Source organism: Elephas maximus, chromosome 8 (genome assembly GCF_024166365.1).
Source record: "Elephas maximus indicus isolate mEleMax1 chromosome 8, mEleMax1 primary haplotype, whole genome shotgun sequence".
Classification (NCBI taxonomy): Eukaryota; Metazoa; Chordata; class Mammalia; order Proboscidea; family Elephantidae; genus Elephas; species Elephas maximus.
The window spans coordinates 114,313,963-114,458,141 of NC_064826.1; the positions used below are offsets into that span (position 1 = coordinate 114,313,963).

General features: G+C 37.2%; 1 pseudogene; it reads left to right on the forward strand.

The window, feature by feature from the left end:
• The first annotated feature begins 74,920 nt into the window (after positions 1-74,920).
• LOC126081600 (glycine cleavage system H protein, mitochondrial-like) lies at positions 74,921-75,264 on the forward strand (annotated as a pseudogene).
• The last annotated feature ends 68,915 nt before the right edge of the window (positions 75,265-144,179 follow it).

Below are 144,179 nucleotides of genomic sequence, written 5' to 3' on the forward strand. Positions count from 1 at the left end.
CATCAAAATGGCAGCACTAAAATAAAAAAATTTTTTTATTAACTTTTATTAAGCTTCAAGTGAACGTTTACAAATCCAATCAGTCTGTCACATATAAGTTTACATACATCTTACTCCCTACTCCCACTTGCTCTCCCCCTATTGAGTCAGCCCTTCCAGTCTCTCCTTTCATGACAATTTTGCCAGCTTCCCTCTCTCTCTATCCTCCCATCCCCCCTCCAGTCAAGAGTTGCCAACAAACTCTCTAGTGTCCACCTGATTTAATTAGCTCACTCTTCATCAGCATCTCTCTCCCCCCCGCTGACCAGTCCCTTTCATGTCTGATGAGTTGTCTTCGGGGATGGTTCCTGTCCTGTGCCAACAGAAGGTCTGGGGAGCATTGCCGCCGGGATTTCTCTAGTCTCAGTCAGACCATCAAGTATGGTCTTTTTATGAGAATTTGGGGTCTGCTTCCCACTGATCTCCTGCTCCCTCAGGAGTTCTCTGTTGCGCTCCCTGTCAGGGCAGTCATCGATTGTGGCCGGGCACCAACTAGTTCTTCTGGTCTCAGGATGATGTAGGTCTCTGGTTCATGTGGCCCTTTCTGTCTCTTGGGCTCTTAGTTGTCGTGTGACCTTGGTGTTCTTCATTTTCCTTTGCTCCAAGTGGGTTGAGACCAATTGCTGCATCTTAGATGGCCGCTTCTTAGCATTTAAGACCCCAGACGCCACATTTCAAAGTGGGATGCAGAATGTTTTCATAAGAGAATTATTTTGCCAATTGACTTAGAAGTCCCCTCAAACCATGTTCCCCAGACCCCCGCCCCTGCTCCGCTGACCTTTGAAGCATTCATTTTATCCCGGAAACTTCTTTGCTTTTGGTCCAGTCCAAATGAGCTGACCTTCCATGTATTGAGTGTTGTCTTTCCCTTCACCCAAAGCAGTTCTTATCTACTGATTAATCCATAAAAAAACCTCTCCCTCCCTCCCTCCCTCCCCCCTTCGTAACCACAAAAGTATGTGTTCGTCTCAGTTTTTACTATTTCTCAAGATCTTATAATAGTGGTCTTATACGATACTTGTCCTTTTGCCTCTGACTAATTTCGCTCAGCATAATGCCTTCCAGGTTCCTCCATGTTATGAAATGTTTCACAGATTCGTCACTGTTCCTTATCGATGGGTAGTATTCCATTGTGTGAATATACCACAATTTATTTAACCATTCATCCGTTGACGGACACCTTGGTTGCTTCCAGCTTTTTGCTATTGTAAACAGAGCTGCAATAAACATGGGTGTGCATATATCTGTTTGTGTGAAGGCTCTTGTATCTCTAGGGTATATTCCGAGGAGTGGGATTTCTGGGTTGTATGGTAGTTCTATTTCTAACTTTTTAAGATAACGCCAGATAGATTTCCAAAGTGGTTGTACCATTTTACATTCCCACCAGCAGTGTATGAGAGTTCCAATCTCTCCGCAGCCTCTCCAACATTTATTATTTTGTGTTTTTTGGATTAATGCCAGCCTTGTTGGAGTGAGATGGAATCTCATTGTGGTTTTAATTTGCATTTCTCTAATGGCTAACGATGGAGAGCATTTTCTCATGTATCTGTTGGCTGTCTGAATACCTTCTTTAGAGAAATGTGTGTTCATATCCTTTGCCCACTTCTCGATTGGGTTGTTTGTCTTTTTGTGGTTGAGTTTTGACAGAATCATGTAGATTTTAGAGATCAGGCGCTGGTCTGAGATGTCACAGCTGAATATTCTTTCCCAATCTGTAGGTGGTCTTTCTACTCTTTTGGTGAAGTCTTTAGATGAGCATAGGTGTTTGATTTTTAGGAGCTCCCAGTTATCGGGTTTCTCTTCATCATTTTTGGTAATGTTTTGTATTCTGTTTATGCCTTGTATTAGGGCTCCTAAGGTTGTCCCTATTTTTTCTTTGATGATCTTTATCGTTTTAGTCTTTATGTTTAGGTCTTTGATCCACTTGGAGTTAGTTTTTGTGCATGGTGTCAGGTATGGGTCCTGTTTCATTTTTTTGCAAATGGATATCCAGTTATGCCAACACCATTTGTTAAAAAGACTATCTTTTCCCCAATTAACTGACACTGGTCCTTTGTCAAATATCAGCTGCTCATACGTGGATGGATTTGTATCTGGGTTCTCAATTCTGTTCCATTGGTCTATGTGCCTGTTGTTGTACCAGTACCAGGCTGTTTTGACTACTGTGGCTGTATAATAGGTTCTGAAATCAGGTAGAGTGAGGCCTCCCACTTTCTTCTTCTTTTTCAGTAATTCTTTGCTTATCCGGGGCTTCTTTCCCTTCCATATGAAATTGGTGATTTGTTTCTCTATCCCCTTAAAATATGACATTGGAATTGGGATCGGAAGTGCGTTATATGTATAGATGGCTTTTGGTAGAATAGACATTTTTACTATGTTAAGTCTTCCTATCCATGAGCAAGGTATGTTTTTCCACTTAAGTATGTCCTTTTGAATTTCTTGTAGTAGAGCTTTGTAGTTTTCTTTGTATAGGTCTTTTACATCCTTGGTAAGATTTCTTCCTAAGTATCTTATCTTCTTGGGGGCTACTGTGAATGGTATTGATTTGGTTATTTCCTCTTCGGTGTTCTTTTTGTTGATGGAGAGGAATCCAAGTGATTTTTGTATGTTTATTTTATAACCTGAGACTCTGCCAAACTCTTCTATTAGTTTCAGTAGTTTTCTGGAGGATTCCTTAGGGTTTTCTGTGTATAAGATCATGTCATCTGCAAATAGTGATAACTTTACTTCCTCCTTGCCAATCCGGATACCCTTTATTTCTTTGTCTAGCCTAATTGCCCTGGCTAGGACTTCAACTACGATGTTGAATAAGAGCGGTGATAAAGGGCATCCTTGTCTGGTTCCCGTTCTCAAGGGAAATGCTTTCAGGTTCTCTCCATTTAGAGTGGTATAGATGCCCTTTATTATGTTGAGGAATTTTCCTTCAATTCCTATTTTGGTAAGAGTTTTTATCATAAATGGGTGTTGGACTTTGTCAAATGCCTTTTCTGCATCAATGGATAAGATCATGTGGTTTTTATCTTTTGTTTTATTTATGTGATGGATTACATTAATGGTTTTTCTGATATTAAACCAGCCTTGCATACCTGGGATTTATACCACTTGATCATGGTGAATTATTTTTTTGATGTGTTGTTGGATTCCATTGGCTAGAATTTTGTTGAGGATTTTTGCATCTATGTTCATGAGGGATATAGGTTTATAATTTTCTTTTTTTGTAATGTCTTTACCTGGTTTTGGTATCAGGGAGATGGTGGCTTCATAGAATGAGTTGGGTAGTATTCCGTCATTTTCTATGCTTTGAAATACCTTCAGTAGTAGTGGTGTTAACTCTTCTCTGAAAGTTTGGTAGAACTCTGCAGTGAAGCCATCCGGGCCAGGGCTTTTTTTTGTTGGAAGTTTTTTGATTACCGTTTCAATCTCTTTTTTTGTTATGGGTCTATTTAGTTGTTCTACTTCTGAATGTGTTACTTTAGGTAGGTAGTGTTTTTCCAAGAATTCATCCATTTCTTCTAGGTTTTCAAATTTGTTAGAGTACAATTTTTCGTCGTAATCTGAAATGATTCTTTTAATTTCATTTGGTTCTGTTGTGATGTGGTCCTTCTCGTTTCTTATTTGGGTTATTTGTTTCCTTTCCTGTTTTTCTTTAGTCAGTCTGGCCAATGGTTTATCAATTTTGTTAATTTTTTCAAAGAACCAGCTTTTGGCTTTGTTAATTCTTTCAATTGTTTTTCTGTTCTCTAATTCATTTAGTTCAGCTCTAATTTTTATTATTAGTTTTCTTCTGGTGCCTGATGGGTTCTTTTGTTGCTCACTTTCTATTTGTTCAAGTTGTAGGGACAGTTCTCTGATTTTGGCTCTTTCTTCTTTTTGTATGTGTGCATTTATCGATATAAATTGGCCTCTGAGCACTGCTTTTACTGTGTCCCAGAGGTTGTGATAGGAAGTATTTTCATTCTCGTTGCATTCTATGAATTTCCTTATTTCCTCCTTGATGTGTTCTATAACCCAGTCTTTTTTCAGGAGGGTATTGTTCATTTTCCAAGTATTTGATTTCTTTTCCCTAGTTTTTCTGTTATTGATTTCTAGTTTTATTGCCTTGTGGTCTGAGAAGATGCTTTGTAATATTTCGATGTTTTGGACTCTGCAAAGGTTTGTTTTATGACCTAATATGTGGTCTATTCTAGAGAATGTTCCATGTGCGCTAGAAAAAAAAGTATACTTTTCAGCAGTTGGGTGGAGAGTTCTGTATAAGTCAATGAGGTCAAGTTGGTTGATTTTTGTAAGTAGGTCTTCTGTGTCTCTATTGAGCTTCTTACTGAATGTCCTGTCCTTCTCCGAAAGTGGTGTGTTGAAGTCTCCTACTATAAATGTGGAGGTGTCTATCTCACTTTTCAATTCTGTTAAAATTTGATTTATGTACCTTGCAGCCCTGTCACTGGGTGCATAAATATTTAATATGGTTATGTCTTCCTGATCAATTGTCCCTTTTATCATTATGTAGTGTCCTTCTTTATCCTTTGTGGTGGATTTAAGTCTAAAGTCTATTTTGTCAGAAATTAATATTGCTACTCCTCTTCTTTTTTGCTTATTGTTTGCTTGATATATTTTTTTCCATCCTTTGAGTTTTAGTTTGTTTGTGTCTCTAAGTCTAAGGTGTGTCTCTTATAGGCAGCATATAGATGGATCGTGTTTCTTTATCCAGTCTGAGACTCTCTGTCTCTTTATTGGTGCATTTAGTCCGTTTACATTCAGCGTAATTATAGATAAATAAGTTTTTAGTGCTGTCATTTTGATGCCTTTTCATGTGTGTTGTTGGCCATTTCATTTTTCCACATACTTTTTTGTGCTCAGACGTTTTTCTTAGTAAATTGTGAGATCCTCATTTTCATAGTGTTTGACTTTATGTTAGTTGAGTCAGTACGTTTTTCTTGGCTTTTATCTTGAGTTATGGAGTTGTTATACCTTTTTGTGGTTACCTTATTATTTATCCCTATTTTTCTAAGTAAAAACCTAACTTGTATCGTTCTATATCGCCTTGTATCACTCTCCATATGGCAATTCAATGCCTCCTGTATTTAGTCCCTCTTTTTGATTATTGTGATCTTTTACCTATTGACTTCCATGATTCCTTGTTATGTGTATTATTTTATTTATTTATTTAATTAGTCTTAATTTGTTTGTTTTTGTGATTTCCCTATTTGAGTTGATATCAGGACGTTCTGTTTTGTGACCTTGTATTGTGCTGGTACCTGATATTATTGGTTTTCTGACCAGACAATAACCTTTAGTATTTCTAGTAGCTTTGGTTTGGTTTTTGCGAATTCTCTAAACTTGTGTTTATCTGTAAATATCTTAATTTTGCCTTCATATTTCAGAAATAGTTTGGCTGGCTATATGATCCTTAGCTGGCAGTTTTTCTCCTTCAGTGCTCTGTATATGTCGTCCCATTCCCTTCTTGCCTGCATGGTTTCTGCTGAGTAGTCTGAACTTATTCTTATTGATTCTCCCTTGAAGGAAACCTTTCTTTTCTCCCTGGCTGCTTTTAAAATTTTCTGTTTATCTTTGGTTTTGGTGAGTTTGATGATAATATGTCTTGGCGTTTTTCTTTTTGGATCAATCTTAAATGGGGTTCGATGAGCATCTTGGATAGATATCCTTTTGTCTTTCATGATGTCAGGGAAGTTTTGTGTCAGGAGTTCTTCAACTATTTTCTCTGTGTTTTCTGTCCCCCCTCCCTGTTCTGGGACTCCAATCACACGCAAGTTATCCTTCTTGATAGAGTCCCACATGATTCTTAGGGTTTCTTCATTTTTTTAAATTCTTTTATCTGATTTTTTTTCAGCTATGTTGGTGTTGATTCCCTGGTCCTCCAGATTTCCCAGTCTGCATTCTAATTGCTCGAGTCTGCTCCTCTGAATTCCTATTGTGTTGTCTAATTCTGTAATTTTATTGTTAATCTTTTGGATTTCTACATGCTGTCTCTCTGTGGATTCTTGCAACTTATTAATTTTTCCACTATGTTCTTGAATAATCTTTTTGAGTTCTTCAACAGTTTTATCAGTGTGTTCCTTGGCTTTTTCTGCAGTTTGCCTTATTTCGTTTGTGATGTCTTGAAGCATTCTGTAAATTAGTTTTTTATATTCTGTGTCTGATAATTCCAGGATTGTATCTTCATTTGGGAAAGATTTTGATTCTTTTGTTTAGGGGGTTGGAGAAGCTGTCATGGTCTGCTTCTTTATGTGGTTTGATATGGACTGCTGTCTTGGAGCCATCACTGGGAAACTAGGTTTTCCAGAAAATCCGCTAAAAAAAAAATGCAGTCAGATCCCTATCAGAGTTCTCCCTCTGGCTCAGGCTATTCGGATGTTAATGAAGCCGCCTGACTGGTACGCTGGCTCCAGGCTCTGAAAATAATCGCTGCCTCCCCGTATTTGTTTGTTCTCGGTCTCTAAATCTGTGTTTGTTGTTCAGGGTTCGTTGATTGTTATGTATGTGATTGATTCACTTGTTTTTCCAAGTCTTTGTTGCAAGAGGGATCCACAGTAGCGTCCACCTAGTCCACTATCTTGGCCCCGCCTCCCCCCCAATTTTTTTTTCTTTTATGATTTACCTATCGATAATTATGCTGAACGTAAATGCACTCAACGTACCAATAAAGAGACAGAGAGTTGCAGATTGGATTAAAAAAATCCAGCTCTATGCTGCCTACAAGAGACACACCTTAGACTTAGAGACACAAACAAACTAAAACTCAAAGTATAGAAAAAAATATATAAAGCAAACAACAATCAAAAACGAGCAGGAGTGGCAATATTAATTTCTGACAAAATAGACCTTAAAGTTAAATCCGCTACAAAGGATAAAGAAGGATACTATATAAGGATTAAGGGGAGAATTTGCCAGGAAGATATGACCACATTAAATATTTTTGCACCCAATGATAGGGTTGCAAGATACATAAAACAAACTGTAACAGCATTGAAAAGTGAGATAGTTCCACAATAATAGTAGGAGACTTCAACATAACACTTTTGGTGAAGGTTGGGACATTCAGTAAGAAGTTCAATAAAGACACGGAAGATCTAAATGCTAAAATCAACCAACTTGACCTCATAGGCATATACAGAACACTCCCCCCAACAGCAGCCAAGAATGCTTTCTTTTGTAGTGCACATGGAACATTCTCTAGAATAGATCACATATTAGGTCATAAAGCAAACCTTAGCAGAATCCAAAACATTAAAATATTACAAAGCATCTTCTCTGACCATAAGGCCATAAAAGTGGAAATCAATAAGAGGAAAAGCAGGGAAAAGAAATCAAACACTTGGAAACTGAACAATACCCTGCTCAAAAAAGACTGGATTATAGAAGACATTAAGAATGGAATAAAGAAATTCAGAGAATCCAATGAGAATGAAAACACTTCCTATCAGAACCTTTGGGACACAGCAAAAGCGGTGCTCAGAGGCCAATTTATATCAGTAAATGCACACATCCAAAAAGAAGAAAGGGCCAAAATCAAAAAATTATCCCTACAACTTGAACAAATAGAAAGAAGAGAGCAACAAAAGAACCCAACCGGTACCAGAAGAAAACAAATAATAAAAATTAGAGCTGAACTAACTGAAATAAAAAAAAAAAAACTAAAACAGAAAAACAATTAAAAGAATTAACAGGACCAAAAGCTGGTTTTTGGGGTTTTTTTTAAATAATTTTTATTGAGCTTTAAGTGAACGTTTACAAATCAGGTCAGTCTGTCACATATAAGCTTATATACACCTCACTCCATACTCCTACTTACTCTCCCCCTAATGAGTCAGCCCTTCCAGTCCCTCCTTTCGTGACAATTTTGCCAGTTTCTAACCCTCTCAACCCTCCTATCACCGCTTCAGACAGGAGATGCCAACACAGTGTCAAGTGTCCACCTGATACAAGTAGCTCACTCTTCATCAGCTTCTCTCTCCTACACATTGTCCAGTCCCTTCCATGTCTGATGAGTTGTCTTCGGGAATGGTTCCTGTCCTGGGCCAACAGAAGGTTTGGGGACCATGACCACTGGGATTCCTCTAGTCTCAGTCAGACCATTAAGTATGGTCTTTTTATGAGAATTTGGGGTCTGTATCCCACTGATCTCCTGCTCCCTCAGGGGTTCTCTGTTGTGCTCCCTGTCAGGGCAGTCATCGGTTGTGGCCAGGCACTATCTAGTTCTTCTGGTCTCAGGATGATGTAAGTCTCTAGTTTATGTGGCCCTTTCTGTCTCTTGGGCTCATAGTTATCGTGTGACCTTGGTGTTCTTCATTCTCCTTTGATCCAGGTGGGTTGAGACCAATTGATGCATCTTAGATGGCCGCTTGTTAGCATTTAAGACCCCAGATGCCACATTCCAAAGTGGGATGCAGAATGTTTTCATAATAAAATTATTTTGCCAATTGACTTAGAAGTCCTCTTAAGCCATAGTCCCCAAACCCCCGCCCTTGCTCCACTGACCTTTGAAGCATTCAGTTTATCCCAGAAACCTCTTTGCTTTTGGTCCAGTCCAGTTGAGCTGACCTTCCATGTATTGAGTATTGTCCTTCCCTTCACCTAAAGTAGTTCTTATCTACTAACTAATCAGTAAATAACCCTCTCCTACCCTCCCTCCCTCCCCGCCTCGTAACCACAAAAGTATGTATTCTCAGTTTTTACTATTTCTCAAGATCTTATAATAGTGGTCTTATACAATATTTGTCCTTTTGCATCTGACTAATTTCACTCAGCATAATGCCTTCCAGGTTCGTCAATGTCATGAAAGGTTTCACAGATTCCTCACTGTTCTTTACTGATGCGTAGTATTCCGTTGTGTGAATATACCACAATTTATTTAACCATTCAACCGTTGATGAACACCTTAGTTGCTTCCAGCTTTTTGCTGTTGTAAACAGAGCGGCAATAAACATGGGTGTGCATATATCTGTTCTTGTGAAGGCTCTTATTTCTCTAGGGTATATTCCGAGGAGTGGGATTTCTGGGTTATATGGTTATGGTAGTTCTATTTCTAACTTTTTAAGAAAACGTCAGATAGATTTCCAAAGTGGTTGTACCATTTTACACTCCCACCAGCAGTGTATAAGAGTTTCAATCTCTCCGAGATTTATTATTTTGTGTTTTTTGGATTAATGCCAGCCTTGTTGGAGTGAGGTGGAATCTCATCGTAGTTTTAAATTGCATTTCTCTAATGGCTAATGATTGAGAGCATTTTCTCATGCATCTGTTAGCTGCCTGAATATCTTCTTTAGTGAAGTGCGTGTTCATATCCTTTGCCCACTTCTTGATTGGGTTGTTTGTCTTTTTGTGGTTGAGTTTTATCAGAATCATATAGATTTTAGAGATCAGGTGCTAGTCGGAGATGTCATAGCTGAAAATTCTTCCCCAATCTGTAGGTAGTCTTTTTACTCTTTTGGTGAAGTCTTTAGATGAGCATAGGTGTTTGATTTTTAGGAGCTCCCAGTTATCTGGTTTCTCTTCGTCATTTTTGGTAATGTTTTGTATTCTGTTTATGCCTTGTATTAGGGCTCCTAAGGTTGTCCCTTTTTTTTTCTTCCATGATCTTTATCATTTTAGTCTTTATGTTTAGGTCATTGATCCACTTGGAGTTAGTTTTTGTGCATGGTGTCAGGTATGGGTCCTGTTTCATGTTTTTGCAAATGGATATCCAGTTATGCCAGCACCATTTGTTAAAAAGACTATCTTTTCCCCAATTAACTGAAACTGGGCCTTTGTCAAATATCAGCTGCTCATATGTGGATGGATTTATACCTGGGATCTCAATTCTGTTCCATCAGTCTATGTGCATGTTGTACCAGTACCAGGCTGTTTTGACTACTGTGGCTGTATAATAGGTTCTGAAATCAGGTAGAGTGAGGCCTCCCACTTTCTTCTTCTTTTTCAGTAATGCTTTAGTTATCCGAGGCTACTTTCCCTTCCATATGAAGTTGGTGATTTGTTTCTCCATCATATTAAAAAATGTCATTGGAATTTGGATCAGAAGTGCATTGTATGTATAGATGGCTTTTGGTAGAATAGACATTTTTACGATGTTAAGTCTTCCTATCCATGAGCAAGGCATGTTTTTCCACTTAAGTTGGTCCTTTTTAGTTTCTTGTAGTAGTAGTTTGTAGTTTTCTTTATATAGGTCTTTTACATCTTTGGTAAGATTTATTCCTAAGTATTTTATCTTCCTGGGGGCTACTGTGAATGGTATCGATTTGGTGATTTCCTCTTCGATGTTTTTTGTTGATTTAGAGGAATCCAATTGATTTTTTATGTTTATCTTATAACCTAAGACTCTGCCAAACTCTTCTATTAGTTTCAGTAGTTTTCTGGAGGATTCCTTAGGGTTTTCTGTGTATAAGATCATGTCATCTGCAAATAGAGATAATTTTACTTTTTACTTGCCAATCCGGATGCCCTTTATTTCTTTGTCTGGCCTAAATGCTCTGGCTAGGACCTCTAGCACAATGTTGAATAAGAGTGGCGATAAAGGGCATCCTTGTCTGGTTCCCGTTCTCAAGGGAAATGCTTTCAGGCTCTCTCCATTTAGAGTGATGTTGGCTGTTGGCTTTGTATAGATGCCCTTTATTATGTTGAGGAATATTCCTTCAATTCCTATTTTGGTGAAAGTTTTTATCGTAAATGGGTGTTGGACTTTGTCAAACGCCTTTTCTGCATCAATTGATAAGATCATGTGGTTTTTGTCTTTTGTTTTATTTATATGGTGGATTACATTAATGGTCTTTCTAATATTAAACCAGCCTTGCACAGCTGGTATAAATCCCACTTGGTCGTGGTGCATTATTTTTTTGATATGTTGTTGAATTCTATTGGCTAGAATTTTGTTGAGGATTATTTCATCTATGTTCATGAAGGATATAGGTCTGTAATTTTCTTTTTTTGTGATGTCTTTACCTGGTTTTGGTATCAGGGAGATGGTGGCTTCATAGAATGAGTTAGGCAGTATTCCATCATTTTCTATGCTTTGAAATACCTTTAGTAGTAGTGGTGCTAACTCTTCTCTGAAAGTTTGGTAGAAATCTGCGGTAAAGCCATCCGGGCCAGGGCCTTTTTTTGTTGGGAGTTTTTTGATTACCGTTTCAATCTCTTTTTTTGTTATGGATCTATTTAGTTGTCCTATTTCTGATTCTGTTTGTTTAGGTAGGTAGTGTTTTTCCAGGAATTCATCCATTTCTTTTAGGTTTGCAAATTTGTTAGAGTACAATTTTTCGTAATAATCTGATATGATTCTTTTAATTTCAGTTGGGTCTGTTGCGATGTAGCCCATCTCATTTCTTATTTGGGTTATTTGTTTCCTTTCCTGTTTTTCTTTAGTCAGTCTGGCCAATGGTTTATCAATTTTGTTAATTTTTTCAAAGAACCAGCTTTTGGCTTTGTTAATTCTTTCAATGGTTTTTCTGTTCTCTAATTCATTTAGTTCAGCTCTAATTTTTATTATTTGTTTTCTTCTGGTGCCTGATGGATTCTTTTGTTGCTCACTTTCTATTTGTTCAAGTTGTCGGGACAGTTCTCTGATTTTGGCTCTTTCTTCTTTTTGTACGTGTGCATTTATTGATATAAATTCGCCTCTGAGCACTGCTTTTGCTGTGTCCCAGAGGTTGTGATAGGAAGTATTTTCATTCTTGTTGCATTCTATGAATTTCTTTATTCCCTCCTTAATGTCTTCTGTAACCCAGTCTTTTTTCAGGAGGGTATTGTTCAGTTTCCAAGTATTTGATTTCCATATGGCAGTTCTATGTCAGCTGTATTTAGTCCCTGTTTTTGATTACTGTGATCTTTTACATATTTACTTCAAGGATTCCTTGTTTTGAGTGTTTTTCTTTTTTTTTAAATTAATCTTAATTTGTTTTTGTGAATTCCCTATTTGAGTTGATATCAGGATGTTCTGTTCTGTGACCTTGTGCTGTGCTGGTGTCTGATATTATTGGTTTTCTGACCGAACAATTTCCTTTTGTATCTCTTGTAGCTTTGGTTTGGTTTTTGCAAATTCTCTAAGCTTGTGTTTATCTGTAAAAGTCTTAATTTTGCCTTCATATTTCAGAGAAAGTTTTGCTGGGTATATGATCCTTAGCTGGCAGTTTTTCTCCTTCAGTGCTCTGTATATGTCATCCCATTGCCTTCTTGCCTGCATGGTTTCTGCTGAGTAGTTTGAACTTAGTCTTCTTGATCCTCCTTTGTAGGAGACCTTTCTTTTCTCCCTGGCTGCTTTTAAAATTTTCTCTTTATCTTTGGTTTTGGCAAGTTTGATGATAATATGTCTTGGTGATTTTCTTTTTGGATCAATCTTAAATGGGGATCAATGAGCATCTTGGATAGATATTCTTTCGTCTTTCATGATGTCAGGGAAGTTTTCTGCAAACAGATCTTCAACTATTCTCTCTGTGTTTTCTGTTATCCCTCCCTGTTCTGGGACTCCAATCACATGCAAGTTATTCTATCTGATAGAGTCCCACATGATTCTTAGGGTTTCTTCATTTTTTAAAATTCTTTTATCTGATTTTTTTTTCAGCTTTATTGGTGTCAATTCTCTCATCGTCTAGATGTCCCAGTCCTCATTCTAATTGCTCAAGTCTGCTCCTCTGAGTTACTATTGCATTGTCTAATTCTGTAATTTTATTGTTAATCTTTTGGATTTCTGCATGCTGTCTCTGTATGGATTCTTGCAACTTATTAATTTTTCCACTATATTCTTGAATAATCTTTTTGACTTCTTCAAGTGCTTTATCAGTGTGTTCCTTGGCTTTTTCTGTAGATTGCCTTATTTCATTTCTGAGGTCATCCCAATGTCTTGAAGCATTCTGTAAATTAGTTTTTTATATTCTGTATGTGGAAATTCTAGGATTGTATCTTCATTTGGGAAAGATTTTGATTCTTTAGTGTGGGGAGTTGTAGAAGCAATCATGGTCTGCTTCTTTATGTGGTTTGATATTGACTGCTGTCTCCAAGCCATCACTAAGATATTGTAGTGATTTATTTTATATTTGCTGACTGAGTCTTATCTTGTTTTGTTTTCTTTCAATAGACGTAGATGAGCTACTAGATTGTGCTGTCTTCATCATTGTAGCCCTTGACTCACTTATGTCCTATTACCAGCTGGTTTGGTCTGTTACCAGATATATAAGCCTAAGAGTCCATTCACTATTCTTGAGTAGAATCTGATTTTGGGTCATCAAGTGTGTGGTGCAGACTGTCACCTATCCACCTAGAGAAGTAGTGGTGATAGTTGTGTGCACCGGATTCTAGTAGCAGCAGCGGATCACACTACAGGGAGGGGGGCAGGATGCTGACAGGCTTCCCCCAAGTGTCAGTGAGGTAGGTGTGTCTCTATTCCTAAAGCAACTTGGTGGGTGGGCTCTGCAGCTGTACCTTAAGCCCCCAATGCAAGTACCTCTACAGATTGGTAGGTGTCACCCTCCTTACACCCCTAAGGCAGGAGGCTAGGTGGTCTGGGTGGAGCTTCAGCCCTCAGTTCCCTGTTGTGGGTCAGTGAGGGCTCTGTTGAATATGCAGAGATATCAGACCTGGGAAACTTGTCCTTCCAGTAATCCGCTAAAATAATTACAGTCAGATCTCTATCAGTAATGCCTTTGCATTATAATAGCCACCTTGTTCCCTGGAGGGATGAAAGCCCAAGACTGTGGATCACATATGCTTGGCTGGAGCTGGTTCTGTGTTTTTAGTCCAATTAGGGAAGGATTTTTGGTCCCTGGGTTTTTTGTAGCTGCTTCTCTCAGGCCAGGAGAATGGTTTAGGAATAGACCAAAAAAAAAAAAAAAAAAGCACAGTTCACCCTCTGGCTCAGGAAATTCCAATGTTAATGAAGCCACCTGAGAAGGGGAGGGTACAGATAAATAGGAGCGAGTAGCACCCCGGAATATAGACAGTTACTTATCTTGTTTGGTGATGACTGTTTTATCTGAGACAGTAGAATTCTAGCCAATAGAATTCAACAACATATAAAAAAAGTAATTCACCATGACCAAGTAGGATTCATACCAGGTATGCAGGGATGATTGAACATTAGAAAAACAATTCATGTAATCCACCACATAAATAAAACAAAAGACAAGAATCACATGATTTTATCAATTGATGCAGAAAAGGCTTTTGACAAAGTTCGACACTCATTCATGATAAAAACTCTTAGCAAAATAGGAATAGAAGCAAAATTTCTCAACATAATAAAGGGCATTTATACAAAGCCAACAGCCAACATCACCCTAAGTGCAGAGAGCCTGAAAACATTCCCATAGAGATTGGGAACCAGACAAGCATGCCCTTTATCACCACTCTTATTCAACAATGTGCTGGAAGTCCTAGCCAGAGCAATTAGGCTACATAAAGAAATAAATTGCATCCAGATTGGCAAGGAAGAAGTCAAAGTATCTCTATTTGCAGATGACATGATCTTTTACACAGAAAACCCTAAGGAATCCTCCAGAAAATGACTGAAGCTAATAGAAGAGCTCAGCAAAGTATCAAGATACAAGATAAACATACAAAAATCAGTTGGATTCCTCTACACCAACAAAAAGAACATCAAAGAGGAAATCACCAAATCAATGGCATTTACAGTAGACCCCAAGAACATAAAATACTTAGGAATAAATCTTACCTGAGATGTAAAAGACTTATACAAAGAAAACTACAGTACTCTTCTGCAAGAAAACAAAAGACATTACATAAGTGGAAGAACATACCTTGCTCGTGGTTAGGAAGACTTAACACTATAAAAATGTCTATTCTACCAAAAGCCGTCTATAGATTTAATGCAATTCTGATCCAAATTCCAATGACATTCTTTAATGAGATGTAGAAACAAATCACCAATTTCATATGGAAGGGAAAGAGGCCTCAGATAAATAAAGCAGAAAGAAGAACAAATTGGGAGGCCTTACTTTACCTGATTTTAGAACCTATTATGCCACCACAGTATTCAAAACAGTCTGGTACTGGTACAACAACAGATACATGGACCAATGGAACGGAATTGAGAATCCAGACATAAATCCAACCAGAAAGGAGCAGTTAATATTTGACAAGGGCCCCAAAACAGTTAAATGGGGAAAGGGCAGTCTTTTTAACAAACGGTGCTGGCATAACTGGATATCCATCTGCAAAAAAAAAGAAACAAGACCCATACCTCCCTCCATGCACAAAAACTAACTCAAAATGGATCAAAGACCTAAATATAAAATCTAAAACGATAAAGGTCATGGAAGAAAAAATAGGGACAACGTTAGGAGCCCTAATACATGGCATAAACAGTATATAAAACATTATAAAGACTGTAGAAGAAAAACTGGATAACTGGGAACTCCTAAAAATCAAACACCTATGCTCATCCAAAGATTTCACCAAAAGAGTAAAAAGGTTATCTACAGACTGGGAAAATGTTTTTAGCTATGACATTTCTGATCAGTGCCTGATCTGTAAAATCTACATGATACTGCAAAAACTCAACTGCAAAAAAATAATAACCCAATTAAATAATGGGCAAAAGATATGAATAGACACTTCACCAGAGAAGATATTCAGGTTGCTAACAGATACATGAGGAAATGTTCACGGTCATTAGCCATTAGAGAAATGCAGATCAGAACTACAATGACATTTCATTTCACTCCCAAAAGGCCGGCATTAGTCCAAAAAACACAAAATAATAAATGCTGGAGAGGCTGTGGAGAGGTTGGAACACTTATACACTGCTGGTGGGGATGTAAAATAGTACAACCACTTTGGAAATCGATTTGGTGCTTCCTTAAAAAGCTATAAGTAGAACTACCATACGATTCAGCAATCCCAGTCCTTGGAATATATCCTAGAGAAATAAGAGCCTGCACATGAACAGATATATGCACACCCATGTTTATTGCAGCACTGTTTACAATAGCAAAAAGATGGAAGCAACCAAGGTGCTCATCAACGGATGAATGGATAAATTATGATATATTCACGCAGTGGAATACTACGCATCGATAAAGAACCGTGAGGAATCTGTGAACCATTTCATAACATGGAGAAGCCTGGAAGGCATTATGCTGAGTGAAATTAGTCAGTTGCAAAAGGACAAATATTGTATAAGACCGCTATTATAAAAACTTGAGAAATAGTTTAAACTGAGAAGAAAAGATTCTTTTGTGGTTAGGAAAGGGGGGAGAGAGGGAAGGTGGAAGACGGGCATTCACTAATTAGATAGTAGATAAGAACTACTTTAGGTGAATGGAAATCAGCACACAATACAGGGGAGGTCAGCACCATTGGACTAAACCAAAAGCAAAGAAGCTTCCTGAAGAAACTGAATGCCTCCAAGGCCAGCGTAGCAGGGGCGGGGGCCTGGGGACCATTTTCAGGGGACATCTAAGTCAATTGGCATAATAAAATCTATTAAGAAAACATTCTGCATCCCACTTTGAGGAGTGGCATCTGGGGTCTTAAACGTTAGCAAGCAGCCATCTAAAATGCATCAATTGTTCTCAACCCACCTGGATCAAAGGAGAATGAAGAACACCAACGACACAAGGTGATTATGAGCCCAAGAGACAGAAAGAACCATAAGAACCAGACACTACATTATCCTGAGACCTGAAGATTTAAATGGTGTCCAGCTACAACCGATGGCTGCCCTGACAGGCAACACAACAGAGAAACCCTGAGGTAGCAGGAGAGCAGTGGGATGCAGACCCCAAACTCTCATAAGACCAGTCTTAATGATCTGACTGAGACTGGAAGGACCCCGGTGGTCATGGCCCGCAGACCTTCTGTTGGCCCAGGACAGGATCATTCCCGAAGCCAACTGTTCAGACATGGATTGGACTGGACAATGGGCTGGAGAGGGATGCTGGTGAGGAATGAGCTTCTTTGATCAGGTGGACACTTGAGCCTATATTGACATCTCCTGCCTGGAGGGTATATGAGAGGGTGGAGGGGGTTAGAAGCTGGCGAAATGGACATGAAAAGAGAGAGTGGAGGGAGAGAGCAGACTGTTTCATTAGGGGGAGAGTAATTGGGAGTGTGTAGCAAGGTGTATATGGGTTTTTGTGTGAGAGACTGAATTGATCTGTAAACTTTCACTTAAAGCACAATAAAAATTATTGAAAAAAAGAGACACTTCTTAGACTTAAAGACACAAAGTAAAACTCAAAGGATGGAAAAAATATATTAAGCAAACAACAATCAAAAGAGAGCAGGGGTAGCAATATTAATTTTTGACAAAGTAGACTTGCAAAATCCACCACATAGGATAAAGAAAGAGAGTGTATAATGATTAATGCGTCAATATAGCAGGAGGATATAACCATAATAAAACAGGGCCCAAAAATACATAACAGGGCCCAAAACAGGGCCCCAAAATACACAAAACAAACTCTATCAGTATTGAAAAAAGAGAGAGACAGCTCCACAATAATAGCAGACTTCAACACACCACTTTCAGTGAAGGATAGAACACCCAGAGAGAAGCTTAATAAAGACACAGTAGATAGAAATTCCACAATCAGTCAACTTGACGTCATAAACATACAGACCACTCCACCCAACAGTAGCCAAGTATACTTTCTTTTCCAATGCACATGGAACGTTCTCTAGAATAGATGACATAATAGGTAATAAAGCAAGCCTTAACAGAATCGAGAACATCAAGATATTACAAAGGATCTTTTCATACCAAAAAGCCATAAAAGAAATCAATAACAAAGAAAGCAAGGAAAAAAATCAAACATATGGAAAATGAACAACACCTTGCTCAAAAACTTCTGGGTTATAGAAGAAATTAAGGATGGAATAAAGAAAATCATAAAATGAATTGAGAATGGAAATACTTCCTAGCAGAACCTTTGGGGCACAGCTAAAGGAGTACTCAGAGGTCTATTTATAGCAATAAATGCACACATCCAAAAAGAAGGGCCAAAACCAAAGAATTGTCCCTACGACTCAAACAAATAGAAAGGGAGCAGCAAAAGAAGCCCTTGGGCACCAGAAGGAAGAAAATAATAAAAATTAGACCAAAATAAATGAAATAGAGAATAGAAAAACAGTTGAAAGTCAAAAATACCAAAAGCTGGTTCTTTGAGAAGATTAACAAAATCCATAAATCATTGGCCAAACAGACAAAAGAAAAACAGGAGAGGAAATAAAGAAACTGAATAAGAAATGAGATGGGTGATATCACAACAGACCCAAGTGAAATTAAAAAAAGTCATAGCAGAATACTATGAAAAATTATACTCTAACAAATTTGCAAACCTAGAGCAAACGAACAAATTTCTAGAAATTCACTATCTGCCTAAACTAATACAAACAGAGGTAGAACAACTAAATAAACCTGTTACAAAAGAAGGGTTGAAAAGGCAATTAAAAAACTCCCAAAAAAAAAACAGCCCTGGCCTGACAGCTTCACTGGAGAATTCTACCAAGTTTTCAGAGAACAGTTAACACCACTACTACTAAAAGTATTTCAGAGTATAGAAAAGGAAGGAATACTCCCAAACTCATTCTATGAAGCCAGGATAACCCTGATACCAAAATCAGGTAAAGATAGCAAAAAAAAAAAAGAAAAGAAAATTACAGATCGATATCCCTCATGAAGGTAGACACAAAAATCCTCAACAAAATTATAGCCAATAAAATTCAACAGCATATCAAAAAAAATAATTCAAAACGGTCAAGTGGGATTCATACCAGATATGCAGGGATGGTTCAACATTAGAAAAACAATTAATGTAATCTATCGCATAAATAAAAGACAAGAAACACATGATCTTATCAATTGATGCAAAAAAGACATTTGACAAAATCCAAAACCCATTCATGATAAAAACTCTAAGCAAAATAGGAATAGAAGGGAAATTCCTCAACATAATAAAGGGCATTTGTACAAAGTCAACAGCCAACATCATCCTAAACAGAATGAGTCTGAAAGCATTCCTCTTGAGAATGGGAATCAGGCAAGGATGCTCTTCATCACCACTCTTACTCAACATTGTGCTGTAGGTCCTAGCCAGAGCAATTAGACTACATAAAGAAATAAAGTGCATCCAAACTGGTGAGGAAGAAGTAAAAGTACCTCTGTTTGCAGATGCTATGATCTTATACACAGAAAACCCTAAAGAATCCACAAGAAAACAACTGGAACTAATAGATTTAGGCAAAGTATCAGGATACAAGATATACAAAAATTAGTTGGATTCCTCTACACTAACAAAGAAAACATCAAAGAGGAAATCACCAAATTAATACCATTTACAATAGCCCCCAAGAAGATAACATTAAAAAAAAAAAACTTAGGAATAAATCTAACCAGAGATGTAAAAGACCTATACAAAGAAAACTACAAGATACTACTGCAAGAAACCAAAGGAGAACTACATAAGTGGAAAACATACATAGCTCATGGATAGGAAGACCCAACATTGTGAAAATGTCTATTCTACCCAAAGCAATCTTTGGATACAGTGGGATCCTGACCCAAATTCCAATAGCATTTTTAATAGGATGGAGAAACAAATCACCAACTTCATACGGAAAGGGAAGAAGCCCCAGATAAGTAAAGCATTACTGAAGAAGAAGAACAAAGTGGGAGGCCTTACACTACCAAATTTTAGAACCTATCATATTGCCACAGTAGTCAAAACAGCCTGGCACTGGTACAACAACAGATACACAGACCAATGGAACCGAATTGAGAATCCAGACGTAAATTCATCCATCTATGAGCAGCTGATATTCGACAAAGTCTCAAAGGCCATTAAATGAGGAAAGACAGTCTCTTTAACAAGTGGTGCTAGTGTAACTGGATATCCATCTGCAAAAAAATGCAACAAGACCCATACGTCACACCAAGCACAAAAGCTAACTCAAACTGGATCAAAAACCTAAATATAAAATCTAAAACGATATAGATGATGGAACAAAAAATAGTGACAATACTAGAAGCCCAAAAACATGCCATAAACAGTATACAAAACATTATTAAAAATGTACAAACACCAGAACAGAAACTAGATAACTGGAACTACTAAAAATCAAACACCTATGCTCATCCAAAGATTTTACCAAAAGAGTAAAAAGACAACCTACAGACTGGGAAAAAATTTTTGGCTATGACAAATCTGATCAGAGTCTAATGTGTAAAATCTACAAGATACTGCAAAACCTCAACAACAAAAAGACAAATAACTCAATTAAAAAAATGGGCACAGGACATGAACAGACACTTCACTAAAAAAGACATTCAGGTGGCTAAGATATCCTCAAGGTCATTAGACATTAAATCCAAAACTAAATCCATTGCCGTTGAGTAGATTTTGACTCATAGCGACCCTATAGTGACCCTATCGCCATTAGAGTAATGAAAATTAAAACTACAATGAAATAACATCTCACCCCAATAAGGCCAGCATTAATCCAAAAACACAAAATAATAAATGTTGGAGGGGTTGTGGATAGACTGGAACACTTATACACTGCTGGTAGGAATGTACAATGGTACAACCACTTTGATTTGACACCTCCATAAAAAATTAGAAGTACTATATGATCTAGCAATCCCACTCCTTGGAATATATCCTAGAGAAATAAGAGCCATCACATGAATAGATACATAACACCCATGTTTATTGCAGCACTGTTTACAATAGCAAAAAGGTGGGAACAACCACCATGCCCATCACCGTATAAATTGAGAAACAAATTATGGTATAATCACACAACAGAATACTACGCAACGATAAAGAACAATGTTAATCTGTGAAACATAACATGGATGAATCTGGAAGGCATTATGCTGAGTGAAATTAGGCAGTTGCAAAAGGACAAATATTGTATGAGACCACTATCATAAGAACTGAAGAAAAGGTTTAAACACAGAAGAAAATATTTTTTGATGGCTACAAGGGTGGGAGGGAGGAAGAGGGCTATTCACGAATCAGAAAGTAGACAAGAATTATTTTAGGTGAAGGGAAGGACAACAGACAATACAGGGGAAGTCAGCACAACTGGACTAAACTGGAAGCTAAGTTTACTGGATACAACCAAACACTTCGTGGGACAGAGTAGCAGGGGCAGGGTTCTGGAGACCATGGTTTCAGGGAACATCTACTTCATTGGCATAACGAAGAATATTAAGAAGACTTTCTGCACCCCACTTTAGTGAGTGGCATCTGGGGTCTTAAAAGCTAGCAAGCGGCCGGCCATCTAAGATGCATCAATTGGTCTCAACCCACATGGAGCAAAGGAGAATGAAGGACACCAAAGACACAAGGTAAACATGAGACCAAGAGACATAAATGGCCACATAAGTGAGAGACTCTAGCAGCCTGAGACTGGAAGAACTAGATGGTGCCTGCCTACCACCAATGACTGCCCTGATCGGGAATACAGCAGAGGATCCCTGATGGAACAGGAGAGAAGTGGGATGCAGACCTCAAATTTTAGTGAAAGGACCAGGCTTAATGGTTGGACTGAGACTGGAGGGACCCCAGAGGTCATGGCCCGCAGACTGTCTGTTAGCCCAAAACTAAAACCATTCCCAAAGCCAACTCTTCAAACAAAGATTAGACTAGACTACGAGGCATAAAATTATACTGGTGAGGAGTGTGCTTCTTAGCTCAAGTAGACACATGAGACTATATGGACAGCCCCTGTCTAGAGGTGAGATGAGAAGGCAGAGGGGACAGGAGCTGGTTGAACGGACACAGGAAATACAGGGTGGAGAGAAGGAGTGTGCTGTCAGATTGTAGGGAAAGCAACTAGGGTCACAAAAATGTGTGTATGAGAAAATGAATTGTAAACTTTCACTTAAAGCACAATTTTAAAAAAGCAGTGTTTAAAAGTCCTGCTCATATCTTTTCTCATGTTTAGTATTAGAGCTAATTCCTTCTATGTCATGTGACTTGAATTTCCTTTTACAGTGTTCTGAACAAGAAACGTAAAAAACTCAAATAAACATATCACTTAACTATGGGGAGCTATATTACTTTTAACTCACTTTGTCTCTCCACTTTATTAAAAAATGCCTTTGGAATTTGGATTGGGATTGTATATGCCTTTGGGTAGAATAGACATTTTCACAATGTTGAGACTTCCTCTCCATGAGCAAAGTATGTTTTTCCACTTATGTAGGTCTCTTTTAGCTTCTTGCAGTAGTGTTTTGTAGTTTTCTTTGTATACTCTTTTACATCTCTGTTTAGCTTTATTCCGAAGTATTTTATCTTCTTGGGGCCTATTGTAAACGGTATTGATCTGGTGATTTCCTCTTTGATGTTCTCGTTGTTGGTGTGGAGAGATCCAACTGATTTTTGTATGCTTATCTTGTATCCTGATACTTTGCTGAAATCTGTTAGTTCCAGTAGTCTTCTTGTGGTTTCTTTGGGATTTTTCTGTGTATAAGATCATATCATCTGCAAATAGGGATACTTTTACTTCTTCCTTACCAGTTTGGAAGCCCTTTATTTCTTTTTCTTGCCTAACTACTCTGGCTAGAACCTCCAGCACAATGTTGAATAAGAGTGGTGATAAAGGGCATTCTTGTCTGGTTACTGTTCTCAAGGAGAATGCTTTTAGACTCTCTGTTTAGGATGATGTTGGTTGTTGGCTTTGTATAAATGCCCTTTATTATGTTGAGGAATTTCCCTTCTATTCCTATTTTGCTGAGAATTTTTATCATGAATGGGTTTTGGACTTTGTCAAATGCCTTTTCTGCATCAATTGATAAGATCATGTGGCTCTTCTCTTTCATTTTATTTATGTGATGGATTGAATTGATTGTTTTTCTAATGTTGAACCATCCCTGCATATCTGGTATGAACCCCATTTTGTCATGGTGAATTGTTTTTTTATTTGATATGTTGTTGAATTCTATTGGCTATAATTTTGTTGAGGATTTTTGTGTCTACCTTCATGAGGGATATCAGTCAGTAATTTTCTTTTTGTGCCTTTACCTGATTTTGGTATAAGGGTTATGCTGGCTTCATAGAATGAGTTTGGGAGTGTTCCATCATTTTCTATGCTGTGAAACACCTTTAGTAGTAGTGGTGTTAACTCTTCTCTGAAAGCTTGGTAGAATTCTTCAGCGAAGCCATCAGGGCCAGGGCTTTTTATTTGTTAGGAGTTTTTTGATTACCTTTTCAATCTCTTCTTTTGTTGTAGGCTTATTTAGTTGTTCCACCTTGGTTTGTGTCAACTTTAGGTAGGTAGTGTGTTTCTAGAAATTTGTCCCTTTCCTCTAGGTTTTCAAATTTGTTAGGAGTACAATTTTTCATTGTATTCTGTTATAATTCTTTTAATCTCAGATGGGTGTGTTGTGATATCTCCCATCTCATTTCTTATTTGGGGTATTTGTTTCCTATTTTTCTTTTGTCAGTTTGGCCAGTCGTTTATTGATTATGTTCATCTTTTCAAAGAACCAGCTTTTGGTCTTGTTAACTCTTTCAATCGTTTTTGTATTCTCAATTTTATTTAATTCTGCTCTAATTCTTATTATTTTCTTTCTTCTGGTGCCTGAAGGCTTCTTCTGCTGCTCTCCTTCTATTTGTTCTAGTTTTAAGGTTAATATTTTTATTTTGGCCCTTTCTTCTTTTTTGATGTGTGCATTTATTGCTATAAATTGTCCTTCGAGCAATGCTTTTGCTATGTCCCAAAGGTTCTGGTAGGATATGTTTTCATTCTCATATGATTCTGTGAATTTTTTTATTCTGTACTTGATTTCTTTTATAACCCAGTAGTTTTTGAGCATGGTGTTGTTCAATGTCATAAAATGGAGGATAATTACATTAGATGACAAAATGGAGGGCAATTACACCATACTCGGAATCATGGTTTAGCTAAGTTAACACATAACATTTACCATTACACACTAAAAATAATATGGTATATTATAATATGCCACTTTGGCAATTACAACACCAAACTAAACCAAACTTGCTATACAAGAAAGCAATCACACTCCTGGTCATTTATCTTAGAGAAATGAAACTCATGTTCACTTAAAAATCTTTTTATGGGAGTTTATAGCAGCTTTTTGTAGCAGTTAAAAACTGGAAACAACTCAAATGCCTTTCAACTGGTGAATGGGGAAACAAATAGTGGTACCTCCATACAATGGAATACCACACAGCAATAAAAAGAACAAGCTATTGATACAGTCAGCAACTTTTATGGATCTCAAGAGGGTTATTCTAAGTGAGAAAACCAGTCTCAAAAGGTTATGTACATACTGTATGATTAAATTTATATAACATTCTCAAAATGACAAAAATATTGAGATGGAGACCAAATCAGTGGTTTTCAGGGATTGTGGGAGGAAGAATAGATGATACAACCAAGAAAGAGTTGCACAGGAGGAGGTTAATTTCTTTGTGGTGATGGAATGGTTTTGTGTCTTGATTGTGATGATGGTTACATGAATATATATGTACATATATATATTTGTATACACACCTACAAATAATGAGTGCATGCAAAAATTGGTAAAACTGAGTAATGTGTGTAGTCTAGTTAATTGTACAGTGTCAATGTCAATTTCCTAGTTCTGATATTGTACTATATTTTTGTAATGTGTTGCTGTTGGTAATGAGTTCATGGGACCACTTTTGCCTATTTTTGTATCTTTTTGTGAGTCTGTAATTATCCCTAACTAAAACATTTAAAAAAGAGTAAAAAATCATAAACAAATTTTAATGGTATTTACTTCTAGTGAGGTGACTTAAGTGGTGAGATAGAGAGGTTGGTGTATGTCTTAGTTACCTAGTGCAAAATACCACAAATAAGTAGCTTTAAAGCACAGGAATTAATTTTCTCACAGTTCTGGAGGATCAAAGTCCAAATGAGGATCTGGGCTGTGTCAATTCTTTCCATATCCTCCTGATAACATGTCCAAAGTACACGAGGCAAAGTCTTGCCATCTTCTCTTCTAAGGAGCATTCTGGCTGTACTTCTTCCAAGATAGCTTTGTTTGTTCTTCTGGCAGTCCATGGTATATTAAATATTCTTTGCCAACACCATAATTCAATTGATAGACATAAAAAACAAACATGTTGCTATTGAGTCAATTCTGACTTATTGCTACCGTATAGGACAGAGTAGAACTGCCCCATAGGGTTTCCAAGGAGCTACTGGTGGATTTGAGCTGCCGACCTTTTGGTTAGTAGCCAACTGAGCTCTTAATCATTTCAGCACCAGGGATCCTTGATAGGTATAGGGACCAGGATTTTAATACATATTTTTGGGAGACACAATTCAATCCATAACAATATACAACTCTTAATACTTCTGTATCGTTTGAATCTTTTACAATAAGAATGAATCGATGAAAAATGATAGAGTGCTTTTTGTCAATTATAAATAGATATATTCTAATTCTGGTGCATTAAAATCAGTGTTTTTGAGATTAATTTCCAGAAATTTATTTTCTAAATTCAAGCTGTCTATCTGACTCAGTATTTTCTGGTGCTGATCCGTAAGTTCATTTTAGAGAAATAAAGAACAAAAAAAAAAATTTAAACACCCGCACGAGTTAGATGATCTTCTAGAGAGTGCCAGAATTCAGGAGGTAAAATGATCACAGTTGCAGAGAGGTATGAAAAGAGGCTTTCTCTCCAAAACCTTGGGATTTCTGTCCATCAATCATGCGGTTGATTTTATTCTCCCTTTTCATTGCCAAATAGTTCTTCCCCTTCCCCAGAGCAAACTCTTCTCAAAAGTCATACTTTCAAGCTGTTCCTGAATAACTAATTGGAAAAGAAAGCTGAGAGAAATGAGTCCTTGGATACCACTATTTATTTGTTTAGACACAATTACAAGAGTTTAGAGTCAGGGATTTTTAAGGCTTTCTAATATTTATTTTACATAAAGCTTATTTTAGTTTTAAAATAATAAAAACACATCTCTATAGATCTTTGCAAGAAATAATTTTGAACCAAATGCAAGTGAAACACATTTCTGCATGTTTTACTGGCCTGGAACAGAAATATACCTGGTATTAGTAATGAGCTGTTCAGAGGAAGCAGACTGAAGTCTAAGATGATGGTGAATAAAATCACTTTCTTACCTCTGCCTTATATTATACTAAAAATAAAAATAATTATCCAAGAAATATTAACTCTTATCCAGTAATGAGAACCCAGCCCAGGACCAATGTAAAGATACTGTAAGCAAAGCATAGTTAAACAAACAGGATAGTGAAGATAAAGACTTTTTAAAGTGTTTAGTTAAACACTTTAGTGTCCTGTAACTAGACGGACAAAGTAAAACAGAAACCCCACTTCAGCATCTAGCAATTCCAAATACTATGTAACATCCTGTGTTTTTAAAGAAATGTCTCCTGATTATGAAACGACTGTCCATGTGCCAGAAAAGCCACAGCATCACTGCAGGTGATAGGTTCAAAGGCTCACATGTGGGCTTTAATGCCATGACATATCAAAACATAAGGCTGTCACCTTCAGTATGCGTTAGGTATTAAACAAGATTCTTAAATATACATAAAACAGGAGTTCTAGAAGAAAAGGAAATGGAGAAAGGGGATAAGAAACATTGAAGGGCTAATTTTTCACATCTGAAAAATCTTCAATCTTAAGTTTGAAGTTTTTTTTTTTTTTAATAGGATTAATTAAAAAAAAAAAAAAAGGAATCTATACCTATAAAGATCCTAGTGAACTGAGGGGCTTTGAAAATCATAAAAACAACTACAATGTTAAAAGCACCAGTGGAACACTGGAAATAATAAAAATCTCAAAAGCAATAAAAATTAGATGGTTCTATATATTCAAAAGGAAAATAATACCAGGGAATAATAGAATCATATTTTCAAAGTACTGAGGCAACATAATTTTCATGCCAACATCTATGCCCACCTAAAATACAGTTCAAGAGTGGGAAAGAAACAAAGCCATTTTACATTTTGAAAATGTTTACAATTCCATTCACAGACTGTGCAGGATATTCTTTACAGCCCTGAACATTAACTCCCAACCCTTTCTTAGTTCATGGATGTATGAGTGTCTGGAAAGGTCAAAACTACTTTTTTCAGAATCCCTTGGAGCTTCGATTCTGGGTGTAATATGCACTGTGGCAACAAGATATACTCAGCTGAGGTTTGCAAGGAAGAAGCAGGTGGGGCCTTGAGGCCTCAGATCTATGAGGTATGAATGCCTGAAGGGGCCAGATGCCAAGTGTCACACCTTGCCACAAGCTCCCTGTTGAGGGGCGTAGTTGTGCGAATAACAATGGAAACATCCATTTCCTTACATTTAGACAGCAGTTTCAGTGGTACGCACTTGAAAATAAAGACAGCCTACAAACATCATCATTATAACTTTTAAAGATTCTGTGACTAACAGTATGTTGTTGTCGTTGTTAGGTGCCGACAAGTCACTTCCGACTCATAGTGACCCTATGTACAATAGAATGAAACACTACGTGGTCCTATGCCATCCTTACAATGGTTGTTATGCTTGAGCCCATCGTTGCAGCCACTGTGTCAATCCATCTCTTTGAGGGTCTTCCTCCTTTTCACTGACTCTCTACTTTACCAATCATAATGACTTTTTCCAGGGACTGATTCCTCCTGAAAACATGTCCAAAGTATGTGAAACATAGTCTTGCCACCCTTGCTTCTAAGGAGCATTCTGGTTGTATTTTTACCAAGATAAATTGGTTCGTTCTTTTGGCAGTCCATGGTATATTCAATATTCTTCATCAACACCATAATTCAAAGGTGCCAATTCTTCTTCAGTCTTCCTTATTCATCATCCAGCTTTTGCATGCCTATGAGGCAACTGAAAACACATGGCTTGGGTAAGGCACACCTTAGTCTTCAAGGTGACATCTTTGCTTTTCAACACTTTACAGAGGCTTTTTGCAGCAGAATTGCCAATGGAATGAATCTTTTGATTTCTTGACTGCTGCTTCCATGGGCATTGATTATGGATCCAAGTAAAATGAAATCCTTGACAACTTCAATCTTTTCTCTGTTTATCATAATTCTGATTATTGGTCCAGTTGTGAGGATTTTTTTCTTTATGTTGAGGTGTAATCCATACTGAAGTCTGTAGTCTTTGATCTTCTTTGGTAAGTTCTTAAAGTCCTCTTCAGTAAGCAAGGTTGTGTCATCTGTATAAGGTAGGTTGTTAAGGAGTCTTCCCTTAATCAGTCTTAATGCCCCACTCTTCTTCACAGAGTGCAGCTTCTCAGATTATTTGCTCAGCATACAGATTGAATACTTATGGTAAAAATGATACAATCCTGATGCATGTCCTTTCTTACTTTAAACTGAGCAGTATCCCCTTGTTCTGTTGGAACAATTGCCTCTTGCCTATGTACAGGTTGGTCATCATGAGCACAATTAAGAGTTCTGGAATTCCCATTCCTTACAATGTTATCTGTACTTTGCTAAGATCCACACAGTCAAATGCATTTGCATAGTCAAAAAAAGACAGGTAAATGCCTTTCTGGTAGTCTCTGCTTTCAGCCAGGATCCATCTAATACCAGCAATGACATCCCTCATTCCATATCCCCTCCTGAATTCGGCTTGAATTTCTGGCAGTTTCTGGTCGATACGCTGCTGCAGCTGCTTTTGAATGATCTTCAGCAAAATTTTACTTGCATGTGGTATTAATGATATTGTTCAATAATTTCAGCATTCAGGTTGAATCACCTTTCTTTGGAATTGGCACAAATATGGATCTCTTCCAGTCGGTTGTCCAGGTAGCTGTTTTCCAATTTTCTTGGCATAGAAGAATGAGCACTTCCAGTGCTGCGTCCATTTGTTGAAGCATCTCAATTGGTATTCCATCAGTTCCCGGAGCCTTGTTTTTCACCAATGCCTTCAGTGCAGCTTGGACTTCTTCCTTCAGTACCATCAGTTCCAGATTATATGCTACCTCCGGTTGCATACCAACAGTATGCATATCCTAAATTATGTTACTGTAGGATATCCGAGTTTGACAATACATGGGAAGTGGTACTGAGAGTCACAAGAAGCAAATTATGAATGGTTAGAATAGTAGGAGGGATGAAAATCATTCCTAACTTGCTTAACACAACCTTGGAGAAGTAACTTTGGTCACATTTTTCTCATCTTGTTTAACAACCATAACAACAAAAATAGCTACTAAACAGCATGTAATTAAATTGGAATGCACACCAGGATAGTGTCTCAAAGATTGGGCCTTGTACTAGGCTGGTCTACATGAGGTCACGGTATCATTTGGATTTATATTCTGTGATTTCAGTGGGTCCAATACATCATTTTATAAAACTACATTGTCAATTTGTGGATTTCATTATTCTCCTGTCAAAGTAATTTGTGCTATTTCTATCTGGTGAAACTGAAAATTGGAAGTGTGTTTTTCTTTTGAACTTCTGAGACATTACTATCATTCTTAAGTTGCCTCAGGATGCTTATGAAAGGTAACATATCACACAATTATAAACTGAGTAGGAATATTATAAAAATGAAAACAGTACTGCTCCTTCTCCTTTATCAGCTATTTCACTCAAAATAGGAATAAAACACTTTAGGATGAAAAGGCAGATTGTACCTCTTTTCACTGCAAAATTTTCACTGCAAAACTGTATGCTATTCAATTCCTCTCAGGATTATTGTCATTTCTTTTTACTGGAATGGATGCCAGGGACCTTCAATTGTAATCAGTACTCATAATCTCCAGTCAAGGAAAGATTTACTTCTGGAAAATCACTACCATTATTCCAACATCAAATCGTGTTTGCCACAGAATTACTAATGAGCACATTTTTATCCAGATTTCATTCTTTGCACTTTTCCGTGGTCTCTTTTCTCAAACTACCTTTATGCTAACCTAGGACACAGTAGAACCACCAGAGAGTAATTTCCCACTAACTTCCTTCATGAGGCCTAGGAGATCAGTCCATTGTTAGGAGACTAGAGTTATCTTAAGATTAGAGGTCATTTTGTGTGTGTGTGTGTCCTCCTTTTTTCAATTTGATTAAGACTAGGAGCTGCTGAGATAAATCTGGCTTCTTCTGTGGAGAAAAGTCAGCTCTGAAAAGCCTAGTGTTGAGAAAAAATGAATCAAGGAGGGAGGCAGAAACAGAGGTTTATGGCAATATTTGTGCATAATTCATTATATGATAGTCCTTCCTTAGGTAATGATATAAATGATATTTCACTGAGCCTCACCATAGTATTTAAAATGGATATTATCCCAATTTTATATTTTAAAAAGTCCTGAAGAAGTTTATGAACTTTTCCAGGTAACTTGTGGGCCTGAGGTCTTAACCTAGGCTTGCCCATCTTGGTCTATAACACCCAGTGCCATCTAGTCGATTAGAGAGTAATAAAACCTCCATATGTATAGACTCAGCGTTTGCCAAATCCTGTGATAGGTGTATCTAATATATCCAGAAATCATCATTTTCACAAAACAAGAAACAAAAATTTAGAAAACTTAAGTAACTTTTCAAACAAGCACAACGACATCTATTAAACAAGATGTAGTTAAGCCGCAGTACAAACCAGGATATTGTCCCAAAGCCCATGACATTTGATTTCACCAAGCTACTAAGGTTGGCTCTGGCCTTGATGTGTGTTTATGTCTTAAGGAGTATTATGTCAGGGGTTCTGAGGTTAAATGTCTGAGGTAATAATGCATACTGGTGTTTGTATTTTTGTGTGTGGGTTAGAATTTAGTACAAGTTTGGAGGATAGAAATTTTGCAGTGTATTTCAGTAATAAAGAAAATCATATATCTTTACCCCATAATTCTCTTTTTTAAAGATTCTTTACTAAAATAAATAAATAGATAAATAAAAATACAAAAAAATGCAAATAGTTTTATCCACAAAAAGTTCATCACAGTATTATTTATGTTTTTTTTTTTTTATTAGCCGTGTTGGATAAAGAATTAAATAAAAACCAACAACCATTGATTGAATATTACAGATCCAGTGAAAATACATATATGTTTTTAAAAGATGTAACTAGGATGGAAAAAGGGTAAGCTAAAATACCAATTGAAAAATACCCAAATTACATATATAGTATTCTCTAAGTTGCATGAAGAAAATGATGCAAAATTAAGACTGGAGGAAAATATATCAAAATCTCATCTGTCTTTTAGCTTTTGTGTAGGGACTAGTGGGTGTGTTTTGTTGTGTTTTGTTTTTTTTTCCCCAACAGTAAGCATATATTAATTTGATAAAATAAGTGCACTTAGTGGTTTAAGATATGATTGGTACAATACTGAAATCTTTTATTCATCTTCTTATAAATTTTTCTGTGACTGATTATACCTAGATATGAAACATGGTATGATAATGTCAACCCCAATAGATCCAGGCATACATGTCTGAGTGGAGCAAGAGGTTTCTAAGAGTCGATGTGGTTCTTAACCCAAGCTGCATGCATTGCCATTAGCCCCCAAAACCTATCACATCAGAATCCCTGGAGAGGGTCCCTGGTGTCAGTGTTATAAAAAAAGGTCTTCAGGTCATTTTATTATGAAGGCAGTGTGAAACTTGTGAACAGACAAAAAAGCAAGAGTTCCTAATTCAAGGGCATTGCACAAATTTAGTACAGAGCTGAGATAAAGTCAAAAATCTTAAAGAATGCAGAGCTCTCCAAGGAACTATATAAAAGTGTCCAAGAGGGGACAAAGTTCCATGAGAATAGGAGTAGGTATTAAAGTTGTATTATAGAATTATGCTTCCCGAGCAGGGGAAATCCAAGAACTGCAGCAAAGAAGGGCTCACACTTGTTCTTTCAGATACTTTGTGAGTAATGTGTTTGACAGACAGTTAAGCAAAATAATGTAGTTTCTGAATTAAAGAAATAACGAGAGACAACACTTATTAGTATATTAAAGGTTCTTGGAAACCTGTTGAATTTAATTTAATCCAAGATTTTCTACTCTTCTTTGACATTGAAAAGTATTTTCTTCATAATCCATATTCGGGGATATCTTGGCCTAAAACATACTGTCAAAACTTTCATTTTCTAGAGCAAAGAGCTACTGACACTACAGCCTCCAGAGCCATGTCAACCCTTTCTTGTAGAAGAGTTGAGAGGGCCTTGTTTGGTAGCATGGCTACAGGGTCCTGAGAGTTCTTGTGACTGAAGGAAGCCTGCTGTAATTAAAGGACCAGGATAAGGGAAAGAAACACCTCTATCCTAAAAAATGCCTCCCGCTAGGAAGAAGTTATGGTTTCTGAAGTAATTCCTATGTATTCTCACCAAATACCACTCTAGATTACTACCATTTATTCATGTGGTAGGAATGACTGATACGGTATTCAGCTCCCTCTCCTCCTGGGAACCCAGGAAGACCTCTGAGCCCCTTCCCAGACAATAGAGGTGATGTTTACAGTTCTGTCTAAAATATTGTGAGTGAAAGTGATTTGTTTATCTACATTCAGAGGTAGTTAAAAGCTAAGGTACTTTTTTGTTTTTGTTTTTTGATATTATCTCTTTTTCCTTTGGTGCAGCAAACACAGACTTGTCTGTGGAGGTGGCCACATCACAAGATTGAAGATTCTCAATAAGCCTCGGTACCTGAGTAACCAAGGAGAACATCGCCCACAGACTTGCACTAAGCACATAAAATGAGCAAGAAATAGATGTTTCATATGGTATCACTAAGATATTTCAGTTAATTTGTTACTGCAACATAATTTTGTAACCCATGAAAGAAAGGCTTAGACGTTTCTTGGTGAAATTTACAATCTTAGTATTGTCTCTATATGCATAGCTTTCTTCAGATTTTAGATGTTTCTGGTTAGGAATCTGTGTTTTTTTTTTTTTTTCTTTCTTTTTTTTAATATAATTTTATTTATTTTGTTGTTTAGAAAATACACAGCAAGACATACACCCAATTCAACAGTTTCTACATGTACCATTTAGTGACATTGATCACATTCTTCAAGTTGTACAACCATTCTCACCCTCCTTGTCTGAGTTGTTCCCCATTAACATAAATTCACTGCATCCTAAGGTCTTACTTATCTAATCTTTTGAGTTTCTATTATCAATTTGAACCCACATAGGTGACTCTTAAAAGAGCATAATGCTCAGGTCAGACATGTTTTTAACCAGTTAAGATACAGAAGACATAAGGGACTATTTTTTGGTTTAAGGTTTAAAAATTTTCTCAGAGCAATAGTTTCAGGGGTTCATCCAGCCTGTATGGCTCCAGAAAGTCTGGAGTCCATGGGAATTCAAAATTCCATTCTGCATTTTCCCTCTTTTGATCAGGATTCTTCTGTGGAATCTTTGATCAAAATGTTCAGTAGTGGTAGCTGGGCACCATCCAGTTCATCTCAGGGCAAAGGAGGCATTTTTTTCAGGGAGGCAGTTAGCCACACATTCCACATCATCTTCCAGTTACTGACTCTGCTTCTTCCTCTGTAGTTCCGGGCACAGAGACCAATTGTTGTGCCTTGAACGGTCGCTTGCAAACTTTTAAAACCCCAGTCACTACACACCAAACTAGGAGGTAGAACAGAAGCACTAAAAATGTGCTTAGGCCAATTAACTGGGATGTCCCATGAAACCATGACCCTAAACCTCCAAACCAAGAAACCAAATCTCATGAGGTTTTTGGTTGTACATAAGCTGCATCAGCAGCCACTCTTTTTTTTGTCATTTTTGTAAATACGTATATCACACAACTTTTGCCAATTCAGCTTTTTCAGTTGTACAACTTACAGCAATTACAGTAATCAGCTATGCAACCCTACCCTTAATCAAAGTGATATTTCCATCACTGTTAGCTTCCCTTTCCTCTTCCCTCCCTCCCCTGGAACCACTAATAAACTTTGGGTCTATAATTTTACCTTTTCTTGTCTTTTTATATGTGAGGTCATGCAATATTTGTCCTTTTGTGATTGACTTATTTCATTCAGCATAATGTCTTCTAGCTCCATCCATATTACAGCATGTTTCAAGACTTCATTTCTCCTACTGGCTGAGTAGTGTTCCATTATATGTATTTATCACATTTTGTTTATGCATTCATCTGTTGATGGGCATTTAGGCTGTTTCTACCTTTTAACTATTGCGAATAGTGCTGCAGTGAACATTGGTGTACAAGTCTCCTTTTGAGTCTCTGCTTTCAAGTCTTTTGGGCATATACCTAGAAGTGGAATTTCTGGGTCATATGGTAGTTCTATTTTTAGTTTTTTGAAGAACTGTCACATGATTTTCCACAACATTTTGCATTCCTACCAGCAATGGGTAAGGGTTCCAATTTCCCCACATCCTGACCAACATTCATTATTTTCTGGGTTTTTTTTTTTTTTTTTCATCTTAGCCATCCTTGTGGAGGTGAAATGGTATCTCCTTGTAGTTTTGATTGGCATCTCTCTGATGGCTAATGATGCTGAGCATCTTTTCATGTGTTTGGTGTCCTTTTGAATGTGCTCTTTGGTGAAATGTCTGTGCAAGTCTTTTGCCCTTTTTATGACTGGGTTATTTGTCTTTTTGTTGTTAAGTTAATGAAGTTTTATATATTTGTTTATTAGACCTTTGTAGGATATATGGCTTCCAAAGATATTCTCCCAGTCAGTAGCTTGCCTTTTCACTTTTTTAAAAAGTTTTTTGATGAATAAAAGTTTTTAATTTTTAGTAAACCTGTACTTCAGGAAAGAAAATAACCCAACAAAGAATAATTTTTTTAGTATCCATTACTTCTTCTAATTATTAAAGTAAATGCACACCAAATACTGTCTAAAGGTAATTTAATCTACCTGCAGTGGGACTCAGTAACAAAGGTTATTGACTAAGATGCAGTCGTCCTGTCAGTTTATCTGAAATAAAATGTGCCAAATAAATCATTATTTCCAATAAGGAGCAGACATTTCTCTTTTGTTCAAACGTATTTTTGGAATTCAGGAAGGAACATAATGAATGGTTAGTCACAGAGTTCAAGGAATGGTCAAAGGACAAAAAAAGGCAAATTACATCAGACATTTGAAGAGACATATCACAGTTAGACTTCGCATCTGAGAAAAAGTGCATAAAATACCCCAACTTCTAGAAGTCAGTCAGAAAGAAAATCTTTGTTAATCGTTACTTTGATCTGATCAGGCAATTCTAGCTCTTAACCTCTTTTCAATCTAAAAATTATTTACAAATAGTAAATTAATAATCAGATATTGAGGAGCTTCCGATTCTTGAGGGTCTCCTTCCCATGCACTTTCTAACATCTGCAGGAGGTTGGTAGAGCAGAGCCCTGCTGAGAACCCTGGGTCTGCTTGGGTATTCCCCCTCTCAACCGTCTAATACCTGCACTCAACACACCTGATTACTGCTATTTTCTAATTAGAAAACTGGTATCCAAGCTCAAGTGACTCAGGAAGGAAGACATTCAAAACTGCATTTTACAAAGCAAAGCCATGATTCATATGCAATTTCATAAACATTAGAGTACAGGGCAAAGCAAAGCAACTTGTATTTAAGGTTGTAAGAACTGGACTTTTGTTTCAATTTCCCATTGACTGGATCAGTCATCTTTGACTTGGTATGCTACTCTCTCTAAAGGTAATCAAGGATTTTCCATGGGAGCACAGAATCATGGGGTAATATTAAAGGAATCCAACCCCATGACCCTAACTGTTGGTGGTCAAGAAGTCATGCTGGTTTCTGATGTACTGCGATTATTGATCATTTACAGTCAGGTAAGATTTCGTAGCTTTCACAGTGATTAATGCTGCTTTGAATGAAGTTTCCACAGCCAACTGATGACTGCCTGAAAACACCATGGTTATTTATATTTTTATCAAAATCTTCAGCTCTCCTTATATTAAGAATTTTAGCTTTAGGGCTGGGATGATTTGGGAATAAATGATGTCCTGAGGGTGGTAATCTCATAAAATCTCATATTACCTTTAAACAGCGACCTCTCTTGAATGTTCCTCAGAGTTGTGTACATGTACAATAGTTGGAGGAAAGAAAAGGCAGATTCACTAAACAAAAATTGTCATCACTCATCACTCTTAGACCTGACTCTACTGTACAAACTCAGTGTATTTCGGCATGGGCCAAGATACTGCTCAAGTTAAGAAAAGACCTGAAGAACTACTGTTGTGTTTTGACACTTTTTTCAACATAATTAGTTTATGGCTAAAGACTTCCTTTTGTTAGAGCAACTTGCCATTTGAATATTCTGGATGGACAATTGCTATGCATGTCTTTTGTGATGTGGAAGACTTTAGAAGACAGGAGGTGAAAGTGGGAAAGGTGAAAGAAAAGGTTAGCAGAATCCACTAGCTTGTGGGGGGAGTTATGTAATGAAATACATGATTTGCAGATGTATGACTCACAGATGATTCCAATCATCCCCAAATAACTCCCTTACATCAGAGAAGTATTACTGATGAGATTATGTAATACAAAGAGTTAGCTAGAAATGCATCTGGTGAAAATACGTGAAATTTTCAAAATTTTAGATCTGTTTATTACAATTGATGTTGGCTTTTATTAGGAACTGTGCTAAAGAATCTCTAATATGGAGCCACTGCAATTTTTAGAAACAAGAGAAGCCTTATTGCTTTTATCCATTTAAATCCTATTTATTGGGTGGACATTTTTATTCATGAACAATTGTTAGTTGCCAAAGTGTTACATTCTGATTTGCATGAAGAATTGGACATTACCCTAAAATACTAAATCAAAGGTATTAAACTTGTGATTTTTTAAAGTGATGTATGAGACCATGAGATCAATTAATATCTCCCTATCATGGTGTGGGAAACCCTGGTGGCAGAGTGGTTAAGTGCTATGGCTGCCAACCAAAAGGCCAGCAGTTGGAATCCGCCAGGCACTCCTTGGAAACTCTATGGGGCAGTTCTACTCTGTCCTCCTGGGTCGCTATGAGTCGGAATCAACTCGACAGCAGTAGGTTTTGGATCATGGTGTGAAATGGTTGTCATGGGAATGCATATCAATGTGTTTATGCGAGTGGAAAACAGACTTCTTTTCTGAAACAAAGTTAAGCTCAATCAGGCTGATTGTTTTGTCCAAAAGGTCAAATTTTGTTAATCATATTTTATGTCAGCCATCTTCCAACATTGAATGAGCTAAACTCACAGCTCCGATATTTTAACAAAAAAATATAACGAGAGATGGAACAGTAGCCCCTGGCATAAAAAACCCAAAAACTAAACCCGTTGCTGTTGAGTTGATCCTCACTCTTAGCGACTGAATTGGTATTGTCATCTAGGCCTTGGTCTTGGTGATTTCGCAGACGAGACCACTCTGTGACCACAATGGGGCTAGACAATAACAAGACAACTCTATAATCATGTCTTAACATACAAAAACATAAACATGGTCCCAACCATAAATATGACCCAGCATCCTCCTACCCTGGTGAATATGAGTGTCTGCTGCTTGTTTACCAATCAGAGCTTTAGCCAAAATTCATTCCTTCCATCTTAGAGATTTATGAAGACAGTCAATCCTATACAGAATTGTCCCCATTTCCTGTCTCTTTGGTCGGTCTGCTTGCCTAGTGTCTTCAGAACTGTTTGTCTATAAGAGAAAAACTCTGTAGGGAGAGGACAGTCACAAGTCTGATAAGTTTGTCATTGAGTTGGCCCTAGGGACTGAGGAGTTCAGAAGGTCTTCTCAGACTGGTGTCCTTTGGATAAGCTTTGTACCGGGTTACCATTTCAAAGTCTTACAAGGATGGATTCCTCAGCCTTGTCTTTGTGTCCCTGAGAATTGCATTGTCTAGCTTTATCTGCCTGGAATCGGAAGGTTTTGTCCATCTCCTCATCATTGACATTCTACCTTTGGACAAGCTGTGGAGACAAGAAGTTGCACAGCACAATCTTAACAAACCGTTCCACTCTCTTGGGTTTTTCTCTTCCAAGCTGCCTTCTTCTTCTCCTAACATATGCTAATTTTTATGCTTATCTCTTCAACTGACACAAGTTCACCGAGAACAATTTTGAATTGCAGTAGAGTTTTGAGGAGTTTTGGCCATGAATATGACAGGTTGTTCATTTGAGGGCTACCTTAGAACAAAAAGTAAAGAACAATTTATGAGGAGATTGTCTTGTTTGTCTAAAACAGATATCATTTTGTTTAACAGACATTTCTTGTCTTCAAGTATTAGTAAGGTCTGGCTTTTTTAATCCTACGACTTAATAAAATTTTGAAGAGTCCAAGTTATATGTAACAGTTGTGTGTGTGTGTATCAAAATTTATTTTTCTATATCTAAATATTCTTCCTTCTTCTTGGAGAGGAAACATTATTAGAATTTTGCAATGATAATTTTATATTTGTCTCTCTTTTTTCTTCTCTCTTTTTACCTCTTTTTGGTAACTTGAAAGATTAACTGACCAAAAGACAAATCACTCAGTTTTTATGTGTATACTACAGCAATATGTAATCCAGACAGTTAAAATATCTAAAGAAAAGAAAAATCATTAACCTGTTTTTCTTTTCTGGGACCCTGAAAAGTATATTTACAAATAGCCTTTGTTACCATAGTTATGCCATAAAAAAGGTTTTAGTTCTATTATTAAAGATGAACTATGGGCATAATTCAGCATCTTTAAAAACTTAGTTTAGTATGCTCACACAATATCTTGCCTTGCATAGGATCAAGGTTAATTTCTTCCTGATTCAAACTTTCTAAATTCCTACACTGATTTTATCAGGCAAGTAACCATTTTTCTATAACTAGTTAAAATTAAAAATTATATGTACATGACTATATGCAATTAAATGAAATGATAATAGATGCATTTTAAAGGTTTAATTTTATGACATTTTCATAATGCTTCAAATCATAAAGATTTAATATGTTAGCTAAATTGTGATTTCCAGAGTCTTAACTAACTTTCAGACCTTAGATAAATGATTAAGTGATCTTTGGGAGCCTGAAAATTTTCTAAATAAGAAAAACCTACAAAGCGCTGGTAACTAAACATAATTTTAATTTACCCTTATTTCTTAAAATGACAGTAGATGAACCACATATAAAATGCTACGTCGCTATCTATTAGCAGTTCTTCAAAGTCACTCTTGGTTTCCTGCCACATGGACCCTTCAGTATGACTTTTCATGTTGCCTCTGACTTCTTCCATTTCTTCTTTCTAAACCCTCTTTTAAAAGGGATCCCCGAATTAGGTCAGATCCACCCACATCAATGAGAAAGGTTTATCCAGGGTACGCATACCAGGGTGCCAGAATCTTGGGAGCATCTTAGAAGTCCTCCTGCCCCAACACAGAGACTGGTACAGTAGCTCTCTACAAAAGTTGATTTCCAGATTCTAGAGTCACACACTTTTCTTGTTCTTGAAAGGTCTGAAAAGGTACTGACTCAATGACTTGATATAATATCAGAATTCTATTGCTTATTTCAGTTTTTCATAAGCCCCATTAGCAAGATATATTCATCTGGTCTAAGAGCTGTAGCAGCAAGAGCAAGATGTGTGAAAACTTCAGTCAATTTAGTTCTAGGATTACCACTAATCCTAATGATTCTTCATATCATAGACTCTTCTATTGTTAGAAAACTTTCAGCACTTTTGAGCTAGTTGTCAAACCTCCTATGACATTTTTATTTGGTTTTTGTTTTCCCTCTTCATACATTTCCCATTGTTGCAACACTTTAAATCTAGCTATTCTCCTTCACTCACCTCAAGGAGAATCCCATGATAGCTTAACTCTGCTAATGAATTAACCATGTCTTGTAGAAATTTTTTTTGTAGAAATTCTCTAGATACAAATTCTTTTTGATAACCCTCATTTGTGTGTGTTAACAGTTCATGTTTAAAAGAAAAACTAAAACTTGCCAAACAATTCATGCTATAACACACTTAAATTTACCCTGGAAATACTTTTCATAAAAAATGAATCAGTTCAGATAGTTAATTGCCTATGCCTATACTTTCCAACCAACATAAATGAATGAAGGAAGGAATAAAAGAACAAATATTTATACTAATAGAAGATACATGATTTTGGTTATTCTATGAATTTCTAATGCTGTAGAAACAAAGATTTCCTGACCACTATTGGAACCCCAGGAACCCTGCTGGCACAGTGGCCAAGGCTGCTAACCAAAAGGACAGCATGTTGAATCCACCATCCACTCTTTGGAAACACCATGGGGCAGTTCTACTCTGTCCCATAGGGTCACTGTGAGTCCAAACCAACTCCATGACACTTAACAACAATGACAACAACATGGAACCCCTATAAAATGAACAGTGAATTAGGAACGTCTTGAGAGACTTTGCCATTACCTAAGAAGAAAATCATAGCAAAGATAGAGTTTAGCAAAAATGCTTCATGGTATTACCAACAACAGAAAAAACTGAGGCATGATATTGAACAAACAGGTAGGTTTTAAGAAGCACTGCTGAGGCAGTTTCCAATACATGCTCCATCTGCCATGGATACAATTGCAGAAAAAATGTAAATGTAGGACTGGATAAGAATCAAAGACTTGAGGACCATTTAATCACCTCCCAATGGACTAGGAATACATCCTGGTTATTTTTTATGCCTCAAGTGGATTGAGCATTTTTGCTGAAGAGCTATGGCTATAATAATTACAAACTTTAAAAAAATAATAATAAATGCTTGATTTTATGTTTCCAACTTGTTGAATTCCAAATTTTAATTGTTGAATTCACATATTTCACTGGTATTATTATCAAAGAACCCTGAAAAGATTTATTTTTTCACTCAGAATCTCCACTGTCCTTACCATTCACAAACCTTAGGACACAACAAAGAGAACTAATGGAATTCAAAATCATACCTATTAAAACTCTCAAATTCTGGCAAACTTGTTAGGCCTTCAACATTGCCATTGGACATAAGATCAGTCCTCTCTAGGACCCACACATCATATATTTCTGAGCTAAAAACAGGTGGCCTTAGGGGTTTAGAAATTACTTCAGTCCTAGGTGTTACTCAACAGCAAACTGAGGGATCATATGACACCTTCAGTTTTATCACCAATGGGTACAAGCTACATTTCCAGAAAACCCACCAAAGCAGCCTCTGCATATCATAAGCCTGAGATTTGTTTTTCAAAAAAAGACATCAGAGAAAACATGCCTTTGATCTCCACGGAAAAGGCCTTATCAAGTACTTCTAACAACTCACAAAGCAGTCTAACTCCAATATGTTGATTCTTGGATTTGTATTTTTCAACTTAAAAGACAAATAGCAATGCCTCTTCATCACTGGAAATCCATTCCATTAGTAGATCCTAAACTCAGGATTGTTAGGAATCACCCATATTCTGCTGACTGTAAAAGTATACAGCTGCCATCCAAAGCTTGAAATAAGTCACTGATTTAGGAAGTTGACAGTCTCTATTAAAAGAACAAACAAGATTAATTTTCTGACCCTTCAACATCCTTTTTTTTTGTTTAATCTCTTTGCCCTACTGTTAATTTTGCCTATCATTACTGTTTGATACTGCCTGGGACAGTGGTACTGATCTGGGGACAATTTGGAAATGTTTGAAGAAGTTTATTAATTTCACAGCTGGGGAAATTGCTACGAGCATCTGGTGGGGAGAGGCTAGGTATGCTGCTAAACATCCTACAACACACAGCAAAACTCCCTACAACAAAGATTACCTTGCCTAAAATTCCTACAGTACCAAAGTTGAGAAAATTTGCTTTAGGACACTCATATGATCTCCCTTATATTCACCCTATTATTTTTAACATTTTTTTTTTTCTTATTTTGGTATAATTTTAGAGTTAGAAAAGATTGAAAAATACAGAGAATTTCTACACACCATTCACCCAGTTTCCCCTCCTGCTAACACAATCATAGAATGTGTATCAAACTAAGAAATTATCTTGTTTTATTAAGTAAAATACAGATCCTAAAAAAAAAAAATTTTTTTTTTTCCAGTCCTACTGGAATTTCACCTATTTTTTTTCTACTTACATCTTTTTTTTTTTTTTTTTAATGTTCCATGATCTAATCCAAGACGTTGTTGTTAGGTGCCGTCTAGTCAGTTCCACTCATAGGGACCCCATGTACTACAGAACAAAATACTGCCTGGCCTGGTCCTGCTCCATCCTCACAATCATTTTTATGCTTGACTAACAGTGGTGGTGGGGTTTTATGCAATTAGTGGTCATATCTCCCTGTTCTTGCCGTTGAGTCTATTTTGACTCATAGCAACACCATGTGACATAGTAGAACTGCCCCACAGGGTTTTCTTGGCTGTAATCTTTACCGAAGCAGATGGCCAGGTCTTTCTCCCCTGAAGCCACTGGCCAGATTTGAACTGCTAACCTTTTGGTTAGCAGCTAAGCGCTTATCCCGTGTGCCACTAGGGCTCCTTCCTCCTTGAGGAAAAAAAAAAAAAAAACTGCCGTCGAGTGGATTCCTACTAATAGCAACTGTATAGAACCAAGTAGAACTACCCCATAAAGTTTCCAAGTCGTGGCTAGTGGATTTGAACTGCCAATTTTTAAACCACTGTGCCACCAGTCTTCTCTAATTTATTAAAATATTTCAATCTTCTCTTGTTTTTCATAACACTGACACTTTTGAAGAGTATGGATCAGTTATTTTGAGGAATGCTCCTGTATTTATATTTGTCAGATGTTTTCTTATTGTTACATTGAGGGAATGTATTAATAATGGGAGGGATATTGCAGGCTTTATGTGCCTTTCTCAGTTCATGATATCAAGGGTAGATGGTGGTAGATATTGCTGGTGATGTTAATCTTGATCATTTGGTCTAAAAAAAATAAATAAATAAATAAAAATAAAAAAAGGTGCTACTTTATTTATAAATAAAACTGATATGTTTATGTCCATTTGGTCTTGTGTATATTTATACTAGTCTTTGAATTGTAATCCAATACTTTTTGTTCTTCAAGTTACTCTGACTTGGGCCCATGGCAGCTCTTTCAGTTTGTCTCACTTACCCTTCCAACATGTCTCTCTCTATCATTATTATCATAATTGTTGCTTTTGTTGTTGTTACCGCACTTCCTTACTTTCTAGCACCACAATATACTCCAGCCTCATTTGTATCTTCCCCTCCCAACCTTAGAATCAACCAGTTCCCCAAGGAAGCCTAATTCCATTGATTAGAGAACAGTGCTTAGAAACAAGTATCTGGGCAGAAGATGTGCTCATTGCTACTGTGGAGTCACTGCTCATAGCCCTTCCTAGAGGATAGAATTAGAAAACACATTTAAGTATCCTCACTTGTGAATACACACACATCTATATTTCTGAATCTTTATCTGTATATATTTATTTTAAAATCATGAGTCTATATTGATAACTCCAGTTGCAATCCAGGCTTTATTCTAACTTTTCCTCTTTTCCTTATTCATAACATTTATTCAACACTGAGTAACTTGACTCTTGTTATCTATAATATATTGACTTTACTTTTGTAATTAATCTCACAGTATTCAGACAAAACACTCTTTTCTAGAATTATTCAGCTCCTTTCTTCATCATTCCCTTTAGTGTGATTATGTGACTCATTCATAATAGAAAAAAAAAAAATTAGGTTCATTTCCACAATCTGCATTCTACCTTTCTCCACACAGCTGGGTAATTTTTTTTTTTAATTATATAAGTAAAATTCACTTATTATACTGTACTTATATGGATCTTTACCAATACTAGAGTGCAACACCACAGTTTTATACAGAACTGTATGTTTCATCAACTCAAATTTTTTCCCATGCTATACCTTTATAGACAATCTCTCCCTAAGACCCAACTGAGATATGTCTTGACAATCTGTCCTCAAAATTATAAACAACTGAGAGACGTTTTAATAGTCTCTACCCAAAATGATAACCTAGGTTAATCTTCTGATTCTTTAGCACTCTTTTCTACCACTTTGACCTACTGCTAATCTTGCCTATTATTACAATTTACCACTCTCTGGAACAGTGGTACTCAACTGGGAAGAATTTGGAAATGTCTGAAAATATTTCATATTTTGATAACTAGGGGAGTTGCTAACTAGCATCTAGTAGGAAGAGGACAGGGATGCTGCTAAACATCCTATGATACATAATTTTCCCTTTTCCAGGGTCTCATGTAAATGGAATCATGTAACATGTAGTGGGACTTCTTACACCAATACATTTAAGATTCTTCTGTTTTTCTTGTCAACAGTTCATTCATTTTTATAGTTGAGTAGTCTTTCCTTTTATGGATGTAACACAATTTGTTTATTGATTCACCAGTTTAAGGAAATAAGAATTTTGTCCAATTTTTACATTATGAATAAAGCAGTTATAAAAATCTTCATTAGCATTTATGTGTGAACTTAAGTTTTCATTTCTCATAGGTAGATATCTAGGAGTGGAATTTTTGGGTCATAGAGTAGTTTTTTTTTTTTTAGAGTAGGATTAGGTTTATCGTTATAGAAAACTGTCAAAATATTTTTCAAAGTGGCACGATCATTTTAAATGTCCATCGGCAATATATGAGAGTGGTAGCAGCTTAGCATCATTGCCAACACTTAACGTTGCCTTTTTTGTTTTTCATATTTGAACAATTTGCAGTGGCATCTCATGGTGGTTTTCGTTTGTGTTTCCCTACTGATTTTGCACATTTTTAGAAAATTTTTGGTATGGGTTTATTTTTGGTTTTTCTGTTCTGTTCCATTATCTATACTTTCAACAATACTAACCTTTCTTGGTTAGTCTTGCTTTATAATAAGTTCTGAAGTTAGGTAGTATGAGTCTTCTAAATTTGCTCTTTTTCAAAACTGTTCTGGCTATTTTAGTCGCTTTGCCTTTCGATATTACCCATTGCCTTTGAGTTGTTTCTGACTCATGGTGACCCTACTATCTATAAATGCCTGCTTGGGATTTCACTGAAGTTGCACTGAGTCTATAGAAAAAAAAATGGAGGGAGGAGCGATATTAAGATATTAAACATATTTGGTATCCATAGACATTGTATATATCTCCACTTATTTAAGTCTTCTATGATTTCTTTCATCAGTGTTTTGAAATTTTCAGTATACAGAGCCTGTTAGATTTATACAAACATATTTTTGATTCCATAATAATGATACTGTTTCTTTAATTTGTAGTTCCAATTGTTCACTACTAGTATATTTTTAGTATAAAGAGATATAACTTATTTTTAAACTGAGTTTTTATTCTGCAAGATTATCAGATATACAATGAGCTTACCTATACAATTCTTATGTAACTTCATCTTACCCACAGACCCCATGATTCCCAGTGGTGTGATTTCTCCCTGGCTGCAATGAGCAATAAACACAACTTGTTCAATGACATGTGTTTATTGATGGCCTTTGGCGGGGGACCATTTAAAATTATAAAGTATGCAAAGTAAACCTATTTTTATTTTTCAAAACAATGTTTTGAAAAAGGCGTATTGAGCGATTTCTGGTTTATAATCCAATGTGTAAATATCGGAAACCTTGGTAGCTTAGTGGTTAAGCGCTAAGGCTGCTAATCAAAGGGTCAGCAGTTCAAATCTGCCAGGCACTCTTTGGAAACTCTATGGGGCAGTTCTACTCTATCCTATAGGGTCACTATGAGTCGGAATTGACTCAACGGCACTGGGTATTTTTTTTTTTTTGGTCTGTGTAAATAGCTTACAAATCATCACTCCTACCTTTACAGAAAAAAAAAAAAAAAAACGAACAAACTGAATTCTTAGATCCATAAGATAATTGAAATTGATCCCAGAACAAATCACTACCCCAACACTGGAGAGACAGGCAAATACGGAAAATACAGATCAGCTTACCTGAAGTCGAAGGAACTAGAGCCAAGAACCAATAGAAACACTTAAATGGTAAGTTTACAAATTGTTTGAATCTGACTGTGGAATGTGTGAGAGTTAAAAACTCCTGGGGGTGTAGTTTAAGAGAGGTCCCACGCTTTTCTGAGTTTTACCTCCAGGAGCCTCACCAGGTTCTCTCAGCAAGTGTTGGAGGAAAATCCCCTTGGGCTTGGCAAGAGGTAGAGGAAAAGTAACTACGTAAAAACACACTCAGGAGAAAGGTAACCATTTTGAAATTAACCTAGTGTTTTCATTCTCCCCAACAAAGGCATACCTAGCCAGACAAAATGACTTCATCAGTGATGTATCTGATTGGGGGGAAGGGAAATTACCCAACTTCAGCCTTCTCTGAAGACTTTCTGTCTCACCTAAGGTAAAAAAAAGACTGAGAAAAGTTGTGAAGGTCACAGCCCACGAGCACAGGCCCACTAAATGCCTGAGACCTAATCATGGGATTATAGAATGCTTCCCCTCACCCACACTTACACCCACAGCAAGAGGACTCCTGTGTAATAACAGTGGGTTACACATGAAAGAAATTAAGGCTCAGACTGTGTTTAGAAGAACTTCCTAGGGAAACCCAGACAGTAGAGAAGACAAAAACAAGGACATTACAGAAAATTTTAACTCAGAAAGGAGTAAACACAGCCTCTAGTCAGACAAACATAAAATCTCATGCCAAAAGCCTATCTACTCAGTTCTTTTTACCTGATATATCATATCTAGCTTGCAACAAAAAAATTTCAAGGCATGCTAAATCCAAGAAGATAAAAAGCAAGCATCAGAAACAGACTCGGATATGGCAGAAATTATAGACTTATTAGACTGGGAATTCAAAATAACTAGGATTAATATCAGAGGGCATAGGTGGTTCAGTGGTAGAATTCTTGCCTTCCATGAGGGATACCCAAGTTTGATTCCTGGCTAGTACTTCGCATATGTAGCCCCCACCCATCTGTCAGTGGAGGCTTGCATGTTGCTATTATGTAGAACAGGTTTCAATGGAGCTTTCACACCAAGATGGACTAGGAAGAAAGGCCTGCTGATCTACTTCTAAAAATCAGCCAATAAAAATGCTTGGGCATGTTGTTATGAGGGATCAGGCCCTGGAGAAGGATATCATGCTTGGTAAAGTAGAGGGTCAGTGAAAAAGAGGAAGACCCTCAGTGAAATGGATTGACACAGTGGTTGCAACAATGGGCTCAAGCATAATTACAATTATGAGGATGGCATAGGACCAGGCGGCATTTTGTTCTGTCGTATGAAGGGTCGCTATGAGTTAGAACTTACTCAACAGCGCCTACCAACAGCAATATATTTTTATATATTCTGGATACAAGTCTTTTTTTTTTTTTCCTAAATATGACTCACATCACTACAGTCTGATACACAACTGATCAAATCACAACAGTCCAATACACAACTGATCAAGGGGATGGTTTAGGATTGGGCAACATTTCATTTTGTTGTGCATGGGGTTGCCATAAGTTGTGGGAAGGGGATGACTCAATGGCAGCTAACAACCATACCCAACATAGAAACATCATTTATATGAGCCCTGGGGGCACAGTGGTTAAGAACCTGGATACTAATCAAAAGGTCGTCGGTTCAGATCCACCAGCTGCTCCTTGGAGCCCTGTGGAAAGTTCTACTCTGTTCTATCAGGCTGCTATGAGTCGGAATTCAATACACAACAAAGAATTTGATTTTTTTGATTTGGTATGATTAGTATGCTACAGACTTTAGTGGAAATAGTGGGCAATATACACAAGAACAAGTGGTTCCTATAAGTAGAGAGATGGGAACGCTAAGAAAGACAAAAAAGAAACAAAGAAAAGAGCAATGAATAGAAAATATTTACTAATATGGTTGGTATTAATTCAACTGTAATTGTACTCACTTTAAATATCAAAGGTCTAAATATACTAACTAAAAGACAGAGACTATCAAAGTGGATAAAAAATGAGACCCAACTATAAGTTGGCTATAAGAACCTCACTTTAAATATAAAGGCACATATAGGTGAAAAGATATGTAAAAGGGTATAACTATGCTAACATTAGTAACCCGTTGTCGTCAAGTTATTTTCTACTCATAGCGACCCTATACGACAGAGTAGAACTGCCCCATATGGTTTCCAAGGAGCCCCTGGTGGATTCAAACCACTGACATTTTGATTAGCAGCTGTAGCTGTTAACCACTATGCCCCAAGGTTTCCCATGATTAATCTAAACAAAATTGGGGTAGCAACATAAATTAAAAAAAAAAAAATTCGATTTCACAGCAAGGAAAATTATTAGGTATAAAGGGGAACATTACAAAATATGATAAAGGGGTCAATTCTTTAAAAATACCTAACAATCCTGAATGTGTATTTTCCTAAAAACAGAGTGTTCAAAGTATCTGAGGCAATATTTCTAGAACTTCAAGGAGAAATAGACATATCCATTATTACAGGACCTCAACACTCTTCTATTAGTAATTCACAGATTTCTGCCAAAAACAAGGAAGGATACAGCTGAATTGAACATCACCATCAATCAACTTTATTCAATCGATATTTATAGAATTCTTTAAGAATAATTCAGCTAATGACAGCAGAATATACATTTTTCTCAGGCTCATAGGGATGTTAACCAAGATAGACCACATAAAAAATGGGCAATAAAACACATCTTACATTTAAGAGATTAGAAGTGATAAAAAGTGCCTGCATACAACAATGGAATTAAACTGGAAATTAATAACGGAAAGAGCTGAAAAACCCAAAACTCTCGGGAGATTAAACAACAAAAATCTAAATAGTACATAGGTCTAAGAGGAAGTTTAAAGACATATGACAAGAAATATTTTGAAATAAAAGAAAACAAAATGAAATGTATCAATTTTTTTTTAAATTTATTACATTTTAGGTGAAAGTTTATGTCACAAATTAGTTTCTCATTCAAAAGTTTGTACAGATTGTTCTGTGACAGTGGTTGGAATCCCTATATTGTGTCAGCACTCTCCCCCTTTCCATCTCCACCACGGATTTCCCATGTACATTCGTCCAGTTTTCCTGTCCCTTCCTGCATTCTCATCTTTGCTTTTGTGCAGGTGTTGCCCACGTGGTCTTGTATAGTTGACTGAACTAAGAAGCACATTTCTCATGTGTTACTGTTGGTTTTGTAGGCTTGTGTAATCTTTGGCTGAAAGGTGGACTTCAGGAGTGGCTTCAGGTCTGAGTTGTCAGGGTGTCCTAGGGGCCATGGCCTTGTGGGTTCCTCCAGTCTCAGTCAGACCAGTAAATGGGGTCTTTTGTGAACTTTAATTTTATTCTACATTTTTTCTCCTGATCTATTAAGGACCTGCTGTTGTGATCCCTGTCAGAGTGGTCAGTGATGGTAGCAGGGCACCATGTAGTTCTTTTAGGCTCAGGCTCATGGAGGCTGTGGTTCATGTGGTCCATTAGTCCTTTGGACTAATATTTTCCTTGTGTCTTTGGTTTTCTTCAATCTCCTTTGCTCTGGAGACGATGGGATCAATAGATGCATCTCAGATGGCCGCTTGCAAGCTTTTAAGATGGTACTCACCAAAGTAGGATGTAGAACACTTTCTTTATGAGCTATGTTGTGTCAATTGACCTAGATGTCCTCCAAGACTATGTCCACAGACCTCAGTCTCAGTAACTGGGTCCCTCAAGATGTTTGAATATGTCTAGGAAGCTTCTATGACTTTACCATGGTCAAAATGTGCTGCCTTCTCCTTTATTATGTGTTGTCTTTCCCTTCACCAAAGCTAATACTTATCTACTATCTAGTTAGTGATTTCCCTTCTCTGCCCCTCCTCTCCCTCATAACCATCAAAGACTGCTTTTTCCTGTGTGTAAACCATTTCTTTCCTTTGCTTTTTTTTTTTTTTTTACTAACAGTGGTCTCATACAATATTTGTCTTTCTGTGCTTGACTTATTTCACTCAGCATAATGCCTTCAAGATTCATCCATGTTGGGAGATGATTTGCAGATTCACCATTGTACTTTATTGTTGTGTAATATTCCATTGAGTGTATGTACTATAATTTATTTGTCCATTCATCTGTTGATGGTCACTTAGATTGTTTCCATCTTTTTCTATTGTGAATGATGCTGCCATGAACATGGATGTGCATATGTCTACTCATGTGAAAGCTCCTATCTGTCTAGGATATATTCCTACTAGTGGGATTGTTGGATCATATGGAATTCCTATTTCTAGCATTTTAAGGAAGTGCCTTATTGCTTTCCATATTGGTTGTACCATTTTACACTCCCACCAGCAGTGCATAAGGGTTCCAGTGTTCCTGCACCCTCTCCAATATTTGTTATTTTCTGGTCTTTTTGATTGGGCCAGTAATGTCTGAGTGAGATGGTATCTCATTGTAGTTTTGATTTTCATTTTCTCTAATGGTTAATGGTTGTGATTATTTCCTTATGTGTCTGTTAGCCTACTGAACGTCTTCCTTGGTAAAGTTTCTGTTCACTCCTTTGCCTATTTTTTAATTGGATTTTTTGTCTTTTTGTTTTTGAGCTGTTGATGTATTCTAAAGATTTTAGAAATTAGACTCTTGTTGGATATGTTGTAGCCAAAGTTTTTTTCCCAGCCTGCAGGTTCTGTTTTTACTGTTTTGGTGAAGTATTTTGATGAGCTGAAGTGTTTAATTATTAGGAGCTCCAAGTTACCTAGTTCATTTTCTGGTGTTTGTGCATTGTTAGGTATGGTTTTTATCATATTTACTCCATGTGTTAGGGCCCCTAGCTTTGTCCCTATTTTTTTTTCCCCATGATCTTTATCTATGATGTGGAGTTTGGGACTTGTTTCTTTTCCTTTTTTTTTTTACAGAACATCCAGTTTTGCCAGCACTGTTTGTTAAAAAGACTGTCTTTTCTCTATTTAGTGGACTTTCATCCTCTGTCAAAGATCAACTGACCATAGTGGATGGATTTATATCTGGGTTCTGGATTCTGTTTCATTGGTCTGTGTGTCTGTGGTACCAGTACCAGGGTGTTTTGACTACCATAGCTATACAGTATGTTCTGAGATTAGGTGGGTAGTGTGATGCCTCCTACCTTTGTTCTTTGTCTTCAAAAATGCTTTTCTTCTCTGGGGCCTCTTTCTTTTCCATATTAAGTTGGTGATTAGTTTTTCCATCCCTTTAAAGAATGCTGCTGGTATTTGTTGATGATTGCATCATATATATCTGTAGGTCGCTTTGGGTAGAACTGACGTATTCATGGTGTTGCCTTTTCCTAGCCCTGAACATGGCATGTTTTTCTATTTGTGTAGGTCTTTTTTTGTTTCTTGCAATAGTGTTTTGTACTTTTCTTTGTATAGGTCTTTAAGTCCTTGATTATATTTATTCCTAAATATTTTATCTTTTCTAGGGGCTATTATAAATGGGATTGTTTTCCTGATTTCCTTTTCGTAGTTCTCTTTGTTAGTGTATAAGAATCCAACTGATTTTTGTATGTTTATCTTATCTTGTATTCTGCTACTCCACTGAATGATTCTATTAGTTCCAGTAATTTTCTTGTGGAATCTTTGGGGTTCCATATGTATAGGATCATATCATGTGCAAATAAGGATACTTTTAAATCTTCTTTTCTAATTTGGATGCCCTTCATTTCTTTTCCTTGACATTGCTGTGGCTAGGGCTTCCAGCACAATATTTAGTAGGAGTGGTGGTAAAGGGCATCCTTGGCTTGTTCCGGGGGGAGTGTTTTCAGCCTCTTTCCATTGAGAATGATGTTGTCTCTTGGTTTGATATAGATACCCTTTATTACGTAGAGGAATTTCCCTTCTATTCCTATTTGAGTTTTTGTCAAGAATGGGTGTTGGACTTTAATAAATGCCTTTTTGAGTAGATTGAGATGAGCATGTGAGTGTTTCTTTTGTTATGTTTATGTGGTGGATTACATTGATTGGTTTTCTAATGTTCCACCATCCTTGCATACCTGGAATGAATCCTACTTGGTCGTGGTGTATTATTTTCTTGATATGATACTAAATTCTATTGGCTATAATTTTATTGAGAATTTTTGCCTGCATATTCATGAGAGATATTGGTCTACAATTTTCTCTTTTTGTGGTGTCTTTGCCTGACTTTGGTATCACGGTTATGTTGGTTTCATAGAGCAGTTTGGGAGTATTCCTTCCTTTTCTGTGCTCTGCGATACCTTTAGTGGTGCTGCTGTTAACTCTTCTCTGAAAGTTTGGTAGAATTCTGCAGTGAAGGCCTCCATGCTAAGGTTTTTTTTGCTGTTGTTGTTTTTGGGAGTTTTTTTTTAATTACCTCTTCAATCTCTTCTGTTGTTTTGAGTCTGGTCTGATTTTCTACCTCAGTTTTGTTAGTTTAGGTAGGTAGTGTATTTCTAAAAATTTGTCCACTTCCTCTAGGTTCTCAAACTTTTGGAGTACAGTTTTTCATAGTATTCTGTTGTGATCCTTTTTAATTTTTCTTCTATCTGTAGTAATGTTCCTCATCTCATTTCTTATTTGGGCTATTTGTTTCCTCCTATTTTTGTTTTGTCAGTTTGGCCAATGGTTTGTGTTATTTTGTTGATCTGTTCAAAGAACGAACTTTTCGTTTTGTTGAATCTTTCAATTGTTTTTCTGTTCTCTGTTTCATTTTTTTTTTTTTTTTTCCTGTTCTGTCTGTATTATTGCCTTTCTTCTGGTGCCTGTGGACTTATTTTGCTGCTCTCTTTCTACTTGTTCAATTTGTAGGGCTAATGTTTTGATTTTTGCCTGTTTTTCTTTTCTGATGTGTGTGCATTTATTTCTATAAATTGACCTCTGAGCACTCTTTTTGGTGTGTCCCAAAGATTTTGGTATGACATGTTTTCATTTTCATTTGATTTTAAGGATTTTTAAATTCTCTCTTTGATTTCTTCTATTACCCAGCAGGTTTGTTTTAAGCAAGGTGTTATTTAGTTTCCACATATTTGATTTTTTTTTTCTTGCTCTTCCTGTTATTGATTTCTACTTTTATGGATTTTATTGAGGGTTGATTTGTGGCTTAAAATGTGGTCTGTTCTGGAGAATGTGCCATGTGCGTTGGAAAATAATGTTTACTTTTCTGCTATTTGGTTGTTGTTATTGTTGTTTTTAGGTACCATGAAGTCACTTCTGACTCATAATGACGTCATGCACAGTACAACCTTTGGTGAAGTGTTCTGTATATGCCTATGTGGTCGGTTTGGTTGTTGCCTTTGAACCTGCTGTATCTTTGTTGAGTTTCTTTCTAGATATTCTATCTTTTAATGAGTGTGGTATATTGAAGTTTCCTGCTATTATAGTGATACTATTTTACTTTTCGGTGCTTTTAGAGGTTTTTTTTTTTTTGTATTTTGGAGCCCTGTTGTTTGCTGCAGAGGTATTTATTAGGGTTATGTCTTCTTGGTGGATTGTCCCTTTGGTCATTATATGTAATGTCCTTCCTTGTCTTTTATGGTTGATTTTGCGTTAAAGCCTTATCTGAGAATAGCATTGCTACTTCTGCTCTTTCTTTGGTTACTGTTTGCTTGATATATTTTTTTCCATTCTTTGATTTGTAATACATTTATGTCTTTGTGTCTAAGATGTGTCTCTTGTAGACAGCATATTGATGGGTCATTTTTTTTTAATCCGTTCAGACACTCTCTGTCCCTTTATGGGTGCATTTAAGCCATTTACATTCAGTATGATTATGAATAGTTATGAGTTTATTTCTGTCATATTGCTTTGTGTGTGTGTGTGTGGTGCTGACATTTTCTTTGTTCCTCTTACTTACCCGTGCCGAATTCCTTTTGTTTTTGGGTTTTCTTTTCTTATTATAGATTTTGTGTTCACTGAGTCTTTATTTTTTCCTTCTTTTTTATTTTGATGAGTTGATGTGTTAACTTTCTTTGTGGGTACCTTGAAATTTACTATTGTCATCCTAAGTTTGAGCTGGACTTTTACTACTTTATATGGCCTTGATACCCTCTCCATTTGCAAGTTCTATACCGACATCATTTATTCCCCTTTTTAGTGTTTTGATTTGTCATCATTTACATATTGACATCTGTTTCCTGTTTTAAGACTTTTTTCTTTGTTTTATTATCGACATTTTTTTTACCTAGGCTGTTGTCTGGCTGATATTGTCATGTGTCCTAGACTCAGATTGTTGTCTGATGTTGTTGGTTCCCTAACTGAAGGACTCCCTTTAATATTTCTTGTAAGGTTGATTTGATTTTTATAAATTCCATTAATTTCTGCTTATATGGGAACGTCCTAATTTTGCTATCATATTTGAGAGAGGGTTTTCCAGGATATGTTATTATTGGTTTGCAGTTTTTTTTTTCTTTCAAAGTTTTATATATGTCATTTCATTACCTTTTTGTCTGCATAGTTTCTGTCAATAATCAGAGCTTTACCTTATTGTTTTCTCTTTTATGTGACTTTTAGTTTTTCTCGAGCTGCTCTCAAGATCTTTTGTTTTTGGTTTTGGCAAGTGTGATTATGATATGTCTTGGTGATTTTGTTTTGGGGTTTGTTGAGCTTCTTGTATACTCAGCTTTCATCTTTCATATTTGGGAAGTTTTCTATCAGTAAATATTCAAAAAACTTTTCTGTGTTTTCCATTTCCCCCCCGATCTGGAACTCTGATAATTGCAAATATTTGCTCTTGATTATGCCTCACACAATTCTAAGATTTTCCTGATTTTTTCTCTGATTTTTCCTCAAACAAAGTGGCATCCATGGATTTGTCTTCAGTTTTGCTGATTCAGTCTTTCATTGTTTCAAATTTGTTCCTAAAATCTTCTATTGAATTGCACATTTCTGAAATTTTGGTGTCTTTCTTTTGAATTTCTAGTTGCTGTTTTTGTATGATTTCTAATTATTTATTTTGACATTTTGTTCATGTATTATTTTCCTGAATACTTCTATTGCTTCATCTGTGTTTTCCTCCTTTTTGGCTATGTTTTCATTGGTTTTGTCTGTTTTCCATGATTTTATCTATTTTTTCCTTGGTTTTATCTGTTTCTTTGATCTCTTTCCTAATCTACTGGAATGCCCTAAATATTGGTCTTCTGAATTTCATATCACATGGTTCCACTGACTTTTCTTCTACCAGAAGGTTATCTGATTCTTTGTTTTGGTCACTTTCTGGAGCCATCATGTCTTTTTTTATATGTTTTGATACTGTCTGCTATAAGGTTGCTGTGAGTCAAAATTGACTCAACAGCAATGGTTTTCTCTGTCTCTGAGATATTAAGGTATCATTTTCTTTATTGATTGTAAGTTCCTTTTTCACTTCCTACTTTTTCGTTTTGTTTTAATATGTCAGGCAGGGCAGGCAGGCCATGCTTTGCTGCTTGCTCATCTGTGTAATCATGAAAGCTTTCACCATCTTGTCCAGGTGGGCAGGGCAGCAGCAGCAAGGGCAAACCCACTTCGCTGTTTTCTGGGTTAGCAAGGCAGCTCAGGACACATTGGGTGGGTGCTTTCTACCTCCTGATGTTGGTCCAGATGGGAAGGGGTGTTGGGCATGGAGTAGTATGAGCTCACTCCCCACCATTCAGCAGCTGGTCCAGTGGTAGGAGGTGAGGGATGGTGAAAACTCGGTGCAGTGGCAGGCCTGAGCACTGGGGATACTCTAGCCATGGCGGCGTGATGCGGGCTGGAGGAATGTGAGGGAGGTGGTATGTGGGGCTAGATGGGAGGGAGAAAAAAAGAACAGAAAAAGAAAAAATGGGTAGCTGGGCAGCAGCCAGCAGATGGGAGTGGGGAGACCTGGGAGCAGTGGAAAGGGGAAGGAGATGGTGTATGGGCAGAAAGATGAAGGAGGAAAAGTGCGTTTCTCTAGTTACCAGGTGCTGTTTCTCCTGTTGGGAGTTCTGTGAAGTTACCTTCCCGTACTCTCTGTCCGGGGTTGTTGCTGGCTGTTCTCTGAGATGGAGATACCATTCCATATTTGTTGGCAGGGAAACTCCATGCCTTATCTCTCCTCATTCTCTGTTTTCCATCATCTGTTTCTTCTTCCACTTGGTGTTTGACCTTGTTCTTTATATCTTCATTTGTTGCTTAAGGGTCCAGAGTTGACATTTTTATGTGTTTACTTAGTTTTTTGGGTCTTTGCTACACAGCGAAGGCATGGTGCAGCTGTGTAGGATGCCATTTTGGCTCTGCTTCTCCCAAATTTTGAGGTGCAGTGAAAACATTCCTTAGAGACAACTTTATAGAATTGAATGCATATGTTAGAAAAGAACAAAGTCTAAAATCAATAATCTAAGTTTCCAAATTAGGAAAGTAAAGAACGTCGGAAGTAGCCTAACTAAGATCAACAGATTTGCATGCCCAACCTACAAAAAAAAACAAAACAAACCTGTTGTTTGTTTGTTTTTGTTTTATTTTGTTTTTGGTAGATTGCCATTGAGCCAATTCTAACTCATAGTTATCCTATGGGACACAGTAGAACTCTCTCATAGTTTCCAAGGCTATAATCTTCATGAAAGCAGATTACCACATCTTTATCCTACACCCAATCTACAGCTGACCACAAATACATGTGTGGGCCCAAGCAAAATTGGAAGAACCACCCCAGCTGAGCCATTGTGCTAAATGCAGTAACATGTGCAGGTTGATTTTTTTTTTTTTATTAACTTTTATTGAGCTTCAAGTGAATGTTTACAAATCAAGTCAAACTGTCACATATAAGTTTATATACACCTTACTCCATACTCCCACTTGCTCTCCCCCTAATGAGTCAGCCCTTCCAGTCTCTCCTTTCGTGACAATTTTGCCAGCTTCCAACTCTCTCTAGACTCCCATCCCCCCTCCAGACAGGAGATGCCAACACAGCCTCAAGTGTCCACCTGATACAAATAGCTCACTCTTCATCAGCATCTCTCTCCTACCCACTGTCCAGTCCCTTTCATGTCTGATGAGTTGTCTTCGGGAATGGTTCCTGTCCTGGGCCAACAGAAGGTTTGGGGACCATGACCGCCAGGATTCCTCTGGTCTCAGGCAGACCATTAAGTCTGGTCTTTTTGTGAGAATTTGGGGTCTGCATCCCACTGATCTCCTGCTCCCTCAGGGGTTCTCTGTTGTGCTCCCTGTCAGGGCAGTCATCGGTTGTGGCCGGGCACCAACTAGTTCTTCTGGTCTCAGGATGATGTAGGTCTCTGGTTCATGTGGCCCTTTCTGTCTCTTGGGCTCTTAGTTATCATGTGACCTTGGTGTTCTTCATTCTCCTTTGATCCAGGTGGGTTGAGACCAATTGATGCATCTTAGATGGCCGCTTGTTAGCATTTAAGACCCCAGATGCCACATTTCAAAGTGGGATGCAGAATGTTTTCATAATAGAATTATTTTGCCAATTGACTTAGAAGTCCCCTTAAACCATGATCCCCCAACCCCCGCCCTTGCTCCGCTGACCTTTGAAGCATTCATTTTATCCCGGAAACTTCTTTGCTTTTGGTCCAGTCCAGTTGAGCTGACCTTCCATGTATTGAGTATTGTCCTTCCCTTCACCTAAAGCAGTTCTTATCTACTAACTAATCAGTAAACAACCCTCTCCCACCCTCCCTCCCTCCCTCCCCCCGTCGTAACCACAAAAGTATGTGTTCTTCTCAGTTTATGCTATTTCTCAAGATCTTATAATAGTGGTCTTATACAATATTTGTCCTTTTGCCTCTGACTCATTTCGCTCAGCATACTGCCTTCCAGGTTCCTCCATGTTATGAAATGTTTCACAGATTCATCACTGTTCTCTATCGATGCCTAGTATGCCATTGTGTGACTATACCCCAATTTATTTATCCATTCATCCATTGATGGACACCTTGGTTGCTTCCTGCTTTTTGCTATTGTAAACTGTGCTGCAATAAACATGGGTGTGCCTATATCTGTTTGTGTGAAGGCTCTTATTTCTCTAGGGTATATTCTGAGGAGTGGGATTTCTGGGTTGTATGGTAGTTCTGTTTGTAACTGTTTAAGATAACGCCAGATAGATTTCCAAAGTGGTTGTACCATTTTACATTCCCACCAGCAGTGTATAAGAGTTCCAATCTCTCCAAGATTTATTATTTTGTGTTTTTTGGATTAATGCCAGCCTTGTTGGAGTGAGATGGAATCTCATGGTAGTTTTAATTTGCATTTCTCTAATGGCTAATGATCGAGAGCATTTTCTCATATATCTGTTAGCTGCCTGAATATCTTCTTTAGTGAAATGTGTGTTCATATCCTTTGCCCACTTCTTGATTGGGTTGTTTGTCTTTTTGTGGTTGAGTTTTATCAGAATCATATAGATTTTAGAGATCAGGCGCTGGTCGGAGATGTCATAGCTGAAAATTCTTTCCCAGTCTGTAGGTGGTCTTTTTACTCTTTTGGTGAAGTCTTTAGATGAGCATAGGTGTTTGATTTTTAGGAGCTCCCGGTTAGCTGGTTTCTCTTTGTCATTTTTGGTAATGTTTTGTATTCTGTTTATGCCTTGTATTAGGGCTCTTAAGGTTGTCCCTATTTTTTCTTCCATGATCTTTCTCGTTTTAGTCTTTATGTTTAGGTCTTTGATCCACTTGGAGTTAGTTTTTGTGCTTGGTGTGAGGTATGGGTCCTGTTTCGTTTTTTTGCAAATGGATATCCAGTTATGCCAGCACCATTTGTTAAAAAGACTACCTTTTTCCCAACTGACTGACACTGGGCCTTTGTCAAATATCAGCTGCTCATATGTAAAAAAAAAAAAAAAAATATGTGCCTGTTGTTGTAACAGTATCAGGCTGTTTTGACTACTGTGGCTGTATAATAGGTTCTAAAATCAGGTAGAGTGAGGCCTCCCACTTTCTTCTTCTTTTTCAGTAATGCTTTACTTATCCGAGGCTTCTTTCCCTTCCATATGAAGTTGGTGATTTGTTTCTCCATCATATTAAAAAATGTCATTGGAATTTGGATCAGAGGTGCATTGTATGTATAGATTGCTTTTGATAGAAAAGACATTTTTACTATGTTAAGTCTTCCTATCCATGAGCAAGGCATGTTTTTCTACTTAAGTAGGTCCTTTTTAGTGTCTTGTAGTAGTACTTTGTAGTTTTCTTTATATAGGTCTTTTAAATCTTTCATAAGATATATTCCTAAGTATTTTATCTTCCTGGGGGCTACTGTGAATGGTATCGATTTGGTGATTTCCTCTTTGATGTTGTTTTTGTTAATGTAGAGGAATCCAAGTGATTTTTGTGTGTTTATCTTATAACCTGAGACTCTGCCAAACTCTTCTATTAGTTTCAGTAGTTTTCTGGAGGATTCCTTAGGGTTTTCTGTGTATAAGATCATGTCATCTGCAAATAGAGATAATTTTACTTCCTCCTTGCCAATCCGGTTGCCCTTTATTTCTTTGTCTGGCCTAATTGCTCTGGCTAGGACCTCTAGCACAATGTTGAATAAGAGCGGTGATAAAGGGCATCCTTGTCTGGTTCCCGTTCTCAAGGGAAATGCTTTCAGGCTCTCTCCATTTAGAGTGATGTTGGCGGTTGGCTTTGTATAGATGCCCTTTATTATGTTGAGGAATTTTCCTTCAGTTCCTATTTTGGTGAGAGTTTTTATCATAAATGGGTGTTGGACTTTGTCAAATGCCTTTTCTTCATAAATTAATAAGATCATGTGGTTTTTGTCTTTTGTTTTATTTATATGGTAGATTATATTAATGGTCTTTCTAATATTAAACCAGTCTTGCATACCTGGTATAAATCCCGCTTGGTCATGGTGGATTAATTTTTTTATATGTTGTTGAATTCTATTGGCTAGAATTTTGTTGAGGATTTTTGCATCTATGTTCATGAGGGATATAGGTCTGTAAATTTCTTTTTTAGTGATGTCTTTACCTGGTTTGGTATCAGGGAAATTGTGCCTTCATAGAATGAGTTAGGTAGTATTCCATTATTTTCTATGCTTTGAAATACCTTTAGTAGTAGTGGTGTTAACTCTTCTCTGAATGTTTGGTAGAACTCTGCAGTAAGGCCATCCGGGCCAGGGCTTTTTTTTGTTGGGAGTTTTTTGATTACCGTTTCAATCTCTTTTTTTGTTATGGATCTATTTAGTTGTTCTACTTCTGATTGTGTTAGTTTAGGTAGGTAGTGTTTTTCCAGGAATTCATCCATTTCTTCTAGGTTTGCAAATTTGTTAGAGTACAATTTTTCATAATAATCCGATATGATTCTTTTAATTTCAGTTGGATCTGCTGTGATGTGGCTCATCTCGTTTCTTATTTGGGTTATTTGTTTTCTTTCCTGTATTTCTTTAGTCAGTCTGACCAATGGTTTATCAATTTTGTTAATTTTTTCAAAGAACAAGCTTTTGGCTTTGTTAATTCTTTCAATTGTTTTCCTGTTCTCTAATTCATTTAGTTCAGCTCTAATTTTTATTATTTGTTTTCTTCTGGTGCCTGATGGATTCTTTTGTTGTTTGCTTTGTGTTTGTTCAAGTTGTAGGGACAGTTCTCTGATTTTCGCTCTTTCTTCTTTTTGTATGTGTGCATTTATTGATATAAATTGGCCTCTGAGCACTGCTTTTGCTGTGTCCCAGAGGTTGTGATAGGAAGTATTTTCATTCTTGTTGCATTCTATGAATTTCTTTATTCCCTCCTTAATGTCTTCTATAACCCAGTCTTTTTTCAGGAGGGTATTGTTCAGTTTCCAATTATTTGATTTCTTTTCCCTAGTTTTTCTGTTATTGATTTCCGCTTTATGGCCTTGTGGTCTGAGAAGATGCTTTGTAATATTTCGATGCTTTGCATTCTGCAAAGGTTTGTTTTATAACCTAATATGTGGTCTATTCTAGAGAATGTTCCATGTGCGCTAGAGAAAAAAGTATACTTTGCAGCAGTTGGGTGGAGAGTTCTGTATAAGTCAATGAGGTCAAGTTGGTTGATTGTTGTAATTAGGTCTTCTGTGTCTCTATTGAGCTTCTTACTGGATGTCCTGTCCTTCTCCGAAAGTGGTGTGTTGAAGTCTCCTACTATAAATGTGGAGGTGTCTATCTCACTTTTCAATTCTGTTAAAGTTTGATTTATGTATCTTGCAGCCCTGTCATTGGGTGCATAAATATTTAATATGGTTATATCTTCCTGATCAATTGTCCCTTTTATCATTATGTAGTGCCCTTCTTTATCCTTTGTGGTGGATTTAAGTTTAAAGTCTATTTTTTCAGAAATTAATATTGCTACTCCTGTTCTTTTTTGCTTGTTGTTTGCTTGATATATTTTTTTCCATCCTTTGAGTTTTAGTTTGTGTCTCTAAGTCAAAGGTGTGTCTCTTGTAGGCAGCATATAGACAGATCGTGTTTCTTTACCAGTCTGAGACTCTCTGTCTCTTTATTGGTGCATTTAGTCCATTTACATTCAGCGTAATTATAGATAAGTATGTGTTTTTTTTTTTTTAATGTTTAGTGCTGTCATTTTGATGCCTTTTTATGTGTGTTGTTGACAATTTCATTTTTCCACTTTCTTTTTTGTGGTGAGACTTTTTCTTTGTAAATTGTGTGTTCCTCATTTTCGTAGTATTTGACTTTATGTTTGCTGAGTCAATGTTTTTCTTGGATTTTATTTTGAGTTATGGAATTGTTATACCTCTTTGTGGTTAGCTTAATATTTACCCCTATTTTTCTAGGTAAAAACCTAACTTGTATTGTCCTATATTGCCTTGTATCCCTCTCCATATGGCAGTTCTATGCCACCTGTATTTAGTCCCTCTTTTTGATTATTGTGATGTTTTACATATTGACTTCAATTATTCCCTGTTTTGTGCTTTTCTTTTTTTTAAATTAATCTTAGTTTATTTTTGTGATTTCCCTATTTGAGTTGATATCAGGATGTTCTGTTCTGTGACCTTGTGTTGTGCTGGTATCTGATATTATTGGTTTTCTGACCAAACAATTTCCTTTAGTATTTCTTGTAGCTTTGGTTTGGTTTTTGCAAATTCTGTAAACTTGTGTTTATCTGGAAATATCTTAATTTCACCTTCATATTTCAGAGAGAGTGTTGCTGGATATATGATCCTTGGCTGGCAGTTTTTTTCCTTCAGTGCTCTGTATATGTCATCCCATTGCCTTCTTGCCTGCATGGTTTCTGCTGAGTAGTCTGACCTTATTCTTATTGATTCTCCCTTGTAGGACACCTTTCTTTTATCCCTGGCTGCTTTTAAAATTTTCTCTTTATCTTTGGTGTTGGCAAGTTTGATGATAATATGTCTTGGTGTTTTTCTTTTTGGATCAGTCTTAAATGGGGTTCGATGAGCATCTTGGATAGATATTATTTCATCTTTCATGATGTCAGGGAAGTTTTCTGTCAGCAGATCTTCAACTATTCTCTCTGTGTTTTCTGTTATCCCTCGCTGTTCTGGAACTCCAATCACACGCAAGTTATCCTTCTTGATAGAGTCCCACATGATTCTTAGGGTTTCTTCATTTTTTTTAATTCTTTTATCTGAATTTTTTTCAGGTATATTGGTGTTAATTCCCTGGTCTTCCAGATTTCCCACTCTGCATTCTAATTGCTCGAGTTTGCTCCTGTGACTTCCTATTGCATTGTCTAATTCTGTAATTTTATTGTTAATCTTTTGGATTTTTGCATGCTGTCTCTCTATGGATTCTTGCAACTTATTAATTTTTCCACTATGTTCTTGAATAATCTTTTTCAGTTTTTCAACTGCTTTATCAGTGTGTTCCTTGGCTTTTTCTGTAGCTTGCCTTATTTCATTTCTGAGGTCATCCCTGATGTCTTGAAGCATTCTGTAAATTAGTTTTTTATATTCTGTATCTCGTAATTCCAGGATTGTGTCTTCATTTGGGAAAGATTTTGATTCTTTAGTTTGGGGGATTGTAGAAGCAGTCATGGTCTGCTTCTTTATGTGGTTTGATATAGACTGCTGTCTCCAAGCCATCACTAAGATATTGTAGTGATTTATTCTATATTTGCTCACTGAGTCTTATCTTGTTTTGTTTTCTTTCTATATATTGGATGGGCTACTAGATTGTGCTGTCTTGATTGTTGTAGCCCTTGACTTACTTATGACCTATTACCAGGTGGTTTGGGCTGTTACCAGATATATATGCCTGAGTCCATTCACTATTCTTGTGTAGAATCTGATTTTGGGTCATCAAGTTTGTGATGCACCCTGTCACCTATCCACCTTGAGAAGTAGTGGTGATAGTTGTGTGCACCAGATTCTAGGAGCAGCTGGGATTCACACTCGGGGGAGGGGGGCAGGATGCTGATAGGCTTCCCCGAAGTGTCGGTGAGGTAGGTGTCTCTATTCCTAAAGCATCTTGGTGGGTGGGCTCTGCAGCTGTACTTCAGGCCCCCAATGCAAGTACCTCTACAGATTGGTAGGTGTCACCCTCCTTAGACCCCTAAGGCAGGAGGCTAGGTGGTCTGGGGGAAGCTTCAGCCCTCAGTTCCCTGTTGTGGGTCAGTGAGAGCTCTGTTGAATAGGCAGAGATATCAAACCTGGGAAACTTGTCTTTCCAGTAAATCCTCTTAAAAAAAAAATGCAGTCAGATCCCTATCAGAAATGCCTTTGCATTATAATAGCCACCTTGTTCGCTGTAGGGATGAAAGCCCGAGACTGTGGATCACATATGCTTGGCTGGAGCTGGTTCTGTGTTTTTAGCCCAATTAGGGAAGAATTTTTGGTCCCTGGGTTTTTTTGTGGTTGCTTCTCTCAGGCCAGAAGAATGGGTTCAGAAAAGACCAAAAGAAAGAAAAGAAAAACCGTGGAGCAGTTCTCCCTCTGGCTCAGGAAATTCCAATGTTAATGAAGCCACCTGGGAAGGGGAGGGTTCAGAAAAACAGGAGAGAGTAGCACCCCAGAATATAGACAAAGATACTTATCTTGCTTGAGATGACTGTTTTATCTGAGACTCCTGAGGGGCGCATTGCCTGTGTGCACTGGCTATGTAGAGATTGCCCCCAACTGTCAAGCCCGCGTCCTGTGCTTGGGCTGTCTCAGAAGCTGTGGTTGGTTCCTCCGCTGCCAGTCCAAAGCCCTGCGTCAAGGTTCTCCAGCTGGGACGCTGCACTCCTGGCTCCAAAAACAGTCGCTGCCACCCGGTGACTTCTCCTTCCGCCAGCTGCGTCGCCGCTCTGCCCGCGCGGACCTGCTGGCCCCCCCAGGTCAGTTTTTGGCGCTGGGGCTGCACCCCGTTTTTGCACTGCAACAGGATGTGGTGCTCAGCTTTCCTGCGCCCAGTCCAAAGCCCGGCGCCAAAGTTCCCTGCCTGGGACGCTGCACTCCTGGCTACAAAACCAGTCGCTGCCTCCCGGGGACTTCTCCTCCAGCCAGCCGCATCGCTGCGCAGCCCGCGCGGACCGTCTGGGCCCCCTCCCAGGGTCAGTTCAGGGGTGTAGGGCTGCACCCCGTGTTTGTGTCGTCACAGGATGTGGTGCTCAGCTCCCCTGTGCCCAATCCAAAGCCCCGCACCAAGGTTCCCCAGCTGGGATGTTGCACTCCCAGCTCCAAAACCAGTCATTGGCTCCCGGGGACTTCTCCTCCTGCAAGCCGCATGGCCACGCCACCTGCGCGGACCAGCTGGGCCCCCTCCCGGGGTCAGTTCAGGGGGGTTGGGCTGCGCCCTGTGTTTGTGCTGTCACAGGATGTTGTGCTCAGCCCTCCTGCACCTAGTCCAGAGCCCGGCGCCAAGGTTACCTGACTGGGACGCTGGCTCCAGGCTCCGAAAACAGTCGCTGCTTCCCTGTAGTTGTTCGTTCACGGTCTCTGACACTCAGGTCAACTCTTTAAATCTGTGTTTGTTGGTCAGGGTAAGGTAGATTGTCATGTATGTGATCGATTCACTTGTTTTTCCGAGTCTTTGTTGCAAGAGGGATCCAAGGTAGCGTCTACCTAGTCAGCCATCTTGGCCCCTCCCCTGCAGGTTGATTTTTAAGTCTTGTCTTTCTGAAAAGTATGAAGACCCTTGTAACTCTTTTCCTATTAGCATTTCTATAACCCATAGGTGAATGTAAGATCCCTTCTAATACATCCCCAGATTTTGGTCAGGAGTGGTTAATAGAAAAGACTAACATAAAGCACTGGTACATATTAAAGCAGTCCTGAGAGGTTGATTTTAGTGAGTTCTTCACACCGTTTCCAATAAGCCATTCTTATTCATAATTGTATGTGCACAAAACCCCTTTAAAATGATTTCTCTTTGATGTTTACATACATATCTGGCTTGTGCTAAACTTGAACCACCTGTTTTGTATCCAGTTCTTTCTTGAGTTCAACTTTACCTACTTTCGCCTGCTAATCTCACAAGCACACACAGAAAAGAGAAGTAACAATCTACAGAAGAAAGTAAACTTTGCAACCATAGAAAAAGCTCATCTCTCTCTGCTTATGGAAGCTTCTTTGGGAAACTCCTTGAAAGTATAAAAATTAGTGCACGTAAAGTTTTCCGTTTCAGCTCCTTCCAAATTTCATCTTAAATGTTTTGCCTTCCCCCACCTCCCTTTAGTTGTGTTATTAAAATTTTACTTGGAGATTTCTTTATTTAGTGGGTATTTTATTTCTACATCTTGAAAAGTCTTCTTGTATTCTATGTTAATAATTTCATAACTTTTAGTGACATTTCCTTTTAGTGGTGCTGGGAAGCATTAAACTTTCTAATAAGAGTTGTAAAAATAAAATTAAGAACACCAAAAAAACCCAAGCTCATTGCCACCGAGTCTATTCTGACTCATAGTGACCCTGAGAGCAGCTACAAAAAAGATGTATTGAAATTAATATTTTGTTATTGTATGTTATGCTAAACAAATGCCTCTAAATGAAAGAGCAACAGAAATATTAAAAGTCACTTGATAATTCTTAAAAACAAAAAAAAGTCTTTTTGTTACCATCCATAAATTGAGAGAGTGAATGACAATAAGTGTGGGTTACCAAATTTTTTACAAGTCAGCTGGTTTCCATTTCTTTCTATTGAACAGAATTAAATGAGACTTCATTAAGTTGACGTCTGTTATAGATTGAATTGTGCCCCCCATAAATATATATTGTAAATCCTAACCTCTTTGACTGTGGTTATAATCCCTTTTGGGAATTGGTTACTTTTGTTATGTTAATGAGGCAGGATTAGTGTAAGGTGTGTTTTGATTTCATCTCTTTTGAGATACAAAGGAGATTAAACAAGCAAGGGAAAGAAGCAGAGATGGGGGGAAGAGAGATGCCAAGCCATATGAAGATCCAGGAGCAGAAGCTTAAAGAGACAGAGGCCTTCCTCAAGAGCCGATGGAGACAGAAATTCTTCCCCTAGAGCTGGCATCCTGAATTCAAACTTCTAGCCTCCTAAACTGTGAGATAATAAATTTCTGTTTGTTAAAACTACCCACTTGTGGTATTTCTGTTAAGACAGTGCTAGATAACTAAGACAACATCTGATGGATAATTAAAATAAGTTAGAATAATGTGTAGCAATGTGATGCCTGTCAAGAATTCAGATAATTGAGTATTATTGCTAAAAAAAACTTCCATTCCCATCTGTTCATACAGATGAACATATTTTCGATTAGTATGAACTAACTGAGTTGAAATAGCTTCATCCATATCACCGGAAAACATATTTCAAATATAATTTTACTTTTACTATTTAATCACATTTTATCAAATTGTGCACACATCTGTATTGTCTGATGAATTATGGGCCAATAATAATTGAAAATATAACTAAATCCAGAAGATTCATCACTTAGAGTTTTATCGTCTTCATAAATTGAAATTTCTGTTTATATACATATTTTTCAAATAAAAGGCTAATATCATGAAGTATTAAAAACACTTCCAGACCCATGAAGGACTATATTAAAATCATTTAACAGAAGAAGTCAATAGAACAGCTACTTCAAAAATAAAAAGAAAATATTTAAAATTATTTAAATTGATAAAAATTGCTTATTTTAATCATTTTCAAGTTGTTGAATGCGACTTGTAATTTACTGTGGTATTTAGATTCCAACTGTTATACTTAAAATTTTTAAAAAAGTATAACATTTGTAACATGCCAGGCATTACATTCTTCATAAGGGCTTTTTTTTTTTTTTTTTTAACTTGGTCGTTTTGATTCTCATGTTGTTGCATTGTTTTGGAGACCCCTCTCCTTCTCTCTTATTTTTTGTTTTTTTCCTGTGCATAGATACTAGGATTTATTTAATGCTTTTACCTTTCCTTTTGGAGTAGTGCCTTTAGTAATACTTGCAAACTGCTCTGGTAGTGGCAAATTCCCAGAACTTCTTTGTTTGTTTGGGAATGTCTTGATTTCCTCCTCATTTTTTTTTTTTTATTGTACTTTAGATGAGGGTTTACACAACAAACTAGCTGCTTATTAAACAATTAGTACATAGTGTTTTGTGACATCGGTTATCAACCCCACTACATGTCAACACTCTCCCTTCTCAGCCTAGGATTCCCAATCACCAGCATTCCTGTCCCTTCCTGCTATCTTGTCCTTGCCCCTGGGCTGGTGTGCCCCTTTAGTCAGATTAGACTTAAGGGCGAACCTCAGGAGTGATTTCATTACTGAGCTAAAAGGGTGTCTGAGGACTATACTCATGGGGTTTCTCCAGTCTCCGTCAAGCCAGTAAGTCTGGTCTTTTTTTGTGTTCATAAGTTTTTAAATACATGATGAAGCAATTTAGAGTCCTAATAAAATTTTGAGTGTGTAGCTTTACAAAATTTTGTTAGGATATGAAGAACAAATCAAAATTTATAAACAACAATACTAACTGAACTTTTGAAAGTTAGACTAGCTATTCTTGCATTAGATATGTCTTTTGTAGCATGTTTTTCAATATTTTATTCTGTACTTATATTCTACATGTCTGCTTCATATTAGTATTCTCTAGACTAAATATTCCTTAATCTGTGCATTAGAATCTCTTGAGAAGTTAAAAAATATATAGATTTAAAAATCTGCACAAAAATGGACCATTCTCTAGAGTAGACCACGTATTAGGTCATAAAACAAGCCTTAGCAGAATCCAAAACATTGAAATATTACAAAGCATCTTCTCTGACCATAAGGCCATAAAAGTGGAAATCAGTAACAGAAAAAGCAGGGAAAAGAAATCAAACACAGAAACTGAACAATACCCTGCTCAAAAAAGGCCAGATTATAGAAGATATTAAGGATGGAATAAAGAAATTCAAAGAATCCAATGAGAATGAAAACACTTCCTATCAGAACCTTTGGGACAAAGTGAAAGCAGTGCTTAGAGGCCAATTTATATCAATAAATGCACACATCCAAAAAGAAGAAAGGGCCAAAATCGAAGAAATATCCCTACAACTTGAACAAATAGAAAGAGAGCAACAAAAGAAACCCTCAGGCACCAGAAGAAAACAAAAAATAAAAATTAGGGGAGAACTAAATGAAATAGAAAACAGAAAAACAATTGAGAGAATTAACAAGAACAAAAGCTGTTTCTCTGAAAAAATCAAAAAAATTGATAAACCATTGGCCAAACCGACAAAAGAAAAACAGGAGAGGAAGCAAATAACCCAAATTAGAAATGAGATGGACGATATTACAACAGACCCAACTGAAGTTAAAAAGAATCATATCAGATTATTATGAAAAATTGTACTCTAACAAATTTGAACACCTAGAAGAAATGGATGAATTCCTAGAAACACACTACCTACCTAAACTAACACAAACAGAGGTAGAACAACTAAATAGACCCATAACAAAAGAAGAGATTCAAAAGGTAATCAAAAAACTTCCAACAACGACAAAAAAAGCCCTGGCCCAGATGACTTCACTGCAGAGTTCTACCAAACTTTCAGAGAAGTGTTAACACCACCACTACTAAAGGTATTTCAGAGCATAGAAAAGGATAGAATACTCCCAAACTCATTCTATAAAGCCAGCATATCCCTGATAGCAAAACCAGGTAAACACACCACAAAAAAAGGAAATTACAGACCTATATCCCTCATGAACTTAGATGCAAAAAACCTCAACAAAATTCAAAAACATATCAAAAAAATAATTCACCATGACCAAGTGGGATTCATACCAGGTATGCAGGGATGGTTCAACATTAGAAAAACAGTTAATGTAATCCACCACATAAATAAAACAAAGGACAAGAATCACATGATTTTATCAATTGATGCAGAAAAGGCATTTGACAAAGTTCAACACTCATTCATGAAAAAAACTCTCAGCCAAATAGGAATAGAAGGAAAATTTCTCAACATAATAAAGGGCATTTATACAAAGCCCATAGCCAACATCTTCCTAAATGGAGAGAGCCTGAAAGCATTCCCCTTAAGATTGGGAACCAGACAAGGATGCCCTTTATCACCACTCTTATTCGACATTGTACTGGAGGTCCTAGCCAGAGCAATTAGGCTAGATAAAGAAGTAAAAGTCATCTAGATTGGCGAGGAAGAAGTAAAAGTATCTCTATTTGCAGATAACATGATCTTATACACAGAAAACCCAAAGGAATCCACAAGAAAACTACTGAAACTAATAGAAGAGTTCAGCAGAGGATCAGGATACAACACAAACATACAAAAAATCAGTTGGATCCCTCTACACCAACAAAAAGAATATCAAGGAGGAAATCACCAAATCAATACCATTTACAGCAGCCTCCAAGAAGATAAAATACTTAAGAATAAATCTTACCAGAGATGTAAAAGGCTTATACAAAGAAAACTACAATACACTACTGCAAGAAACCAAAAGAGACCTACATAAGTGGAAAAACATACCTTGCTCATGAATAGGAAGACTTAACATAGTAAAAATATCTATTCTACCAAAAGCCAAATCTATAGATACAATGCAATTCTGATCCAAATTCCAACATTTTTTAATGGGATGGAGAAACAAATCCCCAACTTCATATGGGAGGGAGAGTGGCCCCAGATAAGTAAAGCATTACTGAAAAAGAAGAATAAACTGGGAGGCCTCATACTACCTGATTTTAGAACCTATTACACTGCCACAGCAATCAAAGCAGCCTGGTACTGGTACAACAACAGATACATAGGCCAAAGGAACAGAATTGAGAATTCAGACATAAATCCATCCACATATGAACAGCTGATATTTGACAAAGGCCCCAAATCAATTAAATGGGAGAAAAGACAGTCTTTTTAAAAAACGGTGCTGGCATAACTGGATATCCATCTGCAAAAAATGAAACAAGACCCATACCTCATACCATGCACAAAAAAAAAAAATTGAAAATGGTTCAAAGACCTCAATATAAATTCTAAAATAATAAAGATCATGGAATAAAAAATAGAATCTGTAGGGGCCCTAATACATGACATAAACAGTATACAAAACATTACTAACATTGCAAAAAAAAAAAAAAAGTAGATAACTGAGAGCTCCTAAAAATCAAACACCTATGCTCATCCAAAGACGTCACCAAAAAAGTAAAAGTATTACCTATAGACTGGGAAAAACTTTTTAGCTAAGACATTTCTGACCAGCACCTGATCTCTAAAATCTACATGATACTGCAAATCTCAACATGAAAAGGCAAATAACCCAATTAAAAAATGGGCATAAAATATGAACAGACACTTCACTAAAGAATACATTCAGGTAGCTAACAGGTACATGAGGAAATGCTCACGATCATTAGACATTAGAGAAATGCAAATCAAAACTACAATGAGATTCCACCTCACTCCAACAAGGCTGGCATTAATCCAAAAAACACAAAATAATAAATGTTGGAGAGGTTGTGGAGAGACTGGAACACTTACACACTCTTGATGGGAATGTAAAATGGTACAACCACTTTGGAAATCAATTTAGTGCTTCCTTAAAAAGCTAGAAATAGTACTACCGTACGATCCAGCAATCCCATTCCTTGGAATATATCCTAGAGAAATAAGAGCCTTTACATGAACAGATATATGGCCACCCGTGTTCTTTGCAGCACTGTTTACGATAGCAAAAAGATGGAAGCAACCAAGGTGTCCATCGACGGATGACTGGATAAGTACATTATGGTATATTCACACAATGGAATTCTATGCATAGATAAAGAACAGTGACGAATCTCTGAAACATTTCATAACATCGAGGAATCTGGAAAGCATTATGCTGAGTAAAATTAGTCAGTTGCAAAAGGACTAATATTGTATAAGACCATTATTATAAGAACTTGGGAAATAGTTTAAACAGAGAAGAAAATATTCTTTGATGGTTACGAGTGGGGGGAGGGAGAGATGGAGGGAAAGGGGTATTCACTAATTAGATAGTAGATAAGAACTACTTTAGGTGAAAGGAAAGACAACACAATGCAGGCAAAGTCAGCACATCCGGACTAAACCAAAAGCAAAGAAGTTTCCTGAATAAACTGAATGCTTCGAAGGCCAGTGTAGCAGGGGCAGGGGGTTGGGAACCATAGTTTTAGGGGACACCTGAGTGAACTGGCATAATAAAACCTATTAAGAAAACATTCTGCATCCCACTTTGGCGAGTGGTGTCTGTGGTCTTAAATGCTAGGAAGTGTCCATCTAAGATGGATCAACTGGTCTCAACTCACCTGGATCAAAGGAGAATGACGAACACCAAGGACACAAGATAATTATGAGCCCAAGAGACAGAAAGGGACACGTAAACCAGACACTACACCAGTCTGAGCTCAGATGAACTAGATTGTGTCTGGCTACAACCGATGACTGCCCTGACAGGGAACACAACAGAGAACCTCTGAGGCAACAAAAGAACAGCGGGAATCAGGCCCTAAATTCTCATAGAAAGACCAGACTTAATAGTATGATTAAGACTAGAAGGACCCCAGTGGTCATGGCCTCAGACCTTCTGTTAGCCTAGGACAGAAACTATTCCCAAAGCCAACTCTTCAGATAGGGATTGGACTGGACAATGAGATAGAAAAAGATGGTGGTGAAGAATGAGCTTCTTGGATCAAGTAGACACTTGGGGCTTTGTTGGCATCTCCTGTCTGGAGGGGAGATGAGAGGGCAGAGGGCGTCTGAAGCTGGTGGAATGGACACGAAAAGAGAGAGTGGAGGGAAGGAGTGGGGTGTCTCATTGGGGAGAGAGAAATTGGGAGTATATGGCAGGGTGCATATAAGTTTTTGTATGAGAGACTGACTTGATTTGCAAACTTTCACTTAAAATAGCCTGGTCATTTTTGTCATGCACTCAACAGCCATATGGTATAGCCATTTTCTACATGAATGCTTTTTAGAAAAATAAGATTTTATTTGATTTCATTAAACTAATAACTTTATCTATCACACATCTGTCGGTTTGTCATACAGTAGTGGCTTGCCAGTTGCTGTGATGCTGGAAGCTATGCCACCAGTACTTCAAACACTTGCAGGGTCACTCATGGTGGATAGGTTCCAGCACAGCTTCCAGACTAAGACAAGCTAGGAAGAAGGACTTGGCATCCTACTTCTGAAAAGATAGGCCGGTGAAAACCTTACAGAGAGCAGTGGAACATAGTCTAATATAGTGCTGGAAGATGGGCCCCTCAAGGTGCAAGGCCCTCAAGATATGACTGGGGAATAGCTGCCTCTCCAAAGAAGAGTTGACCTTAACAATGTAAGTGGAGTCAAGCTTTCAGGACCTCCATTTGCTGATGTGGCATGACTCAAATTGAGAGGAAACAACTGCAAACATCCATTAATAATCAGAACGTGGAACGTATGAAGTATGAATTTAGAAAATTGGAAGTTGTCAAAAATGAAACAGACTGCAAAAAGATCAATATCCTAGGCAATAATGAGCTGATATGGACTGGTGTTGGTCATTTTGAATCAGATAATCATATGATCTACTATGCTACGAATGACAAATTGAAAAGAAATGGTGTCATATTCATTGTCAAAAAGAACATTTTGAGATCTATCCTGAAGTACAATGCTGTTAGTGATAGGAAAATATCCACTTCTACGAGGAAGAACACTTAATATGACTACTTTACGCACCAGCCACTAATGCCAAAGATGAGAAAATTGAAGGCTTTTACCAACTTCTGCAGTCTGAAATTGATCAAACATACAATCAAGATACATTGATAATACTAGTGATTGGAACAGGAAATTTGGAAACAAAGAAGAAGGACCTGTAGTTGGAAAATATGGCCATGGTGACAGAAACGATGCCAGTGATGGCATGATACAATTTTGCAAGACCAAGGACTTATTGGTTGCAAATTTCTTTTTTCAACAACGTAAGCTGACTATACACGAGAACCTCATTGGATAGTAAACATAGGAATCAAATCAACTACATCTGTGGAAAGAGACAATGGAAAATCTCAGAATCATCAGTCAGAACAAGGTCAGGGCCCCAATTGCAGAATCGACCGTCTGTTGTTCATATGCAAGTTGAAGCTGAAGAAAATTAAAGCAAGTCCATGAGAACCAAAATACAACCTGGAGTATATACCACCTAATTTGGGGATCATCTCAAGAATAGATCTGACACATTGAACACCAATGATGGAGCATCAGACGAGTTGTGAGATGACATCAAGGACACCATACAAGAAGAAAGCAAAGAGTCACTAAAAAGACAGGAAAAAAAAGAAAAGACCCAAATGGATGTCAAATGGGACTTCGAAACTACCCTTGAATGTAGAAGATAAAACAAATGGAATAAATGATGACTTAAGACAGCTGAACAGAAGATTTCAAAGGGCGGTTCCAGAATACAAAGTAAAGTATTGAAATGAAATGTGCAAAGACCTGGGGTTAGAAAACCAAAAGGGAAGAACACGCTCTGCATTTCTCAAGCTGAAAGAACTGAAGAAAAAATTCAAGCCTCATGTTGCAATTCTTAAGGATTCTATGGGCAAAATATTGAACGATACAGGAAGCATCAGAAGAAGATGGAAGGAATACACATAGTCACTGTAATAAAAATAATTGGTTTATATTCGACCACTTCAGTAGGTAGCATATGATCAAGAATGGATGGTATTGAAGGAAGACGTCCAAGTTGCACTGATGGCATTGGTGAAGAACAAGGCTTTTGGATACCAGTTGAAGTGTTTCAACAAACTATTCAGAGCTGGAGGTGCTCACTTATCTATGTCAAGAAATTTGGAAGACAGCTACCTGGTCAACCAACTGGAAAAGATCCATATATATGCCTATTCCAAAGGAAGGCCATCCAGCAGAATGTGGAAATTATCCAACAATATCATTAATATCACAGGCTAGTTAAATTTTGCTGAAGATCGTTGAAAAACGGTTGCAGCAGTACATTGATAGGGAACTGCCAGAAATTCAAGCTGAATTCAGAAGAGGATGTAGAACAAGGGATATCATTGTCGATGTTAGATGGATCTTGGCTGAAAGCAGAGAATACCAGAAAAATGTTTACCTGTGTTACATTGACTATGCAAAGGCATTCAACTGCACAGATCATACAAATTATGGATAATATTTGGAAATCCCAGAACACTTAATTGGGCTTACAATTAACTGTGACTAAGAGGCAGTTGTTGGAGCAGAACAAGGCATACTGCATGGATTAAAATCAGGAAATGTGTGCATCGCAGTTGTATCCTTTCACCATACTTATTTAATCTGTATGCTGAGCAAATAATCCAAGAAGCTGGACTACATGAAGAAGAATGGGGCATCAGGATTGGAGGAAGACTCATTAACAACCTGCCATATGCAGATGACACAACCTCGCTTGCTGAAAACGGAAGAGAATTTAAAGCATTTACTGATGAAAATTAAGACTACAGCCTTCAGTATGGATTACACCTCAACATAACACAAAAATCCTCACAAATGGACTAATAAGTAACATCATGATAAATAAAGAAAATATTGAAGTTGTCAAGGATTTCATTTTACTTCGATCCACAATCCACGCCCAGGAAAGCAGCAGTCAAGAAATCAGTGGACAGACTGTGAACGCAGCGCTCAGGTTGCTGCCTGTAGCCTGATGTGCTCTTGCGCCCCGTGCCCCTGCCCGTCAAGGTGCTGAGGGCCTGCCGGGCGCCTTGCCGATGCTGTGCACAGGCAGCACCCTGTTCTCAGTGCCTAAATTCAGACAAACATGAATGGGTAGCACAGAAAATGGTATTGGAACAGTGGAAATCAGCAAGTTTGCACAGGAAGCTTTGGGAGATCCTTTTTACTGTAGTCTTCCTGAAGTTGGGACAAAATTGATCGAACAAGATGAGTTCTGTGCTTCGGAAAGTGTGAAAGCTGCTAGTGAACTCTATTCTCCTTTATCAGGAGAGGTAACAGAAATTAATGAAGCTCTTACAGAATATCCAAGACTTGTTAACAAATCTTTGAAGGTGGTTCGCTGATCAAGATGACACCGGATAATCCTTCAGAACTTGATGAACTAATGACTGAAGAAGCATCTGAGAAATACATCAAATCTATTGAGGAGTGAAAGCAGAACCCCTAAATAAGCTAGTATGAAACCACTTATCTGAGCATAATTGTCTTAAATTAGTGGTGGACGGGAGAATTACAACAGCTTTTAGCAATACCAGTGGAAAAGAGAAACTTCTCACTGCAACTATGCTATTGGGAGAAATTACCCCTTAACTTTTTAATGACTGCAGCTAAACACAATAGACATCTTTTTCACAACACCTTGCTTTAGGTTAGAATACAGTTATAATATTCAAAATTCATGAAGTTACCTGCAGTAAGAATTGTTATAAAAGTTATGTAATTCAAGGGTAACATTGGCATCATCAACCTTTTATATTATTTTAACTATGGCAGACATCCATGCCTGGATCTGGATCAAAATACCTAATGGTCTTTCCATTGGAAATGATTGGGAGTGGACATAAGTTTTTGTTAGTTGTATAGTATCGCTCGAAGAACAATACTATCTTAATTTTGCAATATACTGCCTTTGCTGGTGCTATTTTTATACAATGAAGCAACAGCCTTGAAGCAAAGTAAGAAAGTTTAATAATGAAACATTCAATTTCTTCATTAAAAAAAAAAAAAGGAAAGAAATCAACGGACATATTGCATTGTGCAAACTTGCTGCAAGGACCTTTTTTAACGTGTTGAAAAGCAAAGATGTCACTTGGAGGACAAAGGTGGGCCAGACACAGCCATGATATTTTCAATCCCCTCCTATGCATGCGAAAGGTGGACAATGGATAAGGAAGACTGAAGAATTGATGCCTTTGAATTATGGTGTTGAGGAAGAATATTGAGTATACCGTGGACTGCCAGTAGAAGGAATAAGTTTTTCCTGGAATACATACAGTCTGAGTGCTCACTATGAGTCGGAATCGACTCGATGGCATTGGGTTTTTGGTTTTTGGGTTTGAGTGCTCCTTGGAAGTAAGGAGGCAAGATTTTGCTTCACCTACTTTGGAGATGTTATTAGGGGGGAACAGTCCCTACAGGAGGACAGCAAGCTTGGTAAAGTAGATGCTCCACAAAAAAGAGAAAGACCCTCAAAAAGATGCATTGACACACTGGCTGCAACCATGGGCTCAAACACAACAATGATTGTGAGAATGGTGCAGGACCGGGTAGTATTAAATTCTGTTGTAGATAGGGTTGCTATGAGTCTAAACTAGCTGGATGGCTCCTAACAAGAACACAACAACAAGAACAATAATTTTATCTATAATCATAAACAAAGATAAAAAGGATATTAGAAATAAACATCAAATTCTATTTATCATAGAAAATTTGGGTGAAAAAGGAAAGATGATTTCAATGGCAGTCACTAGAACTTGATTTCTTTGGAAAGACCCTTAGCCCTGGGTATAGTCCTTTGATTTCCTTAATTTAGCACCTAGAGATAGATCTACAGTTGTAAAATAATGGGAAGAGAAAGGAAAGACTATATCTCATACTTTTAAGTGCTGATTTCTTTCGCCTTTTCCCTGAAGCAGAGATCTACTTATAGGAATAGTCACATCTTTTCATTCATTCTCTCTTTGACACATCACAAAAAATACAGATGCTGTTTTCCCTCTTGGAGAAAAGTGATTATTTGCATATCAGAGCTTGGGCTATTGTAAATGTATTAAAAATTAAAATCTGCAGTGACTTCAAAGAATACTAATTCTAGTAGTGTTGCCTCTCCTTTATTTCATTACAGTCAAGATGTTTTCAGTAGAATGAACTGATACGTGGTGTGCACAAGTTGACAGAGTCAGGAATGATCCCAAATCCAATCTGATATCATATGGTTTATACAGAAACACTTAAGATGGAAATTAAATACAAGTTGTCCCCTACTACTCTATTGTAAGCTGGATCTAACTTAAGTCAAATAACTTATTTTTAAATTTAGTTTTCATTATTGTTGCTTTTTATTATCAGTACTTTTATAAATCCGACCTTTATTTGTCTTTGGGGATTGGCATGGGAATGACAACACCAGCAAATTTCATGCTGCATCGTTGTATGTAGTACATATTACTAATGATACGATGTACAAAAAAACAAGGGTGGTCGTGTGGCAACTCCAATACACCCTAAGTCAGGACTAACTGTGTATGATATAAATAGATTTTAAAGGTGACTATTCAACAAACTTCATAAATGAGACCAAATATCAGTCAATTCCTCATAGGAAGTGATTGCTAAAGTAGATTTTAAATAGAATATTTTATAAGCTAAATATAAAAGATGAGTAGAGATTTTGTTTTTTGATACTTTTTTAAATAATTGGCATACTGGTTGTTTAAAGTAAAAGTAAGTTCTGATTAGACATCTGTGTAAAGAAATAATTCTCAAAGGCACAGAATACTCAGAGATCAAAATATATAATTTACTAATATCCAAAATAAGATGTTTCTCCCTCCTAGAAATTGAGAACAAAGTCAGAAATTTTCGCTATCTGAAAATGGTCTAATTAATTACATGAAATAAAATTTTAACAAAGTTCTTGATGTTAATGAATGATTTAGAACAGTATAATAGATTAAAAAAAAAAAACACCCATAGATTCTGACTCATAGTGACCTTATCATAGACAGTGTGTAGTAAACATTATGTGCCAAGCCCTGTGTTAAGAGACTGCATCTATTTATATCCTCAAAGCTTCACAACAGCTCCATGGTTTGTTACTATTATTCCCATACTACCGACGGCAATCAAAAGCAAAATGAGGTTAAATAACTTTTCCAAAGACACATGGATAGCGGGAAGCAGAACCAGGTTGCAAAACCAGTCCTAAGCACCATCCTGTTGGGGTACAAATTAAAGTACAGCACATTACATCATTCTGCCAAAGGCACAGAGGTTTCTCTCAGAGATGCCGAAAGAACCAGCCTCTGTATATAGATAAGGGATCAGAACATCCCTTTGGATTACTCCCAGCTAATACTCTCCTTCCTAAATGACAGTAGCTAAACAAGATTGCTCCGTGGGGCTGAGTGTGCTCCTAGGTGAGCTTTGTGTTTATTTGTTCTGTGTTGCTGGTTTAAAAGACCCTACTCCCCATCAGTAAAGATAGTCGATGGGACTCTTCAGAAGGAGTCCTAAAACACCAAGGCTAGCCGTGAGATTATCTCCTAACCTTGGTCACAGAGTGAATCTGAGGACAAATACCCATTATCTGGGTGAGGCTGTCAGGACTGATAGTTTGAGGAGCACGCACAAGAGACCGGCAAACCTGATATTCACTGGGATGAATCCTGGAGTCATAGTGAGCTAAGGAAGAAAAGGGGACAGAGCCCCTAAGCAAGGAACCCTGAAACACCTGCAACTTGCAATTTACTTACAAAAATTATGTGCCTGGCTAATGACATAAAACCCCACCCTGGAATGTGCGATAAGGAAGGAACAAGATGTTTTTCATAAGAACCGACCCGATCTGGTACCTGGAACATGTGCAGACATCTGCAAAGTGACTGACAGATGACTTCTGCCTGATGCAAGTCCTCGAAACAGGAATCAAACCGGCACCAGGGGATGGACTGCACAGGCGTGACAACCCATAATGAGTCCTGCTACCCAGGCCCAGGAGCCTTTGCTACAAGTTCCATCTTGGATTCCAGATGCATGTGTAGCCTAATTTAGTATGCACCACCATTCTGAGAAGTACCTGCCCCTCGAAAGAAACCTACTAAATATTCATTATTATCCTCGCCAAACCCATATAAACCCCAGAAAAATCTTCGTTTGGGGGAACCAGGGCTAGTGTTGCCTGGTCTCTCTCTGTTCCCTGCTCAGGGGCCTTCACTTTCTTTCTGCCTCTAATAAACCTTTGTTCGTGTGGAACCTCTGAGCCTCTCCTGGTCATTCTCGGTCAGTAGAAGGCAAGAACCTAGGTAGGCAAGGCTTAGTCCCAAGCTGGGAAGCCTTGCCCTGCAACAATAGTGTGCAGCCTAGAGGTCAGAGATCCAGGAAAGGAGGAGGTGACACAAGAGAGAAGGGGACAAAATGAGAAATGTCAGGGACAGTAACTGTTCCTAATATTAGAAATTTCAGAAATCACACTTTCTTGGTGGATCAGATGCGCTTAAAGAACCGGAAAATGAACTGATACCTTTCTCATTCTCTTCCACCATCTCCCACAAGTGGTGTAACCGAGAGTTTTCTGAAATGCAGTGAAGATGCTTTATGTCTTCTTGTTCCAGCAGTTTCCCCACAGACTCTTCTGGGCTGTAACTTTCTCTGTGAAACAGAATACAGAGCCGACTGCAGTGTTATCAGAGATTGGATATTTCTTGATGATATACTCAGACCTCTTATCTTGAGTCTTTGTGGACAAGAAGATGGAGGGTTAATCAAAGCAGGGACTAGTAAAAGATAAATGCACATGGCGATGCAGTTGAAATTGGATGACCAGGAAATTATGGAAGAATTGGGGGTCAATATGTTTTTATAGGAAAAACGAGATACAGTCCCGTAATAAGATATTCATCCTTGGCACTGGTATTGGTCCTCACCCATTCATTCATTCATTCATCAGAGGACTTTACTTAGGCCCTCCTCTAGGAACAGGGAATCAATGGCATGATTCTTTTCTTGCAGGAAGAGTTGTAAAGTTTCTCTCAAAAGTATTTGAAAAATTACCCATGAGGACATATTATACTATGATGTCTTTGGCTAAAATGGCATTTAAAGCCCTATGGTCCCATTTATAGATTTCTTCACTCCTGTTAAGAGTAGTAAAACCCACTGGTTAGTGGGTTTTACTACTGGTTAGTGAAACCCACTGGTCAGTGGGTTTTACTACTGGTTAGTGAAACCCACTGGTCAGTGGGTTTTACTACTGGTTAGTGAAACCCACTGGTCAGTGGGTTTTACTACTCTTAACAGGAATGAAGCAATCTATAAATGGGACCATAGGGCTTTAAATGCCATTTTAGCCAAAGACATTTCCGGTAACCTGGGAGGCAATCAGTGAGCACTGACACATGGGCATCCATTGTTTATTTGCATTTTGCAGTGCTGCAGTGATGCCTTGCCCAAGGAGTGGAACAAGAATTAGTGCCATCCATCATCTTAAAACTAGTGCTCTGTGACCAGGGTCATCAGAGTAATATCCAATCTCATTTTCAATAGTGATGAAGTCAGCTACCCAGGGCTCAAAGATTCCATCAGTCTAGGCTGGGAGAATGTGAGCACTCCCTGCCCTTAGCTGTGGCATGTGATCCACTGCGTGTGTGATAAACAAACTCCAGCTAAGCAAATTGTGAGTTACAGGTGTTACTAAATGCAGAGGGCCTGAAGTGGGAGTCTGAGATGGGAGTGAGGACAAGAGTTTTTAGTGCCTGGAAAGATGGAAGGAAGAATTTGTAGATAAAAAGCAGTTGTAGAATGATCACTACCAGCGTTGGCAAACTGCTGCCAGGGGGTGGAATGTAGATCACATGTGTTCCTGGGGACATATTGCATGCGTGCTCAGACCTATTTAAAGGTCTCAGGAGAGAAGATGTGTGAGATTTGTTGAAGGAATGTTGTAGAATCTCTTAGTTTATTTTGCCATGTGGGCATAAAGACACCAGAGAGATTTGAAGAGGAAGAAAGGGACTGACCCACACTTCTGAGATAAAGGAAATATGGAGTCTGATTCTTCCTCTATGGTGCACTTGTTGCCCCTGGAACTACCTTTCCCCTCAGAGGTCTTTCTAGAGGTGGTTGTATTAACTGTCTCTTCCCCTAAGTATTCCACCAGAAGGGATCCATGCACCAACTAGAATACTGAGAGTTTGAGGGTGGGTGTATTGCATGAACTCCCGAAAGTCAGAGATCATGATTTATGCTCTCCTGAACCCCTGTTTGGAAGAATACTTGCCACAGAGTAATTGAACAAGAAATGGATGTGTAAGCCTTGCAGAGAGGCCTTTCATTCTCTTCTGCCTCTCCCTCTAAGAAGTAAACATGGTTCTCATCTTGAGCTAGCCGATGTCTTCCTTATTTCTCTATATATACCTAAATTCTTAGCTCACACTTAGATCACTGGTACTTGGAGCCGGTGATTACAAATACAATATTGTTTATGTTTTCCCCATTTCCATGCCACCTATTGTTCATTACCAGTCCCACTGGGAATAGGAGTCTTTGGGTTCGTGGAGAGTCTCAGAAAATATATTGAGATGGAGAAATCTCGATCAGATACTGTGAGGAAAACACTTTATGCACATCTGATCTGCAGTAATGAAGAGTGATGTGATAACTAGATATAACAAACAGAAAAAGGATGCCACATCCCAGGGTGGGGCCTGGGCCTCCTATGTAATCAATCCCCTTTCATCATGGGGACATCCAGTACATAGGCTGACAACTTCTACGTGGCCAGGTCTTTCATAACCAGAAGTGGTAGTATGGTCTTGTGTTTGGTAACATGTATTACTGAAACCAAATCACATATTGGCTACTCCATTTATTTATAGAGAAAGTAAATGGTAACTGGCAAGATTCATATCTTTTTTTAATGGAAATGATAACATTTTTAAAGACCTATGTTTTCATATGCAAAATATATCAATGCCAGATTTAGTGAGCTTTAATTATTAGTTCGTTATTCTTTCTTTTTCCTCTTCCCTACATATTTATCATTGCCCTTTAAGGATGCAATGATATTCAGCTCTGCAGAAAGACAGACCACTTTCTTGTTGATACCATCATAACTGCCGAGCCCATTTATTTTTGCACAATTCCTATTCAAGTTTCTGTGTGCTTCTCTTCCAAAATGGTTATCTTTTCCTGACCTAAAATTTCATTAATAAGGAGATGCTCTTATATATATATTTGTTTGACATTTTAGTTTTACCATGCCTGCATATTAGCCATGAAAAACCCTTGCCCTTTAGAAGACATTGTGTTTTAAAGCAAAAGGCAACTAGGGCAGGAGCAAATTTTCTCTCTAAAAATGCTCAGAGAGATGATTTTAATGTAATGCCTTTTGATATATCAGAGTAATATTAAGGATTCCTTTCTGAAAAAAACAAAAAAGCTTTTTTGGAAAGGAAAAAGTTATCATGCTTATAAAAACATTTATTTTTTAACCTTAAAACATTTTTATTGCTTCCATGTACCGAGAATCTCATGTTGTCCAGAGTTAGAAGGGACCCCAAAGGTCACCTAGAACAGTTTCCTATTGAAGTAGAATTTTCTTTTATATCATTCACTTGGGTTGGCAATTAATCTTCATTTTTACTCTACAAGTAAGGTGCTCAGAAAACCAGGAACTAGCACATTGCACTCCTGGAAATGCTAATTATTTTAAATGTTTTTAATTATAATAAGGCTAATTGTTGTTTTTATTTGAAACTTGCACCATTAGTCCTAATTCTACCATAGAATGAGTATTCTTTTCCAAATAACTTCTTTGTACATTCAAACACAGGAATCATAGAGCCCTAAAACTACCTTTCTTGTGATACATATTCTAAACATGTTCTTTCTTTCAGCATTTATTTGGTGTCTTGAGAGTCTCTGGTTGGTACAGAGAGTTAGCCCACTTGGCTGTTAACTGGAAGTTTGGAGGTTTGAAGTGCCTTATAAGAAAGGTCTGGTGATCTACTTCCAAAAAATCAGCCATTGAAAACCCCACGGAGCACAGTTTTGGTTTGTCACACATGGGGTCATCATGAGTTGGAATTGACTAGTCAACAACTGGACTGGAATGTTAAGTGCCTGGATTCCAGGTTGTTTCTAGATACACAGAGATGAAAAACACATCATTTAAACTCACAGTCCACTGAGGAATATAGGCAAAGAAAAGTGAATGAGTGAATGCTGCAATGTAGAGTGGTTGTGTGTGTATGTGTATACACATGTACACACATATATACACTTGGCTGGAGCAAACGGTTAAGTGCTCGAGTACTTACTGAAAGGTTAGCAGTTCAAACTTACCCAGAGGCACCTGGGAAGACAGTCCTGGAAATCCGCTTCCGAAAGGTCACAGCCTTAAAAATCTTACGGAGCAGTTTACTCTGCACACATGGGTCAACATGAATTGAAATCAACAAGACAGAAGCTAACAAAAACAAGCCAAAAGCATGAACACATCAGTCTTAGAAGAAATATAACCAGAATGCTCCTTAGAAGGGAGAAAGGCAAGACTTTATCTTGCTTACTGTGGACACATCATCAGGAAAGACCAATTGTTAGAAAAGGACATCATTCATGTTTTATAAAGTAAAGGGTCAGAAAAAACAAAGAAAACCCTTTAATTCCATTTTAATTGAAGAACATGCTTTGATTCCAATTCTTTTCAATTTATTGTTGTTTTATGGTTTAGCATACGGTATCTGCTGTTTTGGGGTAATGTGGTCTGTAGAGGTTTAATAGGTCTAGCTGGTTTATTGCTTTGTTCAAATCTTTTCTTTCTTTGTCAATCTTCTATCCAGTTTGTTCTTGTTGTTAGTTGCCATTGAGTCAGCTCCAACTCATGGCAACCTTATGCATAATAGAATGAAACGTTGTCCTATTCTGTGCCACCGTCTTGATCATCAGTATGTTTGAGTCCATGGCTGTGGCTATTGTGTCAATCTAAAACAAAGAGGGCTTCCCTTGGTTTCACTGACCCTCTGTGTTACCATACAGGATGTCCTTTTTTAGAGATTGGTCTTTCCTGATGATGTGCCCAGAGTAAGTGAGTTGAAGTCTCATTGTCCTCACTTGTGAGGAACGTTTTGGTTGCATTGCTTCTAAGATTGATTTGTTTGTTCTTCTGGAAATCCGTGGTATATTCAGTATTTTTTGCCAATACCACAGCTGAAACACATTAATTCTTCTTCTGTCTTCCTTTTTCACAATCCAGCTTTTTCATGCATATGAGGCAATTGAAAATATCATGGCTTGGGGCAGAGGGGGACAGGAGCTGGTTGAATGCACACAGGAAACACAGCGTGGAGAGAAGGAGTGTGCTGTCACATTGTAGGGAGAGCAACTGGGGTCATATGACAATGTGTGTATAAGTTTTTGTATGAAAAACCAGCTTGAATTTTAAACTTTGACTTAAAACACACAAAAAAAAGATCATGACTTGGGTCATATGCACCTTAGTCATCAAAGTGGCACCTTTGCTTTTTACAACTGAAAGACTTCTTTTGCTGCAGATTTTCCCAGTGTAATACTTTTTTTTTTTTTTTAATACATAGTTTGATTTCTGGATTTCTGCTTCTGTGGTTACTAATTGTTGATCCAAGTAGAATGAAATTGTTCACAACAATTTTTTCTTCATTTATCATGATGTCGTTTTGTCAGTCCGGTTGTGAGGGTTTACGTTTTCTTTGTGTTCAGGCATAATCCATATAAAGGCTGTAGCCTTTGGTCTTCATTAGTAAGTGCTTCAAGCCATCTGTGTGTTTGCCAAGTCAGGTTATATCACCCGCGTATTGAAGGTTTTTAACGAGTGCTCCTTTAATCTTGATGTCTGTTCTTCTTCATATAGTCCAGTTTCTTATTATTATTTGCTCAGCAAACAGATTGAATAAGTCTGGTGAAAGGATGTGACCCTGAAAAATACCTTTACTTTTTTCAAAACTTTAAACCACACAGAACCCTGTTGTTCCATTTGAAGAACTGCCTCTTGATCTATATACAGGTCTAGTATGAGCACAATTAAGTGTTCTGGAATTCCCATTCTTTGCAGTGTTATCCACAACACAGCTGAATGCCTCTGCATAGCCAATAAAACGTAGGTGAACATCTTTCTGATATTCCGCCAACATCCCTCTGACATCAGCAATGATATTCCTCCTACGTTCTCTCCTGAATCTGACTTGAATTTCTCACAGTTCCCTGTTAAAGTATGGCTGCAACTGTTTTTGAATTACCTTCAGCAAAATTTGACTTGCATGTGATATTAATTATATTGTCCAGTAATTTACGCATTGCATTGATTCACCTTATTTTGGAATGGGTACCAATATGGATGTCTGGTTGTTGGTTGTCCAAGTAACTGGCTTTCAGTTTTCTTGGCATAGATGAGTGAGCGCTTCCAGCACTGCATCTGTTTGTTGAAGTATCTCAGTTGGTATTCTGTCAATTCACGGAGCCTTGTTTCTCTCCAATGAGTGCAGCTTGGACTTCTTCCTTCAGTTCCATAACTTCTTGATCATAACATAACTCCTGAAATGGTTGAGCATTGACCAATTATTTTTGGTACCGTGACTTCGTATTCCTTCCATCATCTTTTGATGCTTCCTGCTTCATTCAATTTTTTGCTCATAGAATTCTTCAATTTTGCACCTCAAGACTTGAATTTTCTTTGGTTCTTTCAGCTTGAGAAATGCTGGTTATATTTTCCTTTGGTTTTCTAACAGGTCTTTGCATATTTCATTGTAATACTTTGTCTCCTCAGGTCACTCTTTGAAATCTTCTGTTCAGCTCATTTACTCCGTGGTTTCCTCCATTTGCTTTAGCTACTGTATATTCAGGGGGATGCTATAGAGTCTGTTCTGGCAACCGTTTTGGTTTTATCATTCTTTCCTGTTTTTTAATGACTTTTTAGTTTCTTTGGATATGTGTACTTAATGTCTTTCCACAACCCTTCTGGTCTTCCATCATTAGTGGTTAATGTGTCAAATCTATTCTTGAGATCATTTCTAAATTCAGGTGGAATATACTCAAGGTTATAGTTTAGCTCTGATAGATTTATTTTAATTTTCTTCAGCTTCAAAGTGAACTTGCTTATGAGCAATCAATGGTCTGTTGTGGAGTCCGCCCCTGGCCTTGTCCTGACTGATGATATTGAGCTTCTGCATGGTCTCTTCTCACTGATGTAATCAATTTGATTCCTGGGTATTCCATCCAGCAAGCTCCATGTGTACAGTCATCATCTGTGTTATTGAAAAAGGCATCTCTGATGAGTAAGTCACTGGTCTTGCAAAACTCTATTATGCAACCTCTGGCATCATTTTTATCATGAAGTCTGTATGTTCCAAGTATTGGTGGTTCTTTTTTGTCTCCAACTGTCACATTCTAATCACCAGTAATTACCAATGCATCTTGATTGCATGTTTGATCAATTTCGGAATGCAGCAGTTCATAAAAATTCTTCATTTTTAAAATCTTTGGCATTAGTGGTTGGTATGTAAATTTGAATAATAGTCACTTTAAGCGGTCTTCCTAGTAGGCAAAGGGATGATATTCTATCACTGAGAGTGTTGTACTTCATGATAGATCTTGAAATGTTCTTTTTGGCAATGAATGCAATGCTGTTTCTCTTTGACTTGTCATTTCAAGTATAGTAGACCAAATAATTGTCAGATTCAAAATGGCCAATACCAGTCCTTTTCACAGGGAACAGAAATGTCTACAGGGAACAGAAAACTGTAAAGCTGATATCACAGATTTTCAACATAATTGAAGTTTAAAAGATAATCTATAATCTACAGGTACACTAGTATATTTAACACAACGGCTGAGAAAATCAGTGACTTGGATGATACAAGAGGAGAAAGGACCAGAATGTATACCACAGAGATAAAGAGATGGAAAATATGAGATCATGAGACCTGGAGGATAAAATAAAAAGTTTGATGATAACTCTGGCCAAGGAAATGCTTTTCCATTTTGATCCCAGTTGCTGCTTAGTGTTTTGAAGGAAACAGGTTTAGGTTGCAAGCTAAGTATTGTTGTGTGCAATTTCTCTTGATATTGCCTGCCTATTGAAATCACAACACAAGTCTTTGTTAGTTCTTGAGGTGTATTTTCTTATAATAGAATATATAACAACTTCAAATTTGTATTTAAATATATAAAGCAAAAAGAGTCATAACGACCATGAGGAATTCACAATCATAGTAGTAAAATTGAATACATTTCTCCCAGTAATTGATAGTATAAGTGGATAAAGTCTTTAAGGATTTAAAAGCATTGAAGAACATGATTAACATATACATATTCATACAGTAAAATTTTATACTGTTATGATAAAGAACCAGCTATAGTTACCTGTAAGAAAATATAATTCTTAAGTATATTACAGACAAAAAAACTACATATAGCATATTTTTAATTATACAATGTTCAAAAACAACCAACTATAATCAGTAATATTTAAGAGGTATTGTCTTAGGTATCTAGTTTTGCTATAATAGAAATACCACAAGTAGATTGCTTTAACAAAGAGAAATTTATTCTCTCATAGTCTAGGAGGCTAGAAGTCTGAATTCAAGGTGCCAGCTCCAGGGGAAGGCTTTCTCTGTTTGTCAGCTCTGGGAGGATGTCCTTGTCATCAGTCTTCCGTGGTCCAGAAGCTTCTCAGCACAGGAACGCTGGGTCCAAAGGATGTGCTCTTCTCCTGGCTCTTGTTTCTTGGTGGTGTGAGGTCCCCATGTCTCTCTGCTCACTTCCCTCTTTTATGTCTCAAAAGAGATTGATTTAAGGCACAACCTAAACTTGTAGATTGACTCCTGCCTCGCTAACATAGCTGCCTCTAATCCAACCTCATTAAAATTATAGAAGTAGGATTTACAAAAAAAATAAAACAAACCAAGCCTTTTGCTATCAAGGGGATTCTAACTATAGTGACCCTACAGGACATAGTAGAACTTCCCCATAAGGTTTCTAAGGCATGCCTGGTGGATTTGAACTGCTGACTTTTGGTTAGCAGCCCTAGCACTTAACCACTGTGTCACCAAGGTTTCCAGGATTTATAACACATAGGAAAATCACATCAGATGACAAAATGGTGAACAATGGTGAACACAATACTGGAAATCATGGATTAGCCAAGTTGACATGCATTTTTGGGGGGACACAGTTCAGCCCATAATAGGTATATATAGGGAATATTATTTAGAAAACAATTTTAATAATGGAAGAAAGTGATTTGCTAAAGTTTAAGAGGAAATTGTGATTGAAAAGAGCATGTGGGTGGCTTCTGCTGTGCTGTCCATACCATGCGTCTTTATCTGAGGTGAGTGTTTTCTTTCTGATTATTATTAAGCCACAATATAGGCTTTATATACACTCTTCTATTTGTATGATATATATCAATACAAATATATAAAAAATTAAGTTAAATAAAAACAAGTTCTCTGCCTTAGGGGTTATGAGGGCACTATTTACTCATACGAGAATTTAGGAGAGGCGCAGACTTAATTATTCCTTTTGGACATACTACTTTTGAAGTGCCTGTGTGATTTAAAGTTATCAGTTGCATTACTTTTCTATATCCTGTTTCTCAGGGCTTTTTATCACATTTGTTGTCAAGTTATAGATGGGTGAGACAAAGTTCAGAGAGGAGAAGTGAGTTGGTTATAGTCCAATATCAAATAGTTGCAGAACCACAATTGAAGTACGACTCTGGGATTCCAGTTAGAAAAATGATCCTAACAACATAAGCTTGTGCCAGCTAACAGCATATTCCCTCTCAGGCTCCAAACTTCCCCTTCATTACCTGCTCTGTGATAACAGACTGGGCTCTAAGCATTTCTCCTTTACCGTGAGCCTAATGTTAAGCTTTCAGGGTAGAAGATGCTGGAGGACATTGTATGGGGAAAGGCTACATCTCTCCTGGCTCCAGGTGCTGTGTTTTGCTAATTTTGCTCCTAATGCCTGGTCTACCAGTGGTACATATGATGGGAAAACCTTGCAGTGCTCTGCCCCAAACACACACCCAGAGCATGCATCTCTTGGGATGAGAATACAGCCTCTCGGTGACCAAATTCCATGGCCCTTTAAGTGCAGATACTGTACATTTTGTATCTGGCACCCGGAGCAGCACCCTGCCAGCCCTGGCTTCCTACCACTTGGGGTGGTGTCCTGCATACACTGTGACTGTGGTCCAGCTCTGACCCTTGCAATCCAACTCTGCTATTCATTGAGTGTAACTACACCTGTTTGAACAGGATCTGAACTGCAGCTTGGGAGAAGGAGCAACTGCTACGCTTTGCCTTCCCTTAGTATTCTCCCTCAGGCATAGGGTACCCTTTAGAGTTCTCTTTACACCTTTATAGCTACTCCCATCTCATAGTTCAATAATTCTTTGTGTTGAACTTATATTAAACATGTATTACATGTCACCAGTTAAACTTTCTGCTCCCTGATTTGACCCTAGCTGATACAGAGGTCTACAATAATAATGCTTCTCACATTTGCCATACCCATCAGAGAGGTTTAGTAACTTGTTCTGACTCAGCTCAAAGTTTATCTGGTTCCAAAATTGATGCCCTACGTCCCTCTGCCCCTAAAGGAAACTCTAAGAGTCTGCTCTACTTTTGAGATTAGATTCATCAACAGGCCTTGTGTCATGGATAATATGTATCCAGCCAAGAGCTGATTTGAAAACATTCCCAAACATGTATCCAGGCTAATATTTTATCTCTGCCTTGCACCCTGTGTCTAAGTCACTGTCTCTATTTTCAACCAGTTCTTCCCTTCAGCCTAGAAACCTTTCTGCCTCCCAAGCTGTCTATGAACACCAGACGTGCAGTTGCTCACTCTAGCCACTGCTCCCCCATGCCTATGTTCTGTCCTCATAGTTGACCTTTAATTTCATCCAGGGCTACCCTGGGGCAGCAAATACTTAGCTGAAAAGAATCAGAGAATGACATAGGAGATGTTACCCGAGTTTGAGGGAGCAAATTTATAATAATGTGTTTCTGAATATGAAGTCCTTAATTGAGGATGGGGAGGAGACTGTGACAATTTATTTAAAGCCCTGCTGGTAGTCAGATATCTGGAATCTTTGCAGGCCTGAGATGTGAGATGGAATGATCTGTGGGAAATCGGGCTGGGCAGAGCAAACATGCACCATGTCTCCAACATGCTATGCAATAATGAAACTTTTGTCCAGTGTATATAGGTACTTAAAAGAACAGTGTGCACAAATACGGTCTAATTTAACATTCTTTTCATTCATGTTGCCAAATGTCCATGTTTAAGGCAATTGTCTAGTGCTATGACTGTGATGCCCTTGTTACAGTTACATCAGAGAGTACCCGGAAGACATTTCATGTGAATTAAATATCAAAATATTCAACAGGAATTTGAAAGATTACTTACTGATATATTCTAAGTCCATGGATGAAATTGATCATCCAGGGCTATAAAATTTTAATAAAAAAGAAAAAAGAAAGGGAAAAAATGCCTGGCACACAGTATCACATAGATAACACAAGCAATGTTCTTCTCAAGCATGTTAGTTTTATAGTAAATATTTTGACTTTTAGGAAAGCAACCATTTTTGCAAATAAAAAAAATCACATAGAAAAGTAATAATTTTAGAACTCCAACTGTTTAAAAAAAGCAAAAAGTACTTATTAGTCCTACAAGGTCTAGCTAACGCCTAACTAGACAATATTAGCCACTGAATCAATCTACTCATCAATTTAAAATGATTCATCTTCTTTGACTAAATGTATTCTATGATACATTGAAATGAATGACCAATTCACTCACAATGGTTGATCCATAATTTCATGTAGATATATTCACATCAAAAACCAAAGAATATAAAAAGGCCTTACTAAAGAAAACAAAAATCACGTAGTTTAAATCATGTTAATACTTTAATGTTTACAGTAAACTGAAGATTTTACTAGTTAGCTTAAAAATACTTTCAAGCAAATAATTTTTAGAGAATGTATTCAAATTGAATAATTTGGAAGATTAAAAATATTAATTCTACTGATGTTTACATGACACTGATAAGGTAATACAGTAATATGTAACTTTTTTAATATGTATTAACAATATAAAATAGAATATATGGTATATAATGCATAACGCATACCCCTAAGTACTGTAATTATGATATATTTATATGTGATATAAAATATGTAACCCTATATAATATAAATAAACTATATTTAACATGTGTATCTGAAATTATTGATCATAAATCTATTAACAACACATTTGATAAGACTATAACTTTAGAATTTCTTACAAGTAAATTGTTAAGACACTATTAAAATAAAACAAAATTCTTTTTTTAGAAAAAGCACTCTAAAATGTATAAATTAAAAGTTTTGTTTTATTTTAGTTATGAAAGATCTAGGAGCTGAATACTGATTTTGTATTTTCAAGAGATTTCCTTATTTGTTTAAATATAGATTTCTGGCAAATAAATGATAATGCAACTTTAAAAAATCACCATAGCCATTTATTCCTCATTTAAAAAAATTGTGAATTATGTACTGTTATTTCCACTTTAGAGATAAATAGGTTCAGATGGGTGAGGTGTCTTATTCAAGATCACACAGCTGCCAAGTAGCAGAATTGAGACAAAATCGCTTGGCCTTGATTCATAATAACATTAACCTTGTTGTTATTAGATGCCCTGGAGTCAATTTCAACTCACAGCAACCCCGTGTGACAAGGATAACTGCCGCACGGGGTTTCCTAGGCTGGAATCTGTGCAGGGGTAGATCACCAGGTCTTTGTTCTGTGGAGCTGCTGGGTGAGTTCCAACTGCCAACATTTTGGTTAAGAGTTGAGCATTTAACCATTGCACTATGGCAGCCATGCTTATGGTTTATGGCTTGGAAAAGTTAATATGGAGAGACACATATATATCTTTGACCTTGGGATTGGCACGTTTCTGGAATCCTTTCTCATTGCTGAATGTTGTATTTTGAAAGTCAAGTCTAAAACTGGATTGCCTAGTTCACTGAGTAGAAATTAAAAGAAAAACAAAACAAACAAACAAACAAAAACAAATCAGATCAGGAAGGCTTTGGCAAAAAATTGCAAGCACAGTGTTAAGAGTATCAGTAAGAACAAGAGAGTTCTATCATAAACCTGACTAAAAACCTTCTCATGTTTTCTGTGTATAAGGGTACAGGGGAAAGTACATACATACACAAAAGTCACAATTACAATGGTATTTAAACAAGGTAGATATTAAGTGCATGGTGAAGATGAGAAGCAAATAGACAGGATTTCTCCCTGCAACTCCTCAGCTTTTGATATACAGTGGGACACAATGTGCGATAAAAACTCACGAGATCGATGGGAAGGAGAAACAGAAGTTTCTTAAGAGGTGCAACAAAATTATCTCCTATCTGGGCGAGAATACAGCTGTTACTGGATTTGTTGTCTCAGCACAAAAAACTGAAGAAAAGTTGCAACCCCATCTACACAAGAAGATGCCAGAATTCCAGGTTTTCCAGCCATCACAGACAGCCTCCTTCTACTGGTACTTCCTGGGTGCTCACCATTTGGAAGTCAACTAAGAAGGCCAAAGAAGCATGTTCCACACAGCTGGTCACAGCTTTGGAAAGTCGTAAATACTAAGCCATGATAGTTCATGGGTAGGCTAAAATATATTTAAGCTTTGAGATGAATTTCTAGTCACTTATTTTTTTTCTTTTATGAACACTTAACTAGGTACCAGGTGAAATAAGTGAAACCCACAACATTTATTAGAAACAAAACAATTGGAAAATACATTCAAAATTCTAAAGAATAAATCTGTATTTAAAACTAGTGCCAGAAAGCAAACAGACAGACCATGTTTGTAAAAATTTCAAACAACAGAGAAATGTGAAATGTATGGAATGGAAAGTAAATTTCCCTAACATTAGGGTTAGAGTTAGGAACAGAATAATTATCAAGGACATCTTTTGCAAACATTAACTTAGCGACAAAACAAAACAATTTAATTTTAGCTTTGATGTGGCCATTTTCCAGGACTTGGTCAAAACAACCTTAAATGTGTTAAAGTGTCGCCTGGGAGTGGGGGGTGGAAGTGAATTGAGGTGAAACAAGAATGGTTAAGTGTTGAATGTTGCACAGTTAAAGACCCTGCCCTTGGGTTAAACATACTGACTCAAATGACAGATCCAAAACAACCTTTTTGGTATTATTACATCTTTTTGTTATTACTGCATATCAACTGACTGGAAGAGATCCATATTAGTACTCATTCCAAAGAAAGGTGATCCAATGGAATACGTAAATTATCAAAAAATATCATTAATATCACATGCAGGTAAAAATATGCTGAAGATAACTAAAAAAATGGTTGTGCAGTATATCCACCGGGAACTTCCAGAAATTCAAGCCAGATTCAGAAGAGGATGTGGAATGAGGGATATCACTGCTAATGTCAGATGGAATGTGGCTGAAAACAGAGAATACCAGAAAGATGTTTACCTGTGTTTCATTGACAAGGCAAAGGCATTCAACTGTGTGGATCATTGTAAATTATAGATAACATTGTGAAGAATGGGAATTCCAGAACACTTGGCTGTGCTCTTGAGGGACCTGTACATAGATCAAGAGGCAGTCATTCAAAAAGAACAAGGGGATACTGCATTTTTTAAATTCAGGAAAGGTGTGAGTCTGGGCTGTATCCTTTCACCATACTTATTCAATCTCTATGCTGAGTGAATAATCTAAGACGTGGGATTATATGAAGAAGAACATGGCATCAGAATTGGTGGAAGACTCATTAACAACCGGTGGTATGCAGATGACACAACTTTGCTTGCTGAAAGTGAAGAGGGCTCGAAGCACTTAGTGATGAAAATAAAAGACTACAGTCTTCAGTATGGATTACATCTCCACATAAAAGAAAACAAAAAGCCTCACTACTAGACCAATAAGCAACATCATGATTAAAGGAGAAAGTACTGAAGTTGTCAAGGACTTCGTTTTACTTGGATCCACAATTAACACCCATGGAAGCAGCCGTCAAGAAATCAAATGATGTATTACATTGGGCAAATCTGTTGCAAAAGACCTCTTGAAAGTGTTTAAAATTAAAGATGTCACTTTGAGGACTAAGGTGAGCCCGACCCAAGCCTTGGTATTTTCAATCGCCTTTTATGCATACAAAAGCTGGACAATTTGTAAGTAATATTGAAGAAGAATAGATGCCTTAGAATTATGGTGTTGGCAAAGAATGTTTAATGCTATGGACTGCCAGAAGAATAAACAAATCTTGGAGGAAGTACAACCAGAATGCTCCTTAGAAAAGAGGATAGCTAGACTCCGTCTCGTGAACTTTGGACATGTTATTAGAAGGGACCAGAGCCTGGAGAAGGACATCATGCTTTGTAAAATGGAGAGTCAGTGAAAAAGAAGACCCTCAAAGAGAGGGACTGATACAGTAGCTACAATAGCTCAAACATAACAGCTGTTGAGAAGATGGCACGGGACTGGGCAATGCTTTGTTCTATTTTACACAGGGTGGCTATGAGTCAGAACTAACTGGAAGGCACCTAACAACAAGCATAGCATAAACCCTACCTCTAGATATAGTGTACAAAGAAGGTCCTTCTCAGACCTTCTGCACCTGCCAGTAAGATGACTTCTGCCTAAAGTCGCTACTCATTATTGTTTTTAATAGATTATAGAAATCAGGTTGACATAAAAATCACTGTTAAAATATTTGTCTAGCATTGGTTTCATTTCCTGTCTTCTCATCACAAATTTGTAAGTGACTGCTAACACTCTTTTGCTGCTGTGAGCTTGTTACCGATTCAAATCAGTTATTTTTAGAGCAGTAGGGATATATGCTCATTACATGGAAATGAGAATGTGAGAATTCACACAAAATAATAAAACTGAGAAACAAAAATTGAAATGCTTTTTAGGTTTGGGACCACATCATTAGGGAAAGTAATTGGAGTAAATAACTTTAAAGTAGCAATTATCATGCCACATATTTTCAAATGATTATTGGAACTTTAAGGAGAAGAAGCCAAACTGGGTGACAACTTTTCGAGGGAATGTGAATGAATATTGTTTTGTCTCTTCATATAGCCATTCCACATCCCACTTACTACCTAAATGCTGGGTATACATTTCAAATATTTTAGAAAATGTTGCAAACATGTCCTACTGTCAGCCACATATATGCTTTATAATTTAGTAGAAAGAGACACTGGAAAGTTATAATACACTTTCTGTCCTCAGAAGTCATTGAATGCTTTTCTTCCTTTTCTTTTCCTTAGGTCTCTGGTATATGTCTGCTAACATGATAAGCATGGATTGCTTAACCTGTCAAAGAAATGAAAGGAGATGACCTGACTAACGTTTTAGGAATCCTTTTTATCTTTAAAGTTTATTTCAGAGTCGTGGTGCAAGTTTTAAATATGACTCAGAAGAGGTGACAATCAGGCAGTGATCTATCCCCATGGTAAATGGAAATGATGTCTACGGAAATGTTTCTTAAGCCTCACCAGTCCTGCAGCTGACTCTGAGTGAGCTCAGCAAGACAGAGCCATGGATTGAAAACATCAGTGGGGAAAGGAACCTAACCCTCCACAGTCTGAATGAAACAGGGGCTTCTAAGTGGCTTTGTTCACTCTGGGGACCAAATGTAACATTATTTTTCCCTTCCCTGGTGTCTAAATATAACTTAGATGGGTTCTTGAACTGGGGATTTGATCAAGACCTCGAAATGTGTGAAGAATAACTAATCTCACGGTGGTAATGAGAAGTAGATGGAACGTGCTGTACGATCACATGTACCAGCCCACATATGGCAAATTTTTAACAGTGGAGGGTGAATTCTGAGGGTCTCCTATTTCTCTTTTAATGATGATGATGATGATGATGATGATGATGATGATGATGTAATGCTTATAATGCTGTTTTCACTATATAATATCACTGGGCAAAGAAAATGGTTTCCAAAAATGGCGTACGTTGTTGTTAGTTGCTCTTGAGTCAGCTTCAACTCAAAGCGACCTTATGTATAATAGAGCAAAACATTGTCTTGTCCTGCACCATCTTCATGGATGACATATAGATACAGGTTATTCAGGTTAGAGTTGGAATATTGGACATCATCAACAGAGCATCTCAGAAGGAAGAGAAGCATCCATAAAATCCATTCACAATTTTAAAGGCTTTCTAGGATTGTCCAAATTTAGTGGGATGAGAAGAATATCATTCCAGAAAAAAGAATTCAGGCCACACCAATGATAAGATGATTGCCCTAACTCTGCTGCCATGGGGCTATCCTCAGCCCCAGAGAGGGAGCTAAATACTGAGGCTAATGGAAGTACCTTGGAAGCCCGGCAGATGTGGACAAACCCCAACACTTCCACTCACAGAGTGATCTCAAGCAAGTTTTTAACTCCGAGCCTTACTTTCATATATGGTAAAGGATAATATTTAACTACAAGAGTTTATGAGTGGTCAATGAGGTGATATGCAGTACATAGAGTATGTCATGGGTTTATTCATCTCAATAAGTGTTAACTCATATGATAATAATGACGGTAATAATAATTCTGAAGATCAAAGATGATAGCCTTCAGTATGCAACACACACCAACGTAAAGCAAACAAAAATCCTCACGACTGGACCAATATGCAACATCATAATTAACAGAGAAAATATTGAAGTTGTCAAGGACTTCATTTTACTTGGATACACAATTAACACCCATGGAAGCAACAGCCAAGAAATCAAATGATGTACTGCATTGGGCAAGTCTGCTGCAAAAGGCTTCTATAAAAGTGTTAAAATGCAAAGGTATCACTGTGAGGACTAAAGTGTGCCTGACTCAAGCCATTGTATTTCCAGTCTCGTATGCATGTGAAAGCTTGACAATGAATAAGAAAGTCTATAGGAGAATTGATGCATTTGAATTAAGGTGTTGGTGAAGAATATTGAATATACTATGGACTACCAGAAGAACGAACACATCTGTCTTAGAAGAAGTACAACCAGGATGCTCCTTAGAAGCAAAGATTGGGGGACTTTGTCTCATGTACCTTGGACAAGTTATCAGGAGAGACTAGTCCCTGGAGAAGGACATCATGCTTTGTAAAACGGAGGATCAACAAAAAAAAGGAAGACCCTCAACAAGATGAATTGAGACACCAGCTGCAACAATGGACTCAAACATAGCAACAGCTGTGAGGATGGTGAATGACTGGGCAATATTTTGTTCTGTTGTGCACAGGGTCACAATGAGTCGGAGTCATCTCAATGGCACCTAACAACAACAACATAATAATAATAGTAAGAGTAATAATAATGGTTCAATATCTAGTTCTAGCCTCACAGGTGTTGACATGGTAGTTTCTATCAGCACACTCAGGGATTTTCCAAATCCTAAGAACCAATTCACATTAATAAATTGGGCTAGCGTTGTTGACTAACATAATTCCTACTTGCTTATTTGTCATGGGTGATGCTTACATCATTTGTTCAGGACAAGCTAACGCTAACAATACTTACATTCTTTGCATTTTTTCATCCATTTCCCCTTCCTTCTCATACTCATGTTTTCCTACACTGCTGCCTCTGCCGGTAACACTTCGCCTGCCTCTCCCCTTAATTAACTCTCTCCTGTTCACTCTTTAACTCTCAACCTAAACAACACTTTTGCCAGAGGTCTTTTCCTATAACCTAAATCAATTAGATCACTTTTTAAAATGTACCATTGCTCTTTTACTTCTCTTGATTTAGTGGTGGCTTTCTCTGTTAGAGGAGGAGGAGGGGAATAATACTGTCTTATTCTTTGCCGTACCTCCAATATTCACCTCAGTGCCTGTACATGGTATAACCAAAAAAACCAAACCCATATACCTCATAAATGTGTGTTTAATAGAATCGAATGGCTCAAGGCTGAGGTTCTACTGGTTATGGCGCAATTTGTTATTCACATTCTATTCAAACTTCAACTGTTCTAGTCTTTACAGACTGCACAGAGTGTGTGGCCCTGTCCTAAAACTGGTGATTTACTTTACTGTGCCACAGCCAAAGTGGGCGACTGGAGGGCATGACCCAGCTCTTACATATTAGAAGTGAGAACACAAATTTTCTCAGAAAGCAACGGGGGTAGAGTCCACTTAGTAATGTGTCTAAGGGAGGGGCTCTCTATTAAGCTGGTAATTCAGAAAATGAAAATATTTTCCAGAGTCTCACCCTCAGGAGCATAATATCAGTGGGGTAAAGTCCCTGTATTAATTGCAGATGCTATCTTAGACTGAGCTTTCAGTACCAGATTATAGCCATGATTTTAAAGACTGAACCTTTATGACCCTTCTGAAATATAATATTATACAAGCGTTGTCTTGACCCAGTTTTGACAACATGACTAAACAATCTCTCAATTCTCCTTCACAGGCAGTTTGCTAAGCTCACACCCAGCTACTTTCCTTTACAGGCTCTAACATACAGAGGTCTCCAGATACCTGACATCCAGGATGACACCTTCTTCTTTGTGCCCATAGAATTATTCAACATACTCAGTCCCCAGAAAACCTGTGAAAAACACTACTGTGCCATAAATCAATGTCCATGGAAGCAGCAGTCAAGAAATCAAATGACATGTTACATTGGGGAAATCTGCTTCAAAAGACCTCTTTAAAGTTTTAAAAAGCAACGATGTCACTTTGACAACTGAGGTGCTCCTGACCCAAACCACGTTCTTTTCAATCTCCTTAAGCATGTGAAAGTCGAACGATGAAAATGGAGGACCCAAGAAGAATTGACACATTCAAGCAGTGGCCATTGTGAAGAATATTGAATATACTGTGGACTGCCAGAAGAACAAACAAATCAATCTTAGAAGAAACCCAGCCAGAATGCTCCTTAAAAGCAAGGATGGTGAGATTTCATCTTGTTTACTTTGGACACATCATTAGGAAAGACCAACTGAAGGAAAAGGACATCATGGTTGGTAAAGTAGAGGATCAGTGAAAACAAAGCAAATTTTCAGTGAGATGGACTGACGCGATAGCCTCAACAATGAACTCAAACATAAAAACAATCATGAAGATGGCACAGGACTGGGCAATGTTTTGTTTTGTTATACATAAGGTTGCCAGGAGTCAGAGCTGACTCTATCACAATTAACAACAGGAACAAGCTGCATAAATTAGCCTTCTCCTAAAAAAAATTTTTTTTTTTTTTTACTATTCTAGTTAGCTGTTACTCTGTCCTTTGGTGCAACCTCTTGTGTGGAGTTATAATTAACAAAGTTCTATCTTTCATCTATCCCAGTGTCTCTGTGTTGTGTCCCACCACCCGAAGAACCTATAATCATACCTTATAATTATGAAACACTTTCCCAAATATTAATGGTTACTTTTTAACTTTTTTTTATGCTGTTTCCTTGTTGTAACCAGCAATGTAAAAGATGTGCTTTGCTTAGAGTAGGCTGAATTCCACGGGCCCGAAGAGAAGAAATTCAAAGAAGATAAACTCAAGAAGAACAACTAGCTGGAATTCCATAATAGGTTTTCTACTTTTCCAAAACTGACTGTGTGTTTCCTTCTCCTCATTTTCTTTTTCTATATTTCTTCTGTATTTCCACATGGGTATTATAACCTTCTAGTCATCCAGAGACATCAATTGTCTGTTTATTCTGGCCAAAACTATGGTTCGTAGGTCACTTTAATAAGGGGGAAAAAGTAAAGAGAGAAGGAAAGAAGGAAAACCTCCATTTGGCTCATAGATGTAGTCACGTCCCTCATACTGTAGAACAGGACATTTGGTATCCTCTCTCTCCATGATTTCCAATTCTTAGAAGACTTTCTAGAATGTATCTGAATAAGTCTTAACAAACAACAGGACATAATTTTGCATGAATCTTCTCATTATCCTAAAAAAGCCCCTTGTCCTCCTAGCACCTCAACTGAATCTAAGGAAACACAACTAAATTTTGTGAGATGAATATTATACAAAGCATGATTTAATACCAATTTAATAATAACAGTACCTTGAGAAATATTCTTAAGCCATACTTCATTGCAGCTTACATTTAAAGTAATGGCTTTTAAATTATGTCATTGTTAGAAACAATAAATTAAGAATGCTATTATTTTCAGTTCTCCTTTCCTCTCATGCCTAAGGTTTTTATCTTAAAAAAAAAAAAAAAATTAAATGAAAATCTACCTAAGCACACTACTGTCCTACTGAAACTGGAATAGATAAATGGATAAACAAATGAGGTTCTCCTTGCTCTTTTGTTTTAGTTTTTTTTTAAATAAGATTTGATTGTGTTTTAGGCAGAAGTTTACACAACAAATTAGGTCCCCATTTAACAGTTTTTGTATAAGTTATTCCATGACATTGGTTACAATATTCACAGTGTGTTAGCATTCTCATTATTTCCATTCTGTTTGTTCTGTTTCCATTGATCTAGCTTCCCTCTCCCTCCTTGCCTTTTCATCTTCGCTTTTGGATAAATGTTGACTGTTCCGTCTCAACTAGTTTATTGTTTAAAGGAGAACATTACTCATGGCTGATATTGTTTCTCTTATTAGCCAATCTATTATTTGGCTGAAAGGTGACCTCCAGAAATAACTTCAGTTCCAAGTTCAAACGTTATCTTAGTCTCAGGGGTTCCTTTACTCTATATTGGTCTAGTAGGTCTGGCTTTCTTTAGGAATTTGAATTTTATTCTACATTTTACTCTATTCTATCTGGGACTTTCTGTTTTGTCCCAGGTCAGAACAGTTGGTAGTGATAACCAGGAACCATCTAGTTCTTCTGATCTCAGGTTAGAAGAGGCCACGGTTCATGTGGGCTATTAGTCTTGTGGACTAGTTTCTTCTTTGAGCCTTTGATTTCTTTCATTCTCTTTTGCTCCGTGTGAGTAAAGACCAATAGTTGTATCTTAGATGGCTGCTCGAAATCTTTTAAGACCCCAGACACTACTCACCACACTAGGATGTAGAAGATTATCTTTATGAACTATGTTGTGCCAATTGATTAAGTCATCCCCCGAGACTATGACTCAAAGCCTTTCAACCCAGTAAACCAATCCTATGAATTGTTTGAATATGTCTAGGAAGCCTCCATAATTGTGCCTCTTATGTGCTTTTATATATATATAGATATATATGCAGCACCCACAAAAGTGTATGTACTTATGCCTACAGATACACCTATACATGAATGTTAATTTACTTGCATATGTCTTCTTATACACATATCTACTTACATAATCACACATATATATTTTGGTTGCTGTTACTGTTGCAGAAAAATTGTATATGTTATAGCATGTACAATTGTCCCTTCTTATTGTGTACATCTTAGTGTCTTTATTTATCTTGGACAAATTGTGCTGACTTAACCCCATATTTGGTAGTGCCTTTCCCATCACCCAAAATAACAAGTATTTACTATCTAGAAAGTGATTCCCTCTGCTTTTCCCTCCCATCCCTGGTAACGATGAAAGAATGTTGCTTTCTGTGTATGTATCTATTCTTGACTTTTTACAGTATTGGGTCCATACAATATTTGTCCTTTTGTGACTGACTTATTTTACTTAGCATGTTCTCCAATTTCATCCATGTTATAAGATGCTCCTAGAATGCCTCATTATTCTTCATAGTTGCATAGCATCGTACTGTATGTATGTAACACATTTGTTTATCCATTCATCCACTGATGGGCACTTAGGTTGTTTTCTTCTTTTTCCTATTGTAAATAATGCTGCAATGAAATAGGCGTGCATATATCTATTCATGCCAGTGCTCTTATATCTATTGTATATATACCTAGGAGTGAGATTGCTAGATCATAAGGTATTTCTGTTTCTAGCTTTTTGAGGAAGTGCCATACTTTTTTCCATAGCAGTTGTATCATTTTACAATCCTGCCAGCAATCTATAAGAGTTCCAGTCTCCCCACAACGTCTCCAGCATTCGTTTTCTGTTTTTATTATTATTATTTTTATCATTACCATTTTTGCAGAGGTGAGACAGCCTCTCACTGTAGTATTTATTTGCATCTCTCAGTGGTGAAAAGCTGGGCTGCTAACCAAAAGTTCGTCCATTCAAATTCAACAGACACTCCTTGGAAACCTTATGGGGCAGTTCTACTTTGTCCTGTAGGGCCACTATGAATCAGAATCGACTTGACAGCAACAGGTTTGGTTTTTCAATGGCTTATGGTTGTGAACATCTTTTCGTGCATTTGCTGGTCTCATCATGAAGGTACTGTTCAGTGAAGTGTCTGTTCATTTCCTTTGCCCATTTTTGATTGGATTGTCATTTTGTTGTACAGGTGTTGAAATTTTCTATATATTTTAGAGATTAGATGCTTATCAGATATGACATTGCCAAAAATTTTTTCCGAGTCTCTAGGTTCTCTTTTTACTCTCTTGGTACAGTCTTTTGATGATTATAAGTATTTAATTTTTAGGAGATCCCAGTTATCTAATTTATCTTCTGTCGGTGCATTTTTAGTTGTGTTTGAGCTCTTTTTTTATAAGAAAAAAAATACAGATGAATCAAATGTCCACCAAATATTGATATAAGTACATACGTGCATGAGTACATGTACCCCCAGCTTTCATTTATCCAGAATTTTCTTTTCATAACTATTTTTATTAATCAAATTAGCCAAGGTAGAGATCTATTTTTGCACTTAGTGAAGATTCGTATACTATTCCTACAAGAGAATCTGTTATATAAACGAACAAGCCAATTGTTATTGAATCAATTCTGACTCAAGGAGACCTCAGGTGTTGCAGAATAGAACTTTACTCCATAGGGTTTTTAAGGTGGTGATTTTTTAGAAGTAGATTACCAGGCCCTTCTTTCAAGGTGCTTTCGAGTGGAGTAGAAACTCCAGCCTTTCAGTTAGTAGTCAAGTACTTAGCCATTTAGCAACACAGGAACTCCTTATATAATAAAGTTTAAGTTTTATTTTGCTTCGGTATAAGGTAAACAGGATGTGGGATTAGAAGACTCAGATTTAAATTTCTGTTTTTCCATGAACTCACTATGTTAGAACATGGTTAAACCAGTCTTTTGGATTCTTGTTTCATTGTTGTATTAGAGATGAGAGGGTTCCTGTCTTCACAGTTCTGAGCACCCACAATCAGGTAGGAATCTACCAGGCCTCTTTCAAACTTGCACATTAAGGCATCATCCTTGTTAACATCTAGGTTGGTACATCTACTGTGGTCACTGTTCAGGGTTATGAATAAAATAAATACTGCATAGCTATCTGGAAGAAAAGATAAGGAACTTGGAGATATGTTCCTCCAATGATGTGTTGAAATAAACAAACAAGAAAACTCATTGTGAACTTAAAAAATCACCTGACACATGTTAAAAGTTTAGATTCCTAGACCCCAACCAGGTTTTTCTTTTTTGTGCTTTAGATGAAGGTTTACAGAACAAACTAGCTTCTCATTGAACAGTCAGTACACATATTGTTTTACGACATTGGTTAACAACCCCATGACGTGTCAGCACTCTCCCTTCTTGAACCTGGGTTCCCTATTACCAGCTTTCCTGTCCCCTCATGCCTTCTAGTCCTGGCCCCTGGGCAGGTGTGCCCCTTTAGTCTCTCTTTGTTTTATGGGCTTATCTAATCTTTGATTGAAGGGTGAACTTCAGGAGTGACTTAATTACTGAGCTAAAACGGTGTCCAGGGGGCCATATTCTCAGGGTTTCTCCAGTCTCTGTCATAATAGTAAATCTTGTCATTTTTTCTGAGTTAGAATTTTGTTCTACATTTTTATCCAGGTCTGTCTGGGACCCTCTACTGTGATCTCTGTCAGAGCAGTCAGTGGTGGTAGCCGGGCACCATCTAGTTGTCCTGGACTCAGCCTGGTGGGGGTCATTGTACTTGTGGTCCTTTAGTCCTTTGGACTAATCTTTCCCTTATATCTTCAGTTTTCTTCATTTTCACTTGCTCCTGAAGGGGTGAGACCAGTTCAGTATCTTAGATGGCTGCTTACAGGCTTTTATGGCCTACTCATCAAAGTGGAATGTAGAACATTTTCTTTATAAACTATATTATGCCAATTGAGCGAGATGTTCCCTGAGACCACGGCCCCACAGCCCTCAGCCCAGCAATTTAGTCCCTCGGTGAGTTTGGCCCATCAAATTTTTGACCTGCAGTGGTAGTAAACGTAATAAACTGTTGTGTTAGGCAGTTGAGTTTTGAGGTGATTTGTTACACAGTACAAAAGAATGGGAACAGGTTTCTATCCCTGGAAGAGAGTGCAGACAAAATCTGAAACACATGACAGTAGCCTTGGAACTGACGTGTGGCAGAAGCTGAAGCTGAAAGGCCTTGAAGTAGCTGCTGGTGGAGCTTGATGGGACTAGAATAGGTTATTGAGGAGGGCTTAATGAACTGTCATTGGAAACTGGAGGAAAGGGGAAACTTGTTATGTGGTGGCAGAATGTTTAGTGACACTGTTACCTGCAATGAAATGGAAAACAGGATATACACCAAATGAGCTGAGTGATCCAGATAAGAAGACTTTCAGCAAGAATGTTTAGGTTATCGCCTGGCTTCTTTTAACTGCTGTATTAAAACGAAAATGAGAGAGGCAGTTCTTTGAGGGTTCACAAATAAAAATGGGATTTACTTCCCCCAATATTAAAAAATGGTTCTGGAAATAGATAAAATTCTGGCTGCCATCAGAAAAAAATATGGTTTAATTATGAAGTCAAGGATATGACTATAGATCCTTTTGTTAAGGCCACAGAAAGATTTACAGTGATACATGTAAATTTGTTTCAAACAGATCAAGGCCTCAAAAGATCTCAAGAGCATGCCTCACAGAAGCTCTTTGTTAAACAATACAACTTCAAAGAATCTTATGGGTGTTTGTCCTACATCAGCCTTACAGGGAACCTAAGGTAGAGAAAGCCTTGTCTTGAAAAATTTTGTAGGTGTTGATGTTGTTAATAGAGTGGATTATAAATTGATTCATAAGAATCTGGCACAATTTTTAAAGGAAGTGTATTATATTTGACTGATAGGGAGAGGAACAATACAAAATAAAAACAGGCCTTTGGACTTTCAAGCTTCTTTTTTTAAATTTCTTCTTTAGCTGAAAGTTTATAGCTCATGTTAATTTCTCATTCAAATATTTATACACATATTGGTCTGTGACATTGATTGCAATCCCCAAAATGTGACAACTCACTCACCATTTTCACCCCAGGTTCCCAGTGTCCATTTTTCCAATTCCTGTCCCTTTCTGCCTTCTCGTCCTGCTTTTGGACAGGAATTGCCCATTTTGTTTTGTATATTTGATAGAACTAAGAAACCCATTCCTCACATGTGTATTTTTTTGTTTTACAGGTCTGTCTAATATTTGTCTGAAAAGTGGACCTTGAGAGTGCTTTCAGTTCTGGGTTAGCAGAGCGTCTGGGGGCCATAGTTTCAGGGGTTCCTCCAGTTTCTGTCAAACTAATAACTCTGGTCTTTTTTGGTGAATTTGAATTCTGTTCCACATTTTTCTTACACTCTGCCTGGGACTTTCCAGTGTGATCACTGTCAGAGCAGTCCTTGTTGGTAGCCAGGCACTATCTAGTCCTTCTGATCTCAAGCTGGTGGAGTCTTTGGTTCACGGGGTCCTTTAGTCCTTTGGGCTAATATTTTTCTTGTGTCATTGGTTTTCTTTTTTTTTTTTTAAATTTTTATTGTGCTTTAAGTGAAAGTTTACAAATCAATTCAGTCTCTCACACAAAAACTTATATGCACCTTGCTACATACTCCCAGTCGCTCTCCCTTGAATGAGACAGTCTGCTCCCTCCCCCTAATCTCCCTTTACATATCCATTTTGCCAGCTTCTAACCCCCTCTACCCTCTCATCTCCCCTTGAGGCAGGAGATGCCAACACAGTCTCAAGTACCCACCTGATTCAAGAAGCTCACTCCTCACCAGCATCCTTCTCCAACCCATTGTCCAGTCCAATCCCTGTCTGAGGAGTTGGCTTTGGGGATGGTTCCTGTCTTGGGCCAACAGAAGGTCTGTGGGCCATGAACACCGGGGTCCTTCTAGTCTCAGTCAGACCATTAAGTCTGGTCTTTTTATGAGAATTTGAGGTCTGCATCCCAAAGTTCTCCTGCTCCCTCAGGGGTTCTGTGTTGTGTTCCCTGTCAGGGCAGTCATCTATTGTAGCCAGGTACCACCTAGTTCTTCTGGTCTCAGGCTGATGTAGTCTCTGGTTTATGTGGCCCTTTCTATCTCAAGGGCTCATAATTACCTTGTGTCCTTGGTGTTCTTCACTGTCCTTTAACACAGGTGGGTTGAGATCGATTGATGCATCTTTAGATGGCCACTTGCTAGCATTTAAGACCGTCTGTCCAAAGTGGGATGCAGAATGTTTTCTTAATAGATTTTATTATGCCAATTGACTTAGATGTCTGCTGAAACCATGGTCCCCAAACCCCTGCCCTGCTACGCTGGGCTTCAAAGCATTCAGTTTATTCTTTGCTTTTGATTTAGTCCAGTTGTGCTGACCTCGCCTGTATCATGTGTTGCCTTTCCATCACCTAAAGGAGTTCTTATCTACTATCTAATTAGTGAATACTCCCCTCCCACCCTCTCTACCTCCCTCCCCCTTCTCGTAACGATCAAAGAATATTTTCTTCTCTGTTTAAACTATTTCTCAAGTTCTTATAATACTGGTCTTATGCACTATCTGTCCTTTTGCCACTGACTAATTTCACTCAGCATAATGCCTTCCAGATTCTTTTTTTCCAGATATTTTTGTAATGTTAAGTCTTCCTATCCATGAGCAAGATATGTTTTTCCACTTATGTAGGTCTCTTTTGGTTTCTTGGAGAAGTGTTTTCTAGTTTTCTTTGTATCAGTCTTTTTTAAATCTCTGGTAAGATTTATTCCTATGCATTTTATCCTCTTGGGGGCTACTGTAAATGGTATTGATTTGGTGATTTCCTCTTTGATGTTCTTTTTGTTGGTGTAGAGGAATTCAACTGATTTTTGTTTGTTTATCTTGTATCCCAATCCTCTGCTGAACTCTTAGCTTCAGTAGTTTTCTATTCTATTCTTTCTGTTCTATTCTATTTTCCTTTCCTCAAGATGGCATGAGCCCAATAGACGTATCTTAAATGGCCACTCACTAACTTTTAAGACCCCAGACACTACTTACCAGAATGTTTTCTCTAAGGACAGAAACCAAGCCAAGAAAACTATTCAACTGTCAGTGTGGGCTACACTTTATGGAAAAGGAAGATTAATTCAGAAGGCTGAATCTAGAGGATGGAACAAGAAAATTTGAAGGATCATTCCCAGGCAGTAAGAGTGAACACTGAACTGGTAACTAACAACATGCCGCCTAGTAGATTGTATGGACCAGGGATTGTTGTTTGCCTCCCCTTTGTCCCTTTTTGACATAAATGCTAATAGAAATATTATATGCTTGTTCCACCATTGTATATATAACACGTGGGAGGCAGATAAATTGTCTCTTTCTATAATAAGTCTTCAAATCAAGGGGAGCAGTATTTAAAAGCTGGACCTGAGGAAACACACCAAAGAAGCCTATCTGTACCTAAATTTGATTTGGATGATGAGACTTAAGATCTTGAGCTTGACTCTGATATTGTAATGAAACGAGGTTCTGAAAAGAGGGGAGGATCTTGGCAAGGGGTGAGCAAATTTTGCCAGTGTTTGAAAGGGTACCAAGTTTATTTACCCAATATAGGCTGTGGCAAAGAGTATTTTTTTTTAAGTACTCACAACAGTATTTCTAGTCTCACAACATTTTCTAAGACCTTGATATTTTGATATTACTTCATCAAAAACTGGAGTCTATTGATAAACTATTGGCCAAACGGACAAAAGAAAAACAGGAAAGGAAGCAAACAACCCAAAAAAGATATGAGATGGATGATATAACAACAGACCCAAATGAAATTAAAAGAATCATATCAGATTACTATAAAAAGTTGTACCCTAACAAATTTGAAAACCTAGAAGAAATGGATGAATTTCTAGAAACACTACATACCTAAACTAACTAACAGAGATAGAACAACTAAATAGATCCATAACAAAAGAAGAGATTGGAAAGGTAATCAAAAAACTCACAAAAACAAAAAGAGAACCATGACATGAATGGCTTGATTGCAGAGTCTACCAAACTCTCAGAGAAGAGTTAACACCATGACTACTAAAAGTATTTCAGAGGATAGAAAAGGATGAAACACTCCCAAACTCATTCTATGAAGCCAGCATATCCTTGATACTAAAACAAGGTAAAAAAAGACACCACAAAAAAAGAAAATTATAGACCTATATCCCTCATGAGCTTAGATGCAAAAATCCTCATCAAAATTCTAGCCAATAGAAATCAGCAAAATATCAAAAAAAGAAAAAAAAATTCACCAGGACCAACTGGGATTTATACCAGGTACGCAGGGATGGTTCAACACTACAAAAACAATATAATACATCAAATAAATAAAAGACAATAATCACATGATTTTATCAATTGATACACAAAAGGCATTTGACAAAGCTCAACACCCATTCATGATAAAAACTCTCAGCAATATAGGAATAGAAGGAAAATTCCTCAACATAATTAAGGGCATTTATACAAAGCCAATAGCCAATATCATCCTAAATGGAGAGAATCTGAGAACATCCCACTTGAGACTGAGAACCAGACAAGGATACCCTTTATCACCACTCTTATTCAACATTGTGCTGGAGATCCTAGCCAGACAATTAGGCTAGATAAAGAAATAAAGTGCATCCAGATTGGCAAGGAAGAAGTAAAAGTATCTCTATTTACAGATGACATGATCTTATACATAGAAAGCCCTAAGGAATCCTCAAGAAAACTACTGAAACTAGTAGAAGAGTTCAGCAGAGTATCAGGATACAAGATAAACATACAAAAATCAGTTGGATCCCTCTACACCAACAAAAAGAATATCAAAGAGGAAATCACCAAATCAATACCATTTACAGTAGCCTCCAAGAAGATAAAACACTTAGGAATGAATCTTACCAGAGATGTAAAAGACTGATACCAAAACACTTCTGCAATGAACCAAAGGAGAACTACGTAAGTGGAAAAACATACCTTGCTCATGGGTAGGAAGACTTAACAATGTAAAAATGTCTAGTCTACCAAAAGCGATCTATAGATTTAATGCAATTCTGGTCCAAATTCCAATGACATTCTTTAATGAGATGCAGAAACAAATCACCAGCTTCATATGGAAGGGAAAGAGGCCCCGGATAAGTAAAGCATTCCTGAAAAAGAAGAACAAATTTGGAGGCCTCACTCTACCTGATTTTAAAACCTATTATACCACCACAGTAGTCAGAGCCGCCTGGTACTGATACAACAGATACATGGACCAATGGAACAGAATTGAGAATCCAGACATAAATCCACCCACATATGAGCAGTTGATATTTGACAAAGGCCCCAAATCAGTTAATTGGGGAAAAAACAGTCTTTTTAACAAATGGTGCCGGCATAACTGGGTATCCATCTGCAGAAAAATGAAACAAGACCCCTACCTCACACCATGCACAAAAACAAACTCAAAATGGATCAAAGACCTAAATCTAAAATCTAAAATGATAAAGATTATGGAAGAAAAAATAGGGACAACATTAGGAGCCCTAATATACAGCATAAACAGTAATCAAAACATTTCTAACAATGCAGAAGAAAAACCAGATATGTGGGAGCTGCTAAAAATCAGACACTTATGTTCATCCCAAGACTTCACCAGAAAAGTAAAAAGATTACCTACAGACCGGGAAAAAGTGTTTAGCTATGACATTTCCGATCTCCACCTGATCTCTAAAATCTACATGATACTGCAAAAGCTGAACTACAAAAAGACAAATAACCCAATTAAAAAATGGGCAAAAGATATGAACAGACACCACTAAAGAAGACATTGAGGTAACTAACAGATACATGAGGAAATGCTCACGATCATTAGCCCTTAGAGAAATGCAGATCAAAACTACAATGAGATTTCATCTCACTCCAACGAGGCTGGCATTAATCCAAAAAGCACAAAATAATAAATGTTGGAGAGGTTGTGGAGAGACTGGAACACTTATGCACTGCTGGTGGGAATGTAAAATGGGACAACCGCTTTGGAAATCAATTAGGCACTTCCTTAAAAAGCTAGAAATAGAACTATCATACGATCCAGCAATCCTTCTCCTTGGAATATGGCCTAGAGAAATAAGAGCGTTTACACGAACAGATATATGGCCACCCGTGTTCATTGCAGCACTGCTTACAATAGCAAAAAGATGGAAGTAACCAAGGTGCCCATCAGCAGATGAATGGATAAATAAATTACGGTATATTCACACAATGGACTACTATGCATTGATAAAGAACAGTGATGAATCTGAAACATTTCATAACATGGAGGAATCTGGAAGGCATTATGCTGAGTGAAATTAGTCAGTGGCAAAAGGACAGATAGTGCATAAGACCACTATTATAAGAACTTTAGAAATAGTTTAAACAGAGAAGAAAATATTCTTTGATGGTTATGAGTAGGGGAGGGAAGTAGGGAGGGTGGGAGAGGGGTATTCACTAATTAGATAGTAGATAAGAACTGCTTCAGGTAAAGGGAAAGACAACACTAATACATGCGGGGTCAGCACAACTATACTCAACCAAAAGCAAAGAAGTTTTCTGAATAAACTGAATGCTTCAAAGGCCAGTGTAGCAGGGATGGGGGCTTAGAGACCATGGTTTCAGCGGACGTCTAAGTCAGTTGGCATAATAAAATCTATTAAGAAAACATTCTGCATCCTACTTTGGAGAGTTGCGCCCGGGGTCTTAAAGGCTAGCAGGTGGCCATCTAAGATGCATCAGTTGGTCTCAACCCGCTTTGAGCAAAGGAGAATGAAGAACACCAAGAACAGAAGGTAATTATGAGCCCAAGAGACAGAAAGGGCCACATAAAGCAGAGACTACATCAGCCTGAGACCAGAAGAACTAGATGGTGTCTGGCTACAATGTTACTGCCCTGACAGGGAACAAACACAACAGAGAACCCCAGAGGCAGCAGGAGAGCAGTGGGATGCAGACCCCAAATTCTTGTAAAAAGAACAGACTTAATGGTCTGACTGAGACTATAAAGACCCCAGTGGTTATGGCCCCCAGACCTTCTGTTAGCCCAAGACAGGAACCATTCCGAAAGCCAACTCTTTAGACAGGGATTGGACTGCTCAATGAGATAGAAAATGATGCTGGTGAAGAATGAGCTTATTGGATCAAGTAGACACTTGAGACTATGTTGGCATCTCCTATCTGGAGTGGAGATGAGGGGGCAGAAGGGGTCAGAAGCTGATGGAATGAACATGAAAAAGACAGAGTGGAGGGGAAGGAGCAGGCTGACTCATTAGGGGGAGAGCAATTAGGCGTATATACTAAAAAAAAAAAAATTTTTTTTTTTTTTAGGCATATATAGCAAGGTGTATATAAAATTTTGTTTGAGAGACTGACTTGGTTTGTAAACTTTCACTTAAAGCCCAATAAAAATTAAAAAAAATAAAATAAAATAAAACAAAAAACTGGAGTCTCGGTTTCCTCCCCTTAAACCTAAATAGGCTTTTTTGACAGGGGCAAAAAATAGAGTATAGGCAGAAGTGATGCTGTGATTTCCAAGATTAAGTCATAAAGTATAATATAGTTTTCACTTGGCTTGTGAGACACACACCAGTGGAACCCGTCAGCAGGTTGTGAGGAAGCTTAGGCCACACGGAAAGCTTACGTATAGTTGTTCCGACTGATGGCCCCAGCTAGGACCCTGCCAAAGTTTTTGTGCTGGGCACAGTTTAACTCTATAGGAAACTGCCAAAGTTGTTTGCCATTTCCATTCTCACCAGCAATGTATAAGCATTCTGTTTACATTTAAATCTACACTTCCTGTTATCAGCCTTTTTAAAATTTAGGCGATTTGGTGGTTGTGTAGTGATATATCATTATAATTTTAACTTGCATTTCCCAAATAAGTAAAGATGTTGGTCACCTTTTTTTCTGCTTATTGGCTATTTAATTATCTTCTATAGCAAAGTACAGGTCAAGTCTTTTGCCCTTTTTTTTTTAATTGAGCTAAGTAAATATTAGTACTAAAATTTAAGAACAAATGATAAAATATCAAAAGCAAAAAAAAAGGCAGAGGTATTAGTTTCATAACTAATAGCAGAACATCTATATGTATATATATAGTATGCAGGCCACATTCCTGAGGAAATCCCTCTTTCATCTGATTGGCAGATTACATCATGGAGGGTGAAAACATCATAACATAAATGCCAAACTACATCATTATATAACTGCCAAACCACTGAAAATCATGGCTCAGCCAAGTTGACACACAACCTTAACCATCACAGGTATCATCATCCTACCACTCTGTCTCCCAGAGCACTGACCCAGCCAGCTAGTCTTCTCAAAGTCTAGACCAAAGAGAATTCAGCCAAGAGAAAAATTAGTTCCTCTCTTGGTTACCTGAGAGTCATACTTAGAATTTCTGTTATACTTTTTTAAAGTTTTTTCCTTTTCGAGAATTCCTTCTACTCCAGATGATTGATTCTAGTTATGTCCAATCCAACCAGGGAAGGCATTTGCCTACCCACAGAATTGTGGCCACATTCCACCTAAAGTTAATGATGACATAATCTTCTCAATATAACAATTTCTGCAAGGGAACATTTTTACACTCTAGAAGAGATGTTGGCTTGTCTTTTTTTTTTTTTTTTCTGTAAAGGACCAGGGAATAAATATTTTTGAATTTGCAGACCATGTGGTCTCTGTCTAAACTACTCAATTTGGCAGTAGTAACACAAAAACAGAACCTCTGCTCTAAAATGAGACTGTATTTGGGTTGAGAATTTTGGAGTCATTGTTCCGATTGTGACATTTCTGGACTATTGGAGAATTGATGGGAAGTACTGGAATTCTGTGGTTTTTGAGAGTTAGGAGAAATCGTGTAGGGAAATAAGAAATGATAAAATGTTTAATTGTCAAAGAATACAAAAACAGACATTGATCCTCTGTTCAAGACTTCTCCACAAACAAAGTGTAAAATTGCTCAGAACACATTTTAATAATGTAGGCCAGGTGTATAGGATGTAGGAAAAGAAGGGAGATTTTCCTAGAGAATGGAAAAGCCTGTGTCATGTCCCCTTTCCCTTTCTGGTCTCATTCTGATTAAAAAAAAAAAAAAATGTGTGATAGTACTCACTATATATGCCCAGTCATGCGAAACTACCTGCGATTTCTTGAACCAACCATAATGTTCCACAAATTTGCACCTTAATACATGTTTCCTTTTATCTGTCATGCTTCACTCTGTCTACTCAGGAAACTCCTAATAATTCTTCGTAACCATGAAGAAGAAAGAAATCAGCTTTTCTCTGAAGCTTTCTTTATCCTCCCACCTCTCCAAAAACATTAAAGTTTTCCACTTTCTCCAGTTACTGTGTTTGCTGGTTTTCAAAACTTTCTGTCTTATTAATCTTTTTAAAGAGAGGGACTAGATTTTATGATTCTTAGATCTCTAACAGCTAGCATAATGCGCTGTACTTGAAAAAAAAAAAAGTTCAGTGCTTTTGGTTGACGGTTATGTTCCAGAGCTGAGAATCCTGTGATAATCAAGATAAATAGTATTTGATGCATTACTTTACAAAATTGAACATAAAGAATTTTGATGGACAAAACATCAAAATTTGAAATAAAGAAGTGTGAAGCCAAATCATATTAGAGCCTGAAGCAAAAGGAGAAATCATTAATACTAATTCTATTTTTATGTGTCAACATTACTAATCCCTAGGTTTTTTTTAGATTTCTAGATAACAGTGAATGTTGGGGAAATGGCTAAATAAATGATTATTATTACAGGCAATAAAACATTAAATACTTATTAAAAAATGCTAAACATTACAATTTCTTGTAAGCACTCATGTTATAGTCTAAATTTATATAAAAAAAATAACATGGCCATAAATATGGAAAAATATGTGGGGTAAAAAAATACAGAAGTCGTATATAATTGGTAGAATTGATTACGTCTGAACTACAAGATTATAGGATTTTTTCTTGCATTTTCTACTGTCCATGCTTTTTTTCCCCTTTACATTAGCTTGGCATCTTCTTTTAATAAATTTCCTTAAAGAGTATTTCGAATATATTGAACATTTTAGAATTGTTGTTGTTGTTGTTAGCTGGCATAGAGTTTTCTCCGAACATGGCAACCATATGTAAAACAGAATGAAATGTTGCCTGGTTCTATGCCATATTCATGATTGTTGGCAATTTAGAATATGGCACTAAAATCCCTACTCTCAAGTTTAAACAAATGTTGGCATTTTGCTATGTATGCTTTATATCTTGATCTACTTTTTTCTTGTCAAAGAAATACATTTTCTCTTTTTACTTTCTGCAGAGGTCTGCATTATCATGTCTCTGTTATACATCTAAAAAAAAACCTGACTGTTTTAAAGAATTATATTGTGCAGGCATATAATAATAATAATACTGTGTTTCATGGTTGGAAACCCTGGTGGGATAGTGGTTAAGAGTTTGGCTGCTAACCAAAAGGTCAACAGTTCAAATTCACTAGGCACTCCTTGGAAACTCTATGGGACAGTTCTACTCTGTCCTGTAGGATCGCTGTGAGTGGGAATCGAATTGACAGCAGCAGGGACTAACCTAAAAGTTGGTAGTTCAAGCCCAGCCAACAATGCTGTGGAAGAAAGGCCTAGCAATCTGCTTCTGTAAATATTATAACCAAGAAAACCCACTCGGTGGGTTTGAACCGCTGATGAGTGCTTTAACAACTGTGCCACAAAGTATCCTTAAATAGAGGCTTAGATGTTGAAATAACGTGTGATAGGGAAAACTCATCTTTAACTCTATTAAGTATTGCCAACTCATTTCAGAGTGATTTTTACTGACATTTTCATCAGCAAATGAGAAGTCTACGGTACCCACATAACTTACTAATATTTGATGCCTTTCAGCTGTACTATTTTTTATTTATCTAATGGATGTAAAAAGCCACCTCATTCTCTTAGTTGATATTGCCTTGATTTCTAATTAATTTGGGTGTGATTTTTTGGTTTTTGACCATCTGCAGATTTATTTTCCTGTAAAGGGACAGTCCTTATTCTCTGCTCCTTTGTCTTTTGAATTATTTGCATTTTTAAAAATTGATTTGTAGCAAGTCTCTATATCCTGGGTACAAATCCTTTTAGAGTGTCTATGTTGCAAGTATTATCTGACAGCCCACGTCTTTCATATCTTTTGTCACAGGGAGATTGTAACAGTTAGTATGATCATATTAATGAGCCCTAATGGTGCAGTGGTTAAGCACTAGCTTCTAACCAAAGGATCTGTGGTATGAACTGACCAGCCACTCTATGGGAGAAAGATGTGTCAGTCTGCTTCTGTGAAGACAACATTCTTGGAAACCCTACGAGGCAGTTCTGCTCTGTCTTGTAGAGTCACTACGAGTCAGAATCGACTTGATGGCAATGTATTTTATGGTGAAATTGATCAGGTTTTCCTTTTGTGGTTTATGCTTTTGTGTCTCTTTTTTTTTAATCTTTCATTACCCAAAGTTATAAAGATATGCAGCTTTATTTCCGTAACATTTTGAAGTTCAACTTTTGTGTACCTAGATCTTTAATAGACTTGGTATTTATTTTTTTGCATACGGTATGAGATCAGAACAATGCTTGTTGTTGTTAGGTGCTGTCAAGTTGATTCCAACTCATTGTGACTCTATGCACAACAGAACAAAACATTGCCCAGTCCTGCATCATCTTCATGTTTGTTGTTATGCTTGAGCCCATTGTCACAGTCACTGTGTCAATCCGTCTTGTTGAGGGTCTTCCTCTTTTCCACTGACCCTCTACGTTACCAAGCATGATGTCCTTCTTCAGGGACTGGTCCCTCCTGATAACATATCCAAAATATGTGAGACAAAGTCCTGCCATCCTTGCCTCTAAGGAGCATTCTGGCTGTACTTCTTCCAAGGCAGATTTGTACATTCTTTTGGCAGTCATATTCAATATTCTTTGCCAACACCATGTTTCAAAGGCATCAGTTCTTCTTCGGTTTTCCTTATTCATTGTCCAGCTTCTGCATGCATATGAGGTGAAAACCCCATGGCTTGGGTCAGGCATGCCTTAGTCCTTAATGTGACATCTTTGCTTTTTAATACTTTCAAGAAGTCTTTTGCAGCAAATTTGCCCAATGCTGTCTTCTTTTTTTTTCCTTCATATTAATAACCAATTTTGTTGATCATAATTCTCTTTCTAAAATTCATGAATATAATTTTTTCTCTTTGGTTTACGGTGCAGGATATCTTTGCCAATGAAATTCTGCATCCTGAAACTAATCCTAAAATGTGCTGGAAATTTTGTAGAGATGCTCTTTTTTTCAGATTCAGCATGTTTATTTCTATTACTAGTTTCTAAGTAATCATGAATAAGCATTGAATTTTATCAAGTGTTTTATTAGAATCTATTGAAATTCAGGACTTCATCTCACATACTTTGGGTGTATTATCAGTCCCTAGAGAAGGACATCATGCTTGGAAAAGTAGAGGGTAAACAAAAAAAGAGGAAGACCCTCAACGAGCTGGATTGACAGAGTGGCTGCAACAATGGGCTCAAAAATATCAATGATTGTGAGGATGGCACAGGACCAGGCAGTGCTTCATTCAGTTGTAATATAAAGTCATTATGGCTAGAAACTGGCTTGATTGCACCTAACAACAACATATTTATATGGTATTATATATTATAATTTATCATTTCATTGATTTTTTTTGAGTTATAAGAAGGGGTTTTCCTTTTATATTCTGAATTATATATTCAAAAGAGAATGTATATTTCTTAATGAATAATAATTATATAAACACCTGAGTACCTAAGAGCTGCCATAAGAAATTGAACATTACAAGTGACTTTGAATACTAGGAAATAATTAGTCTGGTAAGGAAAATGAGAGAACAGATAATGTATTGATATCATGAATGAGGAAACCCTGGTGGTGTAGTGGTTAAGTGCTACAGCTGCCAACCAAAGGGTTGGCAGTTCGAATCCACCAGGTGGTCCTTGGAAACTCTATGGGGCAGTTCTGCTCTGCCTACAGGGTCGCTATGAGTTGGAATCGACTTGACGGCACTGGGTTTGGTTTTTGGTTTGGTTTATCATGAATGAGAAAAGTGTAGATTCCATAGAAGTATAGATTCTACAGATATTAAAACGTTTAAGTGGGAGTGTTATAAACAACTGCATGAAAATAAATTCAAAACAAAATAACCTGACCTTAAATGCACAAATACATTGAAAGGTATAAACTATAAAAGCTCACTCAAAAAGAAATAGATGACCTGAATAACCCTATATGTGTTAAAGAAATTTAATTTTTAGTTTAAAAACTTGCCACAAAGAAAACTCCAGGCCAAGATGTCTTCATTGTCTTCATTGGTGAAAGTTCACCAAATATGTATGGAGTTAAAAAAAAAAAAAAGTTGCCACTGAGTCAATTCTGACTCATAAATAACCTATAGGATACAGCAGAATTGCTCCATAGGGTTTCCAAGGAGTGGCTGGTGGATTTAAACCACCGACCTTTTGGTTAGCAGCTGTAGCTCTTAACCAGTGCCCCACCATGGCTCCAGAGTAACACTGACTCTCAAAAACAAGCAAACAACAAAAACAAACACAGAAAAACTCTTCCAGAAAATCAAAGAGAAATGAATATCTCCCAAGATATTCTATAAGGCTCTGAGACCAAAAACTGACAAACAGATTTCAATTAAGCTACAAAATAATTAAAGACTTCATGGACATAGATTAAAATGTCTATGCAAATTTTACCAAATCAAATCTAACAAGTCAAATCCATTTTAGATGAATTGCTTAATAAATTATGACATATCATCACAGCATTAAAATAAGGCTACTCTATAGATGTTTATATGAAAAGTGAAAGAAGCAAGGTATAATACAGTGTCAATATGTGTCGTCATTTGGGTAAAAATGTAGATATTTTTGTGTACACGTGTATAAACATGTAGGCTATCTAAGAACACACACACATAAACCTACTGAAGTTGTATTCAAAAAAGGAAATCTAAGTGCTTGGCATGAGGATATGGAAAATTGATATTCACTTACAAAAAATAGCAATTTTGTCTGCTTTGAATTTTGTTCTTTCTGCATTATGTTACTATTTATTAACAAAAATGTAGGAAGAGGAGGAGGAGGAGGAGAAGAAGAAAAAAGAAAAGAATAAAAAAAGATACTTGTAATGTTTGGTATAAATTCTTGGTAAAATTTTTGGTATGGCAATGCATGCATTGACTACTCTTGTAATTTTAACCATATTTTTTAACACCATGAGAGCAGAACATGTCAAAAATAAAGCACATATGACCAGAGCTGATGTATGTGTGTATGTGTATACACACACATATCTATATGTATGTATGCACACACATATACCTGTATCTCTATCCCTACCTCTCTCCCTCTCTCTATTCATATCCATACCCATATAAAATTCATTGACTTCACAGTTAAGGGACTACACAACAATGATGAAATTCACTGCTAAGTTTGCTAAGCAGGAAATTCAGGTGTTTGTAAGGGCCACGAAGAAAATTCATGGGTATTATGCTCATTCAGGATTGAAAACTAATAGTTTTTTTAGGACAGAAGTAGTCCATAACTCTACACATGACTGGTTAAAAACAACTCCTCGTAGTCTTTCTTCGGGAAGGAATCTTCAGTCAGGTACAGTATGCATCTGGGGCACTAGGCTCACCTAAAATTAATGGTTTAAATTAAAAAAATCAAGAGATTAGGGTCATGAGCGAATCAGTAAGTTTTTTCTCTTGTGTTTCTTTGTCCCCATTTTAATGAGAAATTTTGATCATGTAATCTTTAATGTACATTTTGGGGGGGAAGAAAACTAGAATTACAGTTTTTTAAAAAAGATTCATTTATAACAATTACACTTCAAGAAAAATATAATTCTCTCTTGATGGGGCCTAAAGGAGACCCTGTCATTAGGGAATGAGTGACCTGGTGACAGGTAAGGGAGATAGACAAGGAAGGGGGAGATGGATCACACAGCCCAAAGTTAGCAAACTTCGGAAAATGTACTGACAACATACATTTGCAAGAGTTTTTGGTATTTATCCAGTACAATACTTAGGACCCATCAATGAATTACTGTACTTCTTCTCATCACTTATTGACTATCTCATTATCTGACATTCTGCATTTATGACAATAGTAAAAAATCTGTTGTTGTTGTTAGGTGCCATCGAGTTGGTTCCGACCCATAGCGACCCTATGCACAACAGAACGAAACTCTGCCCGGTCCTGGGCCATCCTTACCATCGTTGTTATGCTTTAGCTCAATGCTGCAGCCACTGTGTCAATATACATCATTGAGGGCCTTCCTCTTTTCTGCTGACCCTGTACTCTTCCAAGCATGATGTCCTACTCCAGGGACTGATCCCTCCTAACAACATGCCCAAATGCCAGGTTGTTATGCAAAATCAGTGTTATGCAAAAATGGAGGATGGCCACATCAGGTCCACAAAATGGAGTATGTCTACATCATTACATAGCTACCAAGTTATATCATTACATAACTGCCAAATTACGTCATGACATAACTGCCAAACCACTGAGAATCATGGCCCATTCAAGTTGAAACATAACGTTAACCATCATGACCAGCGTTACTTTCACCTTGCAACTTGGCACTTGTTACTGCCAGATGTGCATCATTAATGCACAAAATAGTCAGATAGTAGATTTTTTTACTACCGGTGACTCCTTGTTCATCCAGATTGCCACAGATACAAGCACTATTCCACGTTTTCTCCTAATAATGTTAAGTCGAGAGCAAACAGAGCTGGCAGGCTGAGTGCGTAAGTATTCACTGGTATTTTATCTCACTCCTCATTCACACAGTCAGTCATACAGTCATTCATTCATTCATTCATTCAGTCAGTCAGTCAGTCAATAAATATGTATGAAGCTAACACAAAGTACATTGCCTGATTGAGGTTCTGAGAGTCAAAGGATTTAAAAATATTGTTCCAGTCCTTAAGAATATTAAAATCCAAGGAAAAGAAAAGACTTATAAATAAAGATGCCTGTATTTTTAGCAACAATCGTTAATGATTAAATATTGCAATCTCAGATTTGGAAGGCACCTTTGTGGTTTTATAATCCAGAAATTTCCAAAATGTGTGGCTGGTGATGTACTTATCCTGGAATGTATGTAAAATGACCCTTGCTGTGACAAAAGAAAATAATGGACTCTCTGCTTCTGGTGATTTCTTATGTGTTCCTTTGAACATATATTCATGTATTTTGTAATCATTGTATATTTTATTACAGGAAGATACACACACCCATACAGACACACACACTGGATACATTGTTGTTGTTAGGTGCCATTAAGTGACTCTGACTCACAGAAACCCTTTGTACAATAGAATGAAACACTGACAGGTCCTGTTCCATCCACTGTTATGCTTAAGCCCATTGTTGCAGCCACTGTCAATCCATTTAGTTTACGGTCTTCCTCTTTTTCACTGGCCCTCCACCTTACATGATGTCCTTCTTCAGGGACTGGTCTCTCCTAATAACACATCCAAACACCAGATATAGGCACTCATGTTTTTATGGATAGATGAGCTTAATACAATATAAAAAAAAGTTTGGAGGCCACATATAGAATTTCCCCTTCAATAGTGTTTCAGTATTGCATGTTACAGTTTCAAATAATCACCATGCAGACTATAGTAAAAAAAATTCCAGTAACCAATGAAGAGGTCCTGGTGGTACAATGGTTAAGCACTTAGCTGCTAACTGAAAGGTTGGCTGTTCAAAATTCACTAGCCACTGTGTGGGAGAAAAGGCCTGGTGATCTACTTCCCTAAAGATTTCAGCTTAGGAAATCCTATGGGACAGTTCTCTGTCACATAGGGTTGCTATGAGTTGGAATTGACTCGAGAGCGTATAACAACAACAGTAACCAATGAATCCCTGTTTCTTTCTCTTAAATAGCCTTGTCATGCTGACATAACACATGAGAACTCTCCATAATATTTGCTAGTATCCAGGCAAGTTAAGATTACTAGACATTTTCTCCTTCTCCCATTCCCAGTCTCCTGTGCACATGAAAATGAATTTAGTCTGATAGAGATTTCTCTGTGAGCTCAAGCTATGTTCTAATGATCATTTATTCTCTATTCAGGGGCTCACACAATATCTTATTAATAATCTATTTGATAGTCTTACATATGGTCAAATCCCATATTCATTTACCACTCTATTAGCTATTATTATAATCAGTATTATTATGACCATAATTATATAAAGTATTAGCACAGCACCTCACACAAGAATAAGCATTCAGTGAGTCATAATTGTTGTTACTGTTGTTAAATTTCAGCCCTAAGTTGTGGGCCTTTGTTCTGTTTTTATTAAAGCTGACAAGTAATTTTTTGTCCTTACAATTTTGTAATGCTGAGTTCATTTATGAATTTCAAGCATACTTAAAGCCTACTTAAAACTCTTTTCATTTACTGTGATTATTACTATTAATAATTCCAATAATAGGAAAATAGTTTATAAACATTACTTAATCTGAGTGCTCCTGGTATGTTGTTGTTGTTAAGTGCCATTGAGTCAGTTCCAACTCATTATGTACAGCAGAATGAAACACTGCCTGGTCCTGCGCCATCCTCACAATAGTTGCTATGCTTGAGTCCATCATTGCAGCCACTGTGTCAATCCATCTCATGAGGGTCTTCCACTTTTTCCATCACCCTCTACTTTACCAAGCGTGATGTCCTTCTCCAGGGACTGGTCCCTCCTGGTAACATGTCCAAAGTACACGAGATAAATTCACCCCATCCTGGCTTTAAGGGACATTCTAAGGAACTTTTGGAATAGCTGCTTAGTTTTCTTGAGGGAACTTCCAACTTCTCTTCCACATTATTTTTTTTAAGAACTCAAAAACCAAACCCGTTGCCATCAAGTCAATTCTGACTCCTGGCAGCACGATGTGCTACAGAGTGCTCCATAAGGTTTTCTTAACTATAATATTTATGAATGCAGACCAATAGGCCTTTCTTCCACAGCACCACTGGGATGGTTTGAACCACCAACCTTTAGACTAAGTCCAGCGCAAACTGTTTGCACCACCTAACGACCATTTATACCACCATAATTTCACATTTAGGAGTTTCCTGCCACTTTAAAAAATATTTTTATATTCCAGGTTTTCTTGCTCTGTAATCAAGGTTGTCTTCATTAGAATATTTTTTTCAAATACTTTCCCTAACATTTAAGATACATGTTGGATCATATTTAGTCTATACCTCCCTAAAGAAGGAAGTGACTTGATCTTTTTGTCTCAATTATTTTTTTTCCATTTTTCCTTGACCCACCAATTGCCTTTTTCTTAAGAAACTTTCAGGTCTCAAGGAATAGTTCCTCTATTCTTTCCTTAATTTTAAGTAAAGAAAAACATGTATGTATACATGAAATGCAGTCTGAGGTCTTCTCAAATCACAAAGGGCTGTGGAATTTTTGTTTAGTTTTATTTTGTTTTTTTTTGCCATGTGTTGGCCTTCACTGGTTGCAAGATTATAGGTTCAAAAGTAACCATTGTTCGTCATATTTTATTAAGAATGCTTAGCCTTAGGGATTGTGCAAAAACATGGTTCATTTTATGGAAAATGTTATTATGGATGATTTTGTGTGCATGTATTTATTTTATTTTATTTTATTATGCTTTAAGTGCAAGTTGACAAGTCAGTCGTACAAAAATTTATATACACCTTGCTATGCACTCCTAGCGCATAGCAAGGAGTATATGAAACAGCACACTCCTCCTTTCCACCCTGTATTCCCTGTGTCCATTCAGTCAGCTCCTGTCCCTCTCTGCCTTCTCCTCTCACCTCCAGACAGGAGCTGCCCACATAGTCTCTTGTGCCTACTTGAGCCAAGAAGCTCACTTCTCACCAGTATCACTTTCTGTCTTATAGTCCAGTCTAATCCCTATCTGAAGAGTTAGCTTCAGGAATGGTTCCAGTCTTGGGCTCACAGGGGGTCCAAGGACCACTACCTCTGGGATCCCTCTAATCTCAGTCAGACCATTAAGTCTGGTCTTTTTAGGAGAATTTGAGGTCTGCATCTCACTGTTCTCCTGCTCAGTCAGGGATTCTCTGTTGTGTCCCCTGTGAGGGCACTCATTGGTGGCAGCTGGGCACCATCTAGTTCTTCCAGTCTCAGGCTGATGTAGTCTCTGGTTTATGTAGCCCTTTCTGTCTCCTGGGCTCATATTTACCTTGCATCTTTGGTGTTCTTCATTCTCCTTTGCTCCAGGTGGGTTGAGACCAATTGATGTGTACATGTATTTCTTAAAGATTCTAAGAATCAGAACCAAATTCATGTGCCTTTACAGATTTGGCCTTAAAACCTACCTCTATATGATGTTGAGAGGTTGGATGGTAGGTCAAAAATCATCTTGGGTGGAAGAATAGGCATTGGTTCCCTCTGTATGTATAGTTCTTCTACATGTTCTCTATTATTGTTTCCTTCGAAATAAGTACTTCAATGCATCTGTGGTCATTGCCATCTAGCCTCTTCTCATAAAAGTAGGAGCACACACAGAATTTTATCCACATCTTTGTTCTGCTACACACTCTGGTCTTGGATGCATTAGTTAGTTTCCTCATATGTAAACTGAAGATGACAATATAAAGACTTCATAAACTTGTTGTGAAATTGAAAAGGAATTATAACTTAAACACCTTGTTATAGAATCAGTGAGTGTTGAGGTCTGGATTAAAGGTTCTTTGTCCCCAACCATGGCATAAGAGGTTATTACTCTTGACAAATTTTCTTTACTGTTCCTGACTGAAGAAGAGAGGGCACTAGTAATAATGGTTACAGATCTAGTACGGAGGAAATGTTCATTGAGAAGCAAAATGGCACAGATCAGGGGCATTGTTCCTTGATTCAGTTAGGCAATGTCACTGAGATAGTTTAGAACTCAAGGCAGTCTTCCTTAGATTTTACACATCTTTTAAATTATACTGATATGTTCAAGGTCAGGGACCAACTGTAGAACAGACCATCAATTGCTCATATGCAAATACAAGTTGATGATGAAGAAAATTAAAATAAGACCACAAGTGCCAAAGTACAACCTTGAGTATATCTCACCAGAATTTAGAGACCATCTTAAGAACAGATTTGACACATTGAATACTAATGACCAAAGACTAGGCAAGTTGTGGAATGACATCAAGGACATCATACATGAAGAAAACAAGAGGTCATTAAAAAGAAAGAAAAGATAAAAATGGATATCAGAAGAGACTCTGAAAGTTTCTGTTGAATGTCAAGTAGCTGAAACAAAAGGAAGAAATGATGAAGTAAAAGAGCTGAACAGAAGATTTCAAAGGGTGGCTCGAGAAGACAAAATATTTTAATGAAAGGTGCAAAGACCTGGAGATAGAAAACCAAAAAGGAAGAAAATGCTTAGCATTTCTCAAGATGAAAGAACTGAAGAAAAAATTCAAGCCTTGAGTTGCAATATTGAAGGATTCTATAGGGAAAATATTAAACAATGCTGGAAGCATCAAAAGATCATGGAAAGAATATATGGAGTTACTGTACTAAAAAGAATTGGTCAACATTTCACCATTTCAGGAGGTAGCTTATGATCAAGAGCCAATGGAACTTAAGGAAGAGGTCCATGCTGCACTGAAGGCATTGATGAAAAACCCGGCTCCAGTAATTAACAGAACACCAATTGAGATGTTTCAATAAACAAATGAAGCGCTGGAGATGTTCACTTGTCTATGCTAAGAAATTCGGAGGACACCTACCTAGCCAACCAACTGGAACAGATACATATGTGTGCCCATTCCAAAGAAAGAATCTAATAAAATTCTGAAATTATCAAACAATGTCATTAATAACACTCACAAGTAAAATTTTGCTGAAGATCACTCAAAAGGAGTTGCAGCAGTACATCGAAAGGGAACTGCCAGAAATTCAAGCTGGATTCAGAAGAGGATGTAGAATGAGGGATATCATTGCTGATGTCAGACGGGTCCTGTCTGAAAGCAGAGAATACTAGAAATATGTTTACATGTGTTTTATTGACTGCGCAAAAGTATTCGACTGTGTGGATCACAAAAAATTATGGATAACATTACAAAGAATGGAAACTCCAGGGCACTTAATAGTGCGCATGGGGAATCTGTACATAGAGCAAGAGGCAGTCGTTCAAAAAGAACAAGAGAATACTGCAAGGTTTAAAGTCAATCTGTATGCTGAGTGAATAATCTGAGAGGGTGAACTATATGAAGAGGAACGAGGTTTCAGGTTTGGATGAATACTCATTAACAACCTGCATTATGCAGATGACACAGTCTTGCTTACTGAAAGTGAAGAGGAGTCGAACACTTACCAATGAAGATCAAAGACCGTAGCCTTCAATATGGATTACATCTCAACATAAAATCAAAATCCTCACAAATGGACCAATAAGCAATATAATGTAAACAGAGAAAATATTAAAGTTCTAAATCATTTCATTTTAATTCCATCCACAATCAACTCCCATGGAAGTAGCAGTCAGAAAATCAAAGGACATATTGCATTGGGCAAATCTGCTGCAAATGACCTTTTTAAAGTGTTAAAAAGCTAAGATGTCATTTTGAGGACTACGGTGCACCTGACCCAAGATATGGTGTTTTCAATAGCCTCATATACGTGCAAAATCTGGACTATGAATAAGGAAGACCAAAAAAGAATTGAAGCCTTTGAATTATGGTGTTGGTGCAGAATGTTGAATACAGCATGGGCTGACAGAAGAATGAACAAATCTGTCTTAGAAAAAGTGCAGCCAGAATACTCTTTAGAAGCAAAGATGGTGAGACTTTCTATCATATGCTTTGGACATGATATAAGGAAGGACCAGTCCCTGGAAAAGGACATCATACTTGATAAAGAGAGGGTCAGTGAAAAATAGGAAGACCCTCAACAAGATGGACTGACACATGGCTACAACAATGAGCTCAAGCATAACAATGACTGTGAGTATAGTGCAGGACCTGGCAGTGTTTCATCCTGTTGTACATAGTGTCCCTATGAGTCAGACTTAATGGCACCTAACAACAACAACAGTAATCAAAATATCGTGGAATGTTTTAGTGTTAGGCACGGAGACCAATGAAATAGCATTGAGAACCTCAAAATAAATCTAAACATCTATGGTAAATTGATTTTTAACAAAGGAGTCAAAATCACTCAATGGTGAAGAAACAGTCCCTTAAACAAATGGTGCTAGAAAAACATACATAAAAATGAAATAAGACCCATGCCTTAAACCATACACAAAAAGTACTTCAAAATACATTAAAGACCTAAATGTTAAATCTAAAGTCATAACGTTCTTGGAAGAAAATATTGGAGCAAAGCTTTCAGACTTAATTCTCTTTTTTCAATGCTAGATTATCAAACACAACAATAAATACAGAGCAACAGAAAACAAATAACTGGGACTTTTGTTCATCAAAAGACTTTATCATAAGAGTACAGACTGGGAAAAAAATATTAGGAAGCTATATAATTGATTTTTATATAATTGATAAGGGTCAAATATCTAAATTATATAGAAAAACTTCTACAACTTAACAACAAAAAGACAACCCAATCAAAAACTGGGCAAAGGACATGAAAAGTCACTTCACCAAAGAGCATATTCAAATGGCCAACAGACACATGAAAAGATGCTCAACATCATTATCCATCAGGGAAATGAAAACCACGAGATACTATTTCACTCCCACTAGAATGGCCAAGATTAAAAAAAAAGGAAAACCGCACTTGTGGAGGGAATGTGGAGAAATTGGAACCCTCATCCATTGCTGGTGAGAATGCAGAACAGTACAGCCATTGTGGAAAACAGTCTGACGGTTCCTCAAAAAACTAGATGTATAGCTGCCATATGACTCAGCAGCTCCACTCCTAGGTATAAGCCCTAACGATATAATAGAAGTGATATGAACATACATACGCATACCTATGTTAATTGCAGCACTATTCCCAATAACAAAAAGATGGAAATAACCTACATGTCCATCAATGGATGAATTGCATTAAAAAAAAAAAAAAAAACAACTATGTAAGATCAAAATGTCAACAGCTATTTTAAAGCATAGATGAGAATGACAGAGGCCAGTTTAAGTAAATGGAAGTGAAACAACCAGAACAGAAAGAACAAGAATGTTGACACAATGTGAAAATGTAACCAGTGTCACTGACCATTAAGCTTAGAAACTGTAGGATAGGAGTGAGTTTTGCTACGTGTATGTTCACCAAAAATAAAATTAAATATTAAAGAAGAGAGAGAGACATCAGCACCATTTGGAGGTCATTAGGATTTGAAAGGCAGTAGTAAATTGTTTTTTTGGTAATTTACAAAGTTCCAAGATTTGAGGGTTTCCGTCCTCAAGTCCATCTCACAGATAATCTCTGCTGTTGTTCAATAAGAGTTATGAGTCCCTGGAGTCAGCGAGAGAAGAGGTGTGCGTTTTCTGTCAGTTTGACAAATCAATTCTAATCTTGTTTTTTTCCCTTAAGTGTGAAAGCTAGCCATGGAAACATTTATTTTGGAAGTGTCTGTCATAAATACTGCAGTTTTAGTTAAGGTTGCTTCTATGGGATCTAAGTTATTGTCTGTTTTTTTCATTTATATGGTGTGAGCTAAAATCTGGGAACACATGTCAATGAGTTCACCATGAGGGAGTTTGGACCTTGTGTTGCTTTCAGAGTTAGACAGTTTAACATCTGATAGGTACCGTGGGAAAACATGTATCTACTTATATCTTTTTTTTCTAAAGGGAATACTGACATCGAAAGAGGTTATTTTTCAACCTAGTCCTTAGAATTTCCCTGTTACTGGAGCTACAGAATAACTTAGATAGTTGAAAGGACCAGGAAAAAAAGAAAAAAAGAATGTCCTTTATTTAACGCCAGTGTGACCAAGGCTGCCTCCTTTATTTTTAATTTTATTTTTTAAATTTTCATTAAAAATTAACTCTATTTTTAATTCATATTCCCGAATCTATATTTCTAATGATAACTATTAAATGAACTTTCAGCAGGCTCATTGCTTTCTAGTCTAGGAAGGGGATATTGCATAGAGTGTTCTTGGTGATTGTGCTCTGATATTAGGCTGAGTGCCGAGTGCAAAGACCTCTGTAAAGAGGACCAGAGGGAGGGCATGATTGGAAGCTCTTCCTGAAAGGTTTACATTTCAAACTAAAAACAGTATTGAAAGATCAGCCATTGTAAATTAAGACTAATTCGGAATTATAGACAAGAGTCAATATCTTAGAAATATATTCTTAAGCTTATTTATTTATTATTATTAGTGTTTCAATTTTTCTTTCTTTGGAGAAATGAGCAAAAGTGCCCTTACGTAAAATGAGTCAAGGTGAATGCATGTGAAAGCCATTTCCAGTTTATGGTGAGAAGACCAGGAGATGTATCATTTTCTGTAACCAGGCAGGGGATAACTATTTCAAGAGTGCTGGTGGATAGTAGTTGTTGTGCCTAAGAAAAAAGAGCAAGAGTGTGTCTAGGGTTTTTCACTAAATGGGAGAGCAATGGGAAATTAACCCGGTGTGAGACCTTGACTTGAATGTCCAGGCAGAGAATTGAATGTTAAAGTGGCATAGATCTCCAACACCTTGCCCCTCATTTGACAGTCGAGGGAAGCAGGGCTCCAGACCTGAAGTTTCAGCAGATAAGTAGTAACGTGCTGCCTATTTCAAGATCATGTCAGACCAATAATAACTTTTCAAGTATCCCTCTCTTTAGACTGTCCAAGAGTTGTGTTGGAGATGCCCTCATTTCAGAAGCATCAGATAATGTGCCAACATGTGTAAAGATTGCCCTTCACTTCACATCCATCCACTTGGGTGGAGCTCTCCTGTCTCTCTAAATAGGATGGCAAAGCTACTGGAGATCTTCCCTTTTTAGCCCCTATTGCAAGGCAGAGTGAGAATTCTCTCCTTCCTCCCATTCCAAGCCCACACTCAGAAACACACACATGTACCTTTTGACCCCTTTGTATGTCCAGGGGTATAGTGTCTTCTTGGCTGATGGAAGGGCAGGAGACTGCTTGAATTTGTCAGAAAAAAAAAAAGAACAGCAGCCTTGCAACAGAGGGAGATCTTGCATTCCTGCACTAGGTAAAAGGCAGTAAGAAAAGACAAAAAGGGGGACAGACTGACTTGCTTTCGTCAGGTCATGACAGGGATGGGAAGTTCACTAGTTATGTTCCTCAAGACAAATCTTTTGGCCTTGTGGGTAATCAAAATTCTTCCCAGCTAGAATTGAAGTTAACATTGAATGTTAAGTCCTAATTTTCAGCATTACTATGGTATTTTTGCCTTTTTCTCTACGTACATAGGTATCTTACTAACAACCTGGAAGAGCCAGTGTCAGAACTGCAAGTAAGATGTCATTTAAACCAGAGAATCAAGATGTATTGTTCTAGCACCAGAGTGTCACACATATTCTGCATTTCAATGAGCTGTACTTTGACTTCTGTGAGAGTGAGGGCACTGGTTAATCTCAAGCACCATATAATGATGTCGGTCAGGGAAAAAAATAGAATCTGACTCTTTAAAATCACTAGTAAGGAAAAAAATTATAGTAAAGGACCTGCCATCACCTTTGCTACTATTATGTCTGTTTCTATGGAAACATGAGAAACACTAAAAGCCTTCTGTAAGTTTCAGTGGATAAGGTGGCCTCTATCATTTTTTCGAAGAGTGTTCTTTAACTCAATCTGTAGCAAGCAGACAATGGAACTCTATAGGCTAATATTTTAAACAATAATACTTTTGGGATAACTATTTTTCTTTCCTAATGAATTCTTTTTATTTGGATTATCTCCTTTCTTCTGTGCAGTAACAGTAATTACGTGGGCAGGTAGGGAGAGAGCAGAAGTTTAGTCAGGCTGGTGACCAAACAGCAAAAATAACAGTGTGGTCTTAATTTGAATTTCCCTGATAATGGATGATATTGAGCATCTTTTCATGTGCTTATTGGACATTCATATATTTTATTTTGTCAAGTACTTGTTCAAATTTTTCCTTATATTTTATTAGAGTTATTAATGAGTTGTAGCATTTTTTTAACCTGTTTTATGTTTTGCAAATATTTTCTCACTTCTTCTGTCTTAAATTTTTATAGTGTCCTCGAAAAGCAAAATTTTTAATTATTATAAGATCCAGGTTTTCATTTTTTTCTTTTACGGTTCACACTTTTTGTGTCCTACCTAAGAACTCTTTGCCTAATACAAAGTCACAATGACATTCTAACTTCTTATTGGTGATTACTCTTTGGAAAGACAGGTAGTGTAATAATTTGGAGGTGGTTGGTTATATTTATTGCAAGTAATTTATTCTCGTTGGCTTACCTTTTCATTCACGTTGTGATATCTCTTGATGAGGATATTTTAAAATAAAATACCATTTACTAATATTTCCTTTTATTACTGATGTTTTGTTGTTCTGTTTAAGAAATTGACCTAAGATCATGTAAATATTCTTTTACATTATTTTTCCAAAACTGGGTGATATTCGTTTCCCATACAGATCTCCAAAGCACCTGGCATTCATTTTTTGTATGATGTGATCAAGAGGTCAAGTTTCATTTTCCTTCCACATTTATATCCAGTGGAGCCAGCCAGCATCATCCATTGAAAAGAATGTCTTTTACTCCTGCTCTGCAGTGCAATCTTCAATAAGAACAAATGTCCACACTTACGTGGGTCAGTTTCTAGAACTCTCCATTCTGTTCCATTTCAGTACAGTCAATCTTGTAGCCAAACTTCTGGTTCTTAAGGTTTTTTATGTCTTTTTTTTTTTTGCCCAGGAAGAAAGGAAATTTTGAACGGAAATTCAAATTGAGACAAATAAGACATTAGACTCATTATGTTGGTTAATTTAATGAGGGAAAATACATGGACTTTCATAGAAATTTATAGCCTAATTTGCAGCCAAAGAATTTAAGTAAGTACAGATTTTTTGAATATTTATGAAAATCTAGCTCATTTTTTTGTTTCTCCCATTATTGAACTATACATTAAATATTATCATAAAAACTCTCTATTAATTCAAAGAAATGGATGCTTTGCAGTTCAGAAATATATTTAAGCAGCATAAGACACAAAGAAAAAACATGTAATATAGAAGCAAGACATTTTAAATTAATAACATAAAATATTCAAAAAGTCAAATGTTAACAATAAATCACTTTTACATCTCACAATAATGTTTTTATAAAACTGTTGAGGGTAAAGAGAAAACAGGCCATTATTTTATTTATATTTCCACTTTGGATCTGATGAAAAAACAAATGCAGCAAAAGTATCCTCACTTTATGAGCAGGCGTTTTGACCCATCAGAAAAGCATTTGAAAGGAATTTTCATATTGGAATACATAGAGATGCGTGAATTTAAATAAGAGGCAGACTATTAGCCAGAGAAATACTGGGTACAATGAAGGGGTCTCAATTCTTTGCTTGGGTTCTGACAACTCTGTTGATGAACTTCTCTTTTGGAGTGTGTAGATTACACCCCAGATGAGAGTTAAGCACTTGGTGGACACTTTAGTCCTTTTAGCTTATTGGAGTAACTCATTCCTCTCAGCTAGTGACATCCCCTTCATGGATATGTTGCACAGGATGCAATAGCTGCTAAACTCATAGCCTTGTGTCTTGACATGTTAAATGTGAGAGAGATTAAAAATGAAACTTTCACAGCATGGTAGATGATGAAGGTGAATAACAATAAACACTCTTTATTGTGATTTATGATATGCTAATTATTATAATTACTATGATAAAATTTTCCATGCCTTGTCTTATCTAAATCTTGTACTATGACCAGGAATTACACCCGGTGAAACACCAGGAATTGAATCTGTAAAAGTATTTGAAATAGCCTACAGCACATAGCTAGTGAGAAGGACCTAATAAAAAGCTTCAGACGTATGTCCATTTTCTCTGAGATTCACTTGGAATAAGAAAAGGAGAAAAGCTTCTCTTCCTTTATCACGCCCTTTGCACTTCCAAGCAATTTTAAAATCAGATTGTTGTGTACCACAAATTCTTGAGATTTAATTGTAATTGCCTTCAATATGTGAATCAATTTAACAAAAAAAAAAATTTTTTTTTGCATTGGATCTTCTTATTGTCCTATCTATTCTATTTGTCTTAATTGCAAGTAAAAGGTTTCATATAATTTTTTAATAAAAAAATACCTTATGCTATATATTATTTCTTTTTAAATTAGGGGTTATTTCTTAAAAAAAAAATTTTTTTTTTCTTCTGCCTTTAAATAGCTTACAGGATCAAAAATGCTATTAAGCATTTCAGTGATAATACCTACTTTTGTAATTGTCCTTAGAGAGAATTTTCCCATTAACAGATTATAAATGATTTTATATAAACACACATGCTTCTACGCTATATTTCATATATATAATTTCTCTTTTTATTTTTACACTGAAATATTTCATTCATCCATAATATATTTCAATGTAAGTTTAACGTATAATTTTTTTTTTCCCTAGAAATGTTTGGGGAGCTATTCCTGCTCCTTGATGATCTAAGTAACTCACTCATAAAACTATCTATGATAATGTCTATTTCACAGTAGATTTATGAGTTTAAAGAACATCTCCAAATCCTCATTATTGGTCTATTGATGTCTCTAAATATATTTTAGTTCATTATATTTTATTTGTCATGGATTGAATTATATCCCCCCCAAAATGTGTGTATCAGCTTGGCTAGGCCATGATTTCCAGTATTCTGTGGTTGTCCTCCATTTTGTGATTGTGATTTTATGTTAAAGAGAATTAGGATGGGATTGTAACACCCTTACCAAGTCATATCCCTGATCCAACATAAAGGGAGTTTCCCTGGGGAATGGCCTGCACCACCTTCTACCTCTCAAGAGATAAAAGGTAACAGAATTAAACAGAGAGTTAGGAACTTGTAGCACCAAGAAAGCAGCACCGGGAACAGAGTGCATCCTTTGGACCTGAGGCTCCTGTGCTGAGTTGCTCCCAGACCAAGGGAAGACTGGTGACAAGGACCTCCCTGCAGAGCTGACAGAGACAGAAAGTCTTCCCCTGGAGCCAGCGCCCTGAATTCAGACTTCTAGCCTACTGGACTGTGAGAGAATAAACTTCTCTTTGTTAAAACCATCCACTTGTGGTATTTCCTTTATAGCAGCACTAAATGACTAAGACACTATTGTAAAGAAATTATTTTTATTTGCAAAATGATTCATATGTCATTCTCTGAAATTTCTTTAAATATCCAGTCTATCTACCATTATTTCCACTTGAAGCATATATACATTTTTAACTCATCTAGCTCATATTCCCATCTTCTTATGGAACAGAATCCCAATTTTGGTATCATGAATCACCTTCCTTGCTTCTTTTTCTTTGTAATTTCAGTCTGGCAGTACCATCCTGCTACATCTACTGGATATTAAACATGCTCTATTTTCTTTTGCATTTACACCTAGGAAGATGTCAAGTATGACATCTGTAGATATCCTGCTACATCTACTGGAATTAAACATGCTCTATTTTCTTTTGCATTTACACCTAGGAAGATGTCAAGTATGGTGCCAACTGGACACCATAAGGAGCTTGAGGATTAATCAAAGACAATGGCAGTCAGCGCAAAGAATTGAAGAGGGACTTCTCATTATGGATTGGTGACATTCTTTATTTTTCTAAACCAGAGTAACAGATGCTGTATGTGTATTCTTTCTTAAAAACAGAGTTGCATCATCCGTCACTTAAAACAAAAAGTGTAGGAACTCAATTGATTATTATAAAAAACAAAAAGTGTAGGAACTCAACTGATTATTATAAAAAACAAAAAGTGTAGGAACTCGATTATTATAGCAGGGGTTTATCCAGTCTGAATGGATGCAGAAAATCTGGATTCCATGAGAATTTAAAATTCTTTTTTACATTTTCCCCCTTTGACCAGGATTCTTCTATAGAATCTTTAACAAAAATGTTCAGCAATGAAGGAGGCAGAGCAAGATGGAGCAGTGAGTGAATAGTCCCATCAACTCCCCCAGGAATTAATTCACTGAACAGTGAATGAAAACAAGCACAGACTGAAATCTCCGAACTCTGAACAGCAGCTGACAAATTGGAAAATCGAGGTGAGTCCCGAAGCAGGGGAAAGGAGGAACTGGGTCAGCGCAGAAACTAAGATATCTTACCCAATAACAACAGGAGCATTCACCCATCACAGCCATTTTTGAACAGGACTGGATAACACTCCAAAGAAAGAACACAGAAAAACAGCTTTTCTGTGGAAGCTCTAGCTGGATTTTTTTAAGGAGAGGCAAATTGTTCGTGGATTTTCCCTGATCACGCAAGTAGGAGGAGGCAAAGGAAGACCCTGACTCCGAGTGACAGTAGTGTTGAACCTCGCCAAGGCCTGAAATGGATGGTAACTAGGACCAGGAAGCGCTGCAAAGGCAGCAAGTCAAGGGGAATAACTTAGACTGACAGGCATGCAGTAAACAGCCCCCAGCAGGCCATCATGGGTTTGCCTGTGCAGGGGTTCTGAAAAGGGAAAGACAAAAGGAGCCCCTTACCATCACCACAGTAAAGTTGATCATCACCACTCAAGTCAGTGGATATGTCCAGTGACACTCCCCACATCCCTTCCATGCATGCATATTGAATTCCAGGAAACATGTACTCAGATCTCCTGAACTAACATCTAAAGAAAAAACAAAAAATAAACAACAATAACAACAACAACAACAAAAAACAAAGAATAAGAATGCTATCTAGTGGGTCTCAGGAGCCAAGCCTACCCCCACTGAATCATTCTAACTAAAGGTGAAACTGCAAGACTTAGGCGAGCTGCCTAGTGGTGTTCCTGGGCCTGTAAGCATTGGAGGGGTTGGCCTACTGGATCTTTCTCCAGTGGAGCAGTGAGTGGGTGCAGGACCTGGCCTTTTGGTTGGCAGCTGGACAATTGACTGCTGCACCACCAGGGCACCTAAGCAGAATTTTTATACAATAAACCGATAAAAAAAAAATTTAGCTGTTTATTGAATCTTGGAACAAAATGTGCCCACAAACATATTAAGGTCCTCAGATTTCAAGGGAGGCTGCTTGTCTCACTAAAATATATAAACCCTCAGTGAGGGCTTTTGTAATGGCAAAAAAATGAAAGAAATGTTCTATGGCAAAAATTCACTAAGGTAGAAAGCTTATGGATGAGGCAGTGCATCCAGGAAGTGTGACTGGGTCAGACCTTGACTCTTTTGCTTTTGTACAGCTAGAAAAGCCCTGTAAGCATGTATATGGTTTCCTGTGCCATAGTTAGGGAGCCCTGGTGTGTTTGCTTTGGTGTGTGTGTGTGTATGCATGCGTGTGTCATATTTAGAGAAAAAAGACATGCTCAATGTAACCAAATGGAAGGTACAAGCAATAAATTGTGCCTCCCATGATCCTTGGGACACAGTCATTCCACAAATCATGGTGCCAGAGTACCACCAGTGGCACATGGGAACCTGTAATCCCAGATAATATTTCTTTGCGTTCATATTCTATCTCATTGCCATCAAGTGGATTTTGACTCATAGCAACCCTACAAGACAGAGTAGAACTGCCCCATAGGGTTTCCAAAGAGCAGCTGGTGGATTCGAACTGCTGACCTTTTGGTTAACAGCTGAGCTCTTAATCACTGTGCCACCAGGGCTCCAAAAATATCCATATTACTAACCAAAAATTTAAACATGGTCTGTTAATCTGCATAGAACAAGAGGTAGTAGTTCAAACACAACAAGGTCTAAAATCAGGAAAGTGTGCATCAGGGTTGTGTCCTTTCACCATACTTATTCAGTCAGTATGCTGAGCAAATACCCAAGAAATTGGACTATATGAAGAAGAACGTGGCATCAGGATGGAAGGAAGACCCATTAATGACCTGTGGTATGTGGATGACACAACCATGCTTGCTGAAAGTGAAGATAACTTGAACCACTTACTGATGAAGATCAAAGACTATAGCCTTCAGTATGGATTACTCCTTAAGATAAAGGGTACAAAAATCCTCACAACTGGACCAATAAAAGATTGACATTACAAAGGATTTTATGTTACTTGGATCCACAATCAATGCCCACAGAAGCGAAAGTCAAGAAATCAAACGATGCATTGCATTGGGTAAATCTGCTGCAAAAGACCTCTTTAATGTGTTGAAAAACAAAGATGTCAATTTGAGGACTAAGGGGTGCCTAACCCAAGACATGATATTTTCAATCATTAGTATGCATGTAAAAGCTGGACAATGAATAAGAATGACTAAAGAATTGATGCCTTTGAATTATGGTGTTGATGAAGAATATTGAATACACCATGGACTGCCAGAAGAATGAACAAATCTGTTTTGGAAGAAGTACAGCCTTGTACTTCTTGGAAGTCCTCCTTGGAAGTGCTCCTTGGAAGTGAGGCTGTTGAGGCTTCATCTCACAGACTTTGGACATGTTATGAGGAGGGACCAGTCCCTAGAGAAGGACATCATGCTTGGTAAAGAGGAAGATCAGAGAAAAAGAGGAAGACACTTGATAAGATGGATTGACACAGTGTCTACAACAATGGGCCCAAACAGCAATGATTGTGAGAATGGCGCAAGACTGGACAGTTTCGTTCTGTTGTACATAAAGCTGCTATGAGTAGGAACTGACTTGACAGTACCTAACAACAACAACCGTTAATCTGCATGCATTCCACTACTGAAGCCACATGCCATCAACAAAAATTTGCAATATAAAAAGTTAAGACCTGATTTAAAAAAAAATCACAAAATGGCTCAATTTCAATAAAATGTAGTAAAACAAACATAAGCACAAGAGAATAATGAACAATGAAAAGCAAAACATGAAGAAGAGGAAGTATTTCCTGTGGAGGCCAGAATAATGTAAAGAATTCATAATTCTCAGACTGTGGTAGTAAATATGTTAAAGAAAACAAAATACACACAGAAAACAAACTAGTGGAATTCAGGAAGCAAATGGAGGAAAAAAAGGAGAAATTTAATAAGAAAACTGAAAACATAAAACAAATCCAAGAAAATGATTGGAACTGAAAAATAAAACATCTGAATTAGAAAATGTAAGAAAAACATTCAACAATAGGGTTGAACAGTCAGAAGATAGAATAAGTGAACTAGAAGACAAAATAACTGAATTTATCAAGGTGTAAGACAAACAAGAGAAAAGAGCAAAGAAAAGTGAACAAACCCAAAAGAGGATGTGGGATTCAATTAAGAAATCTAACATGAGAATTACTGGAATCCCAGAGCACCGTGATAACATTCAAGGCACAGAAACAAATTTCAAACAAATAATGGGTGTGTATTTCCCAGACCTGAGCAGACAAGCAAGCCAGCAAATGCAGGACACTGCCCAAACCCCAATCAGAAGAGACACAAAAAGGTGAACTCCACAATATAGCCTAATGAAATTACTGAAAATCAAAAACATGAAGAGAATTCTGAAAGCAGCCAGAGAAAAACATGATTTAACATATCAAGGGTCTTTCATTAGAATCAGTGTAGATTTCTCCCCCAGGAACTCTAGAGGCTAGAAGACAATGGAGTGACATTTATAAAATACTAAACCAAAACAATTGCCAACCAAGAATTCTTTACCCTGAAAAGTTGTCATTCAAAAAACTAGGGGTAGCCAAGACATTCTCAAACAGGAGCTCTGAGAATTTGCCACTACCAGAACACCTTGACAAGTATTACTCAGGAAGTGCTCTAAATTGAAAGGCAAGAGCATTAAGAAATAAGAAAAAAATAAGCCTACTGAATATAGGTTGTATTTTGATGTTAATAAAGACACACCAACAGAAATGGGAGAGGGAGGAGCATATCAGGAATAGATTTAATATGTCAAGTTTGTATGTTAACAGATATGCATACACTAAGCATTGTAGTAATTGTAAGTCTTGTAACATATGTGGAAAAAAAATGTGGTAACCACTAAGAAATTAGCAAGCAGAAACATTCAGGAGAAAAGACGAAAGTTAACAAAAAGGCTCATTATAAGAAAGCACCTAAATATGAACAAAACCAGAAAAATCAGTATAATAAAGCAAAGTAGATATGAAACACTCAAAAAACAAATAGCAGAATGAATGAGGTAGACTCTTAGTTTTCAGTAATAACCTTAAATGTAAATGGTCTAAATGCCACACGCAAAAGACGGAGTGGCAAAATGGATTTAAAAAAAAAATGATACAACCCTTTTCCTGTTTACAAGAAACACACATTAGACACAAGGACATAAACATGCTAAAAATATGAGGATGAGGAAAAATATTCCATGCAACCAGTAAACAAAAAACAGAAAGGGTTACCATAGTGATATCAGATAAAATAGACTTTAAGTCAAAATCTGTTAAAATACAATGAAGAAGGATGTTGTATAATAATAATAAAAGGGTCAATTCAACAAGAAGACATAATTATAAATATATACGCATTTAACAACAGTGCACCAAAATATATGAAATGAACTGTAACTAATATGAAAGGAGAAATAGACATCTCCACAATAATAGTAGGGGAATTCAACATACAATTCTCAATTGCAAACAGAACATCTAAAAAGAAAATTACTAAAGACATTGAGAACTGAAATAAAACCATAAGCCAACTGGACCTAATAAACATGTATGGAGTACTCCACCCAACACCAGAACAATACAATTTGTCTCGAGCATACATGGATCATTTCCCAGAACAGACCATACAAAAGGTCAGAAAACAAGTCTCAACAAATTTTAAAAGGCTGAAATCATACAAAACCTCATCTCAGACCGAAACAGTATGAAGCTAGAAATGAACAAAAGGTTAAATAAGGAAGGGGGAAAAAAAAAAAAAAAGGAACGTTAAAAAATACACTACCATAAAACTATTGAGTCATAGAAGAAATCAAAAATGAAATTTAAAAATTCCTAGACTCAAACTAAAAATGAAAACACAACATGCCAAAACTCTTGGGACACAGCAAAAGCAGTACTCAGAGGGAAATATACAGCAATAAATGCCCACATTAAAAAGGAAGAAAGATCCAAAATCACTAACTAAAACTGATAACTCAAATAAAAAAAAGAATCCCAAAAGACGATAAAAAGAACAAAAAAAGAAATAATAAAGATCAGGGCAGAAATAAATGAAATAGAAAATGGAAAAACAATTGAAAGAATTAACAAAAAGAGAAATTGGTTCTTTGAAAGGATCAATAAAATAAACCATTGGCTAGACTGACAAAAGAAAAAAAAGCAGAAGAAGCAAATAACAAATTAAGAAATGAAGTTGGCGACATTGAAGCTGATTCATCAGAGATAAAGAAGATCAGAACTGATTACTTTGAAAAGTTACACCCTAACAAATTTGAAAACCTGGATGAAATGGACAAGTTCCTATTAACACATTACTTACCCAAACTAACACAAACAGAAGTAGAAAATTCAAACAGACCCATCAAAAAAGAAGAGATTGACTATGTCAGCAAGAATAAAAATAAAGGCCCAGGAGCAGATGGCTACACAGGAGAATTCTACCAAACATTCAGAGAAGAGTTAACACCATTCTACTCAATATCTTCAAAAACATACAAGAAGAAGGAACACCACAGAACTACTTCTATGAAGCCAGCATAACCTTGATACCTAAACTAAGCAAAGAAATCACGAAAAAAGAAAATTATAGACCAATATCCCTTACAAACATAGATGCAAAATTTTTCAACAAAATTCTAGGCAACAGACTAGAGCAACATATTAAAAAAAAAAATCATACACCATGATCAAGTAGGATTCAGATCAGGGTTACAAGGGCGGTTCAACATCAGAAAATCAATCTATGTAATCCACCACCTAAATAAAGCAAAGGAAAAGAACCATATGATCAAATCAATTGAAGCAAAAAGGTATTTGATAAAATTCAATACCATTTTCTGATAAAAACTTTCATCAAAATAAGAATAGAAAGAAAATTTCTCATTATAATTATGGGCATATATGCAAAATCATCAGCCAACATTATATCAATGGAGAAAGGCTGACAGCCTTCCCTTTGAGAAGGAGAACGAGACAAGGATGCCTATTATCACCACTGTTGTTCATCATTGTACTGGAAATCCTAGGCAGCGCAATAACACAAGAAAGAGAAATAAAAAGTATCCAAATCAGAAAAGAAGTAAAATGATCTCTATTTGCAGATGACAAGATTCTACGCATAGAAGACCATAAAGATTCCACAAGAAAACTGCTGTAACTAATAGAAAAGTTTAGTAACATTGCAGGATACAAGATCCAAACACAAAAATCAGTTGGCTCCCTCTATAGTAACAAAGACTACTCCAAAAGAGAAATCAAGAAAACAATACCATTTACAATGACACCCAAATCAATAAAATACCTAGGAATTAACCTAACCAGGGACATAAAAGACTTATACAAAGAGAATTTTAAATTGCTGCTACAAGAGACTAAAAGGGACCTTTAAAAATGGAAAGATATCCTGAGCTCATGAATTGGAAGGCTTGATATAGTGAAAATGTCAATATTACCTAAAGTGATCTACAGGTACAGTGCAATCCCAATACAAATCCCAACAACAGTCTTTACAGAAATAGAAAAACTAATGACCAATTTCATATGGAAAACAAAGAAACCCTGAATAGCTAAAGCAATATTGAAGAAAAAGAAAGAAGTAGGAGGCCTCACAGTTCCCGATAAGAGAACATACTATACAGCCACTGTAATCAAAACAGGCCGGCACTGGTTCAATGATAGACTCACAGGCCAATGGAATAGAATTGAGAACTCAGAAGTAAACCCAAACATCCGTGGACAACTGCTTATCTACAAGGCTTCAAAATCCACTCAGGGGGGCAGAGACAGTCTCTTTAATAAATAGTGCTGGCAAAACTGGTTATCTAGCTGCAGAAAAATGAAACAGGACCCTTACCTTCACACCAAACACAAAATCTAACTCAAAATGCATCAAAGACCTAAATTTTAAGCCTAAAACTATAAAATTCCTGGAAGAAATGATGGAACCTAATCTTTTGTGAAAATAAGATAATAAACATTACAACAAATGCATGAATAGAGGACAAAATAGACAGGATCTCATAAAAATTAAAACATCTGCTCATATCAAAAGACATTACCAAAAGAAAAAAAAGAGACTCTACAGACTGGGAAACAATCTTCCAAAATGACATGTCAGATAAGGGTCTAATCTCCAAAATTTATAGAAAACTTCAGCAAATCAGCAACAAAAAGACAAACGACCGTATTATGAAATGGACAAAGGACATGAACAGTACCTTCAACAAAGAAGACATCCAAGCAGTCAGCAAACACCTGAAAATATATGCACAATTGTTAGTCATTAGAGAGATGCAAAGCAAAACTAAATGAGATACCATCTCTTATTAAAATGGCACTGATTATAAAAAAACAGAAAACAACAAATGTTGGTGAGAATGTTGGGAGATTGGAACCCTTATCCATTGCTGGTGGGGCTATAAAATGGTACAACCGCTATGGAAAACAGTATGGCTCTTAAGAAGCTGGAAATAGAGCTACGTTATGATCCAGTAATTCCACTCCTAGGAATGTGCCCTAGAGACCTAAAAGTTCGGACATGAACAGATTTATGCACCCTTATGTTCATTGCAGCTTTATTCATAAAAACAAAACAATGAAAACAACCGAAGCCCCCATCAATGGATGAATGGATAAGTGAATTTAATTGTGGCACATTAATGCAACGAAATACTATGCAATCATAAAGTACAATGATGAGTCCATGAAACATATTATAACATAGATGGACCTGGAAGGCATAATGCTAAGTGAAATAAGTCAACATAAAAAAAATATAGGGACAAATATTGTATGATCCCGCTTTTCAAAGAAGACTAAAAAAAAAAACAGTGCTATCGAGTCGATTCCGACTCTTAGCGACCCTATGCAACGCCCCATAGGGTTTCCAAGGAGTGCCTGGCGGACTTGAACTGCCGACCATTTGGTTAGCAGCCATAGCACTTAGCCGCTGTGCCACCAGGGTTTAGAACATATAAATACAGAGAGACCAATATTCATTGATGGCTACCAGAGAGAAGAGGAGGGAAGGGGAAGTACACTTTAGAACATAGAAACTTGTTACTTTTGGTGATGGGAAAAAGGGTACCGAGTGTGGAAGTAGTGAGCATAGCATAACCATGGACGAGTGCTTGAGCACAAATAGAAGGGTGCTGACACAATTAAAGGGAATGCTGACAAATTATGATAAGTGTAACTAACATCAATGAACAATTTGTGTGGAAATTGTCAAAAAAATCATTGGGGGGATATACAATTTTGCAACAATGCTAATAACAAGTAAAAATATGTATATGGTTACATAGATAGATATGTATACACATATATGTACAGAAAGGCATATGTGAATACACAGAAGTACATGTATATCTGTAAAAAGGCCTATGTATATACATGTTTATTTATGCTGCATATATATTGAAATATAAAGCACATAGGAGATACAGTTATGGAGACTTCATAGACATAACTAAACACCTCATAGCATGGTTTACTAGATTTAAGGGCTTAAGACCGTAGTCTCATAGTGCTACTCCACCAGTTAGCAAAATATAAATACAGTGTTCTACATCCTAGTTTGGTGAATAGCGTCTGGGGTCTTAAAAGTTTGTGAGTAGCCATCTAAGATACAACTATTGGTCTCTACTCATCTGGAACAAAAGACAAAGAAGGAAACCAAATACCCAAAGAAGAAACAAGTCTACAAAACTAACAGTCTATAGAAACAAAGGCCTCACCTACCTTGAGACCAGAAGAACCAGATGGTGCCCGACTACCGCTACCGTTTTGACCAGTGACTCAAATTATGGTCCCAAATAGAATGGGAAAAAATGTAGAACAAAACACAAATTCCAAAAAGAAGGCCAGACTTACTGGATCAGTGGAGACCAGATGCACATCTGAGATTATTGCCCTGGGATACCCTTTAAACTTGGAATTCAAACCACTTCCAGAGGTCACCTTTCAGTCGAATGACAGATTGGCCCATAAAATAAAGAATATCACCTAAATGAAACAAAACAGTAAACACTTACCTTGTACCCTATACCAAAGACGAGAAGATAAAGGGGACCAGGAAGCTAGATTAATGGAAGGAAAACAGTCAAAATGGAAATAATGGGAATGATGATATATTGTAAAAAAGCAACCAATGTCACTGAGCAAAATGTATAGAAATTGTTAAATGAGAACCTAATGTGTAAACTTTCACCAAAAATGTAATAAAATACTTATTTAAAACAAAAAGCTCTTGAAAAACAAAATAAAACAAAAAACAAACCTGCAGCGACTGTAGCCAGGCACTATCCAGCTCTTGTGGACTCATGGCAAAAGGGACAGTTTTTCATGGCTGCACTTAGCCACACATTCCACTTCCTCCTGCTGTTCCTGACTCTCCTTCTTCCTCTGTTGCTCCAGGTGAATAGAAAACAATTGTTATACCCTGAACGGCCGCTTGCAAGATTTTAAGACCCCAGCAAGATAGGAGGTAGAACAGAAGCACTAAACACATTATTAGACCAGTTAACCGGGGTGTCCCATGAAAACATGACACCAAGGCTTCAAACCGAGTGACCAAATCCCATCAGGTGTTTCATTGTACATAAGCAGCCTCTGCAGGTACTCATTTTTTTTGTCCTTGTGAATGTGTCTATCATACAACTTTTACCAATGCAACTTTTTTTTACAGTTGTACAACTTCTTCAGCTCTGCAAACTTACCCTTAGTTGATGGGTTATTTCCATCACCATAAGCGGAAATTCAGTGCTCCATAAGCGATAACCTTCCCCTTTCCTTCCCTTCTGCCCCTGATAACCGCTAATAAACTTTGATCTCTTTGCTTTAGCTTGTTCTTATCTTTTTGCATTAGTGAGATCATGCAATATTTTTCCTTTTGTGATGACTTACTTCATTCGG